The sequence below is a fragment of the Leucoraja erinacea genome, chromosome 8 (genome assembly GCF_028641065.1).
Source record: "Leucoraja erinacea ecotype New England chromosome 8, Leri_hhj_1, whole genome shotgun sequence".
NCBI classification, from domain to species: domain Eukaryota; kingdom Metazoa; phylum Chordata; class Chondrichthyes; order Rajiformes; family Rajidae; genus Leucoraja; species Leucoraja erinaceus.
In genome coordinates, this window is record NC_073384.1 from 44,280,822 (window position 1) to 44,425,000 (window position 144,179).

The 144,179-nt window shown below is 41.9% G+C and overlaps 3 protein-coding genes across 3 annotated transcripts; all 3 read left to right on the forward strand.

Annotated features, from left to right (window-relative positions):
- Nucleotides 1-2,692: 2,692 nt before the first annotated feature.
- LOC129699634 (fibrillin-3-like) lies at nucleotides 2,693-47,337 on the forward strand. The gene is made up of 7 exons (XM_055639605.1): nucleotides 2,693-3,517; nucleotides 4,574-4,647; nucleotides 24,845-24,969; nucleotides 25,644-25,699; nucleotides 27,211-29,280; nucleotides 32,703-32,825; nucleotides 43,008-47,337. The coding sequence occupies exons 3-7, from the start codon at nucleotides 24,944-24,946 to the stop codon at nucleotides 45,629-45,631; spliced, it is 4,899 nt and encodes a 1,632-aa protein (XP_055495580.1). The 5' UTR covers nucleotides 2,693-3,517; nucleotides 4,574-4,647; nucleotides 24,845-24,943; the 3' UTR covers nucleotides 45,632-47,337.
- A 13,305-nt stretch (nucleotides 47,338-60,642) lies between these two features.
- On the forward strand, nucleotides 60,643-81,857 carry LOC129699635 (mucin-4-like). The gene is made up of 9 exons (XM_055639607.1): nucleotides 60,643-61,455; nucleotides 62,224-62,334; nucleotides 68,067-68,287; nucleotides 68,401-68,488; nucleotides 68,934-69,221; nucleotides 71,963-72,208; nucleotides 74,533-74,685; nucleotides 77,733-77,911; nucleotides 81,545-81,857. Exons 1-9 carry the CDS (start codon nucleotides 60,801-60,803, stop codon nucleotides 81,746-81,748), a joined length of 2,145 nt encoding a protein of 714 aa, XP_055495582.1. The 5' UTR covers nucleotides 60,643-60,800; the 3' UTR covers nucleotides 81,749-81,857.
- Nucleotides 81,858-86,944: 5,087 nt separating this feature from the next.
- On the forward strand, nucleotides 86,945-116,988 carry LOC129699638 (uncharacterized). Its single transcript, XM_055639609.1, has 7 exons — nucleotides 86,945-88,259; nucleotides 98,676-98,696; nucleotides 101,146-101,258; nucleotides 104,024-104,216; nucleotides 106,725-106,847; nucleotides 113,297-113,450; nucleotides 115,785-116,988. Exons 1-7 carry the CDS (start codon nucleotides 88,085-88,087, stop codon nucleotides 115,891-115,893), a joined length of 888 nt encoding a protein of 295 aa, XP_055495584.1. The 5' UTR covers nucleotides 86,945-88,084; the 3' UTR covers nucleotides 115,894-116,988.
- The last annotated feature ends 27,191 nt before the right edge of the window (nucleotides 116,989-144,179 follow it).

A 144,179-nucleotide genomic window follows, 5' to 3' on the forward strand; every position in this document is an offset into this window, starting at 1 on the left:
CCTCCAGAAAGGTCAGTATGGGAATGGGAAGAGTTAAAATGGTTAGCAATTGAGAGATCCAGCAGACCTTGGTGGACTGAGCACGTTTTTTGTGAAACGATTGTCCAGTTCACGCTTAGTCTCGCTGATGTAAAGGAGGTCACATTGGGAGCACCAAATGCAGTAGATGAGGTCAGAGGATGTGGACTTGAACCGCTGTGTCACCTGGAAGGACTGCTGGGGTCTCTGGATGGATGTGAGGGGAAGAGGTCTAGGGACAGGTGTTACTTCTTCTGTGGTTGCAGTGGAAAGTAATTGGGGAGGAGGTGGTTTGTGTGTGGGGGGGGGGGGGGGGGGGGGGGGAGACGGATGAGTGAACCAAGAATTTGCAGAGGAACTAGTTTCTGCGATAGGGGTGGGGATGGAAAGATATGAATAGTGTTGGGATCATGTTGAAAGTGGCGGAAATGTCGAAGAGGAAGCTGGTGGAGTAAAAGGTGAGGGCTAGGGGAACTCTATCCTTGTTCCATCTGGGGGGAGGGTAAGCAAGGGCAGAACTATGGGACTCAGAGGAGACCAGAGTGAATGATCCATCTGCTACAGTAGGGAAAAACCATGCTTATTAAAAAAAGAGGACAATGTGGATGTCTTGGAATGGATAGCGCCATCTTAGAAGCAGATTCGGCGGAGACAGAGAAATTGAGACTAGGGGATCGACTTTTTGCAAGAGGCAGGGTGGGAGGAGATGTAGTCCAGATACCAGTGAGAGTTGGTAAGTTTTGTAGTCTCCCTGTGATGGGGACAGAGATCAAGAAAGGGGAGAAAGGTGTCAGAGGTAGTCCAAGTAAATTTGAGGGCAGGGTGCAGGTCACTGGTAAAGTCAATGAAATTGACAAGTTCTGCAAGGGCTTATCCATTTAGCCATCAAATGTTAGCCTTGTCATCAATAACCACATCCCCAAAATTAAAATAAATTGTGAGAACCTGATCTCATGGCTTGGCAATTATCTGCATACTGAGGGATGGTAGATCCATTGGTTATGTCACTTGAAATCAATTTCCGCAAGGTATTCTTTTGTGCCCACCATCTCTTTGTTTGATTTCTTTGTAATGAATTTGACAGTGAGTCTTGGGCGCCCTCATGTGGCCTAATCACCACAGTTTCCAAATTATTTTTGTTGCATGCTTCAACAACCTCAACATTTTGCACATCCATCCTAAATTTCTATTTAGACTTTAGAGATACAGTGTGGAAAGAGGCCCTCCAGTTTTTGGCGTAGGTTAATTGGCTTCCATAAATTGCCCCTAATGTGTAGTATAGAACTAGTGTACTTGTGATCGTTATTGGCGCAGACTCGGTGGGTCGAAGGGCCTCTTTCCATGCTGTATCTCTGAACTAAACTAAACTAAATATGTATAGTCTTCTTCAAAAGCTTGTGCCGAATTTCTTTCTGTATTCATCTTAAATTGTCCAGATCTGTGGAATTACCACAAATGTTCCGAATGCATGCCAGAGATATGCTCAAGTGTTCTATTCATGTATCTTCAGCAGGTTCGTTCCTCGGTCTCAATGTCACATCCTGCTGCTGCTGATGATCACCAAACCAACAGCGAAATGTCATTCAAAGTTTTATTTGTGTAGAAAATGTTTGACAAAGAATCTTTGAAACCAATTTTCAAGCTTTATCATGACCGACAAACATTGAGATTTCTCCTTCATCATTGCTGAAGGTAAAATAATCTAAAAACAACGAAGGATAAATTTCTCCATTTCTCTCCAGCTGCAAATGAGTGTTTATTTAAATTCATTTTCACGATGTTGATGAGGTGGTGGTAACCTGCTGCTGTCCTTCTGGTGAAAGCAGTGCCACAGAGTTGCTGGGCAGGAAGTTCCAGGAGTTAGAACCCGTGACAATGAAGGACCGCCAGTATATTTCCAAGTCAGGATGGAAACTGGCTGATGATGGCAGTCCCATAGTTCCACTGCTCTTATCCCACTTGATGGTAGAGTTCACATGACTGGCATGCGCTAATAGGAATACACAAGCCAAGTAACTGCAGTGTGTATCTTTTGTGGTGTAAATTGGTGGAGAGAATGAACATGGTAGACACAAAATGCTGGAGTAACTCAGCGGGACAGGCAACATCTCTGGAGAGAAGGAATGGGTGACATTTCGGGTAAGGATTCTTCTTCAGACTTCCAGAGATTCTGCCTGTCCCGCTGAGTTACTCCAGCATTTTGTGTCTACCTTCGATTTAAACCAGCATTTACAGTTCTTCCCTACACGAGAGAATGAACATGTGTGTAGGTTAACGATTGCCCAACCTCCGCTTAGTCTCCCCAATGTAAATCAGCTGATATCTAGAGCAGCGGATGCAGTAGATGAGGTTGGAGGAGATATAGGTGAACCTTTGTCGCACCTGGAACGACTGCTTGGGTCCTTGAATGGAGTTGAGGGGGGAGGTGAAGGGACAGGTGTTGCATTTCTTGCGGTTGCAACGGAAAGTGCCCGGGGAGGGGGTGGTACGGCAGGGAAGGGAAGAATTGACAAGGGAGTTGCGGAGGGAGCGGTCTTTGCGGAAGGCAGACATAGGGGGAGATGGGAAGATGTGGCGAGTGGTGGGGTCACGTTGGAGGTGGCGGAAATGGTGGAGGATTATTTGTTGTATTTGTTGGCTGGTGGGGTGAAAGGTGAGGACTAAGGGGACTCTGCCCTTGTTGCGATTGCGGGGATGGGGAGAGAGAGCAGTGTTGCAGGGTATTGATGAGACCCTGGTGGTAGCCTCATCTATGGTGGCGGAGGGGAATCCCCGTTCCCTGAAGAACGAGGACATTTCCGATGCCCTGGTGTGGAATGTCTCATCCTGGGAACAGGTGCGGTGTAGGCGGAGGAATTGGGAGTAGGGGATGGAGTCTTTACAGGGGGCAGGGTGAGAAGACGTGTAGTCCAGATAGCCATGTGAGTCAGTTGGTTTGTAGTGTATGTCGGTCAGAAGTCTGTCCCCTGCGATGGAGATGGTAAGGTCAAGGAATGGTAGGGAAGTGTCGGAAATGGTCCAGGTGTATTGGAGTGCCGGATGGAAGTTGGTGGTGAAGTGGATGAAGTCAGTCAGTTGTGTGTGGGTGCAGGAGGTGGCCCCAAAGCAGTCGTCAATGTAACGGAGGTAGAGGTCGGGGATGGGGCCCTGGTACGTATTAAACAAGGATTGTTCAACATACCCGACAAAGAGGCAGGCGTAGCTGGGGCCCATGCGTGTGCCCATAGCTACGACAAAGAACACAAAACTGATTAGCCAGATAAGCTGCTCCAAGTGAAAATGGAATAACTGCAGATGCTGGAAATCTAAAATAAAAAAACATTGGAAACAATCAGCTGGTCAGGAGGCATCAAGAGAGTGAACATTTGAGTTAATGTTAACAAAAGACCTTCAAACCTTAAACATTAAATTTGCTTCTCTTTCTACAGATGTTACCTGACCTACTGGGTGTTTCCAACATTTTCTGATCCAGGTGTTACATATCGAGGAAGGAATGTTGGTGAGTATAGGGGGAGAATTGCCGGATTTTCCTTTGTCATCTTAACAATGCCACAGTCAATCACATCCACTGGAAAAGAGTTGGGATCTTGGTTTAACTGAGAGCTGTTGTGTCCTAAAATACACCACAAGCTAGAGCATAATCATTTGGGCCCAATATGGTTCAGTGGTGTCAATTCTATGAAATACCGATTCAGATTCAGATTCAGATTCAGATTCAATTTTAATTGTCATTGTCAGTGTACAGTACAGAGACAACGAAATGCATTTAGCATCTCCCTTGAAGAGCGACATTGCAAATGATTTGAATAAAAAAATAATAAGTGTCCGGGGGGGGTGGTGGTGATTGGCAGTCACCGAGGGTAAATAGCATAATTTTCTTCAAGATTACCTTTTTCCAGGGTACGGGAATCAAGAACGAGAAGGCATAGGTTAAGATGAAAGGGGAATGATTTAATTGTAACCCGTGGGGCAACTTTTTCACTCAGAAGTTGGGGGGTATATGGATCAAGCTGCCAGAGGAACTAGTTGAAAGAAGTACTATAACAACATTTAAAAGACATTTGGACAGGTGCATGGATAGGAAAGGTTTAGAGGGATATGAGCCAAAGGGTCTGTTTTTGTGCTGTTTGACTTTCTGACTCTATCTACTAAGAAAATTGAAAAAATTTCCAGTACATGAAATATGAAAAACCTTTGGGTAGTTCACAGATGTTTGATGCCAAAAGATTCCTTCAACTGATATTATCAAACAAAAGTATTATTTTACAAAAGGCAGGTCATTTATTCATTATAATACGTTATTAAGGTAACATGATCGGCACACACCAATGAAATGAGGTTTCCATTTTCTTTCTGTATCACAATCCAGGGTATTCATGAGCCTCAGGGAACGCAGTTATATAACTGAATAGGATCCATTCTCAGATTTACAGATTTTGAAACAGCATGCCTATCATGAAACAATACTTGGATAAGCACTAAATGGCATTCTAAACAGGGCATCAGTAAAAGATAGAAAACGCCCAAAGTCTTCAACAAACGATAATCTTTTTAGGAGGAAGCCTGTCTGTGTTGGAAACATCAAAGAGGAAAGAGCACGCAATCCAAGTGAAAGGAGTAAGGCGAAAGGTAGGAGCAAATGATTTCTTGAATTCAACTTTTGTATAAATCATTAAAATTTTGGGGGCAAAGTTTCCTCTGGGTGAACGAGGCACCACAGGTATGGGCTATAGTGGGCGTTCGGTAAACTGCCGTTCTTTAACCTGTGATCAGCCTTTGTAACTTCCCAACTCAGTGACCTATGACTCTTCCTGAAACAAATGTAAACTCTTGTTTTCCATATAAACCAGAATCCAAATAAGTTATTCGATAGCAATTGCACTTTTACCAGAAAGATTGATTGAGATTACGTAGTGAACAGTCATCAGCCTATGAGTTCAGGCACCCCAACTCGCGTAAAAATTGTATCTAATGTAGAGTTGGAAGAACTGGCTGGATCCTCCTGATTTCACAAACGTACCGGGCTCATCGCAGCTCAGAGCTCAGCAGACCCAGACCCGACGCCTGAGCTGCAAACAGTTTCATGTCCACAGGTTGCCTGACAAATTAAAGTGAGGTTGGGTTACCAAAATCGTGACAGCTTTTCGCCACCTGAATGAGGGCTTCAGCCGACAGGTAAAATGTCTAAATTCCACCCATGGTGCTTTCTTAAATTTTTTTTAGAAAGTTGAGGGTCTGGTCTTGCAGTAAAGAGAATATTTTCTTTTTGCATATCTTAGAAATCCACAAAAAATTAGCAATCTAGGCTTATATTCATGTACAGTAAAACACAAAGTGAGGGAGTACCTCAGCAGGTCAGGCAGTATCCCTGGAGAAAATGGATAGGTGATGTTTCGGATCGAGATCCTTCCTCCAACTGTAGCCCCTGAGTCCAAAGTGTTTTACATACTCTGCCTGAGATTTTCTCTCAGTATTGTGTTCACCATAAATAAAAGCATCCACCTTGTTAAATTTGTTGTTGAAAAGTGACTGTATATTCCTGGCTTTCTAAACTGAAAACATTGCAGTGTGCAGAACTCAGGAGGATCCTGCCTTGTTCATCCAATTCCATACTAAAAACAATGTAACGGGAGTTGGGATGCCTGGATACACGGACTAATTGTTCACTTTGTAATCTCAATCGATTTCTTCAGTAAAAGTGCAGCTGCTGTCCTAATGACTTCTTTGGAATCTGATTTACATTGGTTTCAGCAATAATCAGGAGTCACTTAGGCTAGAAGTTACCGATCAATCACAAGGGTTAAAGATAGAGGCAGCATTGTGAACACCCACTTTAACCCATAGCCTCATATCCTTAAACATGATTAATGCTTGCTGTCCATTTTGATTTGGCCTGTATCTCATTCATCGTCCATGTTTCATTCTACTTTTCTACGCTGATCTTTTGTGAGTATCGTTTAACAAATTTATTACACATCTGAAAATTATAAAATTAAACTATAATTCCTTAGGGTATGACTTAGTGAGAGGCTGCAAATATGGCTTCCATTTAGAAATCCTTTTCATATATTTGTTGAGTGTATTCAGAACTGTTTTCGGAAGGGAACATTTATTCAAATCTCAATTCAAGATCTTTAGAAACTTGTTATTCAATAATTTAATTATCATCTATACCTCTCGAAGACTTATTTTGTTTGTGTCAATTCTTTAAATAAATTAATTTAAGATTCAATTAAATATTTACTGATATCTTAACCATCAATATGAAATTAAATACATTTACAGATATGAATTCAAAAAGAAAAGCATAATTTGAATGATATTCTTTGTTGGACTTGGCATTTGATACTATCGTGGGATCAGAGATCAGCGACTCAATCAGAATATTAAATTGTTTTCAAATATTCAATTTCACTTAATGGAATACATTTCAGCCAGCTTGTAGCCAATTATTTATGAATTAGGTAAATATTGGATCGGAAAACTGCCTGTACGATACCATAATTCATTAAAAACATGAAGCAAAAAAAAACTATTGCCGGTCAATTATTAAAAATTACTAGAATCCATTGTGAAGTTGGTAATAGCAGAACAATTGGCAAGTCATTATCTGATCAGGTAGAGTTCGCATGGCTTCAGGAAGTTAAAATGATGTCTTGCTGATTTACCAAACTGTTTTGAGGATGTACCAGTAATGGACTTGTCCTACTTACGCGACTTTTTCGGCGACTACCGGCACCCGTCATAGGGCGTTGCAGGTCACCAAAAAATGTCAACATGTTGAAAATCCAACGGCGACCAGAACAAGGTACGACTCTTGGGGTGAATACTCATGACCATACAGGCTTCACCCCGCAACATGTCACCGGGTTGTCGCCTATATGGTCATGAGTGGTCTCCTCAGTTGCCCAAAGAGTCTGGCCGCCGCTGGATTTTCAACATGTTGAAAAGTTTCGACGACTTGCAACGACCTATGACAGATGGCGGTAGTCGCAGAAAGAGTTGCGTAAGTGGGATAGGCCCATTACAGTGGGTCAAGATGTAACACATTTGGATTTCAAGAGGCTTGACAAGATGCTACACAAAATGCTACTTTAAAAAGTAAAAACTTATGATAGATAAACACGGAAAGTAAATTGACTAACGAGATGGAAGTAGTGAATAGAGGCCATTTTCAGATTGACAACTTAAAACAGGGATTGGAGCTAGAAATGCAAAAGTTTAACACATATGTGATTTAGGGGAAGAAACTGTCAAATTTAAAGATGATACAGTTTACTCAGATATATAGGTAGATTAACTAAATACTCAAATGTGAACCCATGGAATAGAGTGCGAAAATGTGAAATTGTTTCCTTTAGGAGAAAGAACTTTAAAAGACCATTATTAAAACTGAGAAAGACTGCAGCAAAGAGCTCTCAAACATGAGACACAAAAAGCAAACATATTGGTGCATGAGATAATTGGGAAGACAAATGTAATGCTTGCTTTTATTTCAAGGGGGTTAGAGTACAAAACATTGAAAATCTTGCTGCAGCTGCACAAAACACAGGTGAGATCACATCCAGAATCATGTGAAAATATTAGGATACCTTATTCAATGAAAGTTAGAATATCTCTATAATTATAAAACTCTGATCTTAGGTGTGTGTGTGTGTGTGTGTGTGTGTGTGTGTGTGTGTGTGTGTGTGTGTGTGTGTGTGTGTGTGTGTGTGTGTGTGTGTGTGTGTGTGTGTGTGTGTGTGTGTGTGTGTGTGTAATTACTTCTCAAAAAAAGATCCGTTAACGGTAAAATGTTTACATATGCCGGTAGAGATTTATCCTGTGGAGTCCGAAATCGACATCTGAAAAATTCATGCTTTATTTCTCAAGTTATTAATGAAAATGTTCACAAATTTGAAAAAAACGTTGGAAAAAAACCCGGCGTCTTTCGCTGATGAAGTCACATTGGGTCTGCGTGCTGCGTTCCTCACGCTGTATTCCACGCACTGCGAGTGAAGAACGAGATTTCAGGTCCATCTCGGGCCGGGTCCATCTCGGGGTCGGGTCCCTCTCCCCCCTCCTCCTTCTCTGCACCCCTCCTCCTCTCTCCCACCTCCTCTATCTACACCTCCTCCTCTACACCTCCTCCCCCTCCCCCCTCTCTCCCCCCCTTCCCCCCCTCCCTCCCCAGCCTCTCTACTCTCTCCCCCCCTCTCTCCCCCCCCCCCTCCTCCTCTACCTCCTACCCACACCTCTTCTCCCCTCCCCCCTGGACTCTAAACCCTCTCTCCTCTCTCCCCCCTCTCCTCCACCCCTCTCTCCCCCCTCTCCCCCCTCTCTCCCCCTCCCCACTCTCCCCTGCCCACTCTCCCCTCCCCCCCCCCCTTTCCCTCTCTCCCCCCTCTCTCTCCCCTCTCTCCCCCCCCCCGCCCTTCTCTGTCTACACCCCCCTCTCTGCGAATTAGGGGCTATGCGTGACTGGATAGGGTGAGGATGGGGTAAAAGGAGCGAATGACTAATATTAATATCATATCAAGGGGGGGTGGTTAGTGTGTGTGTATATGTGTGGGGGGTTGTTAGTGTGTGTGTATATGTGTGGGGGGTTGTTAGTGCGTGTGTGTCGCCGCAGGCCACCCCCCCCACCCCCCACCCCCCCCCCCCCCCCCCCCCCCCCCCCCCCCCCCCACAACCGCGCGTTGAGATGGGACCGAACAGGTCCCACTTGGTCTAGTACCTATTAAAAGTCTGATCTTGGATGTGTGTGTGTGTGTGTGTGTGTGTGTGTGTGTGTGTGTGTGTGTGTGTGTGTGTGTGTGTGTGTGTGTGTGTGTGTGTGTGTGTGTGTGTGTGTGTGTGTGTGTGTGTGTGTGTGTGTGTGTGTGTGTGTGTGTGTGTGTGTGTGTGTGTGTGTGTGTGTGTGTGTGTGTGTGTGTGTGTGTGTGTGTGTGTGTATGTGTGTGTGAGTGTGTGTGTGTGTGTATGTGTGTGTGTGAGTGTGTGTGTGTGTGTGTATGTGTGTGTGTGTTTATTTATTTGTGTATAATCACATCTTCTCAAAAAAACGACAAGATTACGGTAACATTTTTACATATTCTGGTAGACATTTTTTTCAGTGAGTCCAAATTGCCTTATCTGAAATATTCATGCTTTATTTCTCGAGTTATTAATGAAAATGTTCAAAAATCTGAAATAACGTAGAAATAAAAGCGTCTGTCTTTTGGTCATGGTCACAATGAGTGCCTGCCATTCTTGTTTGTGCTGCGAGTTACGTCCCCCCAGCCACTCCCCCTGGTTGCTGCTGCAGGCCAAGCCCGTACCCGAGCCTGGCGACTGGACCTGGGCAGAAGCGGAGGCTGGAGCCAGGAGCGAGGGAGTATAGCGTTCGGGAACCAGCCCTCCCCTGTGACAACGCACCCCCCCCCCTCTCAAAATCGACCCCCCTCCCTCTCTGTCCCCCCGCTCCCTCTCTGTCCCCCGCTCCCTCTCTGTCCCCCTCCCGCTCCCTCTCTGGCCCCCTGTCCCTGCCCGCCCTCTGCCCTCTGCCTGCCCCTCTGCCCGCGCCCTCCCTCTGCCCCTGCCCTCCCTCTGCCCTGCCCTCCCTCTGCCCCTGCCCTGCCTCTGCCCCTGCCTCCCGCTGCCCCTGCCCTGCCTCTGCCCCTGCCTCCCGCTGCCCCTGCCTCTGCCTCCCGCTGCCCCTGCCCTTTCTTTGCCCCTGCTCTCCCTCTCCAGTCGCGCCTGCGAGTTGGGGGCTATGCGTGAGTGGATAGGGCGAGGGATGGGGTAAAATCAGCGAATGAATGATATTAATATAATATCATGGGGGGGGGGTGTTAGTGTGTGTGTGTGTGTGGGTGGGTGATTAGTGTGTGTGTGTGACGCCGCAGGCTGCCCCCCCCCCCCCCCCCCCCACGCAACCACACCTTGAGGGGATGGGACCCAACGGGTCCCACTTGATTTATTAGAACATTAAACAGTACAGCACAAGAACAGGCCCTTCAGCCCACAATGTCTGTGCCAAACACGATGCCAAGCCAATCTCTTATCTACCTGTTCATAATCCATATCCATATTCCCTGCATATCCATTTGCTTATCCAAAATCCTCTATAATACCACTCTCGTATCTGCCTCAACCACCAACCCAGACCATGCATTCCAGTCACTCACATAGAAACACAGAAACATAGAAAAATAGGTGCGGATTAATTGCCCTGTGATGCAAATGTGGGATAACATAGAACGGATGAATATGAGTGGGTGATCGATAGCCAACATGGTGGACCGAAGGGTCTATTTCCATGCTGTACCTTTCAATGTATTTAAATGTTTAGTGGATGCGCATTGGTGGCAGTGGGGGGAGGTTATCGAGGAATGGGATGTTTGGATTTTACTGGGTTGGGAGATGTTTGGACCAACCGTGGCTTTGTCACCCAGAACTGTCACCAGCATATAACACGATGCTCAATAGAAGCAGCCGGTAGCCAATGGCTGCCAGTTTTAATCCTTCAACTGAACCGGTGGCAATCTGGTACCACGCACTTGGAAATGTTTTATGTTCTATACTATTTGATAACCTTTAAGAAACTATCTCACTTTCTTAATTCTAAAATGTATATGACTATATTCCTATTATATTCTTCATATTAAATATGCTCTTTTTCACGTAGGAGGCTATTCAGCCCATTGAGCCTACGTAAGCTCTCAGAGCAATCCCATCAATCCAATTTCCTTACTTATTTCCATGTAATCAATTCATCCACAGAGTTTCCGTTTACATCCCCTAATTGTCCTCATGCCCATATAAATGAGGGGAAATTTACAGGTCAATTAACCTATCAATTAGCACATATTTGGGATGTTGGATGTGGGAGGAAACCAGAGTATCAAGGCAAATCCTGGTCACAGGGCGAATTGTGTAATTCTCCCTATGACCTGTGTAAATGGAGACCCGCACAGATCAGAACTGAACTCAGGCTGATGGAGTTGCAAAACAGCTGTGTTACCTTCAACATCACAGCACAACTTTGCCTTATAAGTTGATATATTGTTTTTTTTTGTGAGGAAAAATTACAAAATATTGATGAGCTAAATGTCGGAGATTCAAAAGCTGAGACGCTGTTATTTGATAGTGCAAGGGATTTAGCATTGTTATCCAATTCGATCATGGCTGGCGGACAATTAAATCACCCAGTTTAACTCCCATGACCTCTTTTTTAATAATCCAGACTTGGCCTATTTGTAATTAATATTGATAGAATTTTGAGAATGCTAAATATAATTTGACAGCCAGGCACGTATTTAATTTACCAGTTTTACAGAAACAAAACTACTGGCAGAATAAATAGTAGTGGAGTAAGGTAGAGTATTGGTAAAGACACTAGTAAACTCCTGGTAAAGACATTAATAAAGACTTTAGCATTGGTAAAAATGCTGAAGTACTATAACTCAGCCTGTCAGGCAGCATCTTTGGAGAGCATGGAAATGCGACTACTGCCCTTCTTAAAACTGACCAACCCTGAAATGTCATCCATCCATGTTCCCCAGAGATGCTGCCTGATCCTCTAATATACTCCAGGACTTTGTGTATTTTCTTGTAAACCAGCATCTGCAATTCTTGGTAGATCTGCAAGTGTTCATAAACCAATCCAATCGTAAAAAAACAGAATTGTAATGTGAGGTGCAGAACTTTAGTCCAAGAACAAAATTAGAAATCAGTCAAATATTCAATGTACAAGACATCGTCAGATTTAGAATCACAACTTAGAAAGGATAATTGATGTTTCTTTTGTATGTAGTTCCAGGATTTAGACATAACAACATAAAAAAAGAGTAATATATTTATTTGTCAGGATTGTTTGTGACTTGAAATTGTAGGTGATGATGTTCCCAAGAACCCATTGCTCTCGCCCTCAAAGGTAGAAGTTGCAGGTTTAGATGCTTTATTCAGAGAAGTAGTGTTGCATGACAACAGTAGCCATGATGCACTAGTGCTGCAGGAAGCAAACGTTTGGGAGTATGATCAAGTGGACACAAAGTGCTGGAGTGACTCAGCGGATCGGGTAGCATCTCTGGAGAACATGGAGAGGCGATGTTTCGGGTTGGGACCTTCATCAGACTGAAGAAAGGTCCTGACCTCCAACATCACCTAGTCATGTTCTCCTGAGATTCTGCCTGAACTGTTGAGTTACACCAGCACTTGTGTCCTTTTTGTATAAACCAGCATCTGCAGTTCCTTGTTTCTATATAATCAATTGGGCTGCGTTGTCCTGCATGGCGTGAGGATTATTGAAACTCCACTCATGCAGGCAAGTGAAGAGCATTCCATCCTTCTGATGTATGACCTGTAAATGGTGGAAAGCCTTCAGAGTGCCAGGAGGTGAATCCCTCATCAGAAAGCTTCTGAACTGCCTTTGCAGGCATAGTACTTGTAAATCGAGTCCAGAGTGATTGCTGGTCAATAGTGATAGAAAATCTATCCAGAGTACCTAAAGTATGTTTTTTGCAGAGATATTATATATTTTCAAATATAATATAATTGCTGGAGTCCAAGTAGTGGAACAAAATAATTGCTACTTTTTACGATCATTTCTTGTCATGCCATGCCGTTTAGTGACCATTCGGTGTAAGAGGCTACAATGTTTTGGTAAACGGTTCAATATATTATCAGTGGCCAATTGGCTCCAGAGTTGCCCCACCAATCCTTTGTGGCGAAGACACATAATAGCCAACTATTTAGATTGGCAAGGCATGCCAAGTGTTGGTAGATAGGGTAAGAGTCTAAAGTCACCAACCTGAATGACTTCCGCCCGGTTGCCCTAACTCCAATACCAATGAAGTGCTTCGAAAGGCTGGTCCTCTCCCACATCAAATCCAGCATCCCTGCCTCACTGGACTCTCATCAATTTGCGTACAGGGCAAATACATCCACAGAGGATGCCATCTCTCTGGCTCTTCACACTGTCCTGACTCACCTGGATAGACAGGGGACATACGTGAGGATGCTCTTCATTGACTATAGCTCTGCATTCAATACGGTCATCCCCACCAAGCTCACCACCAAACTCCACCAGCTAGGCCTCAGCTCGCCGATATGCGATTGGATCCTGAACTTTCTGACGGAGCGACCGCAGGCAGTGAGACTGGTCCCGCACCTGTCCTCCACTATCACCCTGAGCACCGGCACACCACAGGGCTGTGTACTAAGCCCCATGCTCTACTCCCTCTTCACTCACCACTGTGTTCCTACATTCGACACCAACACCAACACCATCGTGAAGTTTGCAGACGACACAACAGTGATTGGCGCTGATCACCAACGGTGATGAAACAAAATACAGAGCGGAGGTGCAGAACCTGGCGGACTGGTGCGCACGTAACAACTTGTCACTAAACACCTCCAAGACCAAAGAGCTGATTATTGACTTCAGGAGGTCCCATAATGGAGAATACGCCCCGATCTCCATCTACGGGGAAAGTGTGGAGCGTGTGCCTCACATGGTCCACCAACACTGCTGCGCTGGTCAAGAAGGCACAGCAATGACTGTTCTTCCTGAGGACATTAAAAAAGACTGGTCTGCCCCAACAGCTGCTGACAACCTTCTACCGCTGCACCACAGAGAGCATATTAACCTATGGCATCTCTGTGTGGTGTCTCAGCTGCACGGAGGCGGAGAGGAGAGCTCTTCAGCACGTCGTCCACAGAGTGCAGAGGATTATTGGGACACAGCTACCAGCCTTGCTAGATATGCCATTTATTGTCACTATACATGTACAGTGAAACTGAGAGCTGCTCGTACTCAGTGCATACATACAATTTAGCACAAAAAACAAGAAACAGAAAAAACAAAAAACAGAAGGGAGATGGGGGGGGGAATAGGTGCACAAATTCTGCGGCGCTACATACATATATACATATATACAGATGGAAGTCCGTGTTGGGCGGTGTAGTCAGTGCATGTGTGAATTTGAATTTATAGTAGATATAATTCTCGGAAAGCAACTATTCCTGAGTCTGTTTATCCTGGATTTGATGCACCTATAGCGCCTTCCAGAGGGCAGCTTGAAGGGCATCTATCACACACGGTGCCTCAGGAAGGCCATCAGCATCTATAAAGACTCCTCACACCTTTGTAATGGACTGCTTCCCTCCGGCAGACGTTACAAGGCCTTCTATGCCCGAACCTCCAGACTCAGGAACAGCTTCATTCCCAGAGCTATAGCGACTCTGAACCGGCCCTGCTGAGTGCCCCCCATCCCCCCTGGACTGTCTCCCTCGGATGGTCACGTCGCACAGACACATCTGCACTTTAGTCTGTTGAACTGTTTTGACTGTTTTACTGTTCTTTTTACAATCCATGTTCTCGGGATATCAATATCTAAATCCAAATTTTATTAGTTATTTATGTTATGACATTGGATGGAAGCTGCATACCAAATCTCGTTGCGCTTATGTGCAATGACAATAAAATATATTATTATTATTATTATTATTATTATTATTATTATTATTATTATTATTATTAATATTATTATTATGTATAGAAAATAACTTGATAATTGGAATCGACATGACTGACTCTATTTCTGTTGTGTATGTTTTAGTGACTCCATAACAATGTTATAAAAGCTTGATTCCACTGCAAGTATGAATAAATTAACCCTTGCAATGTTTTCTTTGCATTGAAGATAAGTGTAGGATTTGAGGTTGTTTTACATCTGGAATAGGATAAATGCACATATCGGTGTAAAAATGTAAGATAATTTATCATTGTTTAAGAAGGAACTGTAGATGCTGGAGAATCGAAGGTACACAAAAAAGCTGGAGAAACTCAGCGGGTGCAGCAGCATCTATGGAGCGAAGGAAATAGGCAACGTTTCGGGCCGAAACCCTTCTTCAGATAATTTAACATTAATGGATTCCTCATGGCACTCAGTGGCGATTCTCTTTCTGATAACAACACCAGATTTAATCAAGGAGGATGTTTAAGATATTAATCTCCTTTTCTCTTAACCTGGCTGATAATGAACATTTCTTCTCTTGCTGGAATGGCCGTCTTACAACCGTGTTAGAAACATAGAAACATAGAAACATAGAAATTAGGTGCAGGAGTAGGCCATTCGGCCCTTCGAGCCTGCACCGCCATTCAATATGATCATGGCTGATCATCCAACTCAGTATCCCGTACCTGCCTTCTCTCCATACCCCCTGATCCCCTTAGCCACAAGGGCCACATCTAACTCCCTCTTAAATATAGCCAATGAACTGGCCTCAACTACCCTCTGTGGCAGAGAGTTCCAGAGATTCACCACTCTCTGTGTGAAAAAAGTTCTTCTCATCTCGGTTTTAAAGGATTTCCCCCTTATCCTTAAGCTGTGACCCCTTGTCCTGGACTTCCCTAACATCGGGAACAATCTTCCTGCATCTAGCCTGTCCAACCCCTTAAGAATTTTGTAAGTTTCTATAAGATCCCCTCTCAATCTCCTAAATTCTAGAGAGTATAAACCAAGTCTATCCAGTCTTTCTTCATAAGACAGTCCTGACATCCCAGGAATCAGTCTGGTGAACCGTCTCTGCACTCCCTCTATGGCAATAATGTCCTTCCTCAGATTTGGAGACCAAAACTGTACGCAATACTCCAGGTGTGGTCTCACCAAGACCCTGTACAACTGCAGTAGAACCTCCCTGCTCCTATACTCAAATCCTTTTGCAATGAAAGCTAACATACCATTTTGCTTTCTTTACTGCCTGCTGCACCTGCATGCCTACCTTCAAGGACTGGTGTACCATGACACCCAGGTCTCGCTGCATCTCCCCCTTTCCCAATCGGCCACCATTTAGACAATAGTCTGCTTTCCCGTTTTTGCCACCAAAATGGATAACCTCACATTTATCCACATTATACTGCATCTGCCAAACATTTGCCCACTCACCCAGCCTATCCAGGTCACCTTGCAGTCTCCTAGCATCCTCCTCACAGCTAACACTGCCCCCCAGCTTAGTGTCATCCGCAAACTTGGAGATATTGCCTTCAATTCCCTCATCCAGATCATTAATATATATTGTAAATAGCTGGGGTCCCAGCACTGAGCCTTGCGGTACCCCACTAGTCACTGCCTGCCATTGTGAAAAGGACCCGTTTACTCCTACTCTTTGCTTCCTGTTTGCCAGCCAGTTGTCTATCCACATCAATACTGAACCCCCAATGCCATGTGCTTTAAGTTTGTATACTAATCTCTTATGTGGGACCTTGTCGAAAGCCTTCTGGAAGTCCAGATACACCACATCCACTGGTTCTCCCCTATCCACGCTACTAGTTACATCCTCGAAAAATTCTATAAGATTCGTCAGACATGATTTACCTTTCGTAAATCCATGCTGACTTTGTCCAATGATTTCACCACTTTCCAAATGTGCTGCTATCCTATCTTTAATAACTGACTCTAGCAGTTTCCCCACTACCGATGTTAGACTAACTGGTCTGTAATTCCCCATTTTCTCTCTCCCTCCCTTCTTAAAAAGTGGGGTTACGTTTGCTACCCGCCAATCTTCAGGAACTACTCCAGAATCTAAAGAGTTTTGAAAGATTATTACTAATGCATCCACTATTTCTGGAGCTACTTCCTTAAGTACTCTGGGATGCAGCCTATCTGGCCCTGGGGATTTATCGGCCTTTAATCCATTCAATTTACCCAACACCACTTCCCGGCAAACCTGGATTTCACTCAATTCCTCCAACTCCTTTGACCCGCGGTCCCCTGCTATTTCCGGCAAATTATTTATGTCTTCCTTAGTGAAGACGGAACCAAAGTAGTTATTCAATTGGTCCGCCATATGCTTGTTCCCCATGATCAACTCACCTGTTTCTGACTGCAAGGGACCTATATTTGTTTTAACTAATCTCTTTCTTTTCACATATCTATAAAAACTTTTGCAGTCAGTTTTTATGTTCCCTGCCAGTTTTCTTTCATAATCTATTTTCCCTTTCCTAATTAAGCCCTTCGTCCTCCTCTGCTGGTCTTTGAATTTCTCCCAGTCCTCCGGTATGCTGCTTTTTCTGGCTAATTTGTACGCATCATCCTTCGCGTTGATACTATCCCTGATTTCCCTTGTTATCCATGGATGTACTACCTTCCCTGATTTATTCTTTTGCCAAACTGGTATGAACAATTTTTGTAGTTCATCCATGCAGTCTTTACATGTCTTCCATTGCATATCTATTGTTATGCTCCATTTACCTGCAATTTAATCCAAACTCTAATATTAAACAGTGGACAGCTGTTGTAATAACAGACTGGAAGCGTATTTCTGGATTTTGTGGGCAGGGAGGCATAACATGCAGAATATTGCATGCTTATGATTAAAACTGGCAGTGCTAACAGCACTCTTCCTTTTATCAACTCTTGACCCCGTTTCAACTTGTCTATGCATAGTTCTTTTCTTTTATATGTTGATCTTTCACTCTTTTTATATCTAGTCCACTCAGATGTATTTTATTCTCTCATTTAATTTGGTTTGCACCATTTACTCATGCAGAGACTCTAACTTGATAATACAAAGGCGTGCCTTCCCCTCACACGCATAGATTCTCACACCACACTGTCTCATTCACCTTCACACAACACTTCTCTCCATGCACACACACTAAGATCATTTTCAGATTAATAGGTTAACCTGTTGTGTTCTTGTTGGGAAGAAACTTGTCAATTATTTTTGTAATGTTGTTGATAATTTACAAATCCACATAGGTTGTGGTCGAAGTATGAGGACAGCTGGAATTATTCCATAGATTTATGTTATAATTGTCTGATGTCAACTACAAGATTACTTTTGATTCTGAAACATGAAACCTTATTTCTTCAGTACAAAGGCAGTTTTGCATTAATATGGCTATCACAACTCCAGGACACCGTTCAACTATTTACAATCAATTAAATCGTGTTTGTGGAGTCATTGTTGTGAAAATATCAACTTGCAAAATTTCAATGCTTGTAATAATTTGGTTGGTAATTGTCTGAAATATATCTTAGTACATTAAAAAGAAATGCTCAGTAAAAAGTATTTAAAAATTATCTTGACACTACATTAATAAAATGCATGGTTTTGTAAGGTACTGTTTGAATTACTATCTGTAAAATGTCATTATTGGTCTAGAATCAAAATAGACTTTTGAAGACCAGTGTTACCTCGATGTCTGAAGATTTTTTTTAATTTGCTGTAACAGATGCTATATTGTATTCCCTTACACTATTGAAAAAGGGAATTTACTCCATTGAGTCTATGGTCCCATTAATCATATTTCCTCATTATTTCCCTGTAACCTATTCTCTTTCTCATATATCCACAATTTCTCCTGATTCTCCTGCCACCACCAGGTCATAAAAAGTGGCTAATTAATCTACCTACCAGCATACCAGGGGAATTGGAGAAAACTGGAGCACTGGAAGAACAGGGTGGAGGAATCCTTGTGGTCACAGGGAGAAAGTGCAAAGTCTTCCCCAGAGTGCATTGTAAGTCTGGATTTAACCTGGGTCGCAGGACCATTTCAGATTGCAGTATCTAAACCATGAATAGATCACTTGCAGAGACTGAGGGAGGCACACCAATTCCTGGTTATATAGTCCCTCCCCCTCCCTCCAGCAGGTACAGCAGAGAGAATGTTTTTTTTTTTTTAAACTTCAAGCCAAAGCTCCCAAGCTACCATTTGCAGTAAGAAGTGCCTTTCAACATCAAGCCAAATCACCCAAGCCATCATTTGCAGTAAATAGTGCCTTTCAACTTCAAGCCAAAGCACCCAAGCCATCATTTGCAGTAAGTAGCGCCTTTCAACTTCAAGCAAAGCACACAATCCACTATTTGCAGTAAGTAGTGCCTTTCAACCTCCAGCCAAAGCACCCAAGCCACTATTTGCAGTAAGTAGTGCCTTTCAACTTCATGCCACCATTTGCAGTAAGTAGTGCCTTTCAACTTCATGCCACCATTTGCAGTAAGTAGTGCCTTTCAACTTCAAGCCAAAGCACCCAAGCCACCATATGCAGTAAGTAGTGCCTTTCAACTTCGAGCAAATCACCCACCACCATTTGCAGTAAGTAGTGCCTTTCAACTTCAAGCCAAATCACCACAGCCATCATTAGCAGTAAGTAGAGCCTTTCAACTTCATGCCACCATTTGCAGTAAGTAGAGCCTTTCAACTTCAAGCCAAAGCACCCAAGCCATCATTTGTAGTAAGTAGTGCCTTTCAATTTCAAACAAAGCACCCAAGCCACTATTTGCAGTAAGTAGTGCCTTTCAACTTCATGCCCCCATTTGCAGTAAGTAGTGCCTTTCAACTTCATGCCCCCATTTGCAGTAAGTAGTGCCTTTCAACTTCAAGCCAAAGCACCCAAGCCACCATTTTCAGTAAGAAGTGCCTTTCAACTTCAAGCCAAATCACCCAAGCCATCATTTGCAGTAAGTAGTGCCGTTCAACTTTAAACCAAAGCTCCCAAGCCACCATTTGCAGTAGGTAGTGCCTTTCAACTTCAAGCCAAAGCACCCAAACAACTATTAGCAGGCAGTGCCTTTTTACTTCAAACAAACCATATTTTTATTTTCAAACCACATTAAGGGTACTCACAGTTGTGAAGACATTTGTTCCATGTTATTCATAGCTCAGAGAGACGTGACCCTTGGCTTCATCCATCTTGCAGAGACTAAGTGAGGCACAGCACTTCCTGGTTTTATAGTCCCTCCCCTTCCCTCCAGCAGGGGCAGCAGAGGGAATGGTGAATTCTTAAAAAACATTAATATCTCTCTGATTTTTCATCGATGGGAAAAATCCTCCGCACCCGTAAGGCGGAGAGGGGCTCTGAGCGAGGTGGCCAAAAATGACAGCCGTAGGTGGCGGCGTTCTGTCAGAAATATAATATAGACTAGACCAAGTGGGACCCATTGGGTCCCGTCCCCTCAACGCACAGTATCACACACAATAACCACCCCCCCCACACACACACACACACACTACCCCCCCTTGATATTATATTAATATTATTAATTTGCTCCCTTTCCCCATCCCCCGCCCTACACTCACGCATAGCCCCTAATTGCGCAGACGCAGTTAGAGAGGTAGCAGAAGGGGGTTGGGGAGGGAGGGGGTTATAGAGGGAGGGGGTAGAGAGGGAGAGGGTAAGGGGGTGTAGAGAGGGAGGGGGGCGAGCTCCCAATACTCACCACTCCCTAGTGAGAGGGAGGCAGAGAGGGAGAGGGGGGCAGAGAGGGAGGGGGGGGCAGAGAGGGAGGGGGGCAGAGGGAGGGTGGGCAGAGAGGGAGGGTGGGCAGAGAGGGAGGGTGGGCAGATAGGGAGAGGTGGCAAAGAGGGAAGGGGAGGGGGTAGAGAGGGAGGAGGAGGAGAGAGAAGAAGGGGGTTGAGAGGGAGGGGGTACAGAGGGAGGGGGTAGAGAGGGAGGGGGTAGAGAGGGAGGGGGTAGAGATGGAGGGGTTAGAGAGGGAGGGGGCAGCGAGGAAGGGGGTAGAGAGGGAGGGGGTAGCGAGGGAGGGGGTAGAGAGGGAGGACAATTTGTTCTATTTGATCTTATTTGATTGTGCATGCCAGATTGACCGCACTCGTGGAAACACGTGAAGGTTGCAATCCCCCATCCCTGTCCCATTATGATGTTATATGTAAATGAGATCCATTGTGATTGGACGTCTGTGAGATAGCACTATGACATCATCAATGGAAAGTGCTACAAGAGCCGCCCACTGAAAAACAGTTCATTTTTAAAAATAAACTTCGGAAATATAGGTTGGAATACGACGGGAAGATGTTTATCCCATCGAGGGAAAACATGTGAGTCGTATGTGTGAAAATGGGAAGGCTGTGGCCAAGCATGTAGGAAGAAGATACAAATTAAGGAGATTAAAAGAAAGCCAACACAACCCTGCATGCACACGGAAATTTAGAAAGTTGAGAATAAGGGGGAGAGTTTTAGTATAATACTAAGTGGGACCCGTTGGGTCCCAGCATCACATGGGAGGGCTGGTCACCAACGCAATATTCCACCTCTCCACCAATTCCAATATTGCTCGTCAGTGGGGGGGGGGGGCTTTCTGTTGCGCTAGTATGAGTGTTGCGGGCCGAAGGTACTGGTTTCCAGAGGGCTAGTATAGACATTGTGGGCCGAATGGATTCTTGGGCTGGCATCCAACTGTTGCAACGATTTTAAAAGCCAAGCCAAGGCAAACAATTGGGCTGCAGCCACCTGACAACCAAAATGCATTTTGTGAACACAAACCTGTTAAAAGCGCGAGGCAAACAATTGGGCTGCAGCCACCTATCAACCAAAATTCATTTTGTGAACACAAACTTGTTAAAAAGGCGAGGCAAACAATTGGGCTGCAGCCACCCGATAACCAAAATTAATTTTGTGAACATAAACTTTAAAAAAAGGCAAGGCAAACAATTGGGCTGCAGCCAACTGACAACCAAAATTCATTTTGAGAACACAATCTTTTTAAAAAGGCGAGGCAAACAATTGGGCTGCAGCCACTTTACAGCCACATCGAGGGGACTCACCGTGGAGTAGACGTGCGTTCAGTGCTACTCGCAGCTCAGAGAGCCGTGACCCTCTCGCTTCCTGGGTCTGGCAGAAACTGAGTGAGGTGCTACACTTCCGGGTTTTATAGTCCCTCCCCCTGCCGCCAGCGGGGGCAGCAGAGAGAATGGGGAATTAAAAAAAAAACATTAATATCTCTCTGATTTTTCATCGATGGGAAAAATCCTCTGGTTCCTGAAGGTGGAGGGGGGCTCTGAGCGAGGTGGCCAAAAATGACGGCCGTAGGTGGTGACGTTCTCTCAGAAATCGCAGCACAGTGGGCCAAAAGCGGTCAAGATCAGCCTTTTAGTAATATAGATAGATAGTTGTTTTATGTGTTATTCCTACTGTCACTGTATGTCATGTTATCATTTGCGGGCAGAGCACCAAGGCAAATTCCTTGTATGTGAATACTTGGCCAATAAAATCATTCATTCATTCATTAGCTAGCTTATTCCTAATGTAGACCTAATGGAATGAAGTATTTTTCTTCCATTGCAACTAAACTGTGATTAGTCATAAAGCCATACAGCACAGAAACAGTCCCTTCAGCCCAACCTGTCAATACCAACCAAGATGCCGCATTTGCTCACATATGGCCTATATCCCTCTAAACCTTTCCTATCGATGTTGTAAATCAAACTTTATCAGAATTTATCTTGCACTAAATGTTATATATACCCTTTATCCTGTATGTGTACATGGTAGACGGTTTGATTTTAATTATGGATAGTCTTTTCTTTGACTGGATAGTACACAACAAAAAGCTTTTCACTATACGTTGTACATGTTACAATATTAAACTAAACTAAAATAAACCATGTATTTGTCTCAAATGAGGTTATAGTACCTGTCTGAACTACCTCCTCTAGCAGTTCATTCCATATACCGACCACCGTCAGAGTGAAAACATTGTCCCTCAGGTTCGTATTAAATATTGCCCTTCGTACTTTAAACTTAAGTTTCTGGTTTTTGATTCCTTTACTCTTGGTAAAAGACAGTGCATTCTCCCTATCTATTCCCCTCATGATTTTATCTTTTATTTCTATAAGATCACCCCTCAGCATCCTGCTTTCCAGGGAATTAAGTCCTAGTATGCCAACCTCTCCCCATAGATCAGCCCTTCAAGCCCTGGCAATATTCTCATAAATCTTCTTTGCAATCTTTCAGCACAACGTCATCCTTCCAATAGCAGGCTGGCCAAAACTTAACACAGCACACCAAATGTGGCCTCACCGACATCTTGTATAACTGTAACGTAATATCCCAACTTCTATGTGTTGAAAGGAACTGCAGATGCTGGTTTAAACTGAAGATAGACACAATAAGCTGGAAGCGACTCTATGGGACAGGCAGCATCTCTGGAGAGAAAGAATGAGTGACATCTCGGTTATGAAGAGGTGTCTCGACCCGAAGCGTCACCCAATCCTTCTCTCCGGAGATGCTGCCTGTCCCGCTGAGTTATTCCAACATTTTGTGTCTGTCCCAACTTCTATACTCAGTACCCTGACTGATGAAGTTCATTCAAGTTCAAGTGAGTTTATTGTCATGTGTCCCTGATAGGACAATGCAATTCTTCCTTTGCTTCAGCACAACAGAACATAGTAGGCATTGACTACAAAACAGATCAGTGTGTCCATGTACCGTTATATAAATATATATACACACATGAATAAATAAACTGATAAAGTGCAAAAAAAAGATAATGGGTTATTAATGTTCTGAGTTTTGTCTGAGCCAGGTTTAATAGCCTGAAGGCTGTGGACAAGTAGCTATTCCTGAACCTGGTTGTTGCAGTCTTCAGGTTCATGTACCTTCTACCTGAAGGTGGCAGGGAGATGAGTGTGTGGCCAGGATGGTGTCGGTCTTTGATGATACTGCCATCCTTTTTGAGGCAGCAACTGCGGTAAATCCCCTCGATGGAAGAAAGGTCAGAGCCGATGATGGGCTGGGCAGGGTTTACTACTTTTTGTAGTCTTTTCCTCTCCAGGGTGGTCAAGTTGCCAAACCAAGCTACGATGCAACCGGTCAGCATGCTCTCTACTGTGCACCTGTAGAAGTTAGAGAGAGTTGTCCTTGACAAACCGGCTCTCCGATTTTAATCTTCTCTCGGAAGTAGAGGCGCTGATGTGCTTTCTTGATAATTGCATCAGTGCTTTCGGACCAGGAAAGATCTTCAGAGATGTGCATGCCCAGGAATTTGAAGCTCTTGTCCCTTTCAACCATCGAACCGTTGATATAAACGGGACTCTGGGTTTCCATCCTATTCCTTCCAAAGTCCACAATCAGTTCCTTGGTTTTGCTGGTGTTGAGGGTCAGGTTATTGTGCTGGCACCATATGGACAGTTGCTCGATCTCTCTTCCACACTCTGACTCATCCCCATCAGTGATACGTCCCACAACAGTGGTGTCGTCAGCGAACTTGAGGATGGAGTTCGCACTATGACCGGCTACGCAGTCATGAGTATAGAGTGAGTACAGCAGGGGGCTGAGCACGCAGCCTTGAGGGGCTGAGAACGCAGCCTTGAGGTGCTCCCGTGCTGATTGTTATCGAGTCTGACACATTTCCACCAATACGAACAGACTGTGGTCTGTGAATGAGGAAGTCGGGAATCCAATTGCAGAGGGATGCGCAGAGACCCAATTCTGCGAGTTTGGTAACCAGCTTGGAGGGGATGATAGTATTAAATGCCGAACTGTAATCAATGAATAACAGCCTGACATATGAGTTTTGAAGGTCAATGCACCAAAAGCCTTTATCACAATATCTACCTATAATGCCTCTTTCAAGGAACTATGCACCTGAATTATCATTGTTAGTTTTCTAAACACCTTCCACATTACTGAGGTGTTACAGGAAGAAAAATGCCTCATTTATAGCAAATATGTGTTCTATACAAGGCTTTAAACATATTCATATGCATACAATGTATAGAAATTAATTTGAATTTTAAAGATAGCAATTATAATAAAATAATTAGATAAAAATATGAATAATTAAATTCATAGAAATAGATTTAATTTTTGAGATTAAGTACAACCTGTTAAAACTTAGATCTGTATAAGGGATGACCTGAAGAGTAGCAACGGCTGATCTTGTATTTATGTCCTGGCTCTGGATTGGCAATTAGGAGTTACAATCTGAAGGTTCTGTTTAGAAAATTAAAAAGGATAATAGAAAATAAGTTCCAAAGATATATAATTGAAGTATTTTTAGTCATATGGTCTATGTATACCAACTAATTAATGATCTCTGATATTCTCCCATCTAATAGGTGGATTGTGTTTCTCGATCTGCTCTGGGAACAGTATTTTTAAAGCCTTAAAATATTAAGAGCAAGTATATACAGATATTGAGAGTTTATAACTAACTGATGGAGACCCAAATTTGCAAGACATGGTGAGTCAATAATGAGCAATTCAATGTAATGTCAAACTCAATTAAAAATAGAATCAATATTTAAAGTAACTTTAGTGCTGAATATCAAACGTCGGATGCATCGTCAAGACGAGGAAATCTGGTGGGATTCAGTGTGCGCTCCTATGAAATGTTGGCAAATAGTTCCAAAGAAGACCAGGAAGCCACCTTATATAGCAACATCTCACTGTTGTCATAAACCAAAAAATAAAAATAAAATAGATTGGACAATGAACATAAAACTTCAGATGTTGTTTCACTGAAAAAAATAGTAGAATGATCAGTGAAATAAGTTTACTTCTTTGTTACCCTGACCTGAGTACAGCGCAATTAACACAACTCTCATACAGTACCTAAAAATGATTATAAACTTCACTAGGTGAGGCCTGGAAAACAGTGAAATCAAGGAATAGTGAAAAAATGTTTAGGTTGAGAGCACTTTGGCAGTGTTTAAAACATGTGTGGAAATGGTAACATAATAATATGGTAAAAGTGTGTTACCTTTACTCAAGAAAGGAAGTCGGAATAAGCCAGGTAGTTACAGGCCTATAAATTTAACAGTGGTACGGAAATTATTCTGTGTATATATATTATCTCTATATTTCTCCAAAGTAAAAAAATGCAATGTTGAAATCTATGATCTTCCTTTTTTACAGCATTGTTATATATAGTGGAATACTATTTTGGACGAGCACATTCACATTACTAGCAGGTAGGTGGTTGATTTGATTGTTTGGTAGACCTTATTTATTTATCAAAGTAACCATGACACTGATAGTAACCTTTATAATCAGAACTCCTCAAACACACCTTTCATGTAATTAAATATCCCAAGGCATGGGAGCATTAGCAAACAAAATCTGATGTTGTACCCTCTCAACAAAGGTGCCCTTTCCCAAAGGGCATAGGTGTAAAGTAAAGGGTTGGTGAGTTACGCCAACAGTTCTGCAGCTATCTGTCAGCATTTGTCTCTATAACTAGACGCCTCAGGTCTTTTGGCACATTTGTATCCTTTTCTGTGAATTCTGAACCTGGTAATAGATTAGAGTAGTGAACCTCCTGTGCACTGAAATAGTAGTGCACAAATTTGTTAAGATTGCCAGACACATAGAGTGGGGAATCAGCTCATTGAATTGATATCATCTTATATTCATATGGGACATGAATCAGCGCATTTCAGTGGGGATGTAATAGCTGTGAGGAAGACTGTTACCATTTTATTCATTGTACGGTCTCCATATTCCTAAATCCATGTTTGCTATGTCAAAGTGTTTTACATTGCCTCTGACTTTCAGATCCAATAAAAACTAATGCAAATAAAATAATTTTTAAAAGTTCATTAAAAATAAAGTAATCTAAAATACTTCGAATATTTTAAATGAACAAAGCCATTAAACAGAGGATATATTTTTCAAATAATGTACCTACCTTGTAGACAAAAGGAACTGCAGATGCTGGTTCACAAAAGAAGACACAAAGTTCTCAAGTAACTCAGCGGATCAGGCAACATCCCTGGAGAACATGGATAGATGACGTTTCGGGTCGGGACCCTTCTTCAGATTCACCGCTTCTCAAAACAATTTTTTTCGTCTGAAGAAGTCCCAACATGAAACGTCACCTATGCATGTTCCGCGGGGATGCTGCCTGACCTGCTGAGTTACTCCAGCACTTTGTGTCTTTTTTTGTAAACCAGCATCTGAAGTTCCTGACAAGGAAAGTGAAGCCGAAGGACTGATTGTGCATAATTTATCAAGATATGGCTTGGTAATTTTTCAAGCACAGATCTTATTGCTGTTGTTTGGTAAAATGGATCTTCATTCTGGGAAATTGGGATTTTGGGCACAGGAGTAGTAGGTCCTTCAAAACTTTTAAATGTGTTAGTTGTAGCAAAGAATATACCCAATTGGTGCTAACATTTTCTTTAAAATAATTAAATTATGTTTTTAAAACAATACCCTGAATACTCAGCCCAATACATTTCAGATTTACTGCTCTGTATGCGTCTAATATCTACTACTAAGTGCAATAAGTTTATTAATCGGAAACAGAACTAACCTTATTTATATCTGGACCGTTATACAAACTAATTTTATGCATGATGGCTGTTGCTGCAATTTTTATTCTTTTAAGGTTGTAGATTTTTGCATGGATATATTGCACTGTTATTTTATATTGTAACAGATAGTAAGATAATTGCTTTAATATGTTTCTATTATATTTCAGCTGATCTGAATAAATGTGGCAACACTGATCTTGTGTGCCATACAAATGCAGACTGCCAGAATACATTTGATGGAAGCTATCTCTGCATATGTAAAGCAGGTTATCTTGGAAATGGGACACAGTGCACTGACATTGACGAGTGTGCAGCAAATGTACACAATTGCCACAGAAAGGCAACTTGTGTGAATAATGTAGGTTCATACAGTTGCCTGTGCAAACCTGGCTACACAGGAAATGGGATTGACTGCAACGACATGGACGAGTGCCTTACAAACAATGGTGGTTGTCACAATAGTGCCATTTGTTTGAATACAGCTGGCAGTCGAACTTGTCACTGTAACGTTGGGTTCTCCGGCAATGGGTTAACTTGTAATGATGTGGATGAGTGCACAAAGCCCGGCATCTGTCACTGGAGTGCAACATGCACCAACACTAATGGCTCATATATCTGTACTTGCAATGCAGGATATAAAGGAATTGGCTTATACCTGTGCTTGGACATAGATGAATGTGTGCAGACACCAGGTATCTGTTCATCAGCACAAGGATGCAAGAATCTACCGGGCTCCTACCTGTGTACCTGTTCTGCGGGTTTTGAATTACGTGATAACAGATGTACTGACATCGACGAGTGTGCTCGGCAGTTCTGTAGCCCATTTTCTACCTGCATCAATCAACCAGGTTCTTACAGTTGTGAATGTAAGACAGGATTTACAGGAAATGGATTGGCATGCGTGGACACCAATGAATGTGACGGCACAAACGATTGCCACCCTCAAGCAACTTGCCAGAACTTTGTGGGCAGCTACGTTTGTGACTGTACATTAGGCTTTACAGGAGATGGGATCACTTGTTCTGATATTGATGAGTGTGTTGGGATTGCAAAGTGTCCTGCCGCATCTTCCTGCATTAATACGGCGGGCTCCTATCATTGTGATTGTGCCATTGGGTTTACCTTGAATGGCAGTGAATGTATTGATCTGGATGAGTGCTCTACTGGTATCTGTGACATACATGCCACTTGCAACAATGTCCAAGGATCCTTTACCTGCAGTTGCAACAGAGGTTATAATGGAAATGGTACAGTGTGCAAGGATATTGATGAATGCCTCTTAAACAATGGAGGGTGTCACTCAAATAGCATTTGTACAAACCAAGCTGGAACCTACACATGCACATGTAAAAGAGGTTTCTTTGGTAATGGAAATTTACTGTGTGAAGACATTGATGAATGCAAGGTTAATAATGGCGGATGTATGAGCAATGCAGCCTGTAGAAACACACTGGGATCGTTCTTTTGTGCCTGTCCTAATGGATTCAAGCTTATAAATGCCACAATTTGTGGAGACATTGATGAATGCAAGATAATTGGTATACCGTGTCAGTCAAATGAACAGTGTGTCAATACTTTAGGGTCTTATCACTGTCAGTGCAAATCTGGGTTTTCAAAGGCAAATGGCATCAGTTGTAATGACATTGATGAATGTCTCAACAATCCATGTCATCAAAATGCTCTATGTTCAAATGCCTTTGGCTCCTTTATCTGTGAGTGCATTTTGGGGTTTGAAGGAAACGGCTTTACTTGCAAAGACACAGATGAATGCAACTCCACGAATATCTGCCATACAAATGCCTTGTGCATTAATACTGCAGGAAGTTACATCTGTCAATGTCAAGATGGCTTCAGAGAGATGGATCAGCATTGTGAAGATATAAATGAATGCAGTCTGAACAATACTTGTCTCTCAGGCACCAGTTGCCTGAATTCATTGGGATCATATGTTTGCTCTTGTTCCAATGGGACTTTGGTAGTCAATAGCACTTGCATGTCACCAAGCGATAATTGCTTTCCACATTGCCATGATCGGGCTCTGTGTCATCTTGCTGGCAGCAGATATCAATGTGTGTGTGATGTTGGCTTTCAGGGCGATAATTTAAACTGTGATGATGTAGATGAATGTGGAGAGGAAAATATTTGCCCAGGCAATCAGACATATTGTGTAAATATGCCTGGTTCATATATTTGTGACTGTAAAATTGGCTTCCAGAAGTTCGGATCTTCCTGCACAGGTATGTAATTATTGTTTCAACTCGATTTTCTTATTGGTTTTCTGTAATTTTTAAGGACGAAAACTGCTATGTGAAAAGTTAACAAAAAATTGTATTCACACAGCACTTCACTGCAGCAAAGTATCCAAGACAGTTAATAAGAACGCTTTCAAGAGAGAGTTAGATAGATGTCTTAAAGTTAGGGAAGTCAAGGGATATGCAGAGAAGGCAGGAACGGGGTACTGATTGTGGATGATCAGCCATGATTACAGTGAATGGCGGTGCTGTCTCAAAGGGCCGAATGGTCTACTCCTGCACCTATTGTCTATTGTCTATTGTCTATTAAACAAAAGTTGATGTAAACTCGCAAAGGGAGATGTTCTGGGTGACAAAATAATTAGTTTTACGACTGTGGAAAGGCGAAGAGGTTTTTGTAGGGAATTCCAAAGTTCAAGACCTAGGCAGCTGAAGTGATGGCAACCAGTGACAAAGCAATTAAAATTAGCATGCCCAAGAATCCAGAATTGGATGCAAGAAATGTGCAGAGGAATGCAGTACTAGATTAAAAGCACCAGAATTCCCTCCAATAGTTAACTCAGAATTTTACCACGGCATTGGAGAGGTTGTACTCACCATCTCTATGTTCCAATTATATTTGTTCAACTGAATTTAAATGCCCCAGCTGACAAGGACTGGGGAATAAAAGGGGCCTTTTCTGGTTGGAGGCTGCTGGTGACTAATGGTGTTCCATAGGGGTCGGTGTTGGATCCACTACTTTTCATTCTATATTAAATATCTGGATGATGGAACTGATGGCTTTGTGACCCGCCTCTGAGGAAGGATGTTAATGTTGGAGATGGTCCAGAAGAAGCTTACGAGAATGATTCGGGGGATGATTGGGTTAACGTTTGAAGAGCGTTTGAAGGCTCTTTAGAGTTTAGAAGAATGAGGGGGTATCATTGAAACCTACCAAATAATGAAAAGGCTGATGAAAGGTAGAAGTGGCCATGGAGGATGTTTCAAGTAATGGGAGAGTCTAGAACCAGACAGCACAGCCTTAGAAAAAAAAGAGGTACCTTTAAAATGGAGATGAGGAGGAATTTCTTTAACAAGAGGGTGGTGAGTCAGTGGAATTCATTGCCACAGATGGCTGTGGAGGCCAAGACATTGGGCATTTTTAAAGCAGAGATTGATAGTTTCTTGATTAGTAAGGGCATCAAAGGTTATGGGGAGATGACAAGAGAATGGAGTTGAGAGGGAAAATTTGATCAGCCATTATTGAATGATGGAGTAGACTCAACAGGCTGAATGACCTAATTCTTCGCCTATGTCTTATGGAACTGGAGTTTGGATCGGGTTTGATTAACATCGTTCCGCATCTTTGCATTACTAGCCATGTAATCTTACTTCTATGCTGGTCCTAAAAAGCTATTTACACAAACGTTGCCAATCTTTATAATTCACTATCCAATGTGATAAAGAGACTGTAGAAAGGTGGATACAATTATGGCAATGAAAAAAGTAATGTACATGCTAGACATGGTTAGATAGAAACAAAATGCTGGAGTAGCTCAGTGGGACTGACAGCATCTCTGGATAGAAGGAATGGATGACATTTCGGGTCGAGACACTTCTTCAGACTGAGAGTCAGGGGAGATGGAGACACAGAGATAATGAAAGTAAGATGTGAAAACGAGACATCAAATGGGACGTGGATCAATATAGAATAGATAATTGTTAGCTAGGGGAAGATGACAACGAAGCATAAAGGATAAAAACATGGTTAGAGAGGGTAGAAGTAAATACATTAGCAGTTAGTGTGGTCAGAACTAAAATCCATTTACTTTTAGCACAAGGAGATTCCCAACAAAGAAACATTGGGTAACAATGCTCAGTTTGCTGTGTACCTTAGCAAGGAATTTCAGAGGGAGTAGATCAGTAATATCAAACTTTTGCCATGTATCACAACCCACAACATTTATATCACACCCACTATATCCTAGTTATATGCATATGAAGCTTATTTAATGGTTCACTAAATGCCACCCTGAATTATTTGCAACAGTGTTAGTGTATAACTTCATCCTCTGGTGAGCTTGTACAGTACATGTGAAGGAGACACAAAAGATGCTGGAATCTGGAGAAAATAAAATTGATGGATGAAGTCAACGGAGCAGACAGCTTCTGTGAAGGGAAATTGACAGATGATACTTCAGGCCAATACCTTTCCACTGCACTGCTAGAAAAGATCTCAGCCAAAACATCGACTGTCCATTTCCCTCCACAGGTGCCACCTGACCCGCTGAGTTCTTTCACCAGTTAGCTTTATGTAGTTGTGTAGTCCCATCTCTTGGAAGCACTTCCTGAATATTTGTAATGGGTACTTCATCATTTGAAAACCTATTTTCTAGCAGCTTGTAAGTGCAAAACTAACAATGCAATAGAGGAAGGGTCTCGACCCAAAACATCGCCTATTTCCTTCGCTCCATAGATGCTGCCTCACCTGCTGAGTTTCTCCAGCATTTTTGTCTACCCATTAGTTAATTGGTTAATTGGTAGTGATTCCACTACCTGCAATCTCCGGCAACCACCTTCAACTTGCATCGCAACCGGCTTCGACTAAAAAATTACCAATTTTTAAAACGGCAACCTATTTTTAGTCGCGGCCGGTTTTGAATTTTTTGAAATAATCGCCGGAACATAGAAGAAGCGGAAACCACTTTCGACCATTAGGGAGATTGACAAAAACCTACGGGAACTGCTTGGAAACCTTGGGTGGGGCGCAAAGTCTCCAGAGGTTTCCCTTCAGCTTTTCCTAAGTGGGACAGGGGCATAAGAATGTTTCTGGACTCGCCCAACATTGGGAACATTTTTCCTGCATCTAATTTGTCCAGTCCTTTTATAATTTTATATGTTTCTATAAGAGCCCTCCTCATCCTTCTAAACTCCAGTGAATACAAGCCTAGTCTTTTCAATCTTACCTCATATGACAGTCCCGCCATCGCAGGGATCAATCTCGTGAACCTACGCTGCACTGCCTCAATCACAAGGATGTCCTTCCTCAAATTAGGAGACCAAAACTGTACGCAATACTCCAGATGTGGTCTTACCAGAGCCCTATACAACTAATTTGAGCTTTAACTTATCTATAATGGTGTGATTTCCAAAATGTAAATGAATGTAAATAAGATGCAAGATTATTCAAATAGTGATCTACGGAAAACTCCAACAACAATAGGGAACTGAGACACTTGGATTTTGAGATGGAAAATTATTAACCTCATCAATTTGTAAAACTTAAATTTAATTTCCATCAATTCTGCACACTAAAATGGCAAGGAAATTCAGTGTTTCTGCTGGGGTGTTTGTGGATGTTGGTACATAATATTGCAAAATATAAATGTATTTTTTGAAATAACTTTTTTTTAAATTTGGGCCAACAGATATTGATGAATGCTCCACAGCAGGACAGGAATGTCACCAGCTTGCTCATTGCATCAACAATGTAGGAAGTTATCAATGTGCATGTTTGAGTGGTTTTAATGGTGATGGAAAAAACTGCTCTGGTAAGTTTTCTTCAGTGGCAAGTTCAACTTTAAGTTAATTGGAGCTGGTGGATTTGGAAGTGGATGGGTTGGGGGAGTTGGCTGAATGCAATAAAACAAATGCTTTAGGAAGATAGACACAAAAAGCTGATGTAACTCAGCAGGACAGGCAGCATCTCTGGAAAAAAGGAATAGGCGATGTTTCAGGGCTCAATCCAAAACGTCACCCATTCCTTTTCTCCATAGATGCTGCCTGTCCCACTGAGTTACTCCAGCTTTTTGTGTCTATCATCAGTTTAAACCAACATCTGCAGTTCCTTCCTACAAATGCATTAGGAATACGACTCAAATTCACTAATCTGTCCTTTCAAATCATTGAGAGCAATGTCCTTAGGAAAGGCTAATTGTTCATTTTCTTGGGCTGGATTGCTCACCAACTATTTTCAGGGCACTTTCCTCATATGACAGTCCCGCAGTTAGTCTTGGACTGGAGGAACTCAGAGCCCCATCAGGAAGCCTTATTTTGATACGTGGCATCAGGTACAGCTTCCTCATAAAGACACTTGTTGGACTGCCCAACAAATTCAAGCAAAGCATTCATGACGAAGTAATTTCATTGAATCTCAGCATGGTTACAGCGAACAAAGACATCATTCAGCCCATCAAATCCCTACCAACTCTCTATGAAAAGCAATCCCACTGTCTGCACAGTCCCTGCAAAAGCCCAGCAAATAATTTGCTTTCAGATACTTATCCAGCAACCTTTTGAATGTTATAATGGAATCTGTCTCCGTTATTATTCAGGCAGCACACTTAAGGCCGAGCCACTTGCTACAAATTTCTTGACACCATATTACTTCTACCTCTTTTGCCAAATACATTCATTCTACATCCTTGTCCTCAATAATGTTTTTATTTACTTTGTCCATAGTGTTCATGATTTCAAGCAGACCCTGCAACTTCTTCTGTTCCATCGAGAGTTGTTCCAGCTTCTCCACACTCTCTACCTCATCTGCATAATTATTTCAGTAAATCTCTTTTGCTCCTTCTATAAAACCTCCATGCTTTCCTAAAGTGTGACGCCTAAAACTGGACACGATACTCTACTTGCGAACAAACCATTGTTTTATAAAGGTTCATCGTGACTTCCTTGGTCTTGAGCTCTGTGCCTCCAATTGTAAAGCCCAAGCTGCCTATTTCAGCCTGCCCTTTGCGAAACAAACTTTGCACATATATCTCTTTTGGAATTTCTCCCTAGGTTTTATTGCCTTGACATTCTTTCTGACCAACTGTAACCATTCATATTTATAAGAATTAAATTTCATCTGCTATCTATCCACCGATTCCATCATCCTGTCCATGTCTCCTTGAAATCTATTAGTTTTCCTCACAGTTCACTTCATCTCCAAGGTTTGTGTCGCCTGCAAAATTAGTATGTTTAAGAAAGAACTGCAGATGCTGGAAAAATCAAAGGTAGACAAAAATGCTGGAGAAACTCAGCAGGTGAGGCAGCATACTCCATAGATGCTTCCTCACCCGCTGAGTTTCTCCAGCATTTTTGTCTACCTGCAAAATTAGTATTGTGCTTTAAACATACAAAACCAAGTCATTAATATAAAGTAAGAAAAGTAGTATTCCTAGTTCTAGTCCAGAAAATTCCACAGTAGATTTCCCACCAGTTTAAAAAAAACACCTTTTACTCTTAATCCCTGTTTGTTCCTCAGCTAATTTTCTATCCATATTGCTATAGCCGCTGTTATTCAATGGCATTCTATCTTTATGACATGGGAAATTGAAGGGCCCACTAGGGACACAGGGGAAATCTGTGCACTGAGTCAGAAGGTGAGGGGACGTCCTAAATGAACACTTTTCAATGGAATTCATAAAGGAAACAAATATATATAGTTCGCGAGTTCAGTGAAGGAGTAGGTGAGTCTAATGCAAGTCTCCATAAATGAAGAGGATGTACCTAATGCCGTAGCAGGCTTAAAGGTGGATGAATCCCCAGGATCGGATCGGATATTTACTAGGCTGATACAAAAGGCAAGGGAAGAGATCGCTGCAGCTCTGGATAAGATTTTTAAACCTTTGCTGGACTCAAGTGAAATACCAAACGATTGAGAACTGCATTTGTGGTCCCCTTTGCAAGAAAGGCAGCAGGGAAATGCTTGGTAACTGTAGACGTGAGCCTTACATCTGTGTTTGAAAGAATACTGGAACCAGATCTGAGGAAGAGAGTTAATAATCATTTGGAAAAACAGGGACTATTTAGAGACAACCAAGATGGTTTCAAGGGCAGATTCTAACCAATTTCAATTCTATGATTAGGTAATATAGTATATGAGGTAGGGTAGTCAATGTGATTTACATGGTCTTTAGTATAGCATTTGACAAGGACCAACATGGGAAACTGATTCAAAAGATTTGGCGATAAGAGACAGAGGGTAATGGTGGGGGGGGGGGTGTCGTTGTGTTAGGGTAATGATAGGGTTCATCCATGAGGAACATTTTTCTCATATCAGAGGTAGCTAAAACTAGATGGCATAGGTTTTGGGTGAGGGGACAGAAATTTAGAGGGGAGACGAGTGGGACCTAGAATGTGTTCGGTACTTAGAATTTACTGCCTGAGAAAGTGGTTTGGACTAGGTCACTGACAACATGTACAAGTGCCTGGAAGATACTTGAATCGCTTAGGCATAAACTGTAATAAAAAGATGGATACAAAAAGTTCTGGAGCAACTCAGCGGGCCAGACAGCATCTCTGGTAAAAATGGATTAGATAGGTGACGTTTTGGGTCGGGAACCTTCCTCAGATCATTTTCTCCAGAGATGTTGCTTGATCCACTGAGTTACCTCAGCATTTTGTGTCTATTTTAAGCATAAACTGATTTGGACCAGGTGTAATTCATAAGGAAAAATGCCCACTGGTTGGTGTGGATGAGTTGGGCCAAATGGCCTGTTTCCATACTGTAGGATTCTATAACATTATAACAAGAGTATTTTGGATGTCCATATATGCATTAAGTGCATTTACCCCCAGCGACCCTTTTATCAAAAAACTCTCTTTTAATTACACGCAATTTCACCATCTACATTTCCCTATTTGCACTGAGTCAGTGACTATTTTGACCTACTTGTTCGATCCTGCATGCATGCGACTAGTCATTACATGGGCGAAGACACCAAGAAAAGACGTAACATTAACATGTAGACATTTAGAAACATAGAAAATAGGTGCAGGAGTAGGCCATTCGGCCCTTCGAGCCTGCACCGCCATTCAATATGATCATGATCATCCAACTCAGTATCCTGTACCTGACCTCTCTCCATACCCCCTGATCCATTTAGCCACAAGGGCCACATCTAACTGCCTCTTAAATTTAGCTCCCTCTTAATTAGCTGGGTTTTCGTGTAAGAGCAGGAAATAGGATTCTTTGAAACCACAGGCAAGGACAACACGGACTGTATGGGCCGTTTCTTTGCAAGATGTTAACCAATGGTTCTCTCATCACACCACTCATGCTGGAGACTGACTCCTACAAGTTTAGCAAGTAAAGCTGGAACATCCACCAGGGTACCACACATTCCCCACTGTCGCTCAGAAAATATCATATTATTTTACATTGCAGCTCCACTAAAGATTCTTCATTGTTCTACTTATCTGCATCAATTGTTTTTGTTCAATAGTCACACGACTTGCATGTTGAAAGCCTTCTCTTTTTTTTAATCACTCCTACCAAAGTGCGAGTATCTGAGCCAGTGCTTGTTTGGCAGGAATTTGGTGACAATGCACTATTAGGCTGTGGGCCGAGCATCAAAAATGTGGCTAGAAATCAGTTTTCGTGCCCCAAGTCACAGAACTACATTAAATTTTCCACAGGTTTAGATGAAATATAATTGAGAAGGATGTCATAACTCGTCATTGCCAAACGTTGCACATTGATTAATTAAACTAATTAGAAAATGAGATCGGGAAAGTAAGCGCCATCTAGTGGCCAATGCCCATATTACACGATGGGCAGCCTATTTCCGTGTTGCAGTCCATTTAAACTATATATTATTATACCTATATATATATATATAAATGGCAGGGGAGACCATCCCCTGTGGAGGGTCAGGCAGAGGCTACAAAAAGACAACATCTCATAGTCATTAAGTCTGCATGGACTTCAATTCATAACATTTCAACCTCTTCTTAATGTTAATGAGATAGATAAATTAGTTCAAGTTCACATCCACCAATTCATTTCTACATAAACATCAGCCATTTCTTACCATTTCTCACTCCAATGGCAGCCTATAATGTGCAATGAATATTCCTCCGTTTTTCTCCTGTGGTCGGGGCCTGGAAATGGCCGCTACCGACAGCACTATGTACAGCCACTATGTACAGTTTCACCCCTCCCCCCGCTCGCGGAGATGATCCGCGACTCCGTGTTCGCGAATCGGTCGCTTTTTAATTGAGACTGCGACTTCACTATGTTAAATACATAGGCCCTGCGATCGGAGCACCTTTTCCCGGTAAGTTATCGCAGGCAGCTCCGAGATTGGATGGTTAAGACTTATTACTCTACAACAAGCTGGCATTAGTGAAAATGTTCCACAGAACAACAAAGAACCTTCATCGGAATCTCCAGTAAAACAGGCATCAATGAAGTCCTCTCAGCCATGTTGTGTGCTAGCCTGAAGCAAAGCACGTGATTGGCCAACTGGCATACAACTCAATGTTAAACGTGCTTTGATTGGACTAAAAATACTCAAATTTTTTCAGTTTTTTCTCTAATTTAATAAAAATGTGCAAGTCTTGTTCTTGACGAGTTTCAGGGGTGATCTATATAATATTTTTACACAATTTGTGAAAATTTCATGTAGTTCTGTGACTTGGGTCACAAAACACTGGAATAAAGCCCACAGCCTATATTAGAACAAGTGACCTTCCTTGAGACTTCATTGTTATCCTCTTGCATGAAGACTTTGTAGGAAATTGAAGTCCTGGATTAGTACTTTTAAATAGAGAATGTTTCAAGTAATCATTGTGCATGTGATCATATTTCATTCATCGCTATCTTTAGATATTTTATATCATTTGCAATTCTGTTCTGAAAGGCCCTCAATGCTATCTAAGAAGTTCAAGCCATTGGATTCTGTGTTTATCAACAATACATTTTATTCTACATGCATGAGTTATGAGATGTATCCCTGCCACAGCATCTCATTCATATTCTGTGTTCTATTTGTAAAGGAGGGAAAGAAGAAACCTACAAATGAGAGCAATGGCATTTGTTAGATGGATGAATGGAAATATTTTATTAAGGGAGAAATACAACATTGCATAGTGATGAGATTGAATGTTAATGGTACCTGGACAGATGGGGTTTGCGGTAGTGCAACAGACAGGAAAAACTGGGCAATTCAACAAAGTAAATTGTTGTGAGGAGAGGTGTGTTTCAGAAGGTAGAATGAGGAGGCTGGATTAATGTGAACATCAGAATGTGCACTTTACTCAACTTTCTTGGTCTTTCAGATTTGAAACCAAGGGCATCCTGTTGCCATATCAACTTGGCCTTCCAGGGTTTAGGATTCTTCCTCCATTAGTTGGGAACAATATTTCGTGTGTCTCTTTATCCACTAAAGAGGCAGTAACATTTAGTTACTAAACTTACTTTATCAGACTCACAAAGATCAGAATGAAACACTAATTTTAGCTTCTTGTTGATTCTTCCGATTGTTCCTTGTGTTTGCCAGTACTATAATTAGCCAAGGGTTCATTTATGCATGTGAAAATAAATAATGTAAAGACATCTAAGAATCTAATAGTAAAAAATACTTTGCTACAATTATTTCAAATATTTGATGCACACTGGACTAAAACAATTATTGAAACATGCGTAGCTTATTTCTTGGGTACCCATCATTTTGTTTCTTGTTTTAGAAATATATTTATATGTATTTCAATTGAGTTCAATTTGACAGATAGAGCTCTAGGGGCTAGTGGAGTCAAGGGATATGGGGAGAAGGCAGGCACGGGTTATTGATAGGGGCATAATCACAATGAATGGCGGTGCTGGCTCGAAGGGCTGAATGACCTCCTCCTGCACCTAGTTTCTATGTTTCTATGTAATATTTTTACATTATTAGAGGCCAGTTGCAAAGATTTTGAAGAGTCAGGGAGGTGCCAAGAGATTAAATTAATACAACGTCAACAGATATGATCAAATATTGATGCCTGCTGACATATTGCGGAAATATTATTAATTATCTTCTATATTGGGTTGGATCTTTTGACCTGCCAACTGGCAGTTAAATGAGTGACTCAGTTCTCACCTTTGTTTCCGCCTGGAAGATTGAATTAGCAGAATGGCTCGCCAAGTGAGTCTTTGGAGAAAAAAACGGGTTTTTTCTCAGTCTGGGATGTGAGACGTTAGAGGTGGTGGGAAATAACTTTTGTGAACACAATGTAATTTTGTTCAAAATACATTGTACAAATGACATGGCAGAGATATTGTAGTAAATAACTGAGAGGCCAAAATCTGGCTTTAATTATTTTTAAATTAAAAAAACTCTAATTCTTATTTCCTTCTCGATGCCTGATACTGAAATCCTGGAGATATTTCTCAGTTGTATCTTGTTTTGGGGCTGGAATGGTATGATGCTGTGCCCCAACATAAAAAAGGACAACCAAAGAAACATGACCAAAGTTGGCCAGATTAATCAACTACTGTATGAAATGAAGGAAGCCACAGCATCAGTATATGCAAGGACAATTACGTGAGCTCCTCTGGGCATTGAGGCAACCAGTATGTGCAAGATTCACCACAGAGTCAGCATGCCAAACTCAATTTGGAGTTTGACAGGATTACAGTGGCCTTCCAAACAAAGCCCCATTGTGGCCATAACTGCAAGGTAAGTGGTGGGCAGATGTCTTATTAGACTATCTAACCCTCTATTTGTGGGCATACACAGGGCAGGATCATGACATAACGTGATATAGATTGCTACATTGATTAAAGGTATTTACAATGTTAGGTAAAGAGGAACTAACAAACTAAAATCGGCATGTCATGACCTCACACTTATATAGCTCACATCATGATACTATTGTGGAAGTCAAGGTATGAAAGTCCACTACAGTGACAGTAGTTACATAATTTTGCACAACACCACATCAATTTCACACACATTCTCCATTTTAGGCAATGAAATGTTTAAAGATCATAGATATGCACATAACAGAATAGAACACAGATATAATACCTGAACTCTCATCTCCCACTCTAGACAGATTGTAGCCCAAACAAAGTGTGGCTGCTTTGCTGCCCATTTCATAGGTTCATCAAATTCTGTTCACTTGTCACCTACATGATTAACAAAATGGTTGTCTCCTACTCAAGCAATATCTTAAAATTGTCATCCTTATTTTCAAATCCCTCTCTCGCCTCCTCACTTCCTCTTTGAATGGTTTACAACTCTTGAACCCTTTGGGATTACTGTGGTTCTAAATTCATGTTCTCCTTTGCCTCACTAATTTCAGTTTTTTTACTGGTGTTGGATTTGCCTATCCAGCTACTAAGTACAGGAATTTGCTCGGTAAGCTGTACCACTGGTCGTATTAGACACATCTCATAGACTAGCCCTCACCAATCTTTTATATCTCCTCATGTGGTTTGGTCAAATTTTGTTTGTCAATACGCTTAAAAAACACGTTTAATTTTTTTTTTCAGCATGGAAACAGGTCCTTCGGCCACTGAGTCTACACTGACCATCAATCACCCTTTCACATTTGTTCTATGTTATTTCCACTTTCACATCCACTCCAAGCACACTTTGGCCAATTACAGAGACCAATTAACCTTGCACGTTTTTGTGATGTGGGAGGAAATCAGAGCACCCAGACGAAACCCACATGTTCACAGGGAGAACATGCAGACTCCGCACAGACAGCGCCCGAGATAAGGATCGAACCTGGGTCTCTGGCACTGTGAGGCAGTAGCTCTATCAGCTGTGCCACTGTGCTGCCCAAACATTTTTGACAGGCCAGTCAGATTCAAACTCACAGACCCTGGTTTACAAGTCCTGTCCTCTAATCCCTGAGCTATAGAGTCTCCTATACAATTTTGCAATTGATTTTAATTTAATACATCTTTAACCCAAGCCTATTAATCTTGTATCACGCCCCTACTGCCGCTTGCATATTTATGTTTTAATTGTATGAAAGTTAGTGACATAATATTTTCAGTCTCTTCCGTGTAGGAGGGAGCTGCAGATGCTGGTTTACACCAACGTCTCTTCCCTGATCTGCTCTGCGTTACTGCTTTGTATAAGTGAAAATATATTGATATATATCTTGTTAAAGCATATCTTTTCAGATGATCTTATCTAATACTTTATAAAGTGTGTAGACTGTCACTGTCTATATTTTTCCCCTAAAATGTATAGGTAGTTGAGGTAGCTTGGAAATCTATAATACCCAGACACACTTTAAGATAGTACCATAGCCTCTCAAATATGCACAGAACAGGTGTAAACCCCGCAGTTAAACTATTATAGGAAGCAATATGATAAAATCATAACATTGAAGGCACACATCTGTTCTATCTAACCTAACTGGATTAATATAAATACAGTATAAATCTAGACACACAAAGATAAATTCTCATGCTGATTTTTTAAAGCTACTCAGCTTATCTGCTGATAGTGCAAACTCCCACGTGACCAGAATGAGTGAGAAAGGAAAATCATAAGTAAACATTACAATCTCAATTTTTATAGAATCTTTATTCAGATTGAGTCTAAAATGAATCCTGAAATTACAGAAACAGTCCTCCTCACAGTATGTTTCATTCTTGTTTAAATTCAACACTTGATGACTTCCACTATGTAGTTACTCAAGAAACAATAGACTTTTAGTTACGTCACTTTTGCACTAATGGTTAGTTTTGGCTATAGACCACTATTTTAAGATTTTTCAATATGTAATTTTGGTTGGAACTTCATTTAAAATTTCAACATACAAAATATTGAGGATGTATGTTATTAGGTTCCCATATGTGTGCATGAATGAAAATACGAACAGAGACTTTGGCGAATGGTGTAAATATAATAACTGAAGAAAGGTCTTGACCCAAAACGTCACCCATTCCTTCTCTCCAGAGATGCTGTCCCGCTGAGTTACACCAGCATTTCGTGTCTACCTTAAATATAATGACATCAGTGGTAGTTTGTTCTTACCTGCCACAAATATATGTCCTTGAACATTTGAACTAATTAGAAAGGCAGTCAATCACAAAGTTAACTTTACAAGGTATGTGACACTGTGTTCCATTTCCATTATTTGCCTTTAAAATGGTGCTTTGCTGTGCTCTCCTGCTGCTTGGAAGATTGCTCAAAAAGACAACTTCAAGTCTGATCCACATGCAGCGCTGCTGTGCTTCCCAATACTGAAATATTGTATAGCTGCGTTGTTTTCTTGCATTTATTACTATGTAACACAGCAGTGGGGGGGGGGGGGGAGACAGACAGACCAATGAAGAATGGTGACTAAAGAAGGCATGTTTTTCTTAAGAAGGTGGATGGTATGGTTGGGGAGTGTGGGAGCATTGAGACTCTCAAATCTAATCGTTCAATGGCTCTTTATTGTCACATATGCAGAGCACAGTCACATTCTTTTGCACAACCTACAAATGCACAGTCGCCATATATTGGCACTGTTTACAAAGAAAAGGGCTGATGTTCCGAAAACTAATCCTTCAGAAAGGGGTAGCACATTAATGGTTAGGTAATCACTGATAACACAGAATGAAACTCATGACCAATCGAATGTCTACCTGTAAAAGTTAGCCATGTATTACCTGACATACAGATTGTAATATTGTTTACATGGAAACATCGTGTGCATAGATTCAGAGGTGATCATAGATGCATAACATGGTTTAAAAATCTATGGACCCAAATGGGAAGTAATGGAATATATTGCGATTACAGACATGTTTTACATACAAAAACATGCAAATGTTGTGGTCTTTTCCACACCAACCTTACTGTTATAATTTATGATATCCTCATACTTGCTTTTCTAATGGTCTCTGAATGTTTCCATAGTCGACGATTACAGAGCAATTTATTTTTGAACAAAAATGTAAAGTGATTGTTGTCTACTTTGTATTTGTTGTACCTCATTCTATCCATTTCAATAATAAATTATAGACATTGATGAATGCCAAAGTCACAATGGAGGATGCCACCCCTTTGCAATGTGCAACAATACACCTGGGTCTTTCTACTGCACCTGTCCTTATGGGTTCACTGGCAATGGAACTGAATGCTTGGATATCGACGAATGTGCCCTTGGCAATATGATCACCTCCTGCAATGATTCTGCCACATGCAAAAATACAGAGGGATCATTCCAGTGTGAATGCCACATAGGTTTCCACGGAGATGGATTCATTTGTGTGGACATTGATGAATGTGAGATACTTTCCACATGTGACAGGAACGCAGATTGCAACAATACTATCGGATCCTACTTATGTACTTGCAGAAATGGATTTGTAAATGCTGAAGGATCGTGCTTGGACGTGAATGAATGTCTTAATCAGAAAGTTTGTCACCAGAGAGCAAACTGCATCAATGTACAAGGTTCATTCTACTGCAGTTGTAAATCTGGCTTTTCAGGAAATGAAACAGACTGTGTGGATATTGATGATTGTGCTCTGAATATTTGTCATGAAAAAGCAACCTGCATTAACACCATTGGAGCCTACCGTTGTGAATGCCACATAGGATATGAAGGAAATGGAACTCTGTGCGTTGACGTAAATGAGTGTGTTACAAATGACACCATGTGTCACATATACAGTACCTGTGTTAACACTGAAGCTTCTTATACATGTCTGTGCAATGAAGGTTTTGTTGGAAATGGGTCATACTGCGAAGATATTAATGAATGCCTTCTGACTAATATATCTTTCCAATGTCATTTAGACTCATATTGCATTAATACTTTGGGATCCTTTGAATGCCTCTGTGAAACTGGTTTTCAAAGCAATGGAACTTATTGTGTTGACATTGATGAATGTAAAACAAATTCATCTGACTGCCACGAAAATGCTACTTGCATCAATTTTTTGGGTTCGTTTGATTGCCAGTGTTTGGCTGGATTTATTGGAAATGGAACACAGTGCATGGATATCAATGAATGCAATGCAGATAACACATGCCACAGCAAAGCCTTTTGCCTGAATAAACTGGGTTCCTATCTGTGTCTCTGTGATTCCGGTTTTACTGGAGATGGACAAAACTGCGATGATATTGATGAGTGCTCAGACAGCACGACTTGTCGTAAAGACCAGAAATGTATTAATACTGCTGGCTCTTTTCAATGTGTTTGTCCCACTGGTTTTTCAGAAAATGGAGCCCTGTGTATTGATATTGATGAATGCTTGGCCAATAGCTTTCTTTGTCACCCAGATGCTCTCTGTATCAACCAACCTGGTTCATTCTTTTGTACATGCAAATTTGGATTTGCTGCTGATGGATTGAACTGTACAGACTTGGATGAATGTTTTGGAAATGGAATTGAATGCATAGATATTGATGAGTGTGCATTGGAGTATCCAATTTGTGATGAAAATGCAATTTGCAACAACACTATTGGAGATTACCAGTGTGAGTGCAGTGATGGATTTGAAGGAAATGGGACTATATGCTATGACACTAATGAGTGCATTCAAAACCAGACCATATGCCACATATATAGCACTTGTGTTAATATGGAATCTTCTTATATATGCCATTGCAATGAAGGATTTGTGGGAGATGGATTATACTGTGAAGATGTAGATGAATGCGCACAACCTGATGTGTTATTCTTATGTCGATTGGATTCATATTGTGTGAACACACTGGGATCATTTGAATGCCATTGTGAGGATGGTTTTGAAAGTAATGGGTCTGAATGTATTGACATTGATGAATGTATGGCAAATTCATCGGGCTGCAATGTGCACACTAACTGTATCAATTTTTCCGGTTGGTTTTATTGTGAGTGCTTGGCTGGTTTTTTTGAAAATGGAACAGAGTGCCTAGACATTAATGAATGTGCAGATAATCATACATGTGGCACGATGTCTTCTTGCCTGAATACACCAGGCTCCTTTCAATGTCTCTGTAATTCTGGTTTTAATGTAGATGGGCATAACTGCAGTGATGATGATGAATGCTTAAATAACACTATTTGTCGGGTTGATCAGATGTGCATTAACACAGCGGGCTCTTTTCAGTGTGTTTGTGCCAGTGGATTTTCAGATAATGGATCAGTGTGTGTAGATATTGATGAATGCTTGATAGAAAACTTCCCTTGCCACCCAGATTCTATTTGCTCCAACCAACCTGGATTGTTTTCCTGCACCTGCAAATCAGGTTTTGTTGGCGATGGATTCAACTGTAACGACGTCAATGAGTGTCTGGATTTGAAAGGGGCCTGTCACCAGATTGCGCGCTGTATGAACACCCCAGGCTCATACTTGTGCTTCTGTGAGAAGGGATTTCTAGGCAATGGACAGATGTGCTCGGATATCAATGAATGTCAGCTGGGCAATCAAGAATGCCATTCAGAAGCTTCATGTATCAACACCATGGGGAGTTTTTACTGTGTGTGCAACCAGGGATTCAGTGGCACTGGTGAAACTTGCACTGCTATTGATGAATGTTCGATGTCTAGTTCTTGCCAAACAAATAGCAAATGCACAAATATGGAAAAGTTGTACAAATGCATTTGCTCATCCAATGGCACTTGTGATCTACAACCAGCAAATGGTGTGTTCTAACTTGAGTATATTGTCAAACTAACGTTGAGCATTATTTATCAGAAGCATTATAAAAAACATGTTGTATAAGGTTTATATGCTATAAAACTGATTGTTAACTTGAAAGGCAATATTCAAGATGAGTTTTCTCAGACCAATGAATGGGATATAAACAGTGCTTTTTTTGTAGATAATAAGGTGTTAGTACGCATATTGTTCTTTGCTGTTGGTGTCTATGGCAGATCATGTTTCTATAAACTGCTTTAGCTGTTTAAGGGCCAGACTGTCTCATTTAATTAATACATTTTATTTTATTAAATTTAATAATCTTTTTGTAATCTAAAAATGTGAAAGCCTAGTTTTTCACTTTTCAGAGATGCCGGTTCATTGTACCAGCGGTATTGTCACAAAAAAAGCACTAGTTAAAATATATCATGGACATTACTGCATGTTTAAGCAAAAATGAATTGAAAATAGATAATTTTAAACTTTTGTGAGTCAAAAAATACAGATGTTATGTCATGATGTTTAATTTATTTATAGTTATGAAACATTGAAAATATCCGTTTTCTGAATACACACAGTGCATTGAGAAAGTATTCAGACCCCTTCACTTTTTCCACATTTTGTTACATTACAGCCTTATTCTAAAATTGGTTACAGTCATTTTTTTAATCATCAATCTACGCACAATACCCCATAATATAAAAGCGAAAACAGGTGTTTAGTAATTATTGCAAAATAATTAAAAATAAATAACTGAAATATCACATTTACGTAAATATTCAGACCCTTTGCTGTGACTCTCAAAATTTAGCTTTGGTGCATCGTGTTTCCATTGATTATCCTTGAGATGTTTCTACAACTTGATAGGAGTCTACAAGTGGTAAATTAAATGGATTGTACATGATTTGGAAAGGCGCACACCTGTCTATATAAGGTCCCACAGTTGACAGTGCATGTCAGAGCAAAAAACAAGCCATGAAGACGAAGGAATTGTCTGTAGACCTCCGAGACAGGATTGTGTTGAGACACAGATCTGGGGAAGGGTATAAAACATTTTTTGGAGCATTGCAGGTCCCGAAGCGCACAGTGGCCTCTGTCATTCTTAAATAGAACTTTGAAACCACCAGGATTTCATAGAGCCTTGCCAAACTGAGCAATCGGGGGAGAAGGGCCTTAAGATAGAGACTTACTAACATATTCAGGGAGGTGACCAAGAACACGATGGTCACTCTGACAGAGCTCCAGAGTTCCTCTGTGGAGATGGGAGAAACTTCCAGAAGGACAACTATATCTGCAGCACTCCACCAATCAGCCCTTTATTGTAGAGTGGCCAGACAGAAGCCACTCCTCAGTTAAAGGCACATGACAGCCCGCTTGGAGTTTGCCAAAAGGCACCTAAACAAGATTCCCTGGCCTGATGAAACCAAGATTGAACTCTTTGGCCTGAATGCCAAGTGTCATGTCTGGAGGAAAACAGGCACCGCTCATCAACTGGCCAATACCATATCTACGGTGAAGCATGGTGGTGGCAGCATCATGCTGTAGGGATGTTTTTCAGCGGTAGGAACTGGGAGACCAGTCAGGATCGAGGTAAATATGAACGGAGCAAAGTATAGAGAGATCCTTGATGAAAACCTGCTCCAGAGCATTCAGGACCTCGGACTGGGGCAGACGTTCACCTTCCAACAGGACAACGACCTAAAGCTCACGTCCAAGACAACGCAGGAGTGGCTTTGTGACAAATCTGTGAATGTCCGTAAGTGGCCCGGCCAGAGCCCGGACTTGAACCCGATCAAACATCTCTGGAGGGACCTGAAAATAGCTGTGCATCAACACTCCCCATCCAACCTGACAGAGCTTGAGAGGATCTGCAGAGAAGAATGGGATAAATTACCCAAATACAGGTGTGCCAAGCTTGTAGCGTGATACCCAAGAAGACTTGAGGTTGTAATCACTGCCAAAGGTGCCTCAATAAAGTACCGAGTAAAGGGTCTGAATACTTATGTAAATGTGATATTTCAGTTATTTATTTTTAATTATTTTGCAAAAATTTCTAAACACCTGTTTTCACTTTTTTATTGTGGGCTATTGTGTGTAGATTGCTGATTTAAAAAATGAATTTAATCCATTTTAGAATAAGGCTGTAACGTAACAAAATGTGGAAAAAGTGAAGGGGTCTGAATAGTTTCTGAATGCACTGTATTCCTATTTAAATGTTCTCTTGTCTCCTGAAAATCCTAATTCATGTTGTATTGTAGCATGGCCATGGAAATCCTTCCTTTATGCATTCTTCATCCGTTAGTTCCATAAAGATGGTCAGCTATTACTTTTGGATAATCAAAGCCCAGCTCAATTCTATCCTCCACCACCCACACCTCATATCACCCAATCACACTTGATGTCCCTATGTATAGGTTTCCACAGCTAAGCAGCAATTAAGAGCAGAAATTCTAGTTAGGTTTTAGATCTTAGCACAATGACAGAGCTGTTAGAGCTGCTGCCCCACAGCACCAGAGACGGGTTCAATCCTGACCCGGTGTACTTTCCATGTGGCGTTTGCACGTTTTCCCTGTGACTGCTTGGGTTTCCCTGTGACTGCGTGCTCCAATTTCCATTCACATCCCAAAGATGGATGCATTTGTAGGTTACTTGGCCTCTGTAAATTGCCCCTAGTGTACGGGGAGTGGATAAGAAGGTGTGATAACATAGAACAATTGGGAATGAATGATCGATGGTCGGCGAGGACTTGATGAGCCAAAGGGCCTGTTTACATAGAAACATAGAAAATAGGTGCAGGAGTAGGCCATTCGGCCCTTCGAGCCTGCACTGCCATTCAATATGATCATGGCTAATCATCCAACTCAATGTTGTATCTCTAAAAAGATAAACTCAGAGACCACCAAGTTACTGCCAACCCTTATAGATAAAAAACATGTGCAGACAAACAAGGAATCAAGGAATCTGAAACTTCTCGTATTTTATAATAGAATAATTGATCAAACAGTAAGCTATCTGTATGGTTCAATATTTGATGTAAATTAATTTTCAGAAATGTTAACGTTAGGATTAAAATTGTAAGGTTTCTCACACCTGCTTAACAGAAAAATGAGAGTTCATCATAGCATATGATTTTAACATTAATCCACTCAGCTGATAGTACCATTACCAAATGTTTTGGTAGTTTTTTATTTTACCATATAACAATTACAGCACGGAAACAGGCCATCTCGACCCTTCTAGTCCGTGCCGAACACATAATCTCCCCTAGTCCCATATACCTGCGCTCAGACCATAACCCTCCATTCCCTTCCCATCCTTATAACTATCCAATTTATTTTTAAATGATAAAAACGAACCTGCCTCCACCACCTTCACTGGAAGCTCATTCCACACAGCTACCACTCTCTGAGTAAAGAAGTTCCCCCTCATGTTACCCCTAAACTTCAGTCCCTTAATTCTCATGTCATGTCCCCTTGTTTGAATCTTCCCTACTCTCAGTGGGAAAAGCTTTTCCACGTCAACTCTGTCTATCCCTCTCATCATTTTAAAAACCTCTATCAAGTCCCCCCTTAACCTTCTGCGCTCCAAAGAATAAAGCCCTAACTTGTTCAACCTTTCTCTGTACTTAGTTGCTGAAACCCAGGCAACATTCTAGTAAATCTCCTCTGTACTCTCTCTATTTTGTTGACATCCTTCCTATAATTAGGCGACCAAAATTGTACACCATACTCCAGAATTGGCCTCACCAATGCCTTGTACAATTTTAACATTACATCCCAGCTTCGATACTCAATGCTCTGATTTATAAAGGCCAGCACACCAAAAGCTTTCTTTACCACCCTATCTACATGAGATTCCACTTTCAGGGAACTGTGCACAGTTATTCCCAGATCCCTCTGTTCACCTACATTCTTCAATTCCCTACCATTTACCATGTAAGTCCTATTTTGATTTGTCCTGCCAAGATGTAGCACCTCACACTTATCAGCATTAAACTCCATCTGCCATCTTTCAGCCCACTCTTCCAACTGGCATAAATCTCTCTGTAGACTTTGAAACTCTACTTCATTACCCGCAACCCCACCTATCTTAGTATCATCTGCATACTTACTAATCCAATTTACCACACCATCATCCAGATCATTGATGTACATGACAAACAACAGTGGACCCAACACAGATCCCTGTGGCACCCCACTCGTCACTGGCCTCCAACCTGACAAACAACCATCCACCATTACTCTCTGGCATCTCCCATTCAGCCACTGTTGAATCCATCTTGCTACTCCACCATTAATACCCAACCATTGAACCTTCTTAACCAACCTTCCATGAGGAACCTTGTCAAAGGCCTTACTGAAGTCCATATACACAACATCCACTGCGTTACCCTCATCAATTTCCCGTGTAACATCTTCAAAAAATTCAAGAAGATTAGTTAAACAAGACCTTCCAGGCACAAATCCATGTTGACTGTTCCTAATCAGACCCTGTTTATCCAGATGCTTATATATATTATCTCTAAGTATTCTTTCCATTAATTTGGCCACCACTGACGTCAAACTAACAGGTCTATAATTGCTAGGTTTACTCTTAGACCCCTTTTTAAACAATGGAACAACATGCGCAGTACGCCAATCCTCCGGCACTATTCCCGTTTCTAATGACATTTGAAATATTTCTGCCATAGCCCCTGCTATTTCTACACTAACTTCCCGCAATGTCCTAGGGAATATCCTGTCCGGACCTGGAGACTTATCCACTTTTATATTTCTCAAAAGTGTCATGTATTTTTTTAAGTTTGATTTGGCCTTATGTTTTCTATTACCATTTCTTTGACTTTTTGGACCTGTATTCACTTGAAGTTAGATCTAATTTAAAATTGTTAAGGAGATATATTTAAATGATTTGTGTTGTGGTGAACTAATAGTAGCTCATTAAAACTCTTAATAATTAGTGGGATGCTAGGCTATTTCAAAGAGTAGTTAACTAATTTGAGGAGTCATATTTTAGTTAAGTCATGTCAGGAGAGTTGGTTTCCTTCCCAAAGAGCATCTGGAAATCAAAGTGTTCCAAATCACACCCATCCCAGGACATCATAACTAATTATCTGCCCATGGAGATACTGCATTTTCAAATTATTTTTTACAAAATCACAAACTGTTCTCCAGGTTAACCTTTTACTAATATCACTACTGAGATTATTGTAATATTTTAAGTGGATCTTATAGAATCTTGGAATAATGTAGGAGAAAGGAAGTTATGTTGCCCAGTGTAGTGTGGTAGCTCTTTAAAACCACAATCCAAATGTATCCAAGTGGCTCCACAAAATGTCTTCATATAAGTATTTATCCAATTGCCTCTCAAAAATCATATATGCTTGGACCTCTCATTCAGATCACTAATTTGTATATTGTTTGTCCCCTCCTTTTGCTTGGTTCTTTAATTAATTAAAACTTGAATTAAATCAAATCTCTTTATAAATAATGCCTATTTGAAGAAGTTCTCCTCTGAAGAAGAAAGGACCCATTCCAAAATATCCTGTCCGTAGCCTGATCTGTTGAGTTACTCCAGCACTTTGTGTATTTTGTTCTAAACCAACACCTTGCATCTATTCTCTATGATTTTCACTTTTATAAGCTCTTTCCTCAACATTCTCAGTATATTTGGTCTTTCTACTGTTCAAATGCAACTTGCAACTTCTTCATAGCTCAGGTTGACTCCAAGAGGTCTCTGTATTTGGTGTAATATATTCACATGGATAGAGGATTTGATAACATACGGAAAACAGGATAAATGCATAATTTTATTTCTGGTAAGCTATAACATGGGATGTCACAGCAATAATGGTGAGAGCTTAATGCCCCTGTCCCACTTAGGAAACCTGAACGGAAACCTCTGGAGACTTTGCGTCCCGCCCAAGGTTCCGTGCGGTTCCCGGAGGTTTTTGTCAGTCTCTACCTGCTTCCACTAACTGCAACCTCCGGCAACCACCTGCAACTTCCGGGAAGCGCACGGAAACCTTGGGTGGGGCGCAAAGTCTCCAGAGGTTTCCCTTCAGGTTTCCTAAGTGGGACAGAGGCGTAACCATTTACAATCTATAATAATGATAGACATGGCGATGGAGTGTATTGCAGCTAAAGTTGCAGACGAGTGCAGGCAAAGATGGGAAAACAATTTGTGAGGAGGATGCAAAAAGTTTTCAAAGGAATATACATGAGTTAACTGAGTGGACAAACATTTGGCAGTTGATTTTGGGAGTACTTTGGGATCTAGGTGTATTGACACATGAAATACAAAGCTAGCATGCAGGCATAGTAAGCAATTAGGAAAGAAAATGGAATGTTGGTATTCAATATAAGTAAGATGGAGCATAAAAGTAGGGATAAAGACTGAAAATGTTGGAGATACAGAGCAGGACAAACAGCAACTGTGGGTATAGAAACAGTTAACATTTCATCTGCTCATCTCATAATAATAGGGACACGATGATGTAATTGGTGAGAGCACACTGGAAGTTTTGTTTCTGTTTAGGAAGAAAATTCACAGAAAATCTGATTGTAGGAATTAAGGAATGATGTCTTATAATGTAAGGTTGAGCAGGTCGTGTGCATATTCATTGCAAAACAACATTTCTTATTCTTCTAAAATATTAAATTCTAAAATGGTGGGTAATCAGGCGCGTTAACAGAATGGTCCTGTAGGAAGGTTACACTTCAATTATAAAAGGCTTTAGTGTTACCATATTTGGAGTACTGTGTACAGTAATTGTTTCCTTATTTAAGGAAGGATGTGAATGTATTGGACACAGGTCAAAGAAGGATAACTGGAATGAATGAGCTGCATTATAAGGAAGTGCTTGAAGGGCTTGTCTTGTATTGATTAGGGTTTAGAAGAGTGAGGGATTTAAAAAAAAAAAACAATAAGGTGTAGTCTTCCTCAAAGGGCAGTAGAAACAAAGTTTTTGAATACTTTTAAGGCAGTATTAGAATGATACTTCGTAACCAAGAAGATGAATGGTTACAGGATATTGTTGGCCATGTAGAACAAAGTTACAATCATATCAGCTATGAATTCTAAAGGTGGCTCACGGGGCTATATGGCCAATTCATGCACCTGTTTCTTATGTTTTTAAGTTCCATGTAATCTGCAAAATTAGAGTACATTCTGATATGAGACAATTTTATCACCGAATTTTAATTATTTCCACAGAAGGTATACTTTATCTGCATGGTGAGGCTGTTGGAGACATAAGGATATCTGCTGCAGATGCTGATGTAAACTCACCCTTTATTGTTCCACCCATGGGGTTTCCATTCCTTGATTCAGTTTGGGATAGATTATATGTAAGTAGAAAAAATACATAATAGTTTCCTAAAAAGATGTGACCACCTTAATTAAAAAGAAACAGTTCATATTATTTCTTGCAAAATTGTTTTGTCCGATAAAGCCATCCAGATTTTCCTGTCTTTCTGATACAGGTCGATAGGGATCTTCACATTTTCAAAATATTTAGAATTGATCTCCAGCTTTTGTCCATTCTTAATTCTTCTACTAATGACAGCCATGCTTCAGCAAGTGTTAAGCTTTGGATTTCCTTCCTTAAACTTCTCCATCTCTGTAATTCCTCCAAAGGGGTCCCATACAAACATTGACCAATATAAGAAATAAGGGCAGGAGTAGTCCATACATTGGTTCGGCCATTTAATAAGAATGTGGCTCTCTTTATCTTTATTCTCATCTTAATTTTCCTGTTTGATTCTCCTCCTCCTCAATTCCGCATATTCAAAGATCTTTCTATTTCAGCCTTGAATATATCGAATGACCCAGAATCCATAACACACTGCGATAGAGAATTCCAAATATTCACAAATCCATATATGATTTTTTTTCAATAATTGAGAAATAGCCCTCCTCCTCATCTCAGTATTATGTGTACATCCCTTGATCCTGAAACATGCCCCCTTGTTCTACAATGGCCCAGCAAGGAAAGGTTCTTACAACAACTAATGTACCAACCATCTCAAAATCTGATCCCTCATTGGAATCACCTTCATTGTTTCCATTCTGTTTCAATATTTTCTCACTTATTCTAGCACTATTTTTTGTTTGTTAATTCTCTCATGAAGCAGCATAACACATCTAAAATGTATATCAACTCTAACAGATGTATTTATATTTGTATTATTGACAGAACAAGCGGAATTGTTTTACAAAATAGCATGTCTTGGTTTTGCTTCGCTCATCACCATGCATTTTTCAAACACGACTGTTTTGATTTTTGAAGTGAAGAGATATTAGAATGTAAAAATTATATTGTTAATGGGCGGGGTTGTGCTGACATCTGCTAGAGGATCTAAAACTGAAATTAAAGTAAATCTTTGACTTTTGTACATGGGCCACAATCTGTGGAAATTCAGGTATTGCTGACAAATTTGTGGAGCCACATTTACTTGTTTGGTCTGCAAACGGGCAGCCGTGGAGCACATAACCCCAGCTGCACCTGATGCAGAATCCAAGACCCTATTGATACAGTGGGGAATATAAGGCAAAGGTCTGAGGAAATGGGGAAATGAAAGTTACTGTTAAACAAACTGATTCCTGGTAATGAATAATTCTTCACTTTTGTTCAGATCAATATTGGCAGTCTATTCGAATGTTGGCATAGCAGCCAATCGTAACCTGTCCACATTCATCTGCATATATGTAAATTTTCAAAAAAAGGACCATTTATTAGGAATCGCTGATTTTCTCTTTCCTGATTCAGAGCGACAATAAAAAACGTCAGTGTATTTATCGCTATATTTCTTCAACCACCTTGTTAGAATTTAAATTTTGATTATTTATACATGATAACAGAAAATATATTGGTGATCAAATGTATATATTCAGAAGTTCATAGATGTCAAGAATATAAAAGTTTGGATGGTCTCTATAATCAGTCTATGAAGCCCACAGATATTCCTAATATGCAAAAACTGGGAACATAACATTGAGCTATATCTTTGGGGACAGTGTTTGCTCTTCTTTGATATTGTCTGCAAAGTAATATGACAAAATATCCTCATTGCAATCCTACATGCAATTTTTCTTTCTTCTAGTTTTCAGATAATGGCCTGATGCAATTCCAAAATTTTCAGTCAAATGAGAAGTATTTATATCCAAACCCATTCGAGAATGGATTCGCAGGCAATGAAACAGTGCCTATGTTGGCTGTGTTCTGGGATGATGCAGACCTCACTTTAGGGACCGGGAAGCTATTATATCAGGTTTGCCTTTTAAATCATGCACATTCCTTGATTAGGAACATTTTGTATTTGCCGAACAACAGATTCATGAGTTTAGTTTAGTTTTGAGATACAGCATGGAAACAGGCCCTTTGGCCTACCTATCATCGATCACATGTTCACACTAGTTCTATTTTATCCCACTTTCTCATCCACTCCCCACACATATGGAGCAATTTATAGAGGTCAATTAACCTACAAATCCACTCGTCTTTGGGATTTGGGAGGAAACCGGAGCACCTGCACGAAACCTATGTGGTCACAGAGGAGAACATGCAAAATCTACACAGACAGCACCGGCGGTCAGGATCAAACCCGGGTCTATGGTGCTGTGAGGCAGCAGCTCTACAGGCTGCGCCACTGTGCTACACATGAGGACCATTAAATCTCCATGCCTTGGCAAAATGGCCATTTTTTATGTATGTCTTGAGAACGAATTCTAGCAGGTTGTTTGAATGCTGTGTAATTGATAGCCAAATGCAGTTGAAACCTGATGTGCAGTTGATACTTAATATGGTCACCATACTCACTTATATTGTGTCAAATAAGATTCTAATCAGACTCATAATGCCATAACGACACCCTGACCAAATAATAATTAAGCTCAGAATGATTTAACTTGTTTACTTAACAATTAGACTGAGATTGATTTTAATTGAACATATTCTCCACATTCTGGTAGAAAGACATCATTTTTAATGCAGCATTTTCCTGCTTGATAAACGTCATAATTTAATCTATTCAAACATTTGCTGGCATTGCATATATGTTTTTAAGGGTATTGAGGGAATATGTAAATTCTGTGTAAGATAACATATTAAAATGTTTGGATGAAAGAAACAGAAATCATGTCTTGTTCCTATTTCAGGTATATGATGAGAGTAAGAACGATCTCTATTCTCAAATTATTTTCAACAGAACCACTGAAGAAGTAAACAAGCATTTTGCAAAGAATATCAGCACTAATTTTGTTCCCAGATGGATATTAAAAGTAACATGGGATCATATCTTACCAGTTTCTTTTCAAAAACGAAATAAGAGTCAGGTAGGTCAGTAAAATACAAAATTGCTTAATTCAGGTTAATTGAGCAAAAGATGGCTAAAAACAGCATTAGCACTCAGTGAAAAACTATCATACATTAATCTTGCTAGTTTTACCTGGAGTCCTTTGACTTTCTAAATCTCATGGGAACCTAAATAAACATTTGTGCACAGATTTTATAGACTGCAAATAGGCTTAACAATAACCAAAATCAAAAAATTGTAGATACAGAAACTTATGCTGTAAGTAAGTCCATTACATTTAACTGTAAGTTATGGGTGCAGATAGGATCAAGAAAAGTATAGCTCCTACTAAGCAATCCTTCTCTCAGCATATTTTTCTGCAGGTACTTCCCCTCCTCTGAACATCTAATGTTACTATAGCCGTTGATTTATCTTATTTTCTTAATTCCGAAACTGTCACGCTTCCTTCTAAGATTCATCCTATCTTTTCTCATCCTCCTAATGTTATTCTCTAGGGCTCTCAAAGCAACACATATAACACATACAGGGTTTTTTTTTGTAAGACTGTATTAAAATTATCATTGGTTAATATATTTATTTGAAGATTTTTCTTCTTTTTAGTGAAAAACAAGACAGCAATAAATAGAATTGTAAATTGGTTTGTTTATGCATTGGAACTGCATACTTTTGTAGTATGAAGTTGCAAATACATCGAATAATAATTCTTGATATTTAAATTTTCTCAGGACCATACATATTTCACAAAATTATTTCCATAAAAATAACATATCATGAATTACGTAATTAAAAATTAATTAAATAAATAAATATATTTGTCATATTTTATTATGCAATTATAAATAACATAAATTATACAATTAAAATAATGTGGTTAATGTCACCAAAATGAATGAAAGACCATGATATGACCATGATAAGACCAACATATCATGTTCTTTTATTCATTTTGGTGGCATTAACCATGTTATTTTAAACAGATTAATTATCTAAAGTAGCAGATAGAAACATTTCAGATGAAAGTATTACAAATCCTTGAAATTTAAGGCACAATTGGATGGCCATTCAGCCCATTATGACCATATAGTTAAAAGGGATCTATTTTGGTTAATACTAATTTCTGTCCAGTTTATAACATTGTAGGAATATTGTAAATGTGGTGATTGTTTCTTTCTCTTTTCCTGGATTAATATTGTGCGTTCCAGACCCAAAGTATCCAAAGAAAATCCCTCAATTCCTACTAATCATTTTATTAAGTAGTTTTGAATTTATATTCCTAGTTCTTGCTTTTTTTCACAAATAGGTCCGGCCTGTTTATCTTGTTTAGACATTTTGATTTTATTCCCATTGATTAAATCAATCCACAGTCTCCTTTGTTTAAAAATAAACAATCCCAATCTAGTCCATCTCTCTTCACAACTACAACTCTCAATTTCAATAAATGTGTGTGGATACATTCTGATTCCAAATAGATTTATTGAAATAGTACACATAATAAAACAGATTATATTTTTTAATTTATGAATTACTAGACCAAGGGGGACCCATTGGGTCCCGTCCCCTCAACGCATGGTTGAGGGGGGTGGGGGGGCTGCGGTGCCACACACACACTAACCACCCTTGATATTATATTAATCGCTCCTTTGATATTCATCGGTCCTTTTCCCCCATCCCCCGCCCTATCCACTCACGCATAGCCACCAACAGCGCAGGCACGGTTAGAGAGGGAGAGGGAGGGGGGGTAGAGCGGATGGGCGGAAGAGAGGGAGAGGGTGAAGGGGCAGAGAGGGAGGGGGTAGAGAGGGAGGACAGAGAGGGAGAAAGAAGAGAGGGTGGGGGCAGAGAGGGAGAGGGGAGAGTGGGAGGACGCAGAGAGGGAGGGGGGCAGAGAGGGGAGGGGGGAGAAAGGGGGGGGGTAGGAGAGAGGGGGAGGGGGGGTAGAGAGGGAGGCGGAGGGGGATAGAGAGGGGGGGGGGAGGGGTAGAGAGGGGGGGGGGGGGTAGAGAGAGAGGGGGTAGAGGGGGAGGGGGGTAGAGAGAGAGGGGGGGATGTTGGCTGCCTTTTTAAGATAGCGGGGGGAGGGTGCGCGGGGGGGTGTGAATAACCGGGGTGGGGGGGTGTAAATAACCTGGGGGAAGGGGTTTCTGAATACTGGGGGGGGGGGGGGGGGGAGTGTAAACAACACGGGGGTAAGCTGTGGGTGTGAATAACCGGGGGGGGGGGGGGGGGTTGGAGAGTGTGAATAACCCGGGGGGGGGGGGGGGGGGGGTGAATAACCTGGGGGAGGGGGTGTGAATAACCCAGGGGGGTGGGTATGAATAAACGGGGGGGGGGGGGGGGGGAGGGGAGGGGTCGGGGAGTGTGAATAACCCGGGGGGTGTTTGCTGCCTTTTTGAGCTGGGGTTCCGTGCTGGCCGTGCAGAGAGAAACTCAAGCCGTGACCCATTAGTTTGTTGTGCCATCACAGCTCCTCAGAAACATTGCTTCGCTGCTTGGTCTCACTCATTTTCTCTGAAACATAAGCCCGGCGGCGGCTTTTTTTGCGGTGCGGGAGGTGTGAATGCGGCGGAATAACCCGGTGCGGGGGGGCAGAGGGGGCAGAGTGTGAATAAACCGGGGGGGAGTGTGAATAACCCAGGGGGGGGAGTTTGAATAACCTGGGGGGGGTGTGTGAATTACCATGGGGGGGGGGGGGGGGGGGGGGGGGGGGGGTGGGGGGGGTGACATCACTCGAAGTGCATGGAATATTCTGTGTGTGAGACGGCTCTGTGCTGAGCCATTGTGATGTCAACAGTGAAAGCTGGTCGTTTTAGATTCAAAGGCTTTTGATGCTTTTAAACTTTTTCTGTAATAAGTCGAGAAATAAAGCATAAAATGTTCAGTGAAGGTAAGCTCTGCCTAGAGGGGAAAAATATGAATCAGAATAAGTAAAAATGTTATCGTTACCATATAGTGTTTTTGCGAAGATGTAAAGACGCACGCATATACACACGTACAAGATCAGAGTTTTAGACTTATACTAGACCAACTGGGACTTGTTGGGTCCCTGTTACATGGGAGGCCTGGTCCCCCAACGCAACCCATTCCCCAACACATTATTGTACCACTAACCCCTGGCCCCCACGGGAGGCATGGTCCCCAAACTCAACCCGTTCCCGAACGTAAGATTCCAGCACTCCCCTGCCTCCCTCAGCAGTGGACTTTAAAAAAAAAATTCCGATTGCACTTCTCCTGCCCAATTCGCCCTCCCCCTCCTGATGAAGCACTTGCTGTGATATCCCATTGAGGTGAAAAGTTCAGAGTGTCCTGTCTTGCAACTTTGTGTCGAAGTGTGTTGGAAGCTGTGAGGAATAATTTTAACAGTAAAAATCTTGTGAAAGTTGGCATTTTTAAATGTTTTAATCACGAATAACTCGTGAAATTTAGGATCAAATCTGATTATCGCCTGAAGTGAAACTGATTACTGCCTGGAGGGGAAAAATCTGAATCAGAATAAGTAAAAATCTTATCGTTACCGCTTTTTATTTAACTGTTTTTGCGAATATATAAAGACACACACATATACACACGTACTAGTTGAGAGTTTTAGAGTTATATAGACTAGACCAAGTGCAGGCTACACCAACACATCCGTTCCCTACCCATAGCCCCCACGGGAGGCATGGTCCTCCAACTAAAGACATTCACGAACGTAAGATTCCAGCACTCCCCTTGCCTCCCTCAGAATTGCTCTTTAAAAAAAAATCCAATTGCACTTGCCCTGCGTGTTGCAATAGCAATTCGCCCTCCCCTTGCTAGTCTATCCATTGTGACATCTTCAGTTGAAGCTGCCATTGTGACATCATCAGTTGAAGCTGGTCGGTTTGAAATTCAAGGTATTACATTTTTTTTTAACTTTAATCAGTAATAAGTCGAGAAATAAAACATAAAATGTTCAGTGAAAGTGATCTCCATCTAGAGGGGGAAAGTGTCAATCAGAATATGTAAAAATCTTATGAAAGTTGGCATTTTTAAAGCTTTAATCGCGAATAACATGTCAAATATAGGATGAAATCTTCATTGATGCTGATCTCTGCTAGCTGAGCCATTGTGACGTCATCAGTTGAAGCTGGTGTTTTTAATTTCAGTTTTTTGACTTTTTTAGACTTTTAATCAGTAATGTCAAGAATAAGTCGAGAAATAAAGCATAAAATGGTCAGATAAGGAGCTCCCGGCCTCGGCTGGGAAAAATGTCAATTGGAATATGTAAAAATGTAATCGTTACCGCGTAGTGTTTTTGTGAAGATGTAAAGACAGCCACATATACACAAATATACACACACATATATGCACACATATACACACGTGCAAGATCAGACTTTTAATAAGTATATGATATAGATACTCAAATGAGGAAATTTAGTACAACTTCAAAACTATTTTAATTCATTTTGCTGATTCTGTCAAAAAAACAGGAAGTGAAGGTTATATTTTTGTGGGTAATATTTCATGAGAATTGCTTAATGTATGTATTTTGGTTAAGTTTTAGTTAAATGTGTGGTGTCCAGGCGTTACGATGAGAAGCACGTTCAAACTTTTGAACATTATTTTTCAGATACTAATCAAATTGCTGTATTCTTCTAGCATATTTGATATTTTATTACAATTTTTATTATTTTTTATCTTAATTCATTATGAGATCTACCCCTCAAAGGGAAAAAGTATGTTCTATTGTAAACCTACTGTTCTCTCTATGTTCTTAACTTCTTAAGTTGGCTTAGCTATTTGTTGTGAAACAGTACCATTTTCATTTGACCTTTTTTTTTAAATTATAGAAATTCAAGATATTTTCTGAACAAAGATATTTATTTAATGCTAAGTTACTCCAGTTCATTATGTCATTTTGTGTATTAATCAGCATCTGCAGTTTGTTGTCTCTGCCTTTTTATTTACAGACCAATACATTTCAATGCATATTGACTACAGATGGGATTTTCTCCTTTGCTTTGTTAAAATATTCTGCAATGCTCTGGCTTCCTGGTCAGAGATTATTTCACAGAGCATTAATGGGCTACACAAATGGAAAAGGAATATTTTACAATGACCCACAAACACAAAAAAATAATACCTATGCGTCAAAAGGAAGGTACAGGCCTGATCAAACAATTGGAAACACAGGACTTCGTGGACAATGGGCTTATCGATTGGACCTTCAAAACACTGGCAAATACAGTACTAACTACCAGCAGAAGTGTTGGCATTGGCATCTAAATGAACCAAATCCTTCTGCCTGGAATACCAATATACATTCATGTCCTTGCCATTTGACACAAGCGAAGGAAGACAACCGTTTTATACCTGAAATTATGTTATTCAATCATTTGACTGAACAGAAGCTTGAGGATAACAAGATTACATTTCAATCTGCATTACCTAATCGATTCACAGCTGGCCGAAGATGCACCTACAGTTCAGGATATTTAATTGCGGGCATAACTGACCGTTACTTTATTTATTCTAAAGAAGCAACAACGATAGAGGACCACATGAGTGAGTATAAATTAAATCGCTTTCATTGGCCTCATTTAATGGTTCAATTAATGTTGTGAGGACATGTCAGCTGGAACAGTAGGAGGAATACATGTTAGTCTTGGTACCCATATTAGAGATCTAGATATGTAGCCAGGGGTTCAGTGCAGATTTCATTTAAAAGACCCCTGCTGAAAAATGTGTACATGATTAGTAACTGGTGCCAAGTTTGAAATCAGATCTTACATTGTTTCTCAGATGTGAAAGCTGAAGAAATCCATTTCATTTTGAGCTTTATAATAGTGAACTGTCTTTAAATTTCTCTGATGATCAGATGTCAAAATATTCAATTTACAAAAGTTCAGAATAATTCATTTTGTTGAAATGTATTAAAATAACTTTATTAAAAACATCAGTTGAGGTTAAAAGAAAAACTTGAATTGACGTTTTCAATTCAAATACTTGTGTTATAAGAAAGGGACAATGTTAAACTTGCTCCTCAGTTCAGAGTGGATGAGGTATATGAATGTGCCAACGTATTGTCCTCCTGATTGCCCCTGATTTCCCTGCCACAATGAGCAGGCATGCACAATAGAGATAAGTTGACCTACAAAGACAACATTGCAACTGGTTCCCTACCCAGTTGCTGGACCATAAGGCTCCTTCCTAAAAGATAAATCCCAAACCTTGTTACAATGGATTTTTTCACATAAACGTTCCTACATATTTAAACATTGTATTTTAATCATAATAATATCTTATTTTAGACATTTATGTTTTATTTAACAGAGGGGGACTTGGAACCTTTTGAATGGTGTTGCCGAAAATCTTCCTTATGTAATTTATTCTATGAAAAGCGACCTGTTGATAAATGTGAAAATTATACTTCATTGGGTTTGGGTAAGTGGATAGCAACTAAAGCATACATTATATTCTCTTGATTCCCTTTCCCCTGACTCTCAGTCTGAAGAAGGGTCTCAACCCGAAATGTCACCTATTCCTTTTCTCCAGAGACGTTGAGTTACTTCAGCTTTTTCTGTCTATCTTCATGCATTATAACTGTTGTTTGACATCATTATGTGAATTATTTTGCATTAGTTGGATTCATTTCATTTGCTGTTTATTCAAGTTATTATCTCTTTCTAATGTTTTACTTTTACAACCACTATTGACATATAATATGGAAAGCACAGCATAGTTTAGAGGTGCCTCTTTCATAATCAGCCTGAGGAAGTGTGACTGAAAGTCAAGATGAATATAAAATGTCACGTTTTATTTATTAAAATAGGATTGTCATTAAACTAGATCATATTAGATTTAGATTGCTGCATTGGAAGGCTGGTTGATGTCACCCTCTATACCCAAGAGTCCTATTGTTAAATGGAGCAGACTGCATGTGACTAATCCTCCTCAGCAGATCCTGAAGCCTTACAATCTGAAAGTTTTGCTGGCTTACTCACTTGCAACCTGAACTGATTTAACAGTTTTTGATAATCATAGATATTTAAAAGAAATTCAAACTGGAAAAAAACATTGGAAATTATCAAAACAGGGATAAATTGAATGAAAATCAACCCCAATGTGTAAGAAATTAATTGAAACAGTAGGAACAAGGAAAGAAAGATAAGTACTTAAACACAAAGAACTGCAGATACTGGAATCTTGTGCTGGGGAAACTCAGCGGGTCAGGCAACATCTCTGGAGAACATGGACAGGGACGTTTCAAATTGGGACCCTTCTTCAGATGGTACTTATCTTTTCTCTCAGAGTCAGAAGCTCAATCAAATGAATGACATCACTCTGGGTGATATAATGTTGTAAGTTTTGAAGCAAGAGCAGTAACTCAGATGTGCAATCATTTGTCCTCTAGCTCAAGTCCAACTGTATCAATGCACAGGAATAGTAGTCAGACAGTAGTAGCTGGACAGTTAGATGTCACAGTAAATCTCACTCAGGCAAAATAAAAGATAATAATCTTGCTCAATATGTCATTTTCCATTCCAAAGAGACACCTGATTGGGCACCAGAAATAAACCAAAGTACATTTTCTGAACAGAAATGTTACTTTTTCTCTGTAATGTTCACTTCTTTCCACTCTCCCTAAAGAAATGCCCTCTGACCTCCCATTGGCTCTTTATCTATGAGTCTATTCAGTTTTGGTACCTATCAAATATTTCATCAACCATTTGTAGTGTAGCAATGTTCACTACCACAGAATCAGAAGCAAACATCCTGATTTTAGAAACATAGAAAATAGATGCAGGAGTAGGCATTCGGCCCTTCGAGCCTGCACCGCCATTCAATATGATCATGGCTGATCATCCAACTCAGTATCCTGTATCTGCTCTTTCTCCATACCCCCTGATCCCTTTAGCCACAAGGGCCACATCTAACTCCCTCTTAAATATAGCCAATTAACTACATTCTGTGGCAGAGAATTCGAGAGATTCACCACTCTCTGTGTAAAAAATGTTTTTCTCATCTTAGTCCTAAACGATTTCCCCTTTATCCTTAAACTGTGACCCCTTGTTCTGGACTTCCCCAACATCTGGAACAATCTTCCTGCATCTAGCCTGTCCAACCTCTTAAGAATTTTGTAAGTTTCTATAAGATCCCCCCTCAATCTTCTAAATTCTAGCGAGTACAAACCGAGTCTATCCAGTCTTTCTTCATATGAAAGTCCTGACATCCCAGGAATCAGTCTGGTGAACCTTCTCTGTACTCCCTCTAGGGCAAGAATGTCCTTCCTCAGATTAGGAGACCAAAACTGTACGCAATACTCCAGGTGTGGTCTCATCAAGACCCTGTACAACTGCAGTAGAACCTGCCTGCTCCTATACTCAAATCCTTTTGCTATGAATGATATGATATGCCATTTATTGTCACTATACATGTACAGTGAAACTGAAAGCTGCTCGTACTCAGTGCATACATACAATTTAGCACAAAAAACAAGAAACAGAAAAACAAAAACAGAAGGGAGAAGGGGGGGGGGGGGATAGGTGCACAATTCTGCGGCGCTACATACATATATACATATATACAGATGGAAGTCCGGGTGTTGGGCAGTGAAGTCAGTGCATGTGTGAATTTGAATTAATAGTAGTTATAATTCTCGGAAAGCAACTATTTCTGAGTCTATTTGTCCTGGATTTGATGCACCTATAGCGCCTTCCAGAGGGCAGCAGGTCGAACAGTCCAAACGCAGGATGGGAGCTGTCTTTGATGATCTTCTTTGCCCTGCTAAGGCAGCGGGAGGTGTAGATGTCCATCAGGGAGGGGAGAGGGCAACCAATGATCTTCTGCGCTGTCCTAGTTACCCTCTGAAGCCTCTCCCTGTCTGCCATGGTGCAGCTGCCATACCATGCTGTAATGCAGTATGTCAGCAGGCTCTCGATGGACGAGCGGTAGAAGGTCAGCAGCAGGTTAGAGTCCAGGTTGTGCTTCCTGAGGACCCTCAGGAAGTGCAGCCGCTGCTGAGCCTTCTTGATGACCGCTGTCGTGTTGTCTGTCCAGGAGATATCAGCAGCGATATGGACGCCGAGAAACCGGAAGGTATTGACCCTCTCCACACACTCGCCGTTGATGTGTAGGGGGACTAAGTCGGTGCTGTGCCTCCTGAAGTCGACAATGAGCTCTTTTGTTTTCCTGGTGTTCAGAGCCAGATTGTTTTCTGAGCACCAGGTTGTCAACTTCAGGACTTCCTCTCTGTAGGCTGCCTCATCTCCCTTTGAAATAAGTCCGACTACATTAGTGTCGTCAGCAAATTTGACGATGCGGTTGTTGTTGTGGGCCGGACTACAGTCATAGGTGTAGAGACAGTATAAGAGGGGGCTTAGCACACAGCCCTGTGGGGAACCGGTACTCAACCTGCGAGTGGAGGAGAGGTGGGGGCCGAGTCTCACAGTCTGGGGCCGGTTGGTGAGGAAATCCTTTATCCAGGCACATGTGAGAGTGGGGAGGCCGAGAGTGACCAGTTTACCAATGAGAATGTCCGGAATGATTGTATTAAAAGCTGAGCTATAATCCACAAAGAGCATCCGGACGTAGCTCTGCCCCTGCTCCAGATGGCTCAGCACAGAGTGGAGAGCTACGGTAATGGCGTCTTCTGTGGATCTGTTTTGGCGATAGGCGAATTGGTGGGGGTCGAAGTCTGGTGGTAGATAGTCCTTGATGTGCTGGAGGACCAATCTCTCGAAGCACTTCGTGATTACCGGAGTGAGGGCCACAGGACGGTAGTCATTAAGGCTGGTGATGGGAGACTTCTTCGGCACTGGGACGATTGTGGCTGATTTTAGGCAGGACGGAATAACTGCCTGGTCCAGGGAGAGGTTGAAAATTCTGGTGAAGATGGCAATGAGCTGGTGGGCGCACGCTTTGAGCACCTTACCAGGGACTCCATCTGGGCCGGTAGCCTTCTTGGGGTTCACTGCCAGGAGCACCCGTCTGACATCGTGCTCCCTGACAGTGAGTGGAGTAGTACAGGAGCCAGGTGAGGGTGGGAACAGGGCTGTAGCAGGTGAGTGCTGCTGTTGTGATGTTTCAAAGCGGGAGAAGAAGCAATTTAGCTTTTCTGCCAGCGGCGCACTCAGGTCTTCTCACTTTGTGGCACAGCCTCTGTAGTTGGTAATGTCTTGTATGCCCCGCCATACCTCCCGTGTATTATTGCTGGACAAGTGGGATTCTATGCTCCTCTTATGGTCTGCCTTGGCTTTTTTAATACCACTTTTCAGATCGGCTCAAACAGCCCTGTACAGAGCTCTGTCACCTGACCTGAAGCAGCATCGCGGGCTCTGAGGAGTGTGCGGACCTGGCTGGACATCCAGGGTTTCTGGTTTGGGAAAACCCGTATGTTTTTGTCCACAGTCACATTTCCGATGCAGAACTTGATATAGTCCAGCACCGATTCTGTGAGAGTTTCCAGATCCTGGTGTTCGAATATGTCCCAGTTTGTCTGTGTAAAGCAGTCCTGTAGATTGGAGAGTGCATTTTCAGGCCAGGTTGTAACAGATCTTATGGTGGGCCTGGCACTGCGTCTGAGGGGGGTGTAGGCTGGAGAGAGCAGGAGGGAGAGATGATCTGACTGGCCGAGTTGGGGGAGGGGGATGGCTCTATACGCGTGCTTGATATTGGTGTAGACATGATCCAGCGTGTTCACCCCTCTAGTAGAACACTTGACATGTTGATAGAATTTCGGCAGTACAGTCTTCAAGTTGGCCTTATTAAAGTCCCCTGCGATTATGTGAGCCGGAATGCTAACATACCATTCGCTTTCTTCACTGCCTGCAGTACCTGCATGCCTACTTTCAATGACTCATTGTCTCATTGCGTCTCCCCTTTTCCTAATCGGCCACCATTCAGGTAATAGTCTACTTTCCTGTTTTTGCCACCAAAGTGGATAACCTCACATTTATCCACGTTATACTGCATCTCGCCGCGGCACTAACTGGCAACCAGGCGATTTCAGCTCATATAGCTTAGATTGGGGATGAAACCCGACATCTAACTGGTTTATGGAGCACTAAGCCCTAAAGGGCTTTATGTGGAGAGGGGATTTTTAAATACTCTTACAGATTATTGTGAGGAGACCTCTGGACCTACAAGTGGATTGGTGACATTTTCTAATTGTCAAAGGTAGTAGATCCCGTATATGTGGAGAAAATAAGTTAAAAACTAGACTAAGTGGGACCCGTTGGGACCCAGCATCACACGGGAGGGCTGGTCACCAACGCAATATTCCACCTCTCCACCAATTCCAATTTTGCTCGCCAGTTGGGGGGGGTTTCTGTTGCACTAGTATGGGTGTTGCAGACTGAAGGTATTGGTTTCCAGAGGGCTAGTATAGACATTGTGGGCCGAATGGATTCTTGGGCTGGCAGCCAACTGTTGCAACGATTTTAAAAGCCAAGCCAAGGCAAACAATTTGGCTGCAGCCACCCGACAACCAAAATTCATTTTGTGAACACAATCTTGTTCAAAAGGCGAGGCAAACAATTGGGCAGCAGCCACCCGACAACCAAAATTCATTTTGTGAACACAAACTTGTTAAAAAGGGGAGGCAAACAATTGGGCAGCAGCCACCTTAAAGCCGCATCGAGGGGACTCACCGTGGAGTAGACGTGCGTTCAGTGTTATTCGCAGCTCAGAGAGCCGTGACCCTCTCGTTTCCTGGGTCTGGCAGCGACTGAGTGAGGAATTACACTTCCGGGTTTTATAGCCCCCCCCCACCAGCGGGGGCAGCAGAGAGAATGTAGAATTAAAAAAAAACATGTATATCTCTCTGATTTTTCATCGATGGGAAAAATCCTCCGGTCCCGGAAGGGGGAGGGGGGCTCTGAGCGAGGTGGCCAAAAATGACAGCCGTAGGTGGCGGCGTTCTCTCGGAAATCACACCACAGCGAGCCAAAAGCGGTCAAGATCAGACCTTTAGTAATATAGGATGAGAGGATGGCATCCTAGGCAACACAAGAACTGTTTAGATAAGATTGGCTGTGACATGGAAGGGAAAGAAGACCAACCATGGATACAGTCTATGTAAATGAAGCTCAATAAATTACACTTATCATTATAGAGATTTAAAATAGAGATTGTGTACTAATAAATAGTCTAAACAATGCACTTTTCTTATCAAGGTCAGGTTTATGGAACTCTGCATATGAAAACATTTGATGGAGTTGAATACATATTTCATGGACTTGGAGAATACGTCATTGTCAGGCTGTCATCGCCCAAAGGGAATAACATCTTTACTCTTCAAGGCCAAAGTAACCTAATGATCAAGAATAGCACCTTTAATACTCCTGTGATCTTTGAAAAGTTGGCTGCCTTTTATCAAGGGATGGTAATGATGAAAGTAAGCACCAGTACTGTACACATAGCGATTTGCCTTGATTACTTAAAAATACTGTTTCAAGAATCCTCAAGATTTCAGGAATCCAAAGACCTAAACACTTGGATTTTTTTCAGGTAGAGTGGGCGTGTTCAAAGTCCGAAAATGAACTTTCTGTTGCAGTTAATGATAAAGACATCATATTAAATAAGGCTGAAGATTTAGGTAAGGTTAGCAAAATAGTCAGTTGAAATCATCCAAATGCTAATTTGTAAAATGTCTTTCATTGTATCCCAAAGCAACCAACTTAAATCATCAATTATGATAACTAACTTTCCACATTCTTTCAATCATTCATTCTAACAACTAAATATTGTTTAGGTATAACTAATGTTTATCATGAAGATGATCTGTAAATCCCACTTGTCAGTTACCAGCTTTGAACTGTTTTTTTAGAAAGCATATATCATGTATTAATACATTGCTTTATTGGTATTACTCTACCACTATGTAATATATATTTGTGGGACTTGTTTAAGTTTATTTCATTTATGCAGGTACCAGGAACTGTGATCATTTTCAACAATGTTTCATTGCTATTTTTTACATCTATAACCCAGCTGAATTTAATTAAATAACAACCACTTTCCATCTTTTTTTTGATTCACAGAAGTATACCGTTTCAGTCAGAACCAATTGGCATTGGTGTGTCAAAAGGGGATCAGATGCTCTGCAATTTATTTTTCTGGACTACAAGTAACGGTAGAATTAGCCATAGGTGGCTTTCTTCAGGCAACAGTCTACTTACCACATTCTTTCTACAAGAGAACCCTCGGTCTACTTGGCTTGTGGAGCAGTACAGCAGCAGACGAGTTTTTGTTCCCAAACGGAGACCATCTTAAGTTTCGTGCTGGCAGCTTTCCCACTGAAGAGGAAATATATAAGTTTCAACAGTCCTGTAGGTCCTTAACATGTTTAAAACATAGGTTACAAACTTTAAGGCTGGTCCAGCAGTGCATGCAGCTCACATACTTTCCAGAATAAAGTACATCGTGTTTCCATAAGTTCATAAGTTCATGTGAGTAGAATTAGGCCATCAAATCTACTCCACATTCAATCATGGCTGATCCATCTCTCCCTCCTAACCCCATTCTCCTGCCTTCTCCCCATAACCTCTGACACCCGTACTAATCAAGAATCTATCTCTGCCTTAAATATATCCACTGACTTTGCCTCCACAGCCTTCTGTGGTAAAGAATTTCACAGATTGACTAAAGAAATTTGTCCTCATATCCTTCCTAAAAGAACGTTCTTTAATTCTGTGGATACAACCTCTAGTTCTAGACTCTCCCACTAGTGGAAACATCCACACATCCACTCTATCCAAGCCTTCCACTATTCTAGATAGTGATATTGTGGTAGTTTCATGGATGTTTGACATTTTATGAGTGACTGTTGGTTGCATGTGGCCTGAACATTAGATGCTGTTGACCAGATTCCAACTTTTCTAACACGATAGCTGCACCTGCACTTTCCAGCAAAGGTCATGGTAAATAATCTGATAAAATAATGAGAGCTGCTTTATCTCCCCAGCGTAACCCAGGAATCAAGTTAGTTATTAAGATAAGACACAGAGAATGGAATCTATCAGAGTTTTCATTATCACAGGTTCCAGTAAATTCATACACTGAAGTTGACATAGAATCATAGGATCATAGAGTTGCATAGGACAGAAATGGGCCTTTTGTTACACCATGTCCACAGTAACAATTTTCCCCATCTACACTAATCCCATTTGCCCGCATTAGGATAATATTCTTCTCATGCCTATTTGTGTCATAACCTTCCATGTTAAGTCCTAGGCTTGGGGCATCCTTCTACCAACATATGCCTGTTACATGGTAAATGTTATTGAAAAGAGTGACATTGAGTTCTAGATAGTTGAGATATAATTGCATATAAATTTAAAACCTTTGAGATTCTATTTAAAGCAAACACATTTTCATGCAATGTAAAATACTTGAAATATTAACATAAGAGTATTGGAATGGAATACAGGAGCACAAATGGAAACAATAAACAATTCAGTGGTTTGGGATTAATGTCAGGATGACACATTGATGCAACAATCCCACGGCTCTAATGATCTAGGCTTGATTCTGACCTCATGTGCGTTCTCTCTGGAGTTTGCATATTCTCCCTGTAACCACAATGATTTTGCGTAGATCCCTAAGAGGTACTGGTTGCTAGATTAGCTGGCTTTTGTAAATTGCACCTTGTATTGGTGGGTAGTGGGAGAATCAGGGATGCATTAACGGGTATGTTTGAGAGGATGGGTTAAAAGGAAATAAATGGAGGAAATTGAGTTTATCCGGATAAATCTGAGGTCCAAGTGTGAGGTTCAAATTTATGGGACCAAGCGGGCAGAATCTACACAGTAAATGATGGGGGGCTGGAGAGTATTGTAGAATAGAGGTTCAGATACGTAGTTCCATGAAGGTGATTATCCAAGTGATTGAGGTGGTGAAGAAGGTGCTTGGAACACTTGTCTTCGCCGGTCAGGGAACTTAGTACAGGGTCATCAAGATACACAACATTGGTCAGGTCAAATGTGGAATACTGTTTACAGCTCTGATTGTCATGCTCTAGGAAGGATGTCATTAAACAGGACAGGGTGCAAAAATTATTTAAGAGGGAGAGACTGGATCTGGCAGGTTTGAACAATAAGAAGAGGGTTTGAACAATAAGAAGAGGCAACAGGCTGATTTTTCCACCATTTCAGCTATCTAGAAGGGATCAGAAACAGAATGAATTCTACTCATGAGCTTTGAAGAAAATGGAGAGGAGAGCAAGAAATCAATGTGTACATAAAATCCTGCAATTATTATTTAATGCAAAGTCCGGTATATGAAGGATAATATTGTGTACTATAACACAGGGTAACTCTGACTGTAGCATCGTGGGTTAGAGACATAGGGCCATACAGCACACAAACAGGCCCATTGGCCCACCTCGTCCATGATGACTGACACGTCCCATCTAAGCTAGTCCCATTTGCAAAGTTATATACTCACACATAATGGGGACAATAAGATATGAATGAATAGGTGAGTGGTCAAAACAGAAGATTCAAATATTGGAGATATAGACATCCATTTAGACTTTAACCTTTTGAGATGCACCGTGGAAACAGGATCTTTGGCCCACCGAGTCCGCGCCGACCAGCGATCATCCCATACACGAGCATTATCTTACACAATAGGGACAATTTACAATTTATAGAAGCCAATTAACCTATAAACCAGTACATCTTTGGAGTGTGGGGGTAAACCAGAGCACCCAGAGAAAACCCATGTGGTCTCAGGGAGAATGTATAAACTCCATACGGAGAGCACCCCTAGTCAGGATTGAACCCAGATCTCGGATGCTGTAAGAGAGCAACTCTAACACTGTGCTACGCTACAATTTAAAATTATTTCTTGATGCATATTATCATCCAAAAGCCAAATCATATCCCACATTCAACTGTATTTTATGAACATATTTGACTAGATATGGAATGGGAGTCTTAATTTCAATGTAATGGCATTAAAAGTAAAAATATTTGAGAGAATTAAACATTAATAGAAACAACAAAGTTCTAAATGTTAATGGAAGATTATTTCATTAATGTCTTCTTTGTGCTTTTATATTTCTTAGGGCTTGTCCCACCACCAGAGAGTCTTTTTCCTTCACGCCAGCCTTTGAAAATGTGGAAAACATTTAAGCCAACATTCTCATCAGTACTCCTCGCAACTACGGATGATAAACTATTGAATGATATCAACAGGACCTGTTCGAGCAATCCTGCATGTGTTTATGATATCCTTGTCACTAATAATACAAATGTTGGGTTGCAAACCAAGAATTACATCATAAAGTATGAGAAATCCACAGTGATTTTTGGTCAGTATTATACTTTGATTAGGTCTTGTATATTGCATAAATGATCATCATAATAAATATAAATATAATTTAAAAGTATTAGGGTTTTGGATAGTTCTAAAGGGCATATTTTTGTAAACCACAATGCACAGCACAAAATGAAACCGTGAAATAAATGACTAAATACAACTTCGATTAAATAAGTAAAGATAGGTGTATTTTTATTTGTTAAAATCCTAACAGTAGCCCAGGAATGGTCTTTAACTAATTTAACAGTGGGTGTAAACCAATTGGTCTTACAACGCACACTATTTGACATCACGGTAGGTCTCCGGTGAGCCACATTTATATGTATTACACGTGTGTAAAGTCTCAATCAGCCTTGGTAATAGGTTTTAAGTACAATTCTATCTACTGCATGAAAACATTGTGCTACATAACAGGACTGCTCAATCCTATTTTTACTTCGTTTTTTTTTGTCAACAGCTTTCCTTTAAAAGAGAAAATGATGAAATTAATGTGATTATGTGGGAAAATATAGTCAACCCTTTGTAAAGTCAACCCTTTATAAAAGTATACCAAAGTAGCTTCTTTGGGTATCAGCAAGGTTTGGGGATGGATCTGACATCAAATTCCTTGAGAAAAAAAAATGAAATAAGGATTAAATTACTTTCCTGTTTATGTACCTAATGTACCTATCTTGAGGTACATATGTACCTACACTTTCCAGAAGCAGGATTAGGTTGTGAATAGGACTGAGCCTGGACAATTTTTCATTATCCATAATTAAGAAATTTGACAGCACAAATAAAATCCCAACGTTTCTGTGTGTATTTTTAACCAGGAACTCCACAAATATATTATTTTGAAGTTTTCCAACCAAAATAAGTTGAATAGACATTGTAACAATTCTCATGATCCCTTTGCAAATCCCATATTTAGAGGATTTTGACAAGCAATATATTCTGACGGACTGTGGGATTGCAAAGAGCAAGCAAACATCTGAAAAGATGGGGTCAAGACATGCCATGACAGCTCTTGCATTCTCAAAGTGATGCTGCTCATCTCCCTCATACAAGTAACAGATTGCTGCTGCTTCTTTGGCTATTGGTGTTCTGGTGGAACCCTCACAAAAAAGACACAAAATGCTGGAGTAAAAGCTGGTCAGGAAGCATCTCTGGAGGACATGGATAGGTGTTGTTTTCGGTTGGGATCAGTCTGAAGAAGGTTCCTGACCATGTTCTCCAGAAATGCTACCTGGCCCGCTGAGTTACTCCAGCACTGTTTTTTTCCAGTATAATATACATCTCTCTTCCTCTGATGGAGCTACAAAGTGGAGCTCAAATGTTTAGAATCTAATCTCTAAATTAGAAATTAGAAATGATTCCAAAGTTATTTCTAATTAGACATTATTTTCCAAAGTTTATGTAGTTAGGTGTCAGCACAAATTCTATGAATAAGCTTTTCAGAGTAAGATTAAAGAAAGTAGCTGTGAGGTTACAGCGCCCATTGACAGATTTACCTGTCAATTCTTCAGTTCCTTCCAATGATTTTGTATTTTTACAGGAAATTTAGGAAGTTTGGCATTTCAGTGAAAGCCCACACACTCTAATTTATTGAGTAACATACTGAATGTGTCAATAGCCTCATCTGTGGGTGTTGCTTACAATCAGCTAAACAGTCTAGATGTGGAAGTTGGAAGGTTGGAAGTGGCTTCCTGACTGCCTATTCTTATATTCAAGTACTTTACCGCGTTAAAATTCACCCTGAAATCGTCACTGTTCTGGTCTGTATTGTTCAATCCTTCAGCCCGATGTGTACTCACTATCAGAGTAGACGTTGTTCCACTTGTTATCAGAGGAAAAAATAAAGCCAATCATATTGTTGCAGAAACACCAGCAATGATACAATTAATTGAAATGTTGAAACATTTCAAGTAATGACTATTACCAAATTTGACACCATCTTGTTTTCTCCCCCTCCATTTTAGTCAACATACTATAGAAAAGTACAGGTACTATTAACTTGAAGCAAATTCACAAAATGTTCACAAAATTATAGAGTTGTTTATGTTAATCTAGAATGATTTTGAACAGCTCCCAAAAGCAATTACAGTTGAACTTCACAATAAATAATGAAACCTTTAAGCAGATTTTAACATTTGTTACAGTTTTGTAGAATTATCCAGAACTGAAATAGTACTGCACCTTTAAATTAGCTAACATGTACCTTTAAATTAGCATACAGATATGCTGGACATATTCCATCAGTAACTGTGCACCTCCAGAATTGTACCAAATTGATGTTGAGCCTAATTAACACCCCCTTTTTTCTCTTAAATTTAGGTAACATGCCTCCGACTTTCATTGGTCCCCGTTTAATCCAAGTTAAAGTTAATAGAACAACAAAGGTTCAGTTTACAGCTAAAGACCCCAACAATGATAAAGTCAGCTTTGCGTTAGTACCGCCTATTCCTGATGGAGCATCAATAAGCTCAGGTTTGTACTTTACGACTCAAAACCTTTGCGATTTTTACGTTTCTTATATGAACAGAATTCGTTACCTCTGTCTCTTTTTTACAATGCTCCTTTCGAACTTTCAATCATGCTACCTTTCAGTCATTCACTTTGGCATACTTAACACCCCATTTTCTGCCCCAACTTATTACTAGTCCAATAACTGCTTGCTCTGCAGCTCCCAACGCTAACATGTCATATTTTGAAAACTCCAGGGTGCACTCTGTATCCCTAGTTCCTTTATGGGATAAATTGTTGAGGCATCCATTGTTACTGAAGAGTAGCAACATCAGATTTCCATTCTTCCTCTCTGACTATTGTACCCAGCATACTGCTGCAAACACTACCCCACCAACCTTCTTGTCATCCCATTCAAACTGCCAGTATATCCACATATCTCTTAGTATTATTTACCTTCCATAACCTTATCACAGACAATTACCTTAACAGTAAGGCCTTTTTAATGATGTTATGGCTCACAATTAAAATCTAAAAGCGCTTATCCTGGCTAATACAAAACTGCCATAGTAGATATAACCATATAACCAAACTGCACTATCAGGTCTTCTTTGGTTTTCTGAACCTTTTCATTTGGTAGCATAGCTTGTTCCTTCACTTTAAAATCTGTATTTTCTACCATGATAAACTTGCAACTCCTACATGCCCAGCCACTCACACACCATTTACTCATTTTCCCCTATATCCCAAATTCCCCGACCCCGTCCACCTCCCCTCACCACTTATCCTGGCCCAGCTCCAGCACTATCCATAATTTTGTATTGAGATTTTCCTCCGCTAACAGTTCATCATAATTAGTCTTGGATATTCTCCAGCAAGATTAAACAGTACTAGAAAACAGGTCAACTTCTAAAGAGCAATTAGAGATAGACAATAAATGCTGAATCCCATAAAACTAAAGTTGCAAGACCTTTTTTTATTGCTGTCCTCCTGCTGGGCTTCAGATAGGAACAGGAAAGGCAACTGACAAAGCACTTGCAGGGCAAGTAATGCTGTTTTCCTGTGCTCCAGACATTGCCATTTTTTGGATAATCTGTCATTGCTGGAATAGTGACCTTGGTGTAAAAATGTTACCACTCAGATTATTTTTAAATCTTTCCCCCCTCACCTTAAACCTACGTCCTCTGTTTCTTGATATCCCTACCCAGGGCAAAAGCCAATACAATACAATACAATACCGTTTATTGTTATTTGAACCTCAAATTAAGTTCAAACAAAATTTGGTTTCTGCAGTCATACAACAAGAAAGAAAAACCAAGACACACAATTAACACAATTTACACAAACATCCATCACAGTGAATCTCCTCCTCACTGTGATGGAAGGCAAAGTCATTGCCTCTCCCCTGTTTTCCATTCTTCTCCCGATATTAAAGCCCCCGGCGGGCAATGGCAAGTCCTGTGGCTGTTAAGGCCGCGCTGGGCAATGTAAGGCCCTGCTCTGGGTCGTTTTCAACCCCGCAATTCGGGCGGGAGAAGTTGCCGTTGCGGGAGCTCCGAAAAGCAGTCTCCCACCAGGGACCCGTGAGCTCCCGATGTCACCGTCCACCGGCCCACAGCCGGAGCCTCCGAAGTCCAGTCGTCCGCAGCCGCGCGCCACCCCAGCTCTCCACGCTCCGAAGCCAGCCCCACGATGGTGACTCCGCAGGCTCCGCGACTGGAGCCCCCAGGTCGTTCCGGTTGGAGGCCGCTCCATGGTGGTAGGCCCCAGCGACAACGGAGACCCAACAGGGAAAAGGTTGGGTCACCCGTACAGGGAAGCTATTTAAAAATCCCCCCCCCCACCACCCCCCGGCCCCCCACATATACACAGCTAAAAACAATATATAAACTACAACCAAACTAGACACTCAACAGGACAAAAATAAAAAAAGACAGATGGACTGCAAAGGCCGCTGCCGCGATCTGCCGACATGTTGTTTTCTTGATCTATTCATCTCATGATTTTGTACATCACTTTAAGATCACCCCTAAGTCTCCGGCGTTCCAAGGAATAAAGTCCTAGCCTGATCAACCTCTCCCGATAGCTCAGGGTCTTGAGTCTTGGCAACATCCTCGTAATTCTTCCCTGCACCATTTGCAGCTTGACCGCATTTTTCTATAACGTGGTGATCAAAACTGAATACTCTAAATATGGCCACATCGATGTTTTATGCAACTGTAACATGACCTCCCAACTTCTATATTCAGTACTCTGATTGATAAAGGCTAATGTGCTGAAAGTCTTTTTGCCGACCTGTGTTGACACTTTCAAGACTCTATGTACCTGCACTCCTGAATCCCTCTGCTCTACAATTTTTAAGTTATATGGCCCATGAAAGAGTGGATAACAGTAGCTATTTGTTCTGCTTGTGATCACTATCCAATATCCAAGATTTATATTTTTATGTATTTTGCTCTCTTGGGTCATTCTTAATGATTAACGTTTTAAGCAAAATAGCTGGGAGCTACCTAAAAACGTCAATGTGCAGTAGAATGTACAATAACACATTGTTTATGTTATTGGACAAATATTACATAGATTTGCCTAACGATGTGAAAATACAAACTCCAATTGTACTGTACATTGGAAAATATGAAAAGTTAATTTAAAAGACTGCTGTAATGAAGATGATGTTGTTATAAATACCATATAATTGGGAATTAATTTTTGAGATAGAACAAAACTTGTTGATGTGACATTATAATACATTAAATATTGACTATACAATACTGTGATTAATTTCCAACTGATAACTTTACAGTAAAGAGTGGGGCACAGTATTTTTCAATTGACAAATAGCATGGATCTCCATTTTGGAGCAAAGAACATCAAATGGAATTTTACCCTAAATTACAAAACTTCTACTGTAGTGGAGGAATATAGGGTAATTTTTAATTTGCAATTCCCCGATGAACATCTTCCCATCACAGGAATACAAAAAGAGAATTTAATTCAGTCATGGTTTGTGCTTTAATTCAGCAACGGTAATTCATCTGCTAAAACTATTTTTATTTGTGCACATGATATAGCCACAGGTCTACTGACCTGGACTCCACAGAACATCAAACCCGTCCAGTTAACCATTCAAGTGAATGATGACTTTAGTGGATCATTTATGATTCTCTCTATCCTCATGTGCAACTGCATGAATAATGGTGAATGTGATTACAATACCACCACACAGACCTACTTGCAGGGGAAATTCCAGGTTAGTGGTTCTGCTGGCACCACGTGAGTGGCAGGTAGGGTAATATTTCCTGGAAAGGGGAATTTATTAATTGAAAAGAAAATTATTATTGAATTTGTAGCTTGCACTTTTGGCCTTTTAATTTTGCTTAACAATGGAACTTTATGTTATATTATATTACAAGTCTGTTACATAATGTAAGAATCTGCTAGATTTAAATCTTACACCCTTAAACACATTGTATGCGATTAATTATGGAATTATTGCATTAGTAGAAACAACTGAAAACATTGAAACATGAATTTATTGCAAATGGGCTTCATTCCCAGAGCTATAGCGGCTCTGAACCGGCCCTGCTGAGTGCCCTCCCATCCCCCCTGGACTGTCTCCCTCGGATGGCCACGTCGCACAGACACATCTGCACTTTAGTCTGTTGAACTGTTTTGACTGTTTTACTGTTCTTTTTACAAACCATGTTCTCGGGGTATCTAAATCCAAATGTTATTAGTTATTTATGTTATGACATCGGTTGGAAGCTTCATACCAAATCTCGTTGCGCTTATGTGCAATGACAATAAAATATATTATTATTATTGACACTAGTAAGTAAATGTTTCATTAAACAGATCAGTGCTATTTATTGTAACAGTAAGCAGAGCACCAGAGCCAAATGAAAAGTTCAAAACTAGATTTTTAATTTTTTAATATTACAAAAAGATTGTTAAAAAATAAAATGTGTCAATTAAATTAGATTTAAGAAAGAACTGCAGATGCTGGAAAAATCGAAGGTAGACAGAAATACTGGAGAAACTCAGCGGGTGAGGCAGCGTCTATGGAGTGAAGGAATAGGTGACGTTTCGGGTCAAAACCCTTCTTCAGACTTAAATTAGGTGGTCAGGCAGGCCCTTAAACTTAAGCAGCTTATAGCACAATAATCTGCCATAGACACCATCAGCAACAACCAAAACTTGTATTGGCATCTTTTTGTCTACAAAAGAACACTGATAATTGATGAAGCAAAAGGAAATGCTGGAACTGAGTCAAAGGGAATAGTACACAACATGAGCAAGAATTTTGCAAATGTCTTTTTATAAAGTTAGAAAATCCTGTCTCTGTCATTTTTCTGCTCTCCTCTTCCTCGTGAATAATGTAGATGCAATCTTCTAGCCTTTAGACTTTAGAGATATAGTGTGGAAACAGGTCCTTCAGCCCAATGAGTCCGTGCTGACCAGCGATCACCCTGTACACTACCACTGTCCTATACAGAAGGGACAATTTACAATTTGCAGAAGCCAATTATCATATAAACCTGTACGTCTTCAGAGTTTGGGAAGAAACTCAGAGAAAATCCGTGCGGTACCAGGGAGAATGTACAAACTCTGTACAGACAGCACCTATTGTCAGGATCAAACCCGGGTCTCTGGCGCTGTAAGGCAGCAACTCTAACATTGCACCATTGTGCCGCTCACCCTGAAATCTTCTCCTTTATCTTGAATCTCATTTAACCGTTGAGATTTACCACTTGGTCTCTTGAACTGCTGGATATCTAACACAAAGCCAGAAAAAAGGAGAACTACTGGAGGAACTTAGTATGTCAGCGAGAATATGTGGAGGGAAATGGACAAACAAGGTTCTGGGTCAAAACTCTCTTTAACCCTATCAAGCATAAAGAGGCAAGGGTGATGAGTGGGCCAAGATCTAGCAAGGGATAGGTAGAAACAAATGAGGAGTAGTTGATTGGAAGATAACAGTCAGGTGGGGAAGGGATGGGTGGAGATAGCAATGAAGTTTGGGAAATGACAAGTAGAGAATAAAAGTCTACAGATTCTGGAATCTGATGGGAAAGGAAGGTGAAGAATAAAAATGGAATGAGGGGTATAATGGATCAAAATAACAGAGTGGGGAGGGAAGGAGATCAGATGGGAAGAATGTGGTGGAGGGTGGATGGAAAAGAAACAGGGTGATGGAGTATGTAGGAAGGAACAGCAGATACTGGTTCACACCAAAGATAGACACAAAATGCTGGGTGATGGAGGCCAGGAGGGGGAGGTGGGATGAAGTGGGCGTGAAAGAGGACCAGGATAGAAAGGAGGAGAGTGAAGTGGTGCAGGTTACCCGAAATTGGAGAATTGAATGTTCATGCGGTTCAACTATGTAGTATGATATAGAATATGAGGTGCTGTTCCTCTAGTTTGCATTTGACATCACCCTGGCAGTTGAGACGGGTAAATACTGATAGGTCAGTAAAGAAATGCGACAGGGAATTAAAATGGCTGGCAACTGGAATATCCCAGATAGTCACTACGGGCAGAGAGCGGGTGCAAGGCAAAGCAGTCGCCAAGTCAGCGATTGATCTCACTGCTGTAGAGAAAGCTGCATCGTAAGCATGTAACGCAGTAGTTGAAGTTGGAAGTGTGCAGGTGAATCTTTATCTCACCAGGAAGGGCTGTTTAGGTCCCTGGATGGAGGGGAGGGCGGAGGTGTAGGGATTGATATACATCCTGTGGCTGCAGGAGAAAGTGCCTAGGAAGGGGCAAGGATAGGTGGAAAGGGATAAATGAGTCAGAGAGTGACAGAGCTAATGGTTCTTGTAGAAGGCACAGGGGATGGGGAAGGGAAGATGTGATTGGTGGTGAGATCACATTGCAGCTGCTGGAAACATTGAAGCATGCATGATGCAGAGGCTTTTGAATATCATCACTTCCACTACAACCCTCTGTCTTTTATAGGTAAGTCAGCTCTGAATCCAAATCACCTGAGATCACAGGCACCTTAATCTTTTTTTAAGATTACAATCAACAATCATTTTCATCATCTCTTCAAAATACTCAATCAAGTTTGTAAGACATGATCTTCTGTGGGAAAAGCCATGTAAATTGTCCATAATTAGCCCATTCTCTTCCAAATGCATGTAAATCCTTTCCCCAGGAATCCTTTTCAATAGCTTCCCTACCACTGATGAGAAGTTCAGCTGCCTTTAATTTTGTGAATTATCTCTATATTTAGATTCCATCAGGCCCAGGGATGTATCCTCCATAATGCTCTTCAACGGACCCAGCATCACCTACTTCTTGATCTCAGATGCTGCCTGTCCCGCTGAGTTATTCAAGCTCTGAGTTACTACATCCTCTGACTCCATGCGTAAATTCCCTTCGTCTAGGGTTCTACCTTCTCTCTAGTGTTCCTCTTATTTTTTTAAAGTACGTGTACAAAGCCTTTGGATTCCCTTTAATCTGACTCGTTATTGACATTTCATGGTCTCTTTGAGTCTTTCCAAATCCATGTTAAAGTTCTTTCCTACTTGCTTTCTCAATTTGTCAATTAAACAAGGAACAGCTTTTTGCAATGTGACAATTAAGAATAACAAAATATTAAAATCTATATATATTTTTTTACATCACAATCAGCATATTATTTTGAAATGGATCTGAACTCGGATGCCAGAGTGGAAGAGTCTATGTTTTATCAATAAGCATCACCTGGATTTTCTAATTGCAAGAAAATACAATATATTATGTCAAAAGATTAATTGACTATGTGGAATCCATCATTATTAGAGTATGAAAATGGGATCCATTTAATGAACAATGGAGTCAAAATTGGATGTTGATTCATAACAAATAAGGATTAATCACAATTTTCTCCTCATTGCAGGTTGTTGGTTGTTTATGCCCAGAGATGTTTACAGGAGAGTTCTGCTCAGATGTTCAGGATCATTGTAAAGGCCATCCTTGCTTCCCAGGCTTGAAATGTACAAACCAAATAGGTCTACACATTTTTCAATGTGATAGATGCCCTTCTGCAACAATTCCAAACGGTAAAGAGGGATACAAATGTTTCCGAAATGGTGAGAATTGATTAAAATATGATTTTGTGCTGACTTCATTAGGTTAAAATTAAATCAGCTTTCCAGAGCAAAATTTAAAGGGAAATGTAATAAATTGGCCATTAATGAGAGTACCTATCTTAAAACACAACTTAAATTGTTAAAGTTGAATATGCAATATCGTACCAGTGCTTTGCCTCTGAAGCTGAACTAGTGGAACTGAAGTTTGAAGGCAGAAACCAATGCACCGCTAACATTCGTTGGTATCAAAGTGAAGAATACCATGGAGTGAGGAGGAGGTATGGTGGTGAAGCCAAAGATTATGACCAAGATTGGAATCAAATGCGCAGGCAAAAATACATTTAAAGTTAAACAAAAGGAGTTTAAAAATATGTTGACACAGTGGTTGAGATTAGTATTTGAACATTTGCTATGGAGTTGGGGAATTTATTTTCTAATATTTAAATATATTTGCAGTCTAAAAAGGATATATCAGTAATGGCAACTATGATACTACCAGATTGTTATTAAAATCCCTATTGACCAGTGAAGGAAAATTGATCTTCTTTATTTTTAATTGATGTATAACCCATCTCAGGAGGAGGAGCCATCTTGGGGAACGGCTGCTAACCAGCAGCCGTCTGTTTAATTCGCTTTTTTTGGAACTTTTGAGTAAGTCCTGTTTTTCGTCCATTGGAGAAATGGACTTTTTAATGTGGGGGGTAGGGGGAAATTCTACTACTAGGTCCCTACCTGGTCGGTGATGCAGCTTTTTCTCCGGGCTGCCCGTCGACCCGTCCTCGTGGCATACCAGCGGGCTTGGAGCGCCGTTTCCTGGCAGGGACCACCCAGCACCTCGGCTTTGGTGGCGGCACAGCGCTGGAGCGCTGGAGCGCTATCGTGGAGCGGAGCGGGCGATGCCCTGCCTGGGTCGCCGCGCTGGATCGATGCGCTGGAGCTCCGGTGAGCTGGACCGCCGGGATCAACACCTCCGGGCTGCGGGTTTGCGGAGCGGAGTGGGCGGCGCCGACATTAACATCGGGAGCCTGGGAGCTCCAAACCGGCGCGGCCTTGTCGGCTTCAGAAGCTGCACTCCCCAGTCAGGAAGCGGCCGTTCCAGGTGGCCCAGCCGCTGAGAGGACTAACCCGACGCTGGGTCAACACCACCCTGTGAGAACGGCCAGGAACATCGGGCCTCCGTAGAGGCAATTGAGGTGGCCTCAATAGGCCTGACTTTGGGTGAACTGGGGATGGGGACTGGACATTGTGCCTTCCCCCACAGTGGTGTCCATTGTGGGGGGATGATTTTTCTGTCTGTAAGTAAACCTGTTAGTCTGTGTCCAAGATGGTTGTCGGAAGGGAGAGTGGACGCTGGCGCGCTTTAGCTGCCGCTGCCCTCTCTTCACACTGTGTTTTTGATTTTTTGTTTTTAGACTGAATTCTGTTTTTAATTTGTGTATTGGTGATGTCTTTATTATTTATTTTATTCCGATTATATGTTTTATTATTCTTGTTAATCTCTGTAAGGTGTCCTTGAGATTTCTGAAAGGCGCCCCAAAATAAAATGTATTATTATTATTATTATTATCTTTGAAATGATCTAGCAACTGGATCTCTGCAAACCACTCAATTCTTTGTGCAGTAAGATATGGAACATAACTGATTGAAAATCTGAAAAAATAAAGTTAAAGATTGAAAAGCAAGTCCCCAGGATAGCAATCTCTGGATTGATGCTTAAATACACAGTGGACACATTAATGAAATTAAGGTAATGTAGCAGAAAGGAGTCCACATTCTTGGCGAATGCTAGAGCAAGGGCAGGTTATACAAAATACATTGTTTCCATAGTAATTGAAATGGCATTTGCATCTTTCTGGATAATGCTTTTTTAACTACTTTTCATATAATTTTTTGATAACAAAAAATCTGTGTTTTAATCTTTCACAGATAAATATACTAAACTATATTAAAAGTGCAGTAGGATCTAAATTAATATGGCAAAGAGGGGTGAATGGGAAAGGTTGAGTGTTATACAAAAGAATTAATGTTGTTAGAATTGTAACAATAAGTTTAATTAAATCAAACAGCAAAGAAAATGTCAATTGCGAAGGACTAACAAGAACTAATGAAATTAAAGAAAAGTCGGAGAGCTGAAGGGCCTGTTTCCATGCTGTATCTCTAAATAATTCAATCTGAAATGTCAACTGTATTATCTCAATGTATGCTCCTTGACCTGCTGGATACTTCCAGCATTTGATTCTTTTTCTTAGAGTTCCAGTAGTTTTGGTTTGTGGGACAGAAATATTGCTTTAGTCATAATACTGTAATCGGGCTAAGAGCAGGCCATTGGACCCTTGAGCTTGTTTTGCCATTCAGAGATAATATGGCTGATTCAATTTCTCTCTTCCACTTTGCCACACTATCACCTTAACCTTGTTATTGATTAAACATATATTTATTTCAGCTTGCAATACATCCAAGGATTTAGCCTCAGCTTCCTCAGATAAGGAATTTCAAAGATCCAGACCTAGAAAAAATCTTCCCCACTTCGGTCTTAAATGGCTAACCTTTATTTTGATATGAGTCTCCCATGAATGGATGTAGATTATTCCAACATATATTTATGTACTTCTACCTGTGTGTCACTATTGGGGTGATTATTTTAATTCCTTGAATAATGTTACTTCATTTCATTTTCTTGGATTTATCCATACTTAAAATGTATTAATTTTTTTTCAGATAAATGCCTTCCACCATTTTCTTTTCCCTGCCATGAATTATCTGACTGTATCAGCACCACTGACAGCTACATTTGTCAGTGCAGGCCAGGGTATGTGGGTGATGGAAGAAATTGTACAGGTAAGTGATAAGAGTTCACAGTGTTCATGTTAGTCAATTGGACACATCAAAGAGATTGTTGTAAGTTTCAGTGATGTAAGCACCAGTTTACTCTTATCAAAATTGCAGAATAAAACTTAAGAAGTAGGCCCCATTTTGTAAATCCCATAGGAAAGGCAACGCAGGTAAATTATAAAGCCTAATAAAAATATTTTTCTAATTCAGACATCCTTCTTTGCCAGCATAAATTATAGGACATGGCTCAGCCGGTCCCACCCTTTCCTCAGATACCAGAGATTATAAAATGAAGTGTCAATCGAGAAACTTGAGCACAAACACTTATACTGATACTTCAGTATTGTATTGAAAGTGCTAATGTTGGAATGCCTTATTTCAGAAGCGATGTAAAACTCAGTTTCCATCAGTTCACTCAGGTGGATGTAAATGATCGCATGGCAATATTCTGAAGAAGAGAGTTGTGATACCCATTTTTCTGATAAATAGTTATTATTGTATAAATATATCTAAAAGACAAATCATTTGGTTATTATCTTATTGTTTTTTGTGGGATCTAACTTTAAATAAAATTCCCATTATAACTCAAATTTTACTGCATATCAAAAATATTCTTGGCTTTAAAGAGTTTTTGGATGATCTGATGTCATGAAAGATGGTTTGCAACTAGAGGCTTATCTTATAAGTGAATATCAGAAAGTCTTTGCACTGTCCGACGTGCTGTTAATCTGCCATATAATCTATCATTGCATGATACAGTGAGGGCGTTACTCCTCATTTACTCTACTGAATAAATGCCATGGAGGTGATCTTATTTATTATCAAATGTAATTGGCCAGCACACTGCCTCTTGTGAGATGGTGACATATAGATCAAATTAATTCAAGCTGAGAGGCTAGAAGGCAATATATGTGCTGAGGTTTACTCTAGCATACTGACAAATTTCATTGGGATTGCTACTAAAGGTCACATGCTTCAATGGGAGACATTGATGAAACAGAAGGTATTCTTGAAATATAGAGTAATTGCAGAAAAGAAGCAGATCTCACAGCCCATCAAGGCATCGTTAAGTAACCCGGTCAGTCCCATTTCCTTTCTTTTTCCTCATGGTCCTATTGACGGGAACCACAAGAGCTTTGAGAATAGTACCTTCAACCTCACCGCAGTAGAATTGCTCAGTCCTTTCATTCCCATGATCTTTGCCATGGTATTTAGATTAGAATTTATCTGATCATAATAATGTGAATTGAGCACAAAATCTTAACACAGCCAGTTGATATCTTCATCTGTGTTTCAAAACCTCACAAATTTCATTAAAAGCATCATTGATGTATAGAATAAACTAAGAATAAGGGGTAAGGCATTTAGAACGGAGATGAGGAAACACTTTTTCACACAGAGTAGGAAGAGTTTATGGTGGCGCGAACAAGAGAAGCTCTGCAGTACAGGGACTCCAGTGACCAGAAGGTGTCATCGGCTGGCATCGAGGAGAGAACATGGAGGAAATGGAGGGCGGAGAAAGCAGTGGAGGTGGCAGAGTCACGCCTAAGGCAAAAGGCATTGGTGGGAGTCATGACAACTGGCAGAGTGGGTTTGGGATACTTCCCTAAGACACTGGTTGGCAAGGCCCAGAGCAAGGAGAGACACCATCTAATCCAGGAAGAAGTCCGAGCAGGTGTGGAGGAAGAGCGTGTGAGCAGGACAGTGGGGCTCAGGCAGCAGGGAGCGTGGACAAGGTGGGAGAGCATACCGCAGCGCAGGATTACCTGGTCAAACATCATGCAGGCAGACTTCCAGCGCGTCCGGTTCCTTGTCCAAGATGTCTCCGATGCCCTACCAAGCCCAGCAAACCTCCACGTCTGGGGCAAGAGCGAGACACCTTCCTGCCCACTTTGCTCTGGAAGAGGATCATTAGAACATCTCCTCAGCAGCTGCCCAAAGTCCCTTGGGGAAAGTCGCTATCGGTGGCGCCATGACAAGGTGCTCAAGGTGGTTGCTGAGAGCATAGCCACTGCCATCGGTAACAGCAAACACCACCATGCCCCAAAGAAATCAATCACTTTTGTCAAAGCTGGAGAGAAGCCCCGACCACAACCAAAAACAAGGACGGGCCTCCTCTACACAGCCACTGACTGGCAGCTGCATGTTGATCTGGGCAAACAGCTGAAATTTCCACAGCACATCACAGCAACATCACTCCGCCCAGACATGATCATCACCTCCGAAGTGACAAAACAGCTGATCATTCTGGAGCTGACAGTGCCCTGGGAAGAGCGTATTGGAGAGGAAACGCACAAAGTGCCAGGAACTGGTGAAGATGTGCCAGGACAGAGGCTGGAAGACATACTATGAGCCCATAGAGCTGGGCAGTAGAGGCTTTGCAGGACGCTCACTCTGCAAAGTCCTCAACCAGTTGGGCATTATGGAGCTGGCAAAGAAGAGGGCCATGCAATCCGCAAGCGAAGCAGCAGAGAAAGCCATTAGGTGGCTTTGGATTAAGAGGGCTGATCCGTGGGAAGTTGCTGCTGGGACGCAAGTCGGGGCTTGATCAACCCTGGCTGGGTCGCCTGGGCGAGGGTGTCTGATGTTGTGAGACCCGAAACACCCGATGGCCCTAGGTCACATCACTGAGGATGCGTCCAGCGCATCTAGAAGATGCGTCTTTCACACTGAGTCTGTGGAATTCTCTGCCTGAGAGGGCGGTGGAGGCCGGTTCTTTGGATACTTTCAAGAGAGAGCTTGATAGTGGAGCCAGGGGATATGGGGAGAAGGCAGTACTGATTGTGGATGATCAGCCATAATCACATTGAATGGCGGTGCTGGCTCGAAGGGCCGAATGGCCTAATCCTGCACCTAATGTCTACATGCACATTTATACAATGCCTACAAACATTATAAATACATTTAGCTGAATAGTGCCACACAAATATTTTTCAATTAAAATAGGCTTAACCAAAGCAGCTTATTATAAGTGTTACTGATACTTTGAGATTGTTAATTGAACCTCTCTCTCTAGATTTCTGCTGTGAAAGTAAAATCTCTAAAAGTAAACACAGCACCCAGGCTTTTAAATTATTCAAATTCTTCCAGTTATAACATTAAATGGTTTCATTGGATTAATTAAGGTTGAGGTTGCAGAAGATGGGGTGCTGAAGATGGGTCGTGAGGTGACAGAACCCATGAAATAAATCTGTATTTAATTTTCCGATGGCTTTTTGGCTCTGTCATCTGTAGACCTTCTTTTTGGTATACCCTGTTCCAATATTAATTGGCAATAAATTTGAACATTGGTTCAGATCAATGGCACAGACATTGTGGCCCAAAGGTCCTGTCCCTGTGCTGTACTTTTCAAAATTGGATTTACAGCATCATTGAGGTTAATTGACAACTGATCCTATTTTGATACATTGACCACATTTTCAATGTAAGCCGTAATATTTATTTTGAGAGTTTAATGAGATTTTGATTTATTGAATTGATTTAATTTTCCTGTCATTTGGGTTTATGTTTGCTTGATGTTTACATTTTATATTGTCATTATATCATTTAATAATATTTTTTTGTTTACAGATATTGATGAATGTAAGAATGCGACCTTCTGTTCCAGTGCAAAATATGAATGCATCAACACTTTTGGTTCTGCTCATTGTGCCTGCCGGTATCGCAGCGAAGATGGCTCTGTAACTTGTGGTTTGTATGAGAAAAATATCAATTTGTACATATTGGCTGAAAACTCTTAAAATACGTTTATAAGGATATGTAAACCAAATAGTCCAAATTATATTCAATAACATTATTCTTGACAAATTATAAACATAGATGTATCTGTTCCTGGAAATATAGAATATATTCTACCATTCCATATAGATTAAGAATAAAATATTTTTAAAAAGCAAGTGTCAGAGGGAATGCTGAAATAAAACATAGAATAAGAAAAGGTTATTTATCCCAGTTCACCCAAAGTTCTCATGTCTGTTCCATGAAGCATTTAGCATTATGCAGGTAAGTTTTGTATATGTATTCACTTATATTTAAAAATAGTAGGAGAATACCATTCACTTTATCATTCATACCCAATACCTGACCAGCATAATAGTGCTTGTAATTAAGAAACAAAACTGGAATATTTAGGATTCTTAATCCAATTCCAGCATTCAGTGGATCGATTAGATGTAACAATTACTTGAATTAGGAGCAGCAGTAGGCTACTAAAATCCTTGAGGACATAGTGTCACCAGTCCAATTTGTCTATTTTGTTTCCCTAGCAGTAAATAATAACAGTCTGTGAGCTTCTTTAATTACGTGCTGTGCCTACATGCTTGCCTTTTGTAAATCATGCATGGGGAGACACAAATCCTGCTGCATCTCAGAGCTCTGCAAATAATAATAATTTTGAATGCATGCTTGAATTTACATCTTTACTGCCAAAATGGACAATTTCATATTTTCCCACATCATTATAGAGCAGCACAGTGATGCAGCTGGTAGAGTTATTGCCTCGCAGTGCCAAAGACCCAGGCTCGATCCTGACCTTGGGTGCTGTCTGTGTGGAGTTTGCACATTCTCCCTGTGACCATGTGAGTTTCCTCAGGGTGCTTCAGTTGCCTCCAAGATACCAAAAACATGCAGGTTTGTAGGCCAATTGATCTCTGTAAATTACCCCTAGAGTGTAGGGAGTGGATGAGAAATTAGGATTAAATAGAACTAGTGTGAATGGGTGATCAATGATCAGTGTGGACTCGATGGGCCAAAGGGCTTATTTCCATACTGTATATCTAAAACTAAAGCTAAATATTAAATTTGCCACTGACTATATTACTAAAAGTCTGTTCTTGACCGGTTTTGGCCATCTGTGCTGCGATTTCCGAGAGAACGCCGCCACCTACGGCCGTCATTTTTGGCCACCTTGCTCAGAGCCCCCCTCTGCCATATGTGTGCCGAGGATTTTTCCCGTCGATGAAAAATGACAGAGATATTAATGATTTTACAAAATTCCCCATTCTCTCTGCTGCCCCTGCTGGCAGCAGGGGGGAGGGATTATAAAACCAGGAAGTGGTGTGCCTCACTCAGTGTCTGCAAGCTGGAGGAAGGCAGAGGGTCACATTTCTCTGAGCTGTGAATAACATTGAACACATGTCTACTCAAATGTAAGTGTCCTTAGTGGTTCTAAAACGTTTGCAGAATGTGTCTATTGGTTCTAAAATGTTTGCAAAAAGTTTTTATTGGTTCTAAAATGTTTGCAAAAAGTGTCTCTTTTGGTTCTACAATGCTTGCAGAATGTGTCTTATTTGGTTCTAAAATGTTTTTTAGGTTCTCCTTCCCCTTTTCCTCCCCCTCTCCATCTCCCCCCCCCCCTCCCCCCCCCCCCCCCCCCCCTCCTCTCCCCCCCCCCTTCCCCTCCTCACCCCTCCTCCCCCCCCCCCCCCCTCTCCTCCCCCCTCCCCCCCCCCCTCCCCCCCCCCTCCTCCCCCCCCCCCCCCCCTCTCCCCCCCCCCCCTCCCCCCCCCCCCCCCCCTCCCCCCCCCCTCCCCCCCCCCTCCCCCCCCCCACCCCCCCCCCCCCCCCCCCCCCCCCCCCCCCCCCCCCCCTCCCCCCCCCCCCTCCTCCCCCCCCCCCCCCCCCCCTCCCCCCCCCTCCCCCCCCTCTCCCCCCCCTCCTCCCCCCCCTCCCCCTCCCCTCCCTCCCCCCCCCTCTCTCCCCCCCTCCCTCCCCCCCCCCCTCCCCCACCATTCCTCCCCTAAACCCCCTCCCCTCCACACACCCCTACCCCCTTCCCTCCACCCTCCCTCCTCCCCACCCTCCCTCCCCCTCCCCTCTCAGCACACCCTCTCTCTCCCCCTTTTCCCCCTCCTCCCCCTCTTTCCCCCTCTTTCCCCCTCCTCTCTCCCCCCTCTCCTCCCCCCCTCTCCTCCCCCCCTCTCCTCCCCCCCTCTCCCCCCCCCCCCCCTCCCCCTCCCCCCCCTCTCCCCCCCCCCCCCCTCCTCCCCCCCTCCCCCTCCCCCCCCTCTCCTCCCCTCCCCCCCCTCTCCTCCCCCCCACCCTCTCCCCCCCCTCCCCCTCCCCTCCCCTCTTTTTCCTCCCCCCTCCCCTCCCCCCACCATTCCTCCCCTAAACCCCCTCCCCTCCCACACACCCCTACCCCCTTCCCTCCACCCTCCCTCCTCCTCCCCCCCTCCCCCTCCCCTCTCAGCACACCGTCTCTCTCCCCTCTTTCCCCCCTCTTTCCCCCCTCTTTCCCCCTCTTTCCCCCCCCTCTTTCCCCCCTCTCTCTCCCCCCCCTCTCTCCCCCCCTCTCTCCCCCTCTCTCTCCCCCTCCCCTCTCTTCCCTCCCTCTTCCCTCTTTCCCCCTCCCCCCTCCCCCTCTCTCCCCCCCTCTCTCTGCCCCCTCTCTCTGCCCCCTCTCTCTGCCCCCTCTCTCCTCCACCCCCCCCTCCCTCCCCTCCTCTCTCCTCCCCTCCCCCCCCCTCCCCCCCCCTCCCTCCCCCCTCCCTCCCCTAAACCCCCTCCCTTCCACACCCCCTACCTTCTTCCCTCCACCCTCACCCCTCCCTCCCCCTCCCTGCTCCCCACCTCACCCCCCTCTCAGCACCTCCTCTCTCTCCCCCTCTCTCACCCTCCTCCTCTCCTCCTCCCCTCCTCCCCCCACCTTTCCCCCCCTCACCCACCCTCCCTCTTATCCTCTCTGTCCACCCCCTATCCCTCTTGCCCCTCTCTCTGTCTCTCTGTCTCTCTCTCTCCTCTGTCTCTCTCTCTCTCTCTCTGTCTCTGCCCCTTCCCTCTCTGCCCTCACTCTCTACCCCCGCCCGCCCCCCTCCCCCCTCTCTAGATGTGACTGCAAGTTGGGGTCTATGCGTCAGTTGATAGGATGGTTGTGGGGTAAAAGGAGCAAATTAATAATATTAATACAATATCAAGGGGGTAATTAGCGTGAGCCGCTGCGTGCCGCCTCCCCCCCCCCCACAACCGCACGTTGGGAGAACAGACCCAACGGGTCTGCACTTGGTCTGGTATCTACCTATATTCATTTATAGCTTACTTAGTCCTCTTCACAAATTACTTTCCTATCTCTCTTTGTGCCAAATTTCGCAACCATATCCTTGATGCCTTGAAGTAAGTCATTTTTATACATGGTAAAAATTTATGGCTTCATGATTTAACCATGTGGCACACCACTCCTTATATCATTCCAACTAGTTAAAACAGTACCCGGACGTGGCACCGACGAACGAGAAGCCGAAGCAAAGAAATGGAAGCCAAATAACCGAATGGAAACAAAGCCGAAACGCCAAATAACTGTTCTCTCCCTCCCTCCCCTTCTCTTTCTCTCCCCTCTTCTCCTTCCCTCTCTCTCCCTCTCTCTCCCTCCCCCTTCCCTCTCTCCCCCTTCCCTCTCTCCCCCTCTCTCTCCCCCTTCCCCTCTCCCCCTTCTCTCTCCCCCTTCCCTCTCCTTCCCCCTTCCCTCTCTCCCTCCTTCCCTCTCTCCCCCTCCCTCTCTCCGTCTCTCTCTCTCCCTCTCTCTCTCTCTCCCTCTCTCCCCTCCCTCTCTCCCCCTCTCCCTCTCTCCTCTCCTCCTCTCTCTCTCTCTCCTCTCCTCTCTTCAGCCCGCCAGGGAATGTTTACCCTCGCATGTTTTAAAAGCGATTTTACTAAGTCCCGAGGCCATCTGTCCCCACGGCTGGGGTGGAGGTGAATCTCCGGTGTGGGTGCCAGTGTCCGGGGGTCCGGGGGGGGGGGGGAAATCACCCTAGTGTGGGGATTGGGGTCCGATGCCGGTCAGTGACTTTGGGTGGGTGGAGGGACCAGCCTGTCCCACACCTCTGCTCCACAGCCCGTCACAGTGTGGCCGCATGGGGGAGATGAGGCGGAGGGTGACCGTGGGAGAGTGGGCGCTGTACCGAACGATGCGCACCTTCAGCCATTTACAACATTGGGTTTTGGTTCAGATTGCCCAGTCACCTATGGATTGTGTGGGAAAATGACCGGCTGTGGGTCGGGTGGAGCGGAGGTGTGGGACAATGTTCATCCCTATACAGTGATGTGATGCACGGGGGTCTGGACCAATCACTGACAAGTCCCGCCCCCCGGCAACGTCATGTCCGTTATTTGACTTTCCTGTTGAGCAGCATTTGTCCATTGACTTACAGGCGGCGCCGCCTTTTGGGTAGGTGGCGTATCGGCACAGCTGCCATTCGGTGAGTTTGCTTTTAGGCAACGCAGCCTTTCGGTTAGTTGGCTTTTAGGCGTCCCACCCTTTCGGTTAGTTGGCTTTTCGGCTTAGTTTCCATTTGGTTATTTGGTGTTTTGGGTTTGTTTCCATTTGGTTATTTGGCTTCCACTTCTTTGCTTCAGCTTCTCATCCGTCGGCCCAACATCCGCACACGAGTTAAAACAACGTGTTTATGCCCACACTATAATTCCTGTTAGCTAGCCATTCTTGTATCCATATCATTGTGCTCGCTCCTGCATCATGAGCTTTTATTTTTTGCAGAGAGCTTTGATATGGTGCATCATCAAGTGACCTTTGGGAATCTGCATACAGCATGTCCACTGTTTCATTTTATCAAAATAAATTATTATTTCTTGGTTGATCTGCTTGTTAACTTTTTTGATTTGCTCATAGATTTTGAGCCGATAAATTATGAAACCTCCCCCCAGAAAATCTGACAGTAATAATTTTGAACTAATCAATTGGTTTCAAAGTAAACTTGGGTCGATATATTACATTATTAGTAAATGATTAACAGAATAATTCACTGTGCGTTATGTTGAAAATGGCGTGATACCTGTTCACAGCCTTTGATTTCAGATTTTTAAAAAATGATTTCTGTTTGATATCAAAAAAGGAATTATTATGTAGAGCAGACAATTAAGGAGAGAATTAAATGTTTTCATGAGTATCAGATAATCTAACATTCAGTAACTGGCAGAAGCTTGAATCTCATATTCACAGGGATTTTTAAGTAGTTATGGGCATACCTAGAAAACTCTCTAGTGTATAGGGGCAGCATGGTGGCACAGCGGTAGAGTTGCTGCCTTACAGCACTTGCAGCACCGGTGACCTGGGTTCGATACCGACTACGGGTGCTGTCTGTATGGAGTTTGTACGTTCCTCCCTTGACCGCGTGGGATTTCTCCGAGAACTTCATTTTCCTCCCACACTCCAAAGACGCACAGGTTTGCAGGTTAATTGGCTTGGGTTTGTATACTTGGTATAAGTGTAAATTGTTCCAAGTGTGTGCAGGCTTGTGTTAATGTGTGGGGATCGCTGGTTGGTGTGGACATGGTGGGCCAAAGGGCCTGTTTCTGCACTGCATCTCTAAACTAAACTAAACTTTAGACGAAGATTTTTCAACCATGGACTCCATTAGGTTGATTAGTAGACCTGATCATGGGTGCATATATGCAAACATTGGATATAAACACATAAATAGAAGCCACAGTCCACAAGACCCAACATTGGGTGAATAGAAAGCTCTGGAGATGGGCCTTTCAGTTTACAGTGGACCAAAGATTGTCCAATTTTCCCAAAGCATGTCATTTTTATGCTATTACTAGACCAAGTGGGACCCATTGGGTCCCATCCCCAAAAGCGGGGATGGGGGAGGGGGTACCGTTGGCAACGTCCCATTGTGATGTCATTGTGGGACTCAGCAGCTTGAGAGGCCATTGTGATTGATGCATTGTAAGTGGCATTGTGACATCATATCTGGAAGCTGGTGGAAAAAGGCTCTCTGTGAGAAGTGGTTTTTGGCTTTTTTAAAAAACTTTAATCGTGAATAACTTGAGAAATATAGGATGAAATCTTAAGTGAAGCTGAGTGTGGCGTGGAGGGCCAAAATGTGAGAATATATAAAAATTTAAGCACTAGCCCTGTAATTGATTCTCCCCTCATTCCCACTAATTCCCCCCCCCCAGATTCCACCACCCTCCTACACTGAAAACTATTTGTTTAAGAAGGAACTGCAGATGCTGGAAAATCAAAGGTACACAAAAATGCTGGAGAAACACAGCGGGTGCAGCAGCATCTGTGGAACGAAGGACATAGGCAACGTTTCGGGCCGAAACCCTTCTTCAGACTGATGGGGTGTGGCGGGGAGAAGAAAGGAAAAAGGAGGAGGAGGAGCCCGAGGGCTGAGGGATGGGAGTAGACAGCCCGAGGGCTGAGGAAGTGGAGGAGACAGCAAGGGCTAACAACATTGGGAGAATTCAATGTTCATGCCCGCAGGATGCAGATGAAGCAATCGCCCAGCCTCCGCTTGGTCTCTCCGATGTAGATCAGCTGACATCTAGAGCAGCGGATGCAATAGATGAGGTTAGAGGAGGTGCAGGTGAACCTCTGTCGCACCTGGAACGACTGCTTGGGTCCTTGAATGCAGTCGAGGGGGGAGGTAAAGGGACACTGAAAACTACTCGTCTGGAACAAGGCTATCATACTTTTAAGCAGACACAAAATACTGGAGTAACTCAGTGGGCCAGGCAGCATCTCTGGAGAGAAGGTATGGGTGATGTTTCGGGTTGGAACCCTTCTTCAGAAAAATGCTATCATACTTTTCATATAACTCAGGTAGATTTATATGATGAGTTGATTGATTTAGACATTTGTATACTGAAATCATCAACTCCTCCCAAATCAAGATTATTAAGGAAGCTAAGGGACCTGATTCAATTTATTATGATAAATTGTAGGTAGTTCTCACTTATATTTGTTACCCCCACAATACGTTGAATTGAGTAATAGTCAGAAAAAGTTCATTAGAGGAACCTGCATGAAGCAATTTATTGTACAGGTGTATTTGAAAATAACACATGGAATTGTTGTTGTCTGTTGGATTTATGGGCTGGTCCCACTTAGGTGACTTTTTAGGTGACTGCAGGAGACTATGCAGTTGCCACATGGTTGCCACATGTTTGCGGGTGGTTGCCGGGGAGTCGCCTTCATGGTCATGAGGAGTTCCTGCATTCTGGGAACTAATTGCGGCCTCAATATGGTCGCCGTGAATTTTTCAAACATGTTGGAAAATTAGCGGCAACTAAAATGAAGCCACCATGGGGAGTAGCGAGAATTCACGAGCTGTAGGTGGTCACCAGGAGGCCCTAATGGGTTGCCAGGAGGTTGGAGGTTCTTGTAGGTTGTAGCCGGTGCTGACCGGTGAATTTCATTGGCTCATTGGGAAAAAAAAGGTAAGCAGTTGTTTTCAGAACCAAGGGTAACCGACTGGTAATGTTAAATGTCCACCGAGCTTCACAGCCATGTATTTCTGGCTTCTTAAAAGTTGTCTCCACTCCTTCTCTCCCCTTCTCCCCTCTCTCTCGCCCACCCCCCCCCCCGCTTTCCTTTTAAAGGACTTACTGTACACTGTGCTTTAGCCGTCGTTTTACAGAGCCAACCTTCCTGTTCATCGCGGTGTGTGTCTGTTGTCTGTTTTTCCTTGGCTTTGCACCGTGTGAATTTTTTAGACAGCGCTCCCCCCGCTTGCCCTGTCCACCGCCTGCATAACGGGCTGGTGAAGGAAGCAATGTGTTTGTGTATGTGTTCCACTCCGACAGTCACCATTCCAATTGCTGGTTTTTCAGGCGACTGCCAGCAACTTGACAGTCGCCGGCAATCCGCTGAAAAATCGCTTAAGTGGGACAAGCCCAGAAGTGTTGTTTTTTCTGTTATGGCAAGTCACTTAAATTGGTACAGAGTCAACCAAAGATAAGGAGAGTGTTGTTTGCTCATAAAATGAACAGTATCAAATAGCTTTTAAAAATGCATGCCATTATTTTAGCTTGCCAATTACTGCTGTAGTTGACTATTAAATTACAAGAACTAACAATAAAATCATTTTCAAACCTAACTCAATGTAATTTGATAAGGACAAGCATCTACCTGGCTATAGAGGTGGAGGATGGGGTAATGTGTTGCTAAACTGATGGTGCCCTAGAAACGGGCCTGCAGCTCCAATGTGCTGTCTGTGAAGTGTGACTAAAGCCCCTGTCCCACTGTATGAGGTAATTCACGAGTTCTCCCGAGTTTTCCCCTGATTCGAACTCGGAGAATGTCCGTAGCGGTTCCGTAGGAGTTCGTGGATGTCTCGTAGCGGCTCGTAATGCTGACGATAGGTATAAAAAGTAACAATTTTTTTCATCACAAGTTTTTTTACTCGTGGCCATTTTTCGTTGAGATGAAAAAACGTCACGAGTTACCGGATGTCCTGAGTACCTACCATTAGCATTACGAGCCACTTCGAGACATCCACGATCTCCTACGGACCCACTAAGGACATTCTCCGAGTTCGAATCAGAGGAAAACTCAGGAGAACTCGTGAATTACCTCGTACGGTGGGACAGGGACTTAAGGCAATATGGTAATTGTTTGCGAGCTGTATATTATAATACTCGCTCCATGTAACTAATAAATTTGTGAGGTCTGCTTATTGTCATGTTTTCTCTATGCACTGCAGGCTGAACATATTAATGGGGGATACAAAGTTGTATCTTGCAAAATGCAGTAAAAAAAGAAGTACACAGTAGTTACAAAGTGCACTGGCAGACCTTTTGGAAGTGAAGATGGTGTGTGGAAATGTAAGGAATGCAACACATAAAATAAGCTCTAGAAATTCTGCTAGTGGTGGCTTACAAGATGGAACACAGGAGAGAGAGTTTATAATCATTGATAAGATGACTGGCATGAGCGGAGATGAAGCTATTAGGTATATTCGCATTCTCAGATACTTTTATTCCCACATCGGACTTCCTCCTTATCCCACCCTCTCTTCAGGTTTACAACCGTCAGATTAACTTTCCAAGCCAAACGCCTCCCAGAACCAAACCTTACAACTATGCTATTTCTATTTCAGACATTCAGGGTGTGCGCCTTTGCAATGAGGTTAAAAAACAGTAATAAGATAGTGATAATGAAGGCACACATCACTTCATTTAAGACCTCAGCAACCAGTTCATATATTTTGTGTTATTTTGGAGACAGATTGAGTGAGGGGAGGGGGGCATTGAATCAGGTGAGATATTTGACATTAGTGACCTCCAGCCAGGGCAAGTTGCAAGGATGAAATTGTTCTATTTGTCGGAGAGTGAAGTATCACAGTTTATATCATACATGATTCAGACGAGGACTTTGAAGCAGAAGCCTATGGGAGGAGGGGGTTTGTGGGGGGTGAGGGGAAGTTGTGGGGGTGAGGGGGTGTTGTGGGGGAACGGGGGCTGTGGGAGGGGAGGTTGTGGGGGGAGGAGGGGGGTGGAGGGGTTGGGGGGGGGGGGGGAGGGGTGTGTGGGCAGGGGGGAGAGAGAGCTCGGAGAAAAAAAACAGAGGAAGAGCCTTGGGGAGAGTGCGGTATTACAGGGGAAGGGGGCAGGAGCCAGCGAGGGGGGCCAGAGGGGAAGGGATTGGGGGATGCAATGGGGACTCAAACCGGGCACAAGGCTTGTGGGGTCAGCCACGCCTCTGGGGATTTATCCTCATCGCCCCGCCTGGTGATTAACAGCAAAGATTAATAGCGGGTACCGGAAGGGGCGTTACCTTCATGGTGACTGATAGGCGAGAAGACCAATCTGCTGATCTCACGATTTTTTAAACCTTCATAACTTTTGAAATCTTCCATCGATCGGAACAAAACTTGGTGGCTTGGAGAACGGTAAGGTGGCGAGTAATCCTAGTGACATAGGGTAGCTTTTTTGGCCAAATTTAATTACAACGCAGACCGAAAGTGGTCAAGAGGAGAGTTTTAGTAATACAGTATAGATTTCTCCATAGGGCCTAAAACTAAATTGATACTAGATAATAATTTTCCATTTGTATTTACGTCCTGATATTTCCTGTGATGAACTTAAGATAATTTGGAATTGTCATAAAGAAGAACATTGACTATTATTGTACTTCAGAGAAAAATTACAATAAAAAATGAAACATTTTGGAGTATTTGGAATTTCTACTTTTAATCAGATTGAATTGTAGATATATTTCCAGAATCCAAACTCAATTTTTGCTTTCAGACAATTTGGTCAGAGTTCTGGAACTGAAAATTATATTTTATATATTGTAGGGAAATATTGTGGACATGCCATGAAGACTATCTCATAATATATTTATTTTGATTCTTTTTGCAGATGAAACATTAAATCCACCAGGTATGATCATTATATATTTTTTTCTTTTGTGATCCACTTTATTATTAATTGGTATATTTTTAGTTTTAACTAACTTCCTAATTGTTTGGCTTAATGAATCCAGCACAATTCTGGGGTTGCCAGTAGCTACATAGTAGTAGTAGTAATAATAATAATAATAATAATAATATACTTTATTGTCATTGTAAATATATACAACAAAATTTCAGGCACGCTGCCCGAGCAAAGCTCCAACGTATTAGATAAATAATAACAACAATGACAGCAAAAACGGCAAGAAAAACGTTGTCAGAATGTGCAATATTCCACAGTATAGTGTTATAGCAGTACAAAATATTGGCTATGGGGGTTGTGATAGCCTTGGGGTAGAAACTGTTTGTTAACCTTGTGGTGTGTGATTTGATGCACCTGTGACGCTTTCCTAAGGGCAGAAGGGCAAACAAGTGATGTGTGGGATGAGATGAGTCCTTTAGGATGCGTGATGCCTTTCGCAGACAACAAGAGCTGTAGGTCTCTTTTGTTTTCTTGGTATTGAGCACCAGCCTATTAACCTCTGTACCTCCTCCCTGTAAGCTGACTCATCGCCCTCAGTGATCAGCCCCGCCACTGTCGTGTCGTCTGCAAATGTAATGATGGTGTGCGTGGGTCGGTATACAGTCATAGGTATAGAGAGAGGGTCAGGCACAGAAGTCTCTATCAAAACATGGGGGGACACAGTTTCTTGGCGGCCGCGCGCGCGCACACACACACGCGAGGCTTCGGCCATGGGCCCTGTGGACGGCAACATCGGGAGCTGACCTGGTTGGTGACCGACTTTGAACTCCAGCAACAGCAGCTTCATCCGCCCCAAATCGTGGGGCTTCAATTGGCCCGTTTGTGGGGCCTTTCAACACCCCGTGGGGGCTTCAACATCGGTAGCTTCGATCGCCTCGATCGCCTTGACGCAGCAATTTGACCGCGAGGCGGGGGAAGATCCCGCGGCCGATTTTAAGCTGCTGGGCGATGAAAAGCCCCACGAATGGGCCGATTCAAGCACCGCTATATGATCTTTGCTCCACCAGAATCTCCCTCCTCCAATCACCACGCTCTATCCTCAGTCCCACCCTCCTACTTCCGCCTCTGACCGACTCCTCCCTCCTCCAATCATCGTGCTGAATCATCATGGTTCCCCCCCCCACTGCCTGCTGACCGACGTCTCTAGTCCAATCCGCGCCCTCGATCATCAGTCCCACCCCCACTGTCTCGCGGAAAGCGGAGTTTTTTATAAGTTTTTATTTTCACTGAGTTTTTAAAATTTGGAATACAAAACATGGGGCGGATGTGTCCTCTCAAAACATGGGGGGGACGTGTCCATGGAGAGAGTAGAGGGGGGGGCTCAGTACGCAGCCTTGTGGAGCTCTTGTGCTGAGTGTCAGAATGGGGGAGTGGTGGGGACCCATCCTGACTGACTGTGGCTGGTCCGTCAGGAAGTCCTTAATCCAAAGGCATATGTTCTGTTCACAGTCTAGGTCGGACAACTTGGAGACCAGTCTACTGGGTATGATTGTGTTGAATGCAGACCTGTAATCCACAAATAGCATTTGTGCGTATGTTCCCCGTTGTTCTAGGTGAAGCAGTACAGTATGGAGAGCAGTGGCAATGGCCTCATCTGTTGATCTGTTTGCTCTGTACTCATGATCCAGGGTTGGATCCAGGGTTGATGGGAGAGTGGCCTTGATGTGCTTAAGGACCAATCTCTCCAGGCACTTCATGATTTTTGGTGTTAGTGCAACCGGCCTGTAATCGTTGAGGCAGGTTATGGCTGTCTGCTTCGGAACTGGCACTATTTCCGATGTTTTTAGACATGTGGGGACCATGCATTGTGCCAGGGATTTATTGAAATTTTTTGTAAATACGTCAGTTAACTCAATAGCACAGTCTCTGAGAACCTGTCCTGGGACTCCGCGCGGACCGGTTGCCTTCCGTATGTTAACACACATGTGCGTGTGTGTGGCATCAGCAGTCTGTATGATGTTTGTCTGGCTGTTGGGTGTTGGAGCTGGAGTAGTGGGCATGACCGTCTCTCTTCTCCAATGGAGGCCAAAGAAGTGGTTGAGCTGTTCTGCCAGAGAGGCACTGTTGCTGGTGGATGAGTTGGTATTGTTTTTGTAGTTGGTGTACACAAAAGCTTTGTATGGCAACTGACAGCTAGGGCATCCCATTCATCACAACACAGCAACACTTGGTTGCTCTAGGTTTAACGTACTTGAAGAGTAAATCCTTTGCTGGTGAGGAAATGCCAAAGAGCAGATATTCAAAGCCGATTCTATAAACTAATGGTTGTTATTCCCTATTTGGAGCTTGCGTTTAAGGAAATACTTCAATTTAAACAACAGCTTGGCAAATATCATAAAAAGAGATAATGTCCTAATTCAATCATATCCTTATTCTGCAATTATAATTTTATTAGGTTGGAACATATTCAACTGCATGCTTACTTGGAAAAAATTAAAGAAGTCTGAAAAGCTCTTGAATATTAACAGTGCTTCATTTAAGGACCATGCCAAGAAATATGCTGAAAAGGTGAGATGTGTATTTTGTTATTTTATTTTTGAAATTTAATTAACATTCCCCATTTTCAAATAAAATGTAACGTGTAGTAATCCTTTAGTGCATCAAAAACAATCTTGTGACAGAATTACATATCCATTAGCAAAATATGCAATATTATTCCTTAAAATAAGGTGGGATAGAGCAATAAAATGTGCGTGATTTGAAGTTTTTATATTATCTGAGCAAAAAGGATTGCATATAGAAACGTAGAAAATAGGTGCAGGAGTAGGCCATTCAGCCCTTCGAGCTTGCACCGCCATTCAATATGATCATATCTTTGTAATCATATAAAATGAAACTGTTAAGGAATTCTATCTTCCTGACAGTTCTTAAATTTAAAAAAAAATACAGTGCCGGAGTAACTCAGTGGGTAAAGCAGCATCTCTGGAGGACATGGATTAGTGACGTTCCAGGTCGGGACACTTCCTCAGACTGCAGTGTGGTACAAATTTGCCCAATGACTTAAAGGGAACAGTGCACAACATCAGCGTGTGGCACTGAGTCATGAGAATCACAAAAGGCCATGCCAAATTATCATGGCAGGAAGATTATCATTGGGTGTTGTACAATTGAGCTGGGACATAAAAAATCAGTCGGGTTTTCCAATCCTGTTCACAATCTACTGCCATCTGTTGAATGGTTTGAATCATAGTAATTTAATGAAGATGAGGAAATAAGGGGCAAGGTGATAGAGGAAGTAGTGGAAGTAGGGGAATGGTTGTAGGGGCAGAGAGATTGATACCACTTACTGTCAAGGCTTCCACATCACTTACTGTGTTCTCTCAATGCATCCAATTCAACATACAATACAATACCATTTATTGTCATTTGAACCTCAAATGAAGTTCAAATGAAATTTGGTTTCTGCAGTCATACAACAAGAAAAGAACCAAGACACACACTAACACAGTTCACACAAACATCCATCACAGTGAATCTCCTCCTCACTGTGATTGAAGGCAAAGTCTTGTCTCTCCCCTGTTTTCCATTCTTCTCCCGATGTTGGAGCCCCCGGCGAGTGCTGGCAAGTCCCACGGCCATTTAAGCCGCCCCGCTCCGGGTCATTTTCAACCCCGCAAATTCGGGCAGGAGAAGTTGCCGTTGCGGAGCTCCAAAAAGCAGTCTCCCACCAGCGACCCATGAGCTCCCGATGCCACCGTCCACTAGCCCGCAGCCGGAGCCTCCGAAGCCACGAAGTTGGGTCGCAGCCACGTGCCACCACAGCTCTCCACCCTCCGAAGCCGGCCAGCCCCACGATGGTGAGTCCGCAGGCTCCACGACTGGAGCCCCCAGGTCGTTCCGGTTGGAGGCCGCTCCATGGTGCTAGGCCCCAACGACAACGGAGACCCGACAGGGAAAAGGTCGGGTCATCCGTATAGGGAAGAGATTTTAAAGATTCCCCCACCCCACCCCCGCCTCCCACACATACACAGTTAAAAACAATTAAAAACCACTACAAACTATACACTCAAAGGGACCAAAAAAAAATATGATAGACGGTGCAGAGGCCGCTGAAACGTTGGTCGTGCATCCTAATATACATGCACATGATTCAGGCCATTTAATGGCTGTTATTATTTGTAGTTTTACGAATACTTTGTTTTCTCCAAAACCTGTGCAGTATCATTTTCTACAGCAGTATTATTTGTGCTTGGTATGATAGAAATGGTCTTATTCCATATGCCTTACAGCTTAGCTGTGGGTTTTTGTAATGGTCCTGCTGTTGTCCTCAAACTCCAATGAACTGCTCTCTCATTCTGTCCCATCAAATGGCAAACTCTTCCTCTTAACTGTTTGTCATTGATAATTGTGCTAATTCGTACAGCTCTGTATTTGCCTTTTGTGTCATCTGAATCTTCTTATTTGCCACCATTGCAGTGCCTGACCTTAGAAGGTTTAGAAACTGTACATTTGTGTCAGCGTATTAACCTAATCCTGAAATCACACTTTATGATTATGTGCTTCCATGGCAAACAGCATGATTGCTGCTGGTTGAATTCTGCACACACAAATTTGAAGTGCAACTTGCATCAGATCAAATTGCCACAATTTGTGCTGTCATTTGCAAATTTAATAGCCATATTTCCAAGTATCTACATGTAGTTTATTTTCTTATTCATTTGCAAGATCTAGGCATTTCTGGCAAACATCTAGAGGTGACACAGTGGCACAGCTGGTATAGCAGCTGTCTCATAGCGCCAGTGATCCGGGTTCGATCCTGAACTCAGGAACTGTCTGTGTGGAGTTTGCACATTCTCCCTGTAAACACGGGGGTTTCCTCCAGGTACTCCGGTTTCCTCCCACGTCCCAAAGACTTGTAGGTTAATTGGCCTCTGTATATTGCCCCTAGTGTGTAGGGAATGGATGCAAAAATTGAAAACGGAACTGGTGTGAACGGGTGATCTGTTTCCATGCTGTATCTTTAAACTAAAGAAACTTAAACTCTACTTCATACACTTGTGGAAATGAAATGAGTCTTTGTAAAGATATGATGCATCAAGAATCGGGAAGCATTATATAGTATGCTCATAATCACAGATGTAAATGTATTATTTTTTATAAAGGCAGTGTCAATGATAATGGAAAATAAAAACTTGCCAGAATTCAATCCTTTTTGCATTTACCACTGGCAGTGCCATATTGATTCTATAAGAGATTTTAAAAAGTAAGATTGTTAATTATGTAAAAATTGCCATTGTTTAAATTTCATCAACACTGTTTTTTGGTTTTTACAGCTGGATAATATTCTAAGCCTTGGATTTGAAAATAAATTCTACAATCTAAGTTTGAAGTCGTTCCCAGCTGGAGGCCCTTCCGCCCAATACCACGTGAATGTTTCCAGTGACACACCTCATTGGTTTGTTCGGGACTTTTTGATTCAAGTTGCGGAACACTATGAAGTTCAACCATCACCTATTTCAGTAGAAGGTACTTTATTAAGCGTTTTTATTAAAGCAATACATTGTTTCTTTAATTCTATTCAAATAAGTGCAATAAAGTATTTCTATTTGATAAAGGATCTTCAAGCAAGTCACTTTCTCCCCACATTTCCTTCCTGTCCCTCCCCACCCCATCTGCCCATCTTCCGCACACTCCTCCCCACCCCCTCCCTTTGTTCCCATCTGCCCATCACACCTCGGTTAATTCCATAATCTGCTGCCCCCTCCACTTATCACCACCCAGCCTCTGTTGCTATCTCTACTTTTCCCTCCTATCAGACTCCGTCTGCTAATCAGCCCCTTCATACCAGGATCCACTTACCACTTGCTAACTCTTTCCCCACCCTGCCCCTCACCTCTGAGTACAATCTCTTCTGAATGCTTTCAGTTCAGATGGTGTCTCAACCTGAAATGTCATCTGTCCATTTTCCTCCACAAATACTGCCTGACCCGCTGATTTGCTACAACAGCTTGTTTTTTTCTCCGCTCTCTTTTATCCACATACAGTATAATCAGTAAGTCGCTAAACTGTACAAGGATGAGGATATAGAACACTTACTGTTCTTTGCATCAATTCTCCCTCCAGATCATATGTATGTATATACATATACACAGTGTGTGTGTGTCTCCTGTATCTCCTGCCCCATGGCAGGAGTGAAATGGGAGTGTGACCAGGATGGTGTGGGTCTCTGATGAGGCTGGTGCCTTTTTGAGGAAGCAACTCTTGTAGATCCCTTTGGAGGGGAGGTCAGTACCCGTGATGGACTGGGCAGTGTTGACCACTTTTTGCAGTCTTCTTCATTCCTGGGCATTCGAGTTGCCGAACTAGGCTGTGATGTAACCAGTCAATATAATTTGTACTATACCCCTGTAGAAGTTCATTGACATACCAAATGTATTTATTCATGTGTGTGTATATATTTATATAATGGTATATGGACACACTGTTCTGTATTCATGCCTACTATAATCTATTGTGCTGAAGCAAAGCAAGAATTTCATTGTCCTATCTGGGACACATGACAATAAACTCTCTTATATCTTGAATCCTCAATTTTCTAAGGAAGTAGAGACGCTTTCTTTACGATTGCATCAATGTGCTGGGTCCAGGACAGATCTTCAGAGATATGCATGCCCAGGAATTTGAAGCTTTTGATTGTCTCCACCACCATCCTGTCGATGAAGACATGTTGGTGGATCCTTGTCCTTCCTCTTCCAAAGTCCACCATCCGTTCCTTAGTCTTACTGACATTGAGAGCAACATTGTTGTTCTGACACCATTTGAACTCCCTCCTATACTCCGAGTCATCATCATCTGTAATTCGTCCAACAATGTCATCAGCAAACTTGAAGATGACTACACAGTCGTAGGTACAGAGTGAGTAGAGCAGGGGGCTGAGCCTTGGGGTGCTCCTGTGCTGATGGTTATCAAGGAGGAAGTGTTGCTGCTAATTCGTACAGATTGTGGTCTGTAGATGAGGAAGTTGAGGATCCAGCTGCAGAGGGATGCGCAGAGACCCAGTTCTGTGAGCGTGGTAACCAGCTTGGAGAGGATGATGGTGTTGAACGCCGAGCTGTAGTCTTTGAACTATAGCCTGACATATATGTTTTTATTGTTCAAGTGGTCCAGTGCAGAATCAGTTCATCAGAGAAGGTTACAATGCTAGTTTTTTTTCTTTACCTCCTCTATCAATCTTACTCACCATTTGCAAAACCATTCCAATTGGGAGTAAATCGTATCCCAAAGAATCCTCTCCAATAGCTTCTCTGCTACTACTGTGAGGCTCACTGGCCTATAATTCCCTGGATCCTTCCTCCATCTGCGGCCTTCATCCTTTAGTCTTATAGACATGTGGATTTCCTGTCCCCAAGGCAACTAAATCCTTTTAATTAAACTGTCCTGGTCCAATGAGATAGCAAAGTACCAATTCATTTCTCCTATCTCCTAAGATGAGTTATCCTGATCTCAACATCCTTAAAGACTGTTTTCTCTTTGCCCATCGAAAATGTACACGTGATAAGAATTAAAAAAGGACTCTTATCTTCTAAAGATACATGGTCTTTTAAACATGATGAACAGGACAACAGAATCTTATCAAATCTTACAAAAAAAAGCTATTTTGCTAGTGAATCTGCACTTCAGATGACGTTACCCGAGAATGAAATGTTGGTAAGAACAATGGGATAACTCTCTATTCTTCTTGAAATAGTACCAAAAGATCCTTATATATTTGATTAGAGATCCCATTTTCCCATCCACTCACTACACACTTAGGGCAATTTACATCAGCCAATTAACCAACAAACCCACCGTCTTTCGGATGTGAGGGGAAAACCTATGCAGACACAGGGAGAATGGGCAGCACCCGAGGTCAGAATCAAACCTCGGTCTCTGGCGCTATGATGCAGCAGCTCTACCAGTTGTGTTACTGTGCCACTTTTAACGTCCACCATAATTACTTGCTTAACATAATTTTGTTTTTTATATATTTTACAGACTTAAATGAATGTGTCAGTGGAGAAGCAGTCTGTCATGGAACTGCACTATGTGAAAATACTTATGGTGGCTTCAAGTGCATTTGTAATGGAAGCGTTCAATTGGAATCGCAAACATGTTACAGTAGGATCTTAATTTATTCAAATATAATGATATATATTAAAAACAATTGCAAGGGAGAGATGAAAAATCATCCTGTTAACTGGAGAACAATTACTTGCACTTTGTTTGATCTAATCAACAAACATCAGCTTGCAAGTAATGCAAATAGTTTGCCTTTCCAGTTCAATTCCTCAATGTTTTTTTAATATGTTTAATTCTGATGCATTAACTGCTGCAGTTGTTCCCTACTTACAAATGATGAACTCTTCAGCTCCGACGTTTATACGAGGTTTGAGAGGGTGCAGAGAACACCAAAGACAGACTATGAATGTGTAAGGGCTAGGGACATATAGATCCTACTAACTATGAATGAAGGAACCGAGTACAATTCATAGGTTTATCTTCCACCTGCCTGCTGTCCAAATGGAAACCTTGGCCGGCAGACAGGAGGAATTACCATTAGCGCAATGCGGCAAATTGTGGTCATAGCGCATCTTTCCCAATGGCAGAATACTGGAAGTACTGTTTAAGAAAATTGCAGTGGTTCTTGAAATAGGAGTCTGATGACAGCAGGCATGAGCCCATGCTTGCCAAGAGGCCAATACCATTGCTATAGTTGGTCACCATGTTAGACAAGATTAACAACACTGTTGGTACAATTAAAAGTTGGGCCACCTTGAACCAGAGAAGTTCTTTAATTTCTAAATGGGATAATAAAGGCAACAAAATAAATCAGTCTGAGGTAGGGTCCCAAACTGAAACGTCACCTATTCATGTCTCCAGAGATGCTTCCTGACCCTCTGAGTTACTCCAGCACTTTGTGCCATTCATTATCTATTCCTGACTACTCCTTGAACTGTGAACACAAAATGCTGGAGCAACTCGGCAGGTCAGGCAGCACCCCTGGAGATAAGGAATGGATGACATTTTGGATCGAGATCTGAAAATGCTGCCTGACCCGCAGAGTTGTTCCAGTATTTTGTGTCTACCTTCGATTTAAACCAACATCTGCAGTTCTTTCCTACACTCCTTGAACTGTGCCAGGCTCATTTAAAAATCAACTGCACTGCATTGCTGGGATTCAAAGTCTTATATTTCCATCAACAGTCCAAGCCTCCGAATACTTATCCAGTAGCTTAACTTTCATGCCACTGCACCTTGTAGCTTTTCTGGGTCAGCTGTAGCCTACTGAAAGTGAGCAGCCATCCACCAGCCTTGAACCAAGACAGAGAAAGGCATATGGAAGACATGAAAGACCTACTGTATAAGCACAAGGTGATTTAGCTAATAATTTTGTGCTCTCTGATTTCATTGGATCTATAACAATTGCTCAGAAAGTTGGTTAGATCATATATTAATCATTTGTGACCAGATAATGCTGATAATAAAGAGTTGGTCAATAGGAAGTGGAGAAGTTGTAGGCAACTGCTGTAGTGTTGAGAACGTTTGCATTCTTTGCTTCATCCCCTGTTCCAGGCTGAATCAGCTGTGAAAATGTTTGACATTCACAATGTCAACTACTGATTCACTTTCAAAAACTAACAATTAATTGCATTATTAACCAATTATTTGATAATATTTAAATATTTTAAATACAAGTGGTGGAAATCATTGGTGGCAATTCCATATTTTATGATTATAACAATTTGCAGGGATTGTTGCCAACATTAGTACCACGTGTGATTAATATAAGTTACCAGAGATAATCACAGGTCATATTTACAGAAATGGCAGCGTTTATGTTACCTAAGGAATGATGACAACAAAAGCTGATCTGCTTATTTGCAGCATACCACAATTTACATGTCACTGAACAATTTTGTCACATAGCATGAATCATGTTAATAATGTCCACAATTCTAGCAACAAATTAGAGTTGTTGCACTAAGAAAGTGTAAGTGCAAAAACTCGCCTGTTCATAAGATCATACGATATAAGAGCAGAATTAAGCCATTTTGGCTCATCAAGTCTGCTCTACCATTCGATATATCTATCATTAGAAATGTTTATAAATCAATCAATCAATCTATCCATCTATCTCTAAAATTCTGATCTTGTTATCTTCCAGTTTGGTAGTCTTTCTATTTGCGCAAAAACGGTTTGCGATAGTGCTACAATTTTTCGCCAGTTCACTCACCGTTCTCCTATGCTGTGAATGCACCAAGTTTAGTTCCGACCGGTTGAATGTCGTAAAAGTTAGCGAGGTTTAAAAATCTTAAAAACCGCGCGTGCACAGATCGATCTCTTCTCCTGCTAGTCGGTGCAGCACGGATTAGTCTCTTCTCCTGTCACTCCCCGGGATGGTTGGCTCCTTCCTGCGCCATCACATCTTTACTGAAGCTGAGGGTGGCCGGCGGAGGTTGACAACCGGACTTTCAGAGGGTCCCGAAGCAGCCCAGCCCCAAGCGGCAGCCCCGCCCTAAGCAGCAGCCCCGTGTCGGAGACTCGACTCAGCCCAGCCCAGCGAAGGAGAACGATCAGCATCCAGTACCCGCTGTGAGTCCCCAGATCATGGCCAATTCTGGCCACTACCCCTCTGGTCCCCCTCGCTGGCTCCTCCCCCCTCTTCCGTAATGCACCCCTCTCCCCCATGGCTCTTCCCCGTCTTTTCTCTGAGCTCACTCACCCCGCCCACACACACCTCTGCCCCAACTTCCCCCGTCCACACATACTTCCCCCCCCCCCACACACACCCATCCCCAGAACCCCCCCCCCTCCCCACAACCCCTCCACCTGCAATACCCCCCCACCCATATACACCCCCCCACACACACACACACCCCCCCCGCCCAGACCCCCCCTTCCACATCCCCTCCTCCCCCTCTCTCATACCCTTCCTGCCCACATACACACCTCCGTCCCATCCCACACCCCCTCCATACACCCACCTCCCCCACACCCCATTTCACCCTCTATCCCCCCTCCTACACCTCTCCATCCACACACACCCCTCCTCCCCTCCCACCCAACACCCTCCTTGGCACACACCCCAACCTTCTTCCCTCCCCCCCCCTCCGCCTCCTCCCCTCCCACACATGAAGAGGAGGGGGAGGGCGTGCTGGGGGATGACGGGAAATGAGCCGCACCTGTTAGGTGAGTGGTGGAATATTGCGTTGTGGGAACGGGTTGCTTTGGGGGACGGGTGAGTGGTGGAATATTGCGTTGGGGAATGGGTTGCTTTGGGGGACCAGGCCTCCCGTGTGACTGGAACCCAATGGGTCCCACTTAGTCTAGTACATAATTAAAACTCTGATCTTGTGCTCTTCTGGTTTGTGGGGTTTTTCTATTTACTCAAAGACGGTATGCGATAGCGCTATGATTTTTCGGCAGGTTACTCACCGTTCTCCTGTGCTGCGAGTGCAACAAGTTTATTTCCAATCGGTGGTATATTGTAAAAGTTATCGAGGTTTAAAAATCTTAAAAACCGCGCAAGCGCATATTCCTTCAGTCAGCGCCATGCAGATTTGGTCTCTTCTCCTGTCAGTCAATGCCTGCACAATGACACCCCTCCTGCCCCACCATCGGTGGCCTGTCCCGCCTCTCTCCCCTCCTCACAGTCTATCGTCTCCCCCGCCACCGGCGGTGGCCGCGGGGGGGTTTCAGTGGAGGCCCAGTGGTGGCCTAACGGAGGCCCTGGTCCAGTCTCTCTCTCCCTTATCACTCACCCTCTCCCCCGCCCACCCTCTGTGGCAATGGCGGCCCTGTCTACCCTTCCCCCCGGATCTGTCTTCTCCACAGCCGCCATTGCGGTAACTCACCCTCAGGGTCTTCTCGGAGGAGATCTTCTCCACCAGCTCATCGAAACCCATGGTGCCCACCATGACGAACACCGACTCCACCCCCCCCCCCCCACCCCGGCGGCGGCAGCAGGCAGGCAGGCGGGTGGGCAAGGTGGGTACGGGCCGAGTGGCAGGTCAGACAGGATGGGCCAAGGAGGGCAGTGGGGGAGGTCAAAAGGGATAGTGGGGGGGGGGGGGATAGGGGAGGTGAGGGGTGGGGGATAGAGGGATAGAAGGGGGTAGGGAGGGGATAGGAGTTATGGAGGGTAGGAGGAGTGACTGAGGGTAGGGGAAAGGAGAGGGATGGAGAGGTGAGGGAGGGATTGGGGGAGGGGAGGAGAAGAGGGGAAAGAAGAGGGAGGGTGAAGAAGTGGGGGAGGGAGTGCTGAGGGATGAGGGGAAATGAGCCATGCCTGCACAGCTGGGGGCTATGCGTGAGTGGTGCAATATTGCGTTGGGGGGCCAGGCCACCAGTGTGACAGGGACCCAACGGGTCCCACTTAGTCAAAAATAGGTTAGACATACAGTAGGTCCATTGATGAATAGGAAGAGTTCTGAGGGAGAGAGATATCATCTTTGAAATAATTTCGCGTACTTTGAAATAATTGTTTGCGATTTCCACACTTGTTTAATGTTTAATTATCAAAGATTGGTGAATTTATTTGAAGTTTTTGAATTTCCAGCACATTTGTACTTTGAATAATGATATCTGTAGCATTGTATTATCAGAATTCACTTTAAAGAAGTTCATTGTGGAGATTTCAGCTTTGAAGATCTTTAACATGACTTTTTTGAGAATGCGTGAAAATGCGAAATTCCAGGATAGATAGATCTATACATTGTTAGATGTTAAAGAAATCAATGGATGTAAGAAAGTGACATTGAGGTAAAAGGTCAGCCTTGCACGTAGTGAATGTGGAAGCAGGCAAGTGGGGCTGAATGTAGGTACAAGAATCTGCAAACGCTATTTTACACAATAGGACAAAAACTGCCGGAGTATCTCAATGGGTCAGGCAGCATCTCTGGAGAACATGGATAGGTGACGTTTCAGGTCGGGACCCTTCTTCAGGCTGATTGTAAAGCGAGAGAAAGAAAGCTGGGAGAAAGGAGATGCAGGACAAAGTGTAGCAGGTAATAGGTGGACACAGGCAAAGGGGAGTTTTGATAGGCCAAACCAACAAAGGCCAAAGATTAAAGGAGAAAGTGTGAGAGGAATGAATAGTTGCAACTTGTGAAGCAGAGGAAGGAATGTAGGAGGAGGGAAAGTGGGAAGGGTGGAATAGGTTCCAATCTAGGTGGGGCAAAGCAGATGGTGAGGAGGGGAGGGCTGTGGGGAAGAAAGGAGGGGGGGGGGATTTCTAAGAGGTCACCTAAAATTGGAGAATTCACTGTTCATACTATTGGGATGTAAACTACGTAAGCAGAATATGAGGTGCTGTTCCTCCAGTTTAAGTGTGGTCTCATTCTGTCAATGGAGGAGGCCCAGGACAGTGTGGTCAGAATGGGAATGGGAAGGGTTGAAATAGTTGGCAACATAGAGATCAAGTAGGATTGACAGACCAAGTGCAAATGCTCAGCATTGGTTTTTACCCAAACCACACCCCCTTCCCCCTACAACCACAGGAGTTGTAACTCCTGTCTCTATATTTCCCCCCTCATCTCCCATCCAGGGACCCCAGCTGTCTTTCCAGGTGAGACAGAGGTTCATGTGCTCTATGTCAGAAGAGGTTAATGAGTTAATCCAGGCCACATCCTGATTGATAGCTGTATCAGCTATAATGAGAGATTGAAAAAACGTTGTTTTCTTTTATGGTTGGAGTCCATTTTACTGGGTGGAAATATCAAATACTGGATGGCACAGATTTAAGGCAAAATGAGAAATATTTAAAACAGATTTGCAAGTTTTTTTTATCATTAAGAATAGAGGTGCTCAAAAGACGCTGTCAGGGAAGGTGATAGAAGCAGATATGATAGCCCCATTTAAGAGGCCCTTTAGACAGATCAAGACTGTAATAGAGAGATGCAGACCATGTACAAGCAGATAGGAATAGTGTAGATTGGCTTCATGGTCAGTGCACACCTGGCTGGCCAAAGGACATGTTCCTGTACTGTTCTATGCTCATGATCCAGTTCAAAATGATTATGAAGTACTCAATCTATGTCCTTGCCTAGCTGTTCATGGTACTGCAAATTCTCAGGTGGTAGGATCAATAATTGTCCATATCTAGCTGTTCTTTAAAAGGTGGTGCTGCCAGTGATACAATCAAGTGACTTGCTTGGTTACCTCAGAGGGAGACCACACTGGGGTGGAATGCAGTCAAAATATAGTCAAAGGTCATTAGTGAGGCAATTTGGCTATTACAAGAATCCATCTGCTTCATGGTCACTTTTACCAGTATCAAGAAAGTTAAAGACAATATTTTATGATTTAACTCTTGGTATGTGGATTGCTAAATGACTAAAATAGCCATGGTGCTATGATATTATAAAATAGCTTTTAATATATCTTGAAAATGTGTCAGTTTATGGGAGAAGTTAATTATATATTCACCGCTGCACATATATTAACATTGTAACAACAATGCTAGAATTATTACTATTGATAGTAAAATATTGTCCAGTATGATTCCCAAAAATGTTAATTGATAAAGTAATTTTAATAAATGTAATTTTCACTTCTCTTTTATGCAGAATCAGACAATGTAACAGCTACAGCTGGTTCAAAAGACATCAACTATAACAGATTGGTGATAGGCCTGGTGTTGGGACTAGGAATCCCACTACTACTACTTCTGCTTGCTTTATTAGTTTTCTGTTGTTGCATTAGAAGGAGAGTAAAAGCAGAGTAAGTATAATCATGACCTGGAAATTCATTCTCATAATTCCAAAGAGAAAGATTGCAGTGCAACTAAAAATTGGCTCAATCTGAAACATAGAAACATAGAAAATAGGTGCAGGAGTAGGCCATTCGGCTCTTCGAGCCTGCACTGCCATTCAATATGATCATGGCTGATCATCCAACTCAGTATCCTGTTCCTGCCTTCTCTCCATACCCCCTGATCCCTTTCGCCACAAGGGCCACATCCAACTCCCCCTTAAATATAGCCAATGAACTGGCCTCAACTACCTTCTGCGGGAGAGAATTCCAGAGATTCACCACTCTCTGTGTGAAAAAAGTTTTCCTCATCTCAGTCCTAAAAGATTTCCCCTTTATCCTTAAACTGTGACAGTTACAGTAACTGTTACAGGAAGTTTGCATACATTTCCAGCTGTCTATGCATCCACTGTGAAATATGACTTCTGAGATTTCACAATATTCTAATTTCCCCTAGCCCATTTTTTTTCAGTGTAAAATTCCCCCAAAAATATAATTAGTACTTCAACAGAAATACACGGATCTCATCATAGAATAACCAGATTAGTTCAACTGAATCTTGCTTTTTAAAGTGCCTGCAGTTTTTGTCCTCACTGATATTTGTGACCCTCTTAAATACTCTTCATATTCTTCATTATCTTCTTTGCCTGTAGAGATCAAGGTCACAGTTACTCTTAAGTGTTCCAGCCTCAAGATCATTGCAGGTTTCCACTGCTGAACTCTGCTCCACTTTACAGTTTGTGATATATTGTTTCATTAGGAACATAATCTTAATTCTACACTCTAGAAGAGAAAATTACACCTACTCCTCCTCTAGACTAAAAGAGTAGACAAAATAGGAAACTTCTTTGGTGTTTAAGTATGGAGTAAAGAACTAGCAAAGTATGTAAAGGATAAGAGATAGTAATGCTTTTTAAAAAAACAGATATACATTGATCAAGTTCATGTCCTTGCTGAGACCTCCCTGGCAATCCCGAGCTGGAGCACCTGGAACTGTAGATAGACATAAAGTGCTGGAGTAACTCAGTGGGTCAGGCAGCATCCCTGGAGAAAATGAATAGGTGACGTTTTGGGTGAGAACCATTCTTCACCTATTCACATCGCCTGACCTGCTCAGTTAATCCAACATTTTGTGTCTATCTTCGGTGACCAGTTCCTTCCTACATAACCGGAACTGTAACCTTGCTAGCATTACTCCTCATCAGCTTGACCTGTGCGATAAATTGTGAGATAAACAATACTCATATCTCTGAAACCACCACATTTAAGATGGATCCAGGATTAATTATCAAATGAAAGCAATTTGGAATTCATAGCTTTAACACAGTTGTGAAATTATAGTTCTTAAACTGCGAAAAATATAATAATCCAGTATATGTCATGTGGTACTTGAATTATGCACAGGTCTCAATAGCATTTATACTGTAGGTACAAATTCTCAAATGAAAACTTGAAAGGAAATGTATAGTTAACAGAGTGAAAATAAGGTATGTGAAGTATGGGGGGAAAAAGGGGGAAAGTGTTTAGATTAGGGTATCAAAGGCACGATCAAAAAAAGAGAATTTAGAGGATGCTTTTGAATGGATTGACGAAACCTGTTATCCAGAAGCAAATTTAGCCCATCAAATAGAACATTTATAAATAGTTAAACAACATTTGGAATTTTGAGGTGCAAAGGTAGAGTTTGATGCGCCTGTGTGCTTAAGAAGAAGGTCCTGTTCTTGAGGAACTGTCATTAAAATACAGCATGTACTTGATAAAGTTGAGAGGAGAAATCTTTATCAATGATGCAACGAATGTGCCGTATTATAGTACCAGAGAATCATGATAGGGTAGATTCTGAAAGTGGACGCTAGAAGGGGGACAACGGCGAAGGAATTACTCAGATTTCTAAAGCAAATATATTCCCTACTGTACAATTATTACCAAAGGAAATACATTCAGTACTGTACAATTATAGAACCATTTAAAATGCGCAATATCTGAAATATAACGTAAATTATAAAACATTACATATTATTTCATAGTCATAGCATCATCCAGCACGAAAAAAAACATGCCCTTCGGCCCAACTCATCCAAGCCGACCAAGATGCACCGTCTAAGCTAGTCCTTTTTCCCATGTTTGGCCCATATCCCCCTAAACCTTCCTATGCATTTACCTGTCCAAGTGTCTTTGGACAGGTTCAACAGCCAGTAGGTTCTAAAGGCATATGATAATGTCATTCTCTAATTCATTTTATATGATCTGCTATTTAATCTAATTGGAAAAGTAAGATGTTTTCCATTTCCATTGTGTTTACAGCATCGCTTCAACAGCAAATGGGTGTGTACATCAAGGGAAATCGTTACAGCCTGATTATCATGTTAAAACTCCTGTTTATAATGTACATCATCTACCTTCATATATATAAGATACAGCATGCAGATACACCTGAAGAAACTTGAATATGTTCTATGGAAATAAATAATAAAGATTATATAATAATGAAAATATTTAGGTGTTATATGTAACCTTTTCATGTATATGTTTACAATATGGGACAGAGTACTTATCAACTGAAACATTTAGATAAATAAAGCAATTACTTCCAACCTGTGTGTGTTATGGACCTTCTGAAAATATTAAATGATTCTTGTGAACCTCCATTCAATCTGAGATTAGTCTCAGTGGCCATTACAACATAGAATTTCACAGATGACTTTTACCTGCATCTTTGTTCAAGCTGCCCTTTCAAATATATAGGTACTAGATGTCATTCCTCTGGGATCCTGTTTCCCTTTTCATTTTTAGATAATCTGTTCTGCAGTAAAATCATAGAATATTTTGCAAATATTTCCATTTGTTTACCAGCCTAATTCTATCAGAAATATAATTTCCTTGATTTGCATTGTATTTGTTATCAAATTAAGATAATGTTCTATCGAGCCAATCTAGTTTAATTGTTTAAGTTTTTAGTCATCAATAATTCACAAAAGTTTAGGTTTAGCAGAACCTTTTAACTTACTGTGAAAGCATTAAGTCATGTGCAATCCAATATCTATATTAAAAAAAGCTTTTTCTATCTGCCGCAATGTTTGCATGCCATCTGACTAATGTCATCATTCTTTCTCCAAGTTTACAGACAGATTTTGTAACTTTCTAATTCTAATGTAACTTTCTAATGTTTATCTATTATTGTTTAATTTTGTGAAAATTTGAAGGTATGTACATTTCACAGCCTCCATTTTAATTATCTCCAATATAAGTAACAAAGTGTTATTTTAGACTTGATTTTGTTTGTCTTTTCTTGTCCCAATTGCTCCCGTTCTGATGTTACGTGTGCTTTGACATTGCACAATCCTGGTAAAGCATAATAAACTGTTGATGTACAGCGGGTCAATAAACGTTTTATTCAAGAGTAAACTTTACTCACGCATAAAATCCACCGCATTATATACCAACGAATGGTTCATACATGAAGTAAGTACCATTCTTGAGTTTCACACGGGGGAATGCACAACTGAAATTGGGGAAGACCAAGTCCTAGGGTTGTGGTCATGGGTGAGAGATCTGGTAGAGGGATGAATGGGTGTAGGTCAGATTTGATGCAGAGTTTGAGGGCTGGGCTGGTAAAAGGAACAGGCCGGAAATTTGTAAAGGGGCTCAGGCTGGTGAAAGGTTGAGAGGGGGGAGGCATAAATAATTTGTATATTGCCATAGAATTTGAATACATCATAGTCACTCCCAGCAAAGTTGATGTTGCAAAATCTTTGAAACAAATATCTCTTAATGGGAAATTGGATAAACTGTTGAACAGGCCAGTAAGTAAAAATATATATATTTTACTCACACATTCTGGCCTTACAAACAATGTTTCATGCATTATAATCGCTGGGTTCATTATATCCTATTGGCAGGATAGATGCGCCACAGGTGGTGGTGCACTGTTGAAACAGGCAGGAGGAACTAACCTTGAGGGTCCTCTACGGTAGACAGGCAAGAATCTCCTGATACTACGTACAGCCCTTCCCCAACTGATAGATCAGTGTTCCTCAAACTTGAACAATATTTGGAAGAAGCAGTGAAAGTAGCACATCATTTACTCTGGTTAGACTAGAGCACGTCAAGTCTTATAGCCAAGAGCATCTTCATATCATTTTCATTATCTAAGCTGGCTGAGTCCTATAGAAATAGCTGCCAAGCTGCGCCTGCAACAAGTAGTGAGTCTGGGTGGAGTGACACCTTGGGTCTTGTCATGTCTTCACATCAGGAACTGCTCCGTGGCGTTCTGTGATACTCGCAATCTGCTGAATGTTTCAAAAATTTGGTAGATCAAAATTGGGCATCTATGTGATGCCGTGGACATCAGCAGAAACATAAATGTACACAATCACTATCTAAATCTAGGTCTGGAACACCTCTCTATCATAACAATCACAAAAGGCAACAAACCTGGCTCAATGCAGACCAGTATGGTAGGTACAGCAACAGGCATCTAAAAATAACATGCTGACCTGGCAATGCTGCACCACAGCACCACATACGCTATAAACTACAAAAACAGCACGACATTGACAACGTTTAGACTTTTTAGACTTTCGAGATACAGCGCTGAAACAGGCCCTTTGGCCCACCGAGTCCGTGCCGACCAGCCATCACCCAGTATACTAACAGTATCCTACACACTAGGGACAATTTACAAGTTTAGCAAAACCAGTTAACTTATAAACCTGTATGTCTTTGGTGCGTGGGAGGAAAATCGAGCACCCAGAGAAAATCCACGCGGTCACAGGGTGAACGTAAAAACTCTGTACAGACAGCACGTGTGGTGTGGAATGAACCTGGGTCTCTGGTGCTGTAAGGCAGCTGATCCACTGCTACATCGCTGTGTTGCCCGTTATACGATTCCTCAACCAATGAATCAGATCAAAGTTCAGAAGAATTGGCAGATCAATTTATGAATGATGGTGGAAGATTATAGAGCTAACAGGAGAAAAATAATCAAAAAATTATCCCAATAATCCCAATACTCTCCGAGCACTGCATGTCAGTGATAAGGACAGAGCTAAAGTATTCGTAACCATACTCAGCCAGAAACGTTGAGTGGAAGATACCCTACCATCATGAAAGTCAGTTTTCAGTCCAATTCAATTCACATTATGTGATATCAAAGATCTTCCTGCCATTATAAGATCTGAAGGGGGAATATTGACCAATGATTGTACAATTTTCAATTCGATTGGCAACTTCTTGAGGAATTAAATAAAAACAAATAATGCTCAAAACACTCAGCAGATCAGGGAGCATTTGTGGACAAAGAAGCAGTCAACATTTCAGGTCAAAGACCAATCTGAAGAAGATAAAATAACTTAGTATCAATCTGCTTGGAGGTTGGGTTGGGATGGTAGGATAAAGGGGATATCTCTAATACGATGAGACCAGGATTGCTGATTGATAAGCTGTAAATGTGATACTCAAAATGCTGTGAGCAACATTCTATTTATACACAAGTATTTCAGTGTCTCTGTGATCACTATGCCTATAGATCACCATGATCACATATGACTACATATTACTATCATAATAACCCTTATCCATAATAACCCTCATCCATCCAATCACTTTTTGTATTCATAGGTCCATTACATCGGATTAGTTCATTCAGTATCTTCTTTCCTACTGTGTGTCATTACTTTTCTCTTGACTTGCTTAGTCATTTTTGCTTCAGTGGTTTCTTTGTGAAAACAGGGACAATGCATCTATTCAGTATCCCATCCGTTCCAGTATAATCCCCAGTAAATTTAGTTTATTTATTACTTAATTCAGGACAAGGAGATTGCATTATTGAGAGTGTTCTAATATATGTTCATTGTGTGTATATGTATAACTGGAGGTTGTTGGTAAATCGGTAACAACTCTGAATATAAAACGTTATTCTGAAATAACTTACTTAAACAAAAGTGTAGAAATTTATACAATGCAATCATTTACTTTGTAACCAGGATCCAAACTGTAGTCAATGAAATGGGTCCAGCATGACATCACACATTAGACAAGAGAGATTTTCTTTGAAATAATCCAACTGAAAGATGATATATTTATGGATTATTATTTTTTTAATTAATGTGCCCCACTTTATAACAGAGGAACCAATGTTGTTTTTCACTACCTTGTTCATATCAGTTTTACAAAATGTAGCAAATGCTTGGCATAAAATACATTATTCCTAACAAGGAACATTTGTAGGGAGGGAATTCTTCAAAACTGTTACTGTAGTTAAAAGTGTGGATGCAAACTCATTTATAGTTTATAGTTCTATAAAGATATCAAATGTGAAATTGAAAAACATCCTGCTGTAATTTAGGGTGAGCTCGAGTAGGCAGCGGCTGAGGTGAGCAGCAAACTGATCTAATGTTGTCAATGGAAGACTGAAGAAATAAATCCCTGGCCTTGTTTACATGCTCCCAATCAATTTCCCACTAGAACTGGAACTGAGCAGCAGGCAATGAAATGGGTGGCAGGGAATTGCTGCAATTCCTGGTTTTTGGCTAGTGAATGGATTATGGGATAGTCTCACATTTTGGGAGAGGGAATGGAAAACCCGAGGTAATGACCACATAAAGCATCATTATTTTTTTCCTGGGGAAAGAAGAAACATGTACCTGTCTGAGCTTCTCCCATTTCTAAAATTATTTTCAGCTAACTTCACTTGTGAAAAAAACGCAATCTCTCTCAGGCTGGTTGGCTGGAATATTATATATTTGAACCATTGCTGTGACTAATTAATAGCAGAGGTCCATTTTATCTGTGTATAAAATTAAAGTCTGTGGGAAGATTGTGGTGGGATGTTGAATGGGTTCTTCCTCTGAGCTAGTTACATTTTTCGGTTTAATTAGCTGCATTTTAGTTGATTTGAATACCCTGGCAGCTAAAATCTCCAAATGATACACATGCTTATCGAGAAAACTTGACCAATCTTATCCTTTTGTTACAGCACCGGGAGAAAAACAAGGTTGAGGGTTATAGTGCTTAAAAACTTTAGATAACTATTGCACCCACTACTCCAGAAATTTTAAATAACAAGGACAGTAGAATCCAGAATACAACCTGCACTGTAAAACTGATTCAAACAAATATTTCTGACATCTTAATGTGCTGGTTACTTGGTTGGGACTAGTGGAAATTTAATTTATTTAACAATATTTTGCGGCCATGATCAGCCCAGTATTACCAGATAAAAATAAGCTAAAATTCTTTCTTCCTACAGATAGAAATGTTCAGGTTACTGAAACTAAAGTCTCTGGAGCTAATCTAGAAGCAAGTTGAATGCTGTGAAAGTAACACCATAAGCTTCTATAAAAGAATTAGTTGCGCCAAATTTATACTATCCTTTATAATGTCCTGTTCTTTTTTGAAGAGTTGAGTGATTACATTGAAAAATAAGACAGAAAAGTGGAAAGTGGTCCCGTTGCTGCAGTCAAGAATATATTAATGATACGTAAGGTAATCAGGTAATAAGGTCTCCTTTTAAGTGTTCTAGAAAAAAATATTTTGAGGACAATGCTTAAAAGGTACACTTGAAAGATAATAGTCATTTCTGATAATCACTTAAGCTGGTCAAATGGGGTTTTTGGAATAACAGTTAAGTCCAGGTTTCAAATGTGACTTGCCTTTCCTGAAAGTTGATCCATGTACTTAGTTTTGCATCAAATATCAAAGATATTTATATAAAGGATTTTATTTTTTGGCCCTTGGTTTTGCGCTTTGCCTCTGCCGAAATAATATCCGACTTAAAGCTGCCACAAATGATGCGTGCAGATCTATGCAGTTCCTTTTACTAATGGATACTGAATAAAAAGCTGTATTGATGTTCTTAGGAGTTAGAATATGTGCAGAAAGGTCACCTACGTGTAGGGGCGCCAAAATTTTGCTGCAGCGTCTTTGTAAGCGCCACTTTAAAGTAGCCTAGTATTGACATATTCTTTCCAGATGAATTTACACAGAGTTTTACTATTTCAGGTACAATGCAAGCATGATATATATTTGCCTGCCTAGCTGGGAAGAATACAAAAAGGTGTTGCTGAAGACAGTCACTGAAGAGAGCAATAGAAGAGCGATACCATAATTTAGATGGAATATACAGAATAAGAAGTCCATTTAAGGCACTGGTTTTATACCTATATTTATACTCCTTCCTCCCTAGTTCAACGAATCATGAGCTTAAATTGTTTTAATTCTATCAGTGGATTTTTCATATAATTTACATGAGCCCCTTGCCTCCATTCCACAGCAAAGTATCATGTTCAGCTTTAGCATCACTGCTGGCCAAAGATACTAGAGCAAGAGCAAGATAGACCATTCGGCGAAAAAGCCGTAGTAGGTCATGGGTAAATTTTAACGGCATCTTAGTAACCTGCTTCACGATTAGCGCCATGGCGCCCACATTTACAACCACAAGCTCAGCTTACTGTTCTGCTATAAATTGCTCAAATCGCCAAAGTAGACAACCCCACCTATCTTTCTTCAGGTTCCCCAATAACAAAGAAAGGTGAGAAAAAATTATCTGTCGCTATTATTCTGTTGTGAAAATATTATTTTCTGTTCTCCCATCAATGGTCATGGGGAAATTAGGTTTGTCGGTACATGAGAAAGTTATTAGAAAGTTTTTAAAAAATAGATCTAGGCTTACCACAATAATAAAGTTATCAATTTTTACACTGCTGTACATTTTTGGTTTTGTTCCTGTTGTAAGGCATGCATGCTAGTGTAAGAAGATTTTAATAAGCTCTTCTATATTTAAGGTAAATTGACATATTAGAGGAAAAATGCATCTTCAATATACAGGTCTCTCCCCACCACTGAAAACAATTGCACTTAAGTGATATATCGCCCATTCTGCAGGTATGTAGCTATAATCAAATTTGTCCTTATAAGTTAATCCTATTTGATATTTTCTGTAATTTCAGATGTCGACAGTGGGTCCAGCATACTCGTCGATAAGGTCTCCTACACCGAACTCCGGTGTACTTGTCAAACAACTGCCGTCTTTGTTCTGAACACTTCGAACTTGACCAGTTTTCCAACAAGCAGACCAAGAACAGGCTAAATTGGAATGCAGTTCCAACGTTCTTTGACATCCCTAACCCGCCGAAACGTCTGTCTTCCCAACGCAGGTTACTCAAGAGAAAGAATGAGAACCTATCCTCACCAAAGCCTTCAAAGCAGCAAAGAGGTAGGCCTATTTGCAAGTATTTTTTTTCCCTTTTAAAATAACATTTATTTTCTCACTTTGGCAAAATTACAAATTTGCATACTAACTGATACAATTGGAAATGGTACAATATGTAATAGCATGTATGGCACTTCTATTTTCATTTGTGAAATGTTCACAAAACTATAATCACACATAAGGCCACTTGGTGTAGGTTAATAGAATGTGCACTGTATTTAAACATCCATTTAAAACTTCCTCAAGCATAATTTAGACAACATTTAAATGATTTAATGGGACTTCAAAAAATCAAGATCATGATTTTCTTTTGGTAGACTGAAATTGGTGCATCACATCTATTTTAAATGATAATTAGTAGTAGATGCTGCTTTATTTACATGTATGCTAAATTTATTTAATTTGTATACTTCTCATTTTCCCCCCCTTCTCATTTTTTTTTGTCTTGGCAGTGTCACACAACGTACAGGCCGGACATTGTTACTGTTTAGCTGCAGACCAAATTCATGAGAATGAGCCCAGCAGTGTTTCTCCAACTCCTGATGCACATGATCTAAAATTCACCCCAAAATGTAAATGACAGCAGAGCTCTGAAGAAGGAAAGACAGCGTACTTTCCGCCTCAAAAAAAAAGTACAACAGATTAAACTAACAATGGAAAGGGATACTAAAGAAAGAAAAACAATTAGTGACTTGATCAGAGGAGCTGGTGAATTTTTACAAGAACCAGCACGGTCTTTCTTTGTGTCATAATTGCGGAATGCGTCAGGACGTAGAAGAGCAAAAGGAAGACGATGGAGTTATTCAGACAAGGTAGTTGCCTTGTCCCTCTACCATCAGATTGCCTTTATGGTTTATGTACATCATCTGAGAAATAGAATAAAGAGAGAAATAGAGCATTGCCTTAAATCAAAGTTGCTTCTGATCCATGAGAAGGAACTTTGAAATCTATTTATCTCTATCTTACGTTTATATATTATTATATATTTATATATAATAAGTTAAATTTGTGCATAGTGTGTGTTAGAGCAATACAAGGGAAACTGCACAAAAGACAGGGATGGGGAAGGATGGGAGGGAAATGGGCAGAAACAGATAGATTAAGCAGGGGGAAAACATTTTAAAAGAAAATTAACAAAATATGTGAATTGATAGATGAGCTATATCACACACGTACTGTTCCCCTACAACACTGATTACACTGCGAGAGGCATAACGGAAGTCAGGTTGAAAATTGGATTGGATTTGGATTGGATTCAATTTATTGTCATTGTCTCATAAGAGACAACAAACTGGACTTTCCTTATACAGGTGCACAACCTTTTAACATTTTCCGAAAAAGCACAAGATACAGAAGTCCACGACACAACATCCCCACAGCGGCACCAAAGTTCCCCACTGTGAGGGAAAGTCCCCAGTCAGCCTCCATGCTGATCGGGTCCCAGATGTTCACCCGCGTCGGGTAGCTCCGACCCCGAGCACCCTGTAGGCGCCGCTACGGCCCCAGCTGGCCCGATGTTCAGGCCCTGGGATACCAGCGGGGTGCGGGCAATGCCTTACCGGGGAAAGATGGAACCCCGAGCGTCGTTGTACGGGAGAACATGCAACCCTCAGCGGCCTGGATCCTCTAAATCAGCTCCGGAGCTTGCTGCACGGCCCCGGTAAGGCCACCGGTAGTCGCTGCGATGCCGCCGACTCCCGACGAACGTCCGGCCACAGGCTGAGCTGGGCGAAGATTCACGCCTGGTCGGAGCTCCAACTGGCGCCCCCGACAAAGGCTCAAAGAATTAAAGTTTCCCCCGCGATGTTGGTCATCCCTCCAAACTAACCGCGACTTGGGAGATCAGTCCGGGGAGGAGGCACAGCTCCGCGCTACCTACCTGTCGATGAAAGCATGTCCAAAATCCGACAAGTGTCTGGTCCCAAGGCTTTCGGATAAAAGGTTGGAGTCATAAAACAAAGGGTCCGATCCCCCAGGTGAGGCATCGATCTTCCGAGATGTTTCACCCGTGGTCCGCGATGTTGAATCCTCAGCGGCCTGGCAAATCAGCCACCTCCCACCGGGAGCTCCACAGGCTGAGCTGGGTCGGTCCCCCCGACAAAGGCTCAAAGGACTCCGCGATGTTGGTCAGCGCCGGAGCTCAGTAAACCACAGCTCCCATGTCGATGCAGCAGGCCCAACACTCCGGTAGGTAGGTATCCAGCACTGCTGGAGCTCTGGTCGGTCCCGGCAGGAAAGGCCGCACGAATCCAGTAGGTAGGCCGCGAGGGGGGGGGGGGAGCGCGAGGACGCGCCTCGAATAATAATCGCATCCTCTCCAGGAACCGACTGAAGTAAAATACTAAAGTGGTGGCTGCTCTGTTCCGTTGCGTACTGCCACTCAGTGCATTGAATGATTCAAGAGTGGTCAATCTTGCTCTGCTCTAGTGTCTTTGCTGCTGGCTGACATATACTAACTGAAAGATAACAAAACTTTTGGAATATTCAATATCCCTGTTGCAGGTATAAAACTTGGTGAAGAGAAACTTCAGTAACAAATTCACAATCTCGTCTGCCGTGGCATTCCATGAGACATGACTAATGACATAATCAGGATCATCTTCAAGAAATGAGTCAACTTTAATAGTGGGACTTCAGTAGGGCCTCCCTGCAATCTACCACAAAAGTCCCATACGCATGCTGCAAGTATAGATCACTGAAGTGTTATAAATTAACTGCAGATTGTCTTATTACTCAATGATTAACATCTATAAACAGTTTAGAAAACAGTCAATTACAAAGATTATGAAAATAAAACAGTTTATAAAGTGCTCTCATAAACAATTGGCAAATGGTCCCCAAGTGCACTCTTATGAAAACATTGAACCCTCCGGCTCTATTACAATGGCCACGCTCTAATTTCACTCCTGCTATCGGGAAGACGGTATATCAGTCTAAAAACTGTAACCTCCAGATTCAAGAAAGGCTTCTTTCCACCAACCACCAGGCTCTTGAACTCTACAAACACCAACTAAACTATGAACTATGTGCTTTCAACTGTCTTGGTTGCAACTTGCAATCACCAACTCTAGGTGGCAACATGTAAAGCGATTGATGGCGACCCGTTGTAAGGAAGTGCTCATGACTCCAGAGGTGCTATGACTTCCTGCTTCCATGCTACTTCCAAGTCCATGCCCCTTGTCATTTCAGAGAGACAAGCCTGACAGGTTGCACACCAACTCAGTGCACATCCATATCAACTTTGTCAGGAAAGTGTCCTAATGTCATCTAAGTCCTCAGGTATAGTATAAATGCACAGATGTTTCCTCCAATCAGTCCCTGAATCGGTCAGGCAGCATACTGGTTTATCTCTCCGGGATGTGTTCCCTCAGCCTAACCTGAGTCCCTCGTCCCTCTCAGTGCCACACTCTGAGGTGCTCTGTGGGACATCCGGGGCAATGATATATTGTGCTCATCACCATATTTCTATATTCCTTTGTCTCCACTGGTCCCCTCCCTCCAGTATCCCTGTGACTGCTCCTACTCCATCTCCTCCTCCTCATGCATGGAGAAATAATGTGATATCCCTTTTGGGTACATTTCACAAAAGAAAACACAGGACAATTGCACATGTAAGCAGTGCCAGAGGTACACTTATGCAGCATGGATGGCAGTGATGGTAGATACACAACCAAATCAAAGGGAATACGGCAACCAAATTGTTAGTTAACATACTTGCAGATATGGATGTCACCTGTCAAACAACTGACACCCTTTTGTACTTTGCAGGTCCCATTTAAACATATGATTCTGGGTATAAATTACAAGTTCATAAGTGATAGAAACAGAAATAGGCCATTGGGCCGATCGAGTTTACTCCACAATTCAATCCTGGCTGATCTATCTTTCCCTCTCAACCTCATTTTCCTGCCTTCACCCCATAACCCCTGACACCTTTATTAATCAAGAATCTATCTATCTCTGCCTTAAAAATATACATTGACGGCCTCCAAAGACTTCTGCGGCAATGAATTCCGCAGATTCATCACCCTCTGACTAAAGAAATTCCTCCTCATCTCCTTTCTAAAGGAACGTCTGTTTATTATGAGGCTATGGCCTCTGGTCTTAGACACTCCCACTAGTGGAAATATCCTCTCCACATCCACTCTATCCGGGCCTTTCACTATTCAGTAAGTTTCAATGAGGTCCCCCCTCATCTTTCTAAATTGCAGCGAGTACATTCCCAGTGCGTCAAACGCTCATTATATGTTGACCTAATTATTCCTGGGATCATTCTTATAAACCTCCTCTGAACCTTCTCCAGCACCAGCACATCCTTCCTCAGATATGGGGCCCAAAATTGCTCACAATACTCCAAATGCAGTCTGACCAGCACCTTATAAAACCTCAGCATTACATCCCTGTTTTTATATTCTAGTCCTCTTGAAATAAATGCTAGCATTGCATTTGCCTTCCTTACTACCGATTCGACTTGCAAATAAACTTTTTGGGAATCCTGCACCAGCACTCCCAAGTCCCATTGCACCTCCGATTTCTGAATTCTCTGCCCATTTAGCAAATAGTCTACGCTTTTATTCTTACTACCAAAATGCATATCTCCACACTTTGCTATGCTATATTCCATCTGCCACTTCTCTGCCCACTTTCCCCAACCTGTCCAAGTCCTTCTGCAGAGTCCTTGCTTTCTCTACACTACCTGCCCCTCCACCTATCATCGTACCATAGGCAAACTTGGCCACAGAGCCTTCAATCCCCTCATACAAATCATTGATAGACAATGTGAAGAGTTGTGGCCCCAGTACCAACCCCTGCGGAATACTGCTAGTCACTGGCAGCCAACCATTCCTTTATTGCCACTCTCTGCCTTCTGCCATCCAGCCAACTTGCTTTCCATGCTAGATTCTTCCCTCATATACCATGGGCTCTCATCCTCCTTAGCAGCCTCACGTCAGCACCTTATCAAATGCTTTGTGAAAATCTAGGTAAACAACATCCACCACCTCCTGCACCCACACACAACTGACTGACTTCATCCACTTCACCACCAACTTCCATCCGGCACTCAAATACACCTGGACCATTTCCGACACTTCCTTACCATTCCTTGACCTCACCATCTCCATCGCAAGGGATAGACTTCTGACCGACATACACTACAAACCCACTGACACATGGCTATCTGGACTACATGTCTTCCCACCCTGCCCCCTGTAAGGACTCCATCCCCTACTCCCAATTCCTCCGCCTACGGCGCATCTGCTCCCAGGATTTTTTATTTTTTCTATAGATGCTGCTGCACCCGCTGAGTTTCTCCAGCAATTTTGTGTACCATCCACTTACTTCTCCTTTGTCTATCCTGCTATTTACTTCCTCAGAAAATTCCAACAGGTTTGTCAAGTAAGATCTGTCCTTCACAAATCACTCCAACAATTTGTTAGATATGTTTTCGGTCATTTTCACCTTTTTGTGTGATTGAACCAATATGGACCAAAAACCACATTGCATCAAAAATGTTGAATTTTAATTTATCAAGCTTTATCTCTGGAAATATCTGAGGCATTGTGCTTTAATAAATGTTATAGGTAATTTTCCAAAACTAGCCCTTCAAGAACTGTAGGCTTTGGCCATAATGATACTAGTACAAAACAGTCGTTGTGCCCATGTGACTGAGAAAACTTTGCAGAACAGATTATTTAACACGTTTTGTAGTTTCACTTATAGCAACTAGATGGCACTGTTAACTTTCCAATGGTTTTGCAGCACTAACTGGCTGTTAGAACTATTTTTTATTATTAGTTACAGTACAGAAGCTTCATCAATTTATTCCGCAGAGCTCAGTTCAACAAATAATATTAGCCCAAGGTAACTAATCTTAGCAGCCACTTGATTTATTTTGGCTTGAAAAGTTATTTGGACATCACCTCAGTTTCTGATTGGCATAACTAAAACCAGTACAAAGAAAATATAAAAAATGTTCAGCTAATGTCTTAAAGCATTTAATTTTAGTGAAGAACATCACAGATCATGCCATTTCATTTACAGGCACTTTTACGTTCCAGTTTTCACCACCCTAACAAAGGAATAAAGACAAAGAACAAAAAAAGACACAAAGTGCTGGGGTAACTCAGCAGGTCAGGCAACATAGCTGGAGAATTTAGATAGGAGGCTTTTCACCTTGAGACTTTTCTTGAGACAGATTTTGGTTGGGGACGAGAAAGGTGGTAGAGGGGTGAGGGTGGGACAAAGTCTGGCAAGTAATAGGTGGATACACTTGAGGGGAGGTTTTGAAAGGTAGCTAGATGGTTGGACAAAGACCAGAGATGAAAAGTGTGAGATAAGGATAGAAGAGGTATGACTTGTGAAGCCAGAGGAAAGAATGTTACAAAGGGATTTTGGAACGCTGTGCAGGATTCCCAAAAGTTAATTTGCAGGTTGAATTGGTAGTAAGGAAGGCAAATGCAATGTTAGCATTCATTTTGAGAAGATTAGACTATAAAAAGCAGGGATGTAATGCTGAGGCTTTATAAGACACTGGTCAGACCATATTTGGTGAGCAGTGACCACATAAAGTGAGCAGTTCTGGGCCCCAAATCTGAGGAGGGATGTGCTGGCGTTGGAGTAATCGAGAGGAGATTTATAAGAATGAATCTGATGAAGACTGGGATTCTTTGGGCAACTATTCATGTCCAGCAGGCATTGGCAGATAGAGCACAAGTGTTCGGCGAAACGGTCGCCTAGTCTACACTTGGTCTCGCCAAGCAAAATACAAAGAGCACCTGTGATATATGCAAAAATTCAGTATTTGATAATATGACAATTTACAATTATAGTTTTTTTTTAACTTTTAAAAAGCCTGGCACAACAGTCTGTCTCCTGATTCAATTTGGAAATTAATAGGCTGCCTGGCAGGATATGAAGGATTGGGCTGGAATGGTGAAGGGTAGTTGTTCCTTTGTCTGGTGAAGGAAAAAGATCTCGCAATTGGGTTGGTGGCAAAAGTTGGCCTCATGACTGAAATGTATTTTGCAACAGATTGGTTAGTTTGTGGGTACAAGATAAGATTTTAACTTGAGGAAGATCAACAGCTGAGGCTTAATCAGGCAGGTTCCTTTCAAGTTATGCCTTGTGTGCTGTGAATGCATGGTTCTGTATGAATGGTCAATACTATCTATAGGCCACAGATATGTGGACCAAAAATATAGATTTTTCTAAAGGATGGTAACTATTATCCCGAGTTAGGCTCCAGTTAAGCTCCAGCCTTAGTGACAGCTCTGCCGTTCACCACCTGAACCTGCAGAGATGATAAACACAGCCCAGTCCATCACGGGCTTGTCACTTCCTTCCATCCAGCATCTTCATAGCATGTTGCATCGGGAAGGCTGGATGCCTTCCACCCTGGCCATTCCCCTTTCTTTCTGCTACCTTCTGGGAGAAGATACATGAGTTTGAAAGACTGGATGTCCAGGCTTAAAAACTGCATTTACCCCACTGTTATCAAACTTCTGAACCAATCACCCCTTTCACACTCCCTTCCTGGAGGTGCTGCTACATACATTTACTTAATTCTACCTCATTCAGCTATTCTGTTATTGTACTTTGGTGATTTTGTGCACTACTTCAGATTGCTGGACAGTTTTGCACTGTTTAGTTAAGTTTAGTTTAGAGATACAGTGTGGAAACAGGCCATACGGCCCACCGGGTCCGTGCCGACCAGCGATCACCCGTACACTAGTTCTATCCTACACACTAGGTACTAGGTACAATTTACAGAAGTCAATTAATCTACAAACCTGTATCTATCATTGTCCTGTATATTATTTTCTCCATGTGCTTCACGCAAAAAAGGAGTTTCAGTACACCCTGGAGTATATGACAGTAAAATACACTTAATCTGAAAGAAAATACCCACTGGTGACTATTGTTCACTGGAAAGCTTTCTGACTCCTGAGAGAATATGGATCTTCTCCGCACGCCCACCTAAGCAATTGACCACACGCTATCCCAGGCCACTTAAGATGGCATCAAAGTGCTTCAATGCTTTTTTAGTGTTTGCTTCCTATAGCCATTTTTCAAAACATTTTTCAAAATTTATGAGTTTTAATGCTATTATTTTGGCAAAGCACAAACTTACGATATAATGCCTTTTTATTCAGTTTTGTATCATTATTGATTATAATTCTGCAGGATTGATAATTTTCTGGAAACTATTAAAAACTCTGCTTTAAATAGTGTGCCAAAACGATCGCAAAAAACGCATATGCTGCATAATTTATTAATGCTGATTCATTTCAATGGATATCAATATTCGAGAGCACAGAAAATTACTAATAACATGCACACATCTCACACTGAAATTAATTTAAAAATACAGGTCAACCTTGCAATTGTTTACATTTTCTAAATATAGCTTTGTTTCCTATTCTGAATCTCTGGCTCCATTTTTCTTTTCATTGTGAATTGTGATTAAAGATCATGGTTGCAACAGTTTGCACTGCAGTAACTCACCAAAACTCTTTGGACATCACCTTCCAAAAGCATACAACCTCTGTCAGTTACAAGCGCAGTCAACAAAAGCATGGAAACACCACTACCTGGAAATTGCCCTCCGTCATACACCATCCAGGGTTAGAAATATATCACCGTTCCTTCACAGGCATTGTGTTAAAATCCTATAAACCCCCTCCTAATTGCATTGAGAATGCAAGGATTAAGCACGTCAAGAATTGCAGCAGTACACCACCATTTTCTCAAGGGCATTTAGGGTTGGGAATTAAATGCAACATCCCTTGAATAAATAAAAAATATTATATAATTTAGCAATTTTATTGACAACTTATTGAACTGAAGTTGCTTCAAACACTATTGGAATACAGATTCAACTGCAGGAACATTGGAGACAATGGATATTTAATGATTGCAAGGTTTCAGAATGTTTTCCCAATAGATCAAGACATTTTTTCTATGACAAGAAAACTTGACCACAATTAGATATGTTACCAGTCAAGTCAGAAAACTCATGAGGTAAGATTAAAATGCATAAAAGTGGGGAAAGGCTACAAAAATTAGCAAGGATAATTTAAAGTTCAAAAATTGGTTAATTGGAGAACGGTTAAAAAAGGCCAGTGTGAAGCTTTGATACTTTCATACTGAAATTTTTGATTCTTGCAAGTGATATTAATGGAGCCTAATGATTGCTTAAAGATAAATCAGGCAACTTGATGATCACTGAGCAAGGCAAATGGTATGGAATTTCTGTTCCTGTTTTCCTCTGTGAACACGAGTCTTACCAACAATTCCAAAGGAGCCTACCATCAAAAAGTTTTTTTTTAAAAGCATACTTTATTACATACTTATAAACTGAGGTGTAAGCACATCTCTATAATTATAAAACTGTGTGTGTGTGTTTGTGTGTGTGATCACATCTTCTCAAAAAAACAACGCGCAAACGGTAACATTTTTACATATTCCGGCATCGATTCCGAAATCATCATTTCTGAAAAATTCATGCATTATTTCTCGAGTTATTAATCAAAATGTTCACAAATCTGAAGAAACGTTGAAAAAAAATCAGCTGGCTTTGGCTGATGACATCACAATGGATCTGCCTGCCTACCGTCCTTGCTCGCGCTGCGAGTGACATCACCCCCCCCCCCCCCCCCCCCCCCACCCCTCCCTACCTCCCCGTTATTCAAAAGTTGGCCATCAACTGAAGAACAAAGATTCAGATTCAGATTCAATTTTAATTGTCATTGTCAGTGTACAGTACAGAGACAACGGAATGCATTTAGCATCTCCCTGGAAGATGGACAGACTCAATGGAGGGGAGCGAGAAACCGGGGATGCGTTGGGCAATTTTCACCACCCTCTGCAATGCCTTCCGGTCGGAGACAGAGCAGTTGCCATACCATACTGTGATGCAGTTGGTAAGGATGCTCTCGATGGTGCAGCGGTAGAAGTTCACCAGGATCTGAGGAGACAGATGGACCTTCCTCAGTCTCCTCAGGAAGAAGAGACACTGGTGAGCCTTCTTGACCAGAGTTGAGGTATTGTGGGTCCAAGAGAGGTCATCGGAGATGTTGACTCCCAGGAACCTGAAGCTAGAAACACGTTCCACCTCCGTCCCGTTAATGTGGATGGGGGTGTGCGTGCCGCCTCTGGACTTCCTGAAGTTTACAATGAGCTCCTTGGTCTTCTTGGAGTTAAGGGCCAGGTTGTTGTCAGTGCACCATGCTGCTAAGTGCTGGACCTCCTCCCTGTAGGCCGACTCATCGTTGTTGCTGATGAGGCCAATCACCGTTGTATCATCTGCATACTTGATGATGGTGTTAGTACCATGTACAGGTGTGCAGTCATAGGTGAAGAGGGAGTAGAGGAGGGGGCTCAGCACACAGCCCTGTGGAACGCCGGTGTTCAGGGTGAGGGTTGAAGAGGTGTGCTTGTCTAACCTAACAGACTGGGGTCTGTTGGTTAGAAAGTCCAGTATCCAGTTGCAGAGGGAGGGGTCGATGCCCAGGTTACCGAGTTTGGTGATCAGTTTTGATGGTATAATGGTGTTGAATGCTGAGCTGTAATCGATGAACAGCATTCTTACGTAAGTGGCTCTGTTGTCGAGGTGGGAGAGGGCGGAGTGAAGTGCCGTTGAGATGGCATCTCAAAAAAATCATCTCAAAAGATCATAGCTGAAGACTGCCTGCATTCCACGCGCTGCGAGTGAATGTCGAACAAGTCGGGCCCTGTACTAGAGCTCTCGGGTCCGTGTCTGGTCGGGTCAGTCTCGGATCGGGTTCCTCTCCCGCTCCCCTCCTGCTCCTCTCCCCCCATCCTCCTCCTCTCCCCCCTGCCCTACCCTCCCTGGCTTCTCTCCTCTCCACCCCTCCTCTACCCCACATTCCACCCCTCCCTCTACCCCCCCTCTCCCCCCTCCCTCCTCCCCCCTCCCCCCCCTCTCTCCCCCCCTTCCCTCCCTCCCCCCCTCTCTCCTCTCCTCCCCTTCCCTCCCTCCCTCCCTCCACCAGCTCCTCCTCCCCCCTCCTCCCTCCCTCCCCCTCCCCCCCCTACCCCCCCCCTCCTCCCCCCCCCTCCCCCCCCTTCACCCCCCCCCCTCTCTCCCCCCCCCCCCCCCCCCCTCCTCCCCTCCCCCCCCCCCCATCCTCCTCCCCTGACCTCTAGATCATGATTTCCTTCACCTAAGGAAATTACCTTGTGCATTAACCATATCTATTCCCCTCATGATTTTATACACCTCTATAAGATCCAATGGTACTAATGGTATACCTTCTCCTGCAAGACCAAGGAAAATGTGTCAGTGAGTATCACATACTGTTTTTGCCTAACATGGACATCAATGCTGAATAGCTGGAAGGGTGACAAGCTATAAAAATGTGTGAGACTTGGAGATGGGAGAAGTGTGAGAAAAATGTGTTGAAACATATTTTATGCCAAGATGGCCCCCTCACCCACATCTCATCTGAATCCCATAGTTTTGCTCTCACTCCCGTCAGCATAGACGGAATATAGAGTTCCTCTGGTCTTCACTTTTCACCCCATCCGCCACCCTATCCAACACATCATCCTCCGACATTTCCATCACCTCCAATGTGATTCCACCACGTCACATCTTCCAATCCCCACCCCTTTCCGCAGAGACAGCTCCGTCCACAACTCCTTGGTTCATTCCCAGCCCAAATAACCCTTCCCCCAGGTACTTACCCCTGCAACAGCTAGAGCTGTAACACCTGTCCCTATTCCTCTTTCCTCACCTCTCAACCCGGTTTCTGATGTGGCTTCCTGTACATCAGTAAGGCCAAGTGTAGAATCGGCGGCTGTTTCTCCATACACCAATTTAACTCCTTTTCCCATTCCTATATGGACCTTTCCAGAGTGAGGCCACACGCAAACTGAAGGAAAAAAACTTCATATTCTGCTTGGGCAGCTTACAACCCAAGTATGAACACCGAATTCTTCAATTTAGGGTATACTAATCCTTCCCGGTCTCCCTTCTTCCTCCCAACATACCCCCTCCCCCTCCCCATAGTCTCCCCTGTGTCCCACCTGGACCCATATCTATTTCTCCCCTCCCCCTCTCCTTCATCTGCTATTCTTTCCTCTTGCTTTACGAGAGTTAGATTTAGCTCTTTGGGCTAAAGGAATCAAGGGATATAGGGAAAAAGCAGGAACGAGGTACTGATTTTAGATGATCAGCCATGATCATATTGAATAGCGGTGCTTACTCGAAGGGCCGAATGGCCTACTCCTGCACCTATTTTTCTATGTTTCTATGCAATTCACAACACTTCAATCTTTTTGTCCCACACCTTCTGTATTTCCTTCTCTGGCCTTTGTCCACATCTCCCTATCAACCCTTCTCCCCTTCCCTCACACACATACAAACACCTGTATAAGCATATTACTTGTCAGGCTTTGTCCTCCCTCTTCTCTCTTCCAACTTTCTCTCCGAGAAGATGCCGAGAAGTGTGTTCAGCTCTGGAACAACTTCTAATCTTGCATGTGGACTCGATAAGAAGATCTCCAGAGATGCTGCCCGAACCACTGAGCCACTCCAGCATTTTTTGTCTTTGTTTTGTAAACCAGCATCTTCAGTTCCTTGTATCCACAATATCATGCCAAGTCCTGACTGATGGAAATTGTTGGTAGGTGAATGAGGAGGCTGATGTATTTCATCGTGCAGGTTGAGAGGTTAGAAGTTCACTTATAGATGACATTTGACGTAAAATTTAGTGACACAGTGATGAGATTACAGAAATACTTGAAACATTGCAATCATATCAATTGGCAACACAGTTGACACCAGGATGCCCTCCCATTGATTACTCTGCTTTAGTAATTTTGATTTTGGAATAAATATTGATCAAGGTATTTTTAACAATATCCTTGCTCTGCATCAGACAATGCCAGGACTTTTTATGCCCCACCTCCCCGAGAGATCCCTCAATGATATAGAATTGTCAAGTTGTGTGTTCAGGTTTCTGGAGTGGCACTTGAACACAAAAAAGACTAACCTGGAGGCAAATGTTTTTCCAATTAACGCATGGAGTGTGTAAGTGCTCTTTTATTTCTGAGAAAACATCACCTGGTAATTTCAGACCTTTCAGCTTAATCTCAGTGATAGTGAAGATATAGGAAAGAAATCTGAGGGACAGAATGAATGATCATTTGGAAAGGACAGATCTCATCTGAGATATGGTCTACCTATGATAAAGCCATATCAGAACAATCTGACTGAAAATTTTGAAGAGATAAAAAAGTAAATGAATGAGGATAATGTAGCAGTGGCCATTGATGTGGACATAATTTAGGCCTTTGACTGCCTCAAAAGATTAGAGGCCACATGGAATCCAGGTTTAACAGATTAGATTTATAATATTTATGAATGGCGGTGCAGGCTCGAAGGGCCGAATGGCCAACTCCTGCACCTAATTTCTATGTTTCTATCCCTTGAGTTTATAACAATGCGAAATAATTTTATTTAAACATATGAAGTTGTCACAGCATTAAACTATTTGTTAGATTTATGTTTCCCTGTTCTGGAGCTGTTTTCTCAGAATTCATTGCCTTGTCACTGTTCTGAATTCTGATCCCTAATTTTGATAATGAGATGAGAAGATATTTCTTCACCCAGCGAGTATTAAATCATTGAAATTCTCGACCCAAATGAATTGTGGAAGCTCAATCACTGAGTAAATGCAAGAAAAAAAATTGGTGTATTTTTTTTTAAACATATTGTGATTTATGGAGAGAAGTGGCACAAGATAAGGATCAGCCACATTCTTGTAGATAGTACACGAGGTTGAATGGTCTACTACTGTTTCTATTGCTAATGCTCTTTATCCCGAAGATATTGGTTGAAAGGGGAATTAGCAGCGGTGAGGTGTTTATGGTTCCATACACTCACGACTGTGTGGCCAAATTTGGCTTTAACTACCTACAAGTTTACAGATGACACCACTGTGGTAGTTGGATTATGAGCAATGACAAGACAGAATACAGGAAGTAAATAACTTAATAACATGGTGTCAAGCCAACAACCTCTTTCGCAATGGCAGCAAAGCAAAGGAGCTAATTATCAACTTCAGGAAACATGGTAGAGTACATGCCCCAATCAGCATCAATGGTGCTGAAGTGGAAATGGTTGAGTGTTATGTTCCTTGCCGTTAATATTACCAACAATCTGTGTGCACCAACCACATTGGAGCACCAGCCAAGAAGGCACACCAACACCTCTACTTCTTGATGCCACAAAATTTGGCATGTCTCCAATGACTCTTACAAACTTCTACAGATGCATCATAGAAACAATACTGTTGGGGTACGTTGCGGCTTGGTTTGGGAACAGCTCTGCCCGGACTGCAAAAAATTGTAGTTATGGATCCATCACACAGGCAAGACTCTCCATTGACTCCAAATATGCCTCATAATGCCTTGGAAAAGCAACAACATAATCAATATCTTGTCCCATCCTGATCATTCACTCTTCTCCCCATTCCCATTTGGCAGAAGGGACAGAAGCTTGAAAGCATGCACCACCAGACTCAGCAACAGCTTCTTGTCCTCTGTTATCAGGCTTCTGAATGGTCCTTCCATAAGATCTACTGTCCAATCTACCTCTACCCCATTGTGGACATTGGATTTTGTCTATGTGACTGGTGCCTACAATGCTGAGAACTATATTCTGAACACTTTATTCCTCTTGATTGTATTGTATTATTTGATATGATTGAATAGCATTGACAACACAACATTTCAGTCCCTCAGTACATGTGACAACAATAATAAACCTAAACCTAATCTTATTCAGTCTAGCAAGGAAGCCTTTTTTTAAATCAAATATTTCAATGATATGATTCTCTCGAAATGTATCCAGAATTTAAAAAATGCTTTGTTGTAATCTTCTTGCAGAACCTATTTTAATAAAGCTTATTCTGTTAAGCATAAATTAGCAATGATAATTTTCAATTAGAGGAATATCATAATGCACATTCAATTAGCATGTTAATTAATTATCCAGTGCTGCTCACAAGCTATCTTCTGTCAGTCTCAGGCATCCTCTCTGATCGTCCAACCATGGTGTTAACTTGGTCCAATATTTCCTACTTAAGAGATTTGACAGAAACATATTTTTCAATGTGTTCTTGTGCGTGTGTTATTGGCAATTTATTGTTCATTTTTAATTGCAACATTGAGAAGGCATTTAAGAATCAAACGCACTGGTCTTGAGTCACATATAGGTCAGACCGGTAAGCGTAATCAGAAGAATGTTAGCAGATTGTTTTTTAATTATAGTCCATTAATTCCATGGTTATCATTGGTGAGACTAGCTTACTTTATGATTCCAAATTTATTTAATTAGTTGAATATAAATGTCCCAATTGCCATGATGGGATTTAAGATTATGTCTTTGGAACAGTGGTCCAGGTCTCTGGCTGCTAGTTCAGTAACTTAACCATTGCACCACACATGGAATCATCTTTAATCATACATTAACACCTTTAAGAGATGAAAGAAAAAAAAAACATGAAAAATACAGAAAGCTGTCAGCGCTTCTTAAGTCCATTTAATTTCATGTATCTGGTTTACATTGTATTCATTCAAATACCTGTGGCTGCATTCACTGTGGTGAAACACTTGGAAGAATGTACAGATAAATATGCACAAAAAAAGATAAAGAGACACTGAAGTAAAATGTTACGTTTGTGCCAATTACTGTCAGCTACTTTTGTTGTTGTTTGTCAAGGACAAAAATCAGGGCAAAAGAATGCTGAAGTCACAGCCCACAGCAGGTAAACATCTTCCATTTAGGTGTGGTTCAGTTTATGTGTGTTATCATACAATTACATATGAGAAAATATGCTTATTCACATTAATGATTTTGTGGATGTTGTTAAGAATATCAGCTCAGAATTCTGGGCATGGAAAGAGCATTACAGCAAGTAATTCTATGGTGAGAATTTAAAGTAACGTGGAGAACAAAAGGAAGACGTACAATTATATAGATCCTGTCATAAGCTCAGGACATTCCAAAGAACCTCACAGTCAATGAAGTGTTCTTGAAGTCAAATAACTTTTGCAACTAATTTATGCACTGCAAACATTCTCATCAGGAAATAACCACTGTTTCGTGGGATAGACACAAAATGCTGGAATAATTCAGCGGGTCAGGCAGCATCTCTGAAGAAAAGGAATAGGTGACTTTTCAGATCCAAACCCTTCTTCAGACTGGAAGGAGTCTGAAGAAGAGTTTTGACCCAAAACTTCCCCTATCTCTGATGTAAACCAGCCTCGTGGTTCCTTTCTATACTGTTTCTTGGGTTATTGATTAGGGGATTAACATAATCCAGGACAGGTACTGTCTGTCCACCCCTCTATATCTCTCATAATTTTATATACTTGTATCGTCCAGGTTAATAAGCCTCCTACTCGCTTCTGAAACAACGATTTTTATAACAATTTTTATAATGGCAAAACATCCCAAGGCACTTGACAGTTCATTTTTTGATAGAACACAGAATATAGCACAAGAACAGGCACTTTGGCTCACAATGTTTGTGCCACATTAAACTGATCTCATCTGCCCGTACATGATCCATATCCCTCCATTCATTCCACCACCATGTGCCTATCTAAAAGCTTCTTAAACTCCACTATCATATCTGCCTCTGCCACAGCCCCTGATAATGCATTCCAAGCCCTCACTACTCTGTGCAAAAAAACTTGCCCCACACATCCCCATTAAACTTTCCCCTCCCACCTTATAGCAATGCCCTCCAGTGTTGGACACTGCCACCTTGAAAAAAAAGATTCCGACTATCCACCCTATTTATCCCTATATAATTTTGTATACTTCTATCAAGTCTTCCCTCAAGTTCTGATGCTCCAGAAAAAACAATCCAAGTCTATCCACTCTCCCTGCAGTTGAAACCCTTCAATCCAGTCAGCATTCAGGTAAACCTCCTCTGTGCCCTTTCCAAAACGTCCATATCTTTCCTGTAATGTAGAGACCAGAAATGCACATGAATTGCAAAGGTAATTGACCAAAAGCTTGATCAAACTGCTGGCCTTTGAGGAACTTCTTAAAGAAAGAGAGGTAGAGATTCAGAAATATTTAAATAGATTCCGAAGTTTAAGTGCAGAAAGCGTGGCTATCAATGGATGACAATTAATCTTGGAGATGATCAAGGGACCAGAAATTCGAAGAGCAGTGGTATCCTTGAGGTTTTTTTAAGTATGAAAGAAACTAAAGAAATCTAAAGCAATAAGGGCATGGGAAAATTTGAAAACAAGCGCGAGAGTATTAAAAAAAAATAAGGTGTTGTTGTAGTTTAAAAACCAAAGGAAGATAAGTGAACAGGTCTGGTACCTGCCAGGATGTAGTACCGAGTTTTGGACAACCTCAAGGATAGTAATGAAGGAGACCAACATGCAGTGTATTGAAATGATCATTCAGAGAGAGCAGCAGCAATGAGACAGGGGCAAGGTCATGCAATATTAAAGGTGGAAACAGGCAGCATTATGATGCCACATACATGTTATCTGAACCAATATTAGAAGCAAATATGATGTAAAGATCATGAACCGCTTGATTCCGTTTTGAACATGTCTGAATGGGGTTTGGAGTCATTGGCTCTGGAAGAATATTTGTAATGGGCATCAACGTTTTCTGATGATAAAGTTAGATGGCATTGTGGGCAAGGAGGATGCAGAGGGGTTTTAGAAAGAGATATCAGGTTGTGCATAAATGGGTATCATCTGTTCAGGCAGCATTTGTGAAAAGAGAAATTAAGCTAATGTTTCAGGTCAAACACAGTCTTCAGAACTCAGGAGAAAAAACAAGCAGCTTTTTTATGTTGCAGGGTGAGTTGGTTAGGACAATATCTCTGATAGGGCAATGCCAGGATTGCTGTAGAGACAGAGTGTGTGTGTGTGTGTGTGTGTGTGTGTGTGTGTGTGTGTGTGTGTGTGTGTGTGTGTGTGTGTGACAAGGGAGGCGCACACACTCTCACAAGATTCTGCCTGACCCACTGGGTTACTCCAGCACTGTCATTTTTTGCAGATGATGGAATCTTTTACAAAAAAAATAAAAAGCGCTGGAGGAACTCAGCAGGACAAGCAGCATCTCTGGAAGGAAATGGCCAAATTATGTTTTTGGTCGCAACCCTTCTTCAGACATATCTGTAAATTAGCTCACCTGAATAATGGAGAGAATGAGATCCTCTGTTCAGAAAGCTATGAAATGAGGGCTTACCATATTAAAAGGTGTGCACTATACTAGGGCTGCAGGACATGCCCAACAGGACTGAGTCAAGCTTCTATCTCAATATCTCCACTCCTTCACTAAGTTCCATTCGTACGTCATACTCTTAGATTCAGATTCACATTCAACTTTAATTGTCATTGTCATTGTACAGTACAGAGACAACAAAATGCAGTTAGCATCTCCCTGGAAGAGCGACGGGGGGTGATTGGCAGTCACCGAGGTACATTGTTGAGTAGAGTGACAGCTGCAGGGAAGAAGCTGTTCCTGGACCTGCTGGTCCGGCAACGGAGAGACCTGTAGCGCCTCCCGGATGGTAGGAGGGTAAACAGTCCATGGTTGGAGTGAGAGCAGTCCTTGGCGATGCTGAGCGCCCTCTGCAGACAACGCTTGCTTTGGACAGACTCAATGGAGGGGAGCGAGGAACCGGTGATGCGTTGGGCAATTTTCACCACCCTCTGCAGTGCTTTCCGGTCGGAGACAGAGCAGTTGCCATACCATACTGTGATACAGTTGGTAAGGATGCTCTCGATTGTGCAGCGGTAGAAGTTCACCAGGATCTGAGGAGACAGATGGACCTTCTTCAGTCTCCTCAGGAAGAAGAGACGCTGGTGAGCCTTCTTGATCAGAGTTGAGGTATTGTGAGTCCAAGAGAGGTCATCGGAGATGTTGACTCCCAGGAACCTGAAGCTCGAAACACGTTCCACCTCCGTCCTGTTGATGTGGATGGGGGTGTGCGTGCCACCCCTAGACTTCCTGAAGTCTACAATGAGCTCCTTGGTCTTCTTGTGGCTAAGGGCCAGGTTGTTGTCAGCGCACCATGCTGCTAGGCGCTGGACCTCCTCCCTATAGGCCGACTCGTCGTTGTTGCTGATGAGGCCAATCACCGTTGTATCATCTGCATACTTGATGATGGTGTTAGTACCATGTACAGGTGTGCAGTCGTAGGTGAAGAGGGTGTAGATGAGGGGGCTCAGCACACAGCCCTGTGGAACGCCGGTGTTCAGGGTGAGGGTTGAAGAGGTGTGCTTGTCTAACCTAACAGACTGGGGTCTGTTGGTTAGAAAGTCCAGTATCCAGTTGCAGAGGGAGGGGTCGATGCCCAGGTTACCGAGTTTGGTGATCAGTTTAGATGGTATAATGGTGTTGAATGCTGAGCTGTAATCGATGATCAGCATTCTTACGTAAGTGTCTCTGTTGTCGAGGTGGGAGAGGGCAGAGTGAAGTGCCGTTGAGATGGCATCCTCCGAACTCCTATTCTTGCGGTAGGCAAACTGATAGGGATCCAGTGTGGGGGGTAGGCAGCCTTTGAGGTGTGCCAGGACCAGGCTCTCGAAGCACTTGGTGATGATGGGGGTAAGTGCAACTGGGCGGAAGTCGTTAAGGCTTGCCGCAGTGGAGTGTTTTGGCACTGGCACGATGGAGGTGGTTTTAAGGCACGTGGGGACAACTGCTTGGGCAAATGACAGGTTGAAGATGTCAGTCCAGACGTCATACCCTCATACCCGCCATCTAATTCCACCCATCGCCTATCAGCCTATCTCACTCCCCTACCTATATACTGGCTATCGTCCCTCGACACTCTCAATCTTGATGCAGGGTCTCAGCCCAAAACATCGACCATCCCCTTGCCTCCTCAGATGCTGCTTGTTTTTTTTTTACAGTTTATTTTTTTGTTCTCAGATGGTTGACCTCCCTTTCTGATAGACACAAAAAGTCAGTTACCTGAAGCTGTATAATTCAATATTGATTCTAGAAGGCTTCAATGTGCCTTGATATAAGATGAGTGGCAAGTTTTCATTGGACTTTGTCATAAAGACACAGGCAGCCACAGACAGATAGGTCAGATGGGAATGGGAGGGAGAATTAAAGTGGCAGGCTACAGTAAGCTTCCCACAGATGCTGCCTTATCTGCCGAGTATTTCCAGCATTTTCTGTTTTTATTTCCAGCATTTTCTGTTTTTATTTCTAATTTTAGCAAATGTAATTTCTTCATTTTTGACATTTTCTGTATAATTTTTATATTTTATAAATATTCCACAAAAGAATATAATATCAATGCTGTTTTTTTTAAAATCTCGTCTCTATTGTTTGCCCTTTTGCTCTCTATCTTCAGCGTTTACCTTTTCGTTTTACTATTTACTAGCGTTCCCATTTGAATTTTGCGAGGGCGGGTAGTTTTCTTTCAAATACTAGTCCTTAGTGTCCGTGGCACCATGAATGGATTTTTTTAAAAAACATGTCATCAACAACTTTAGCCCTTGTACCTCTGCTGCCTCGCACTTTCACCCTGGCGCAGATTTGTTTCGTCGATCCATTCTCCTTAAAACTGATAAATGTCAAATGCTAAGTCGGGAATTGCCTATTGTATGTGATTGTTCGGGAACAGGGGGGTTTCAACTCGGCTTGCTTCCCATTTGTGATGGTGCTCCCTCTACCCTCCCGCTCGAAATCCGAATACAGGAAAGTCTTCCACTGTGTTCACGATAGACACTGTCCACTGCTCCTACGCATGCGTGATGTTTCCACCCTAGTTACTGCATTGCACCACTGACTCACGGTAACAAACATCACCCAGCAACCGAACGCAGACGGGAGAAGTTCGTCTCCAGTTCAATAACATATTATAAAACAGATAAATAATAAATAACTCGGCAACATATTTTGACATAATTGTTAGCCTTTAGCCACATTTTGCTAGGGCAAAATGCACAACCTGAGAACTTGAAAAATATCATACTTTACATCACTGAGCAGGCTCTTCGTTTACACTGTGCCTCATTGCTGTTGAAAGTTATGCAAAATCAAAAATGAGATAATACCAGAATCCATTGTGCAAAGTATGACATATTCAAAATCTTTCCTTCCCTGTATGCATTCACTTATCAAAGCAACAGAAAAGTTTTAAAGGATAAAGCAATTATAATTTTCACAAATAAGCAATTATAAATATACCAGTTACTTTAAAATGTGTTTCATATTAGTTTGCTGGCATGCATCATAAAATACGTACATTCTATCATTAATGAATGAACAATATTTGTGAATCAGAAAGATACAAAATGTCAGGAATAAGGCTAAATTTAGTTTGACATTGTCTGCATGAAATGTAATCCAATATTGTCATTTCAGCAAATCTATCCAATTGAAGCATTGTGGTTCAGGACTTCGTACAACTTAATATCTGCCTTTGCAGAAAGGGGGAGAAATTGCCTTGATC

Coding starts and splice junctions, on each gene's coding strand:
- LOC129699634 (XM_055639605.1), top strand. CDS start 24,944: ATGGAGACCCAAATTTGCAAGACATG. Junction 24,970..25,643: donor ACCCAAATTTGCAAGACATG/GTGAGTCAATAA, acceptor CCTTTTTTACAG/CATTGTTATATATAGTGGAA. Junction 25,700..27,210: donor CACATTCACATTACTAGCAG/GTAGGTGGTTGA, acceptor ATTATATTTCAG/CTGATCTGAATAAATGTGGC.
- LOC129699635 (XM_055639607.1), top strand. CDS start 60,801: ATGTCATTTTGTGTATTAATCAGCATCTGCAGTTTGTTGTCTCTGCCT. Junction 62,335..68,066: donor TTATACTTCATTGGGTTTGG/GTAAGTGGATAG, acceptor TTTCTTATCAAG/GTCAGGTTTATGGAACTCTG. Junction 68,288..68,400: donor AAGGGATGGTAATGATGAAA/GTAAGCACCAGT, acceptor GATTTTTTTCAG/GTAGAGTGGGCGTGTTCAAA.
- LOC129699638 (XM_055639609.1), top strand. CDS start 88,085: ATGTTTACATTTTATATTGTCATTATATCATTTAATAATATTTTTTTG. Junction 101,259..104,023: donor CCAAGAAATATGCTGAAAAG/GTGAGATGTGTA, acceptor TGGTTTTTACAG/CTGGATAATATTCTAAGCCT. Junction 104,217..106,724: donor ATCACCTATTTCAGTAGAAG/GTACTTTATTAA, acceptor TATATTTTACAG/ACTTAAATGAATGTGTCAGT.